The sequence below is a fragment of the Ochotona princeps genome, chromosome 4 (genome assembly GCF_030435755.1).
Source record: "Ochotona princeps isolate mOchPri1 chromosome 4, mOchPri1.hap1, whole genome shotgun sequence".
NCBI lineage: Eukaryota > Metazoa > Chordata > Mammalia > Lagomorpha > Ochotonidae > Ochotona > Ochotona princeps.
The window spans coordinates 25,420,921-25,565,099 of record NC_080835.1 but is presented as its reverse complement, the minus strand read 5'-3'; the positions used below and the strand labels follow the sequence as shown (position 1 = coordinate 25,565,099).

General features: G+C 42.3%; 1 protein-coding gene and 1 pseudogene across 2 annotated transcripts; one reads left to right on the top strand and one right to left on the bottom strand.

Moving 5' to 3' along the window:
- The first annotated feature begins 32,144 nt into the window (after positions 1-32,144).
- EHF (ETS homologous factor) lies at positions 32,145-71,397 on the top strand. Of its 2 annotated transcripts, none has more exons than XM_058663184.1 (9): positions 32,145-32,284; positions 52,946-53,045; positions 57,124-57,369; positions 59,727-59,789; positions 63,038-63,106; positions 63,218-63,286; positions 68,427-68,486; positions 70,621-70,816; positions 70,933-71,397. In XM_058663184.1, the coding sequence occupies exons 2-9, from the start codon at positions 52,949-52,951 to the stop codon at positions 71,030-71,032; spliced, it is 900 nt and encodes a 299-aa protein (XP_058519167.1). In that variant the 5' UTR covers positions 32,145-32,284; positions 52,946-52,948; the 3' UTR covers positions 71,033-71,397. The 2 variants fall into 2 exon arrangements, with proteins under 2 accessions (XP_058519167.1, XP_058519166.1); XM_058663183.1 differs by having other exon boundaries at positions 68,424-68,486.
- A 4,673-nt stretch (positions 71,398-76,070) lies between these two features.
- LOC118759657 (U2 spliceosomal RNA) lies at positions 76,071-76,239 on the bottom strand (annotated as a pseudogene).
- Positions 76,240-144,179: the final 67,940 nt, after the last annotated feature.

Here is a 144,179-nt window from a genome sequence, read left to right as displayed (position 1 = left end):
GGCAAAGGAATCTAGACACTCCAATGTGGGCTATGGGTGCTTTAACTGCTAGTTTTAAAGCTTGCTTCTGTTTAACTATTTGACTGGTGTTAAACTGGACAGAATTTGGGCAAAATTTGGCCAAAGTTTTTTTCCCAGTCTCTGTGGACAAGGAAAAATAATATCAATGGAAGGCTTAGCTAAAAACTTGAGTCAGCAACCCTTCTTTCCTCTCGAATATGCATTACCGTGTGCAGTCAGTGACCTAGAATGCCTTTGGGTCTTTTTCATTTTACTTTGTAAGTTTTCATTTGAATCAGTAAGTGTTATTAAGGTACAGGATGGAGTAAGGTAACTGCCCTCATCCCACAGACCAGTTCCATTAATTGAGATCGGGGTGGACCTGTGCCCAGGCGGGGTCAGAAGATACCCATGCTCTGGGCCTCTTTGCCCTCAAGTCTGTTCCCTCCCATTTTTCTCACTCAGTCCCTCTGTCACCTCTGGTGTTTTTGGGGCCTGATGCTGAGGGTCACAGCTGTATCTCAGGCTCTCACATCCTACCCATTTAGGACTCTTCAGCTTATAGGTGATGAGAAACCAGGGACCACACATGGCCTACCTGATTTTGTAACCCTGCTTGAAATCTAAGATCAGGAGCAGTGATGAGATCCAACATGGCTCAGAAACAACTTGCATTGGTATCATGGGGCACTAAAAGTGCCTGTTCCCTGGATCCTGCCCATACTTGACCCTCAGTTCTAAGTTTGGGGCCAGGAGTTCTGTGCCCACCTCTGCCTTTCGAAGTTGAGAGTTACACAGAGAGAAGGAGAGACAGAGATCTTCCATCTACTGGTTCCTTCTCCAGGTGGTGAGGCAGCCAGGGCTGAGCCAGGCTGAAACCAGGAGCCAGGAGCTTTATCCAGGTATTCTACATGGGTGGCGCAAGTGCTCAGGTGCAGTAGAAGGAGCCGGAGCAGAAGTGGAGCTGCCAAGACATGAACTGATGCTCATGTTGTTGCCAGCAGCTGCTTTACCTATGATAGCACTACACCAACCCCAGGAGTTCTGCTTTGTAATTGTTTTTCAGCTATACATTTTGGTTGAAGTTTATTTGTTTATTTTTATTTTATGAGAAAAAGAGAGAGAGATTGACATTTCATCTGCTGGCTCATTTCCCAGATGCCAGCAACCAAAAGAGCAGGGCCAGGCTGAAGACGGGAGCTAGAAGGTTCGTTTTGTTTCCCAGGTGACAAGGACCCAAACACTTGGGACCTCACTTACTGAATTAGCTGCACATCAGCAGAAAGCAGAATTGGAAGTGGAGGTGGGGCCTGAACTCCAGCACTATGTCATGGTACATGGGTGGTTACTGCAAGCAGCAGCTTAAGCCACACTGTCCATATCCAGCGTTCAGAGCCCCTGAGCGGAAACACTGGAAAATGAATGAAAGAATTAAATAGGGTTCTGAATGTTCCTCATTCAAAGAAATGATAAATGTTTGAATGATGGATATGCTAGTCACCCGAAATACTCATTATACATTATAGGGATGCATTGAAATCTCAAACTGTATGCTAAAGATGTGTTTAATCACGTGTCAACAAAAAAGTTTTTAAAAAGGATCAATACAACGCTGTGATAGTGGCTTAAGACACTGTCTGTTCTGCTGGCATCTAATACTGGGGCTGGTTTAGTTCTGGCTGTTCCATTTCCAATCCAGCTTCATGCTTATGGATTGGGGAAAACAGCAGAGGATAGCCCAATTGCTTAGAACCTGAGTCCATGTGGGAGACCCAGAAGAAGTTCCTGGCTTCAGACTGGCCCAGCTCCGACCCTAGAAGCTCTTTGGGGGAATGAATCTATGGAGGACAGATCTCCGTCTCTCTCCTGCTTTTCCCATAATTCTGTCTTTCAAGCAAATTAAAAAAATATATTTTATTTCTATGTATTAAATCTATATGCATATTTAAGAATGAAACCAGGAAGGAGGGCACTGTCACTCTTTACCCATTCTCCTGCTGAGGTACGTTGAGGCTGCTTTTCAGTGCTCAGTTAATAGTGATATGTTGGCTGTTTCTGAATGCTGTCACCTGGGGGCAAGAACGAAGGTTCCCCAAAGAATGCTTCTGGACATGAACTGGCTGCATTACCGGCATGGGCAGCTTCCTCCTCACTGGACACGAACAACTCCCTGTGCAAAATGTGCCTTGCAATGCACACTCCTGGACCAGCGGCAGATTAGAACTCCCTCCTCTTCATAGACTGACCCTTGTTCATGTCCATCAGCCTTTCTAGTGTGGCTGATTTGAATGACCCAGGGTAGTCCAGAGTCTTTGTCTTATGTCCAGTGTTCGGGGCCCCTACTGGAAGCTGCTGTGGCAAATGTGCAGTAGGCAGAGTGAGATGGAAAACCTGTAGCTAATGGCATCATCGCCAGTGGATCCCAGGTCAGGGTCCACACTGCCAGTTCCCTGCAGGTTACTTGCACTGAATGCAACAGCCACACTTTTGAAATGAATTTCCCCACCTCCTCCTACCTGTCTTTTTTCCTGGATTCCCAGGGCCAGTACTCACTAGTTAATCTTTCTTTCTCTTTTTATAAAGTAGACCTATTCTCCTTCTGAAGTCAGCCGCAAAGGGGAGAGTCATTATTCTCACAGCAAATACCAGACGTAGCTGTCACCTGGCTGGGTCTCTGATACAATCTTTTGGCTCTGTATTTCCCTGCTCTGTCTTGAAGTGACCACAGAGGAGCACAACTTGCAGGCATTCCTCCTTTCCCAAAGTCACTCATACTCCCTCTTCCTGCCTGTGGCCACAACCATCTATTACCGGCATTCCCTCTGATCAAGCCTGGACCACAGCTGGGCAGGCACAGGAGATAGGGGCTTTTGGGATGCAGTGGTAGGTAGCATCACAGAAGGAATGGGAAGGATGGAAGGTGGAAGGTGCTGAGAGCTTCCAGGTCTTTATAGAATAGTCTGAGAAGGGCCTGATGCGAACTATTTTCCTTGCAAAAAAATCCCCACTTCCTGCCTTGGGATCCTTTGGGAACCAGTGGTGAGCTGAGCTAAGGCCCTGTAGGTTCATTGTCCAATGCAGTCACTCAGCAAATATTTATTGAGTGTCTCCTGTGGGCCAGATCCCCATGGGTGGGGAGGAAGTAAGAGAGAAATCCTGTCCTCAGCCCTGCTGTCACTCAGCAGACACCATGGCTTGAAGGCAATGAGATGGGCATGCAGACTTGGATCTTTGCAGAGAGAGAGAGAGATGCCTGGAACAGGATGTGTTCTCAGAGACAGGGGTGGAAGAGCTCAGACCTGGATGCCTTCATGATGGGGATGAGGCTGCATGGTTGTCAGGGAGCAGGGGCCCAGAGGAAGCAGTGAGTCTGGGCTGGAAAGCTCCTCACCCCAGGGTTTGCTCACCCCAGGGTTTGCATCTACTTAAAGTTTTATCTAGAAGCCACTGAAGTGGGTAAAGTACCAAAGGCAGAGTAAAGACACAGTAAAGTTTCTCCTTCCTTTTTAAAAGATTTATTTATTCACTTATTTATTTTATTTAAAAGGCAGAGTTATGGAGAGAGAGAGAGAAAATCTTCTATCTGTTCGTACACACCACAAATGTCTGCAATGGCTGGGGCTGGGATGGTTCAAGAGCTTCTTTTGAGTACCCCATGTGGGTGCAGGGCCCCAAGGACTTCAACCATCCTGCACTGGCTTCCCAGACCTTTAGCTGAGGGCTGGATTAGAAGTGGAGCAGCTAGGATTCGAACTGGCTTCCAGATGTTGGTGCCACAGACAGTGATTTAGCCTGTCATGCCACGGTGCTGGCCCCAAAATATTCCTTTTCTTTCCTCCTTGTTTCTCTTTTCCTTACTTCTTTCTTTTGCATTCGTCTCCTTTTCCCTCCACCCTTTCCTGGGTAGAGTGGGATTCCATCCTTACATTCTTATTTGCATTTGTTAGTAGCAGTTGGCAAGAATTTTCTCTCCTATCCCGGAATGTGAATATTTTAACCTCCCTGCATCTGACAGACAGTCGCTGACCTTGATTGTTGCCATGGGACAACAGTCACAGCGGTTGCAAAAGCCCCTGTTGGCTTTGTACCCTCAGAACTATGATCATGGCAGTCACTGTGAATCTTGCTTGCTATTTCACATGTGGCTGCTATTCTTTCGATTCTTTCCCAATCACTTAAAGAGGAAATAACCATTCTCAGCTCACAGGTGGCACAACAGATGGGGGACAGGATCTATCTTGGGGCTCTAGCTTGTGGACTTAGACCAGTAGCTCTCAAGTTCTGGGGCCCTCTGAGTGAGCACAAGAAAAGCTCTACAGCCACTCTTGTCACGCCCTGGTAGCTTGGGAAAGACTCTGTCTGTGGCACTCTGGTAGCTGCTGGGGCTATAGTCAGGGGGTGGCATAAAGTCCTGGCCTCAGGGAGCTTGCCTTTTTAAAGAGGATGACCTAGCATGTGCCATGTAGGGAACCAGGACTAGGGTGACTTTGGCTCGGCAAGGGATTTCAGGGCGGCCTTTACCAAGGTGACCATAGGGCTGAGGGGCGGAATGATAGGAGGAGGAAGCCTTGGGGAGAGAGAGGGGCAGAGAGGGAACAGCAAGGGTGAAGGCCGCAGGCCTGGGCAGCCAAGGAGCCAGAGCGTCCTGAGTGCTGTGGGCCTTGCCACAGCCTTCTATGGCATGATAATGGTTTAGAGGGCCAGATTTTGCAAGGAAAAGTTTTTCTGTGTCTGCTGGAGAATTCTCTCTTTGGGGTCCAGCTGGGGTGGTGTTTCTTGGGAAGAGGTGGAGAGTGTTGACTCTGAAGCTTGGGGGCACGTGCACACACACACACACACACACACACACACACACACTTTTATACTTCCAGGCAACCGGCACCCGCAGCCTCGCCCTCTTGGTGCCCTTCCCAGCAACCTCTGCCAGTCAGTGCAGTGCCAAACTTCTGTGCCTTGGGTCCTCTCTGTGCCTTGTAGAGAGGCCTTGGCCCTGCCTCCAGTTCTCCTGCTCTAACCCAGGTGCCACCTGCGCTCAGGGGAGGCTGGGAAACCTTCAAAGAGCAGTTAATCACTAACTAGCTGGAGATAAGAGAGAGGGAGAGAGAATGAAACAATTGAGAAAATGCCCAACCCAAAGCTTAGCTCTTCTCTGCCCGCACAAGCCAGGACTTGGCCCTGCCCAGAAAAGCCAGGGATCAAACTGGGGTTGCTCTCTGTGGAGAATCAGCCTGCCAGGCTCTGGGACCTATGCACACCCAAGGCTGAGGGTCTGAGAGCAGCTCGGGCCCTTGCCCTTGGCCAAGCCAGAGCCTCAAGGACAAATGGGTGGTTACTCAAGGAGGGTTCACCTTATCACTTAGGTCAGGGTCTGGAATTTGGCTTGGCCCCTACACCATGCCAGATTTGTGTAGGCAATGGAGATCCAAGATGAACTAGGCAGGGTCGCTGCCTTTGGCAATTTCACAGTGAGAAGAAACAGGGACAAATGGGCTGCCTTCTGATTGTCTCAGGCAAAATGATGGAGAAGGGTAGACAGGCTGGGATCAGAGTGGAAAACGGTCAGCTGTGCCTGGGGAAGTGAGGAAAGGTACTTGGAGGAAATCATAGTCACTACAATTAATGGAAGAGGTGGCATGTCAGCCATGAGCCAAGAAAGTTGCCTACATATGATCTCCAATCCCATGGTGATTGAAAGTGTTAAGTGAGAAAGTGTTAAGATTGAAAGTGTTAAGGAAGAACTTGATGGTGTGGCCAGGGCTGCAGGTGGGAAAAATGTGCCATTGCAAGGTACTTGAGCAAGGTTCCCAGCTTTTCCTTAAGGCCGCACTGACTTGTTAACCCCAGGGGCCTTTTAATTTCTCACTTCTGAGAACTCTCTGATGAGATAAGCATTTGTCCCTCCTTCCTGATGACATCAGCAGGATCAGCAAAGTTGCTTCATCCATCTTTATTACCTCCTGTCTTTTCAGGATCTTGGAGATAAAAACTGCACCCCAGAGCCTTGGAGAGGCCCCTAGGGAACTCCAAAGCTCCCTGCCAGCTGGAACCTCAGCCTTGCTGAGGCAGAAGCCTGATGCCTCTGCCTGCCTCTGGTTTTCCTGGGTGCAGCGCACACTGCTGCTCTGCAGCCAGCTGCGGGGAGTGCCCTAAGCTCTCATCATGGCTGTAGCCAAGATGGATTCATCCTTTTTGCTTCCATGGGCTTTCATGGGTTGGACCAGATGCTGGAAAGAAATCCAGTACCTGTTCTGGAGTGAGTGTGCAGAGGCCAGGGAAGGCAGCTCCCTCTCTCTGTGTTTGATAGCAGCCAACCATTTCTGAGTTCCCACATGGGTGACTAAGCCAAGTATTTAACACACACTACATCTCCCAGCACCCTACACCCTGCACAGCAAACTGGAGTAACTTATGGCTATCTGGCTGATAATTGGCAGAGTCAGATATCGAACCTCAGCACTCTGGCTCCAGACAATTCTAGATACACTGTCCAGGGGACATCAGGTCTGGGGGATATTTGCACACCAATATTGCACACACAATGTCTGGACATCTGTGAGGAATGGAGGATTGCTAGCCAACCATTGAACCATTTCAGCAGCAGCAGCATCTGTTGGTAGTCCAAGTTTCCCAGTGATTTGTGCGCATCACAGTTTGAGCAGCACAATTCTCACACACTGTCTGGCACTACTACTGACTTTCGATTCCTAGTCCCCAAGCTGTTTCTTCATTCACCTGGCTGATAATTTTTGCCCTCTAGACATTGTGCCAGGCAACTGATCCTGGCTAAGAGACTCGTCCTCGTGGAACTTTCGGTCATGCCCTCATGCAGGGAGTTGGGAGAGGTGGTGCAAGCCGGGTCACTTACATGCAACTCCAGAGCCTCCATGCACTGACTGGGAGAGTGTGGTTGAGTCATTGCCTCTTCCCAGGTTCCAGATTGATCATGTGTAAAATAAGGCAGGTAAGCCAGAAGTCACCTGACCATGTGCTGGCAGCACTCCCAGAGGGCATCTGGAAAATCTACCGAAAGAAGGAGCCGGGAGGAGAGTGAGCTGCTCATCTGCCTCTGCATGCACATGAAGCATGGACGCACGCTGGCGTAGGGCAGACGTGAGTGGGCCCTCGTGTCAGGGAAGAGATTGAGCTCCAATGTCTTCCTACAGTTAGAGGGGGCCGAGTGCTCCTCTCTTTGTCTCACCTCTGCCAACTCAGTAGATTTGCCTTAGTCCTTGTCTGCTCTTGCCCACTCAGTCTGTAGGTCAGCTGGGACCTGGGTCCAGTATGGGTAGAGATCAGAGAGGGGAGACTGATGAGGTCCACTCCCCCATTCCTGGTCCCTAACCTTGCAGACCACATGCACCACAGAGGAAGGCAGTAAATAAGGTGTGGATGGCAAAGACTGGTGCATTACCTCCTCTGAATATTCTCCGCTTGTCTGCAAACCTTTCAGAGACCCTTTCGGCAATTGGAATGAAGTGTGTGCCCAGCATGTCTTCAGCATGTCTTTAGCTCTCACTCAAGCCAGAGCATGTCGCCTGATCTTTCAAACAGCCTCATGAAGACCAGCGACCACTGTTTCCCCATCTGATAGTTGAGACCACTGAGGTTTTCAGTGGTTAAGCAACTTCCTGAGTTACTGAGTTACAGTCTGTGGTAGATGAAGGATTTGAATCCAGGTTCTATCAACACCAAAGCCTGTGTACTAAACCACAATGCTTACTGCCTTGACAAGACTACTGTGGGTTGTTACTTGGATAAAAAGCAAGCACACTGGGAAAATACTTCCAACCAAGGACTTGCGCTCCCAAATGCAGTTGAACACGGGTCTCCTAAGAAGGACAAAACACAGATTCTAGACCTCACCTTATAGGTGGCAGATGGAGCGAGTCTGCTGTGACTGCCAGGGCATCTGTCATTTGAAAGAACTTTCAGGTGATGCAGCTACTGTGGGATCTGCTGACTGGACAAGACATTGAGGTCAACGGGGCTGGCAGGCTCTTATTTGGAGAGGAGGCTCTTGGCTTCTGAGAAGGAAGGTAATTCGCTTTGAGGAAGCTTCCTGCCGGTCACCTTTGCCCTCAGTGAAAGTGTGGAGTTGGAGATAAGGGAGGCAAATCAATGGCTGCCACAAGAAGGGCAAGGTGTTACCTTCAGGGCTCCCCGAACTTGACTACTGCAGACAGTCTAGCCTGAACCGCGGATCGGCTGCGGGTGGAGGTAAGGGGTGTAAGGTGTGGGATTCTTGAAAACCTGAAGCAGTGAACCTTACAGTTATTCCTACTTGATTCTTAAAATCCAAGAAGGTAACATTAGCGTGTCTGGCAGATGTAGAAATACCCTAGGCTACTCCCAGGCCCATGATTCACCTAGTTTAAGTCTTCTAAGCATTCAGTGTTTTGCTACATTTGTTTCCTATTTGCTCTAATAGCCTCTTCAGTCTTTCTTTAGGATGACTTGCTTAATAAAGACTGCATTCCTGACAAACAGCTGTATTATCACCTTTAGTTAAAAAGGAGCATCACTGGTCACATATGGAAACCAACTTTAAATAAACAGGGCAAAATCCAGCAAAGGGGTTAACTCCTCACAGGATCCTGCACTCGGCTCTCTCAGGATTTAAAAGTTTTATTTACCTATTTTCATATTAGTTGAGAGAGAGAAATGTAGCAATTTTATATTCAAGGGTTTACTCCTCAAATGCTTGCAACAGCCTGGCTAGGTCAGGCCAAAGCAAGGACACCAGAACTCTATCCTGGTCTCCCATGTGAGAGGAGGTGATCTTGGTACTAGATCCATCATATGCTGCCTCCCAGAATATGTATTAGCAGGAAGCTGGATCAGAAGTGGAGCGGCCAGGACTCTAATACAGGATGTGGGTATTCCAAAGGGGTGACTTAACTTCTGCATCAAATGTATGCCCCAAGTCCACTTTCCAAAGAAAAGTGTTGCTGAAAGGAGATATCAGAGGACTAAAACTTCTGCTGCAAGCTCTGGAGGTCTGAAAGAAAATTAGAAAGATTATTTATTCCTCATTCTGCGATTCAGTATTGCTTAATCCCAGGTTCATGGACCATCTAACTTCATATCTCTTAAAGATGTTTTCAACACTGTAGCAGCAGAATGGAAGCTACATGAGTGCAGGGTGGGTTTTTTGTTTCCTGCTGTTTTGTTTTGATCTCTTAAACTTCCTTCATTCATGGCTGTATTCTGACACCCTATAACAGAGTCCAGAACAGAGCATGTGCTTAGCTGTTTATTGAGGCAGTGCAATGCAGGGCACATGACCTGGCTGTCCCACTGTGGCTCTTCCTTCTGTGTTGAAGAGTTAGACTGGATGGTAGGCAGTTAGGGCATTCTGGGTCCCTGAGCCATTTTCTTCTCAAAGACAAAATGGCGTTTTCCCCACCATGTCTTGGATTCACCAGAGCACATTTCTTCCAAGGGACAAAGGTGACATTAGCATATCAGTCCCCCACCTGAAGTATCAGCCATTATCTCATGTCATTATGTGGGAGGGCCTCCGGCTGGTCTCCTTATTGTTGAAAAGGGGACCAAGGAAGTAGCATGTCTGACACCTGTCTGGCCTTTTGCCCCAAAGCCAAACACCAGGGATCCAGGAATTCTCCTCTGTTTATGTAAACCTTTAAAAGGTGCTTTCCCCACCATTAATACGGGTGTTTTTACTTTTCCTCCTAGGGCCTTTTTCCCCCACTTTTCCTCCTGCCACTATGACAGGAGTAAGGGTCCTTTCTATCTCAAAGCCCCCTCCCTTCACTAGGACGGGAGTCTCCTTTCTCAACTTTTCTAATAAATCTTGCTTTAAAACTAAACTGTGTCCGCATGAAAATTCTTCTTTCCTGTGAGACAAGAATTGAGGTTGCTGCTGTATTAGGGGTCAAAAACCCTACAACACTTCTAGACAGGGTAGGGTGTCCCACTGGCAGTCAAATCTCTTGCTTCCTTGATCGGAACTTGGCCACCCTCTCCGATCTGAGAAGTCTGGGACTTGGACCTCTCTGTCTCAGGTTCAGCTCCTTTCCACTCTTCAGATTCCCATGTGGATGTGCTGCTCTGAGGACCAAAGGGGATCTTGGATGGATGAGCACTTTATAGACTGCGCCCCCTCTGCCAGGGGGAAAGGCTGAGCTGATTGTGAACAGCAGAGGAGTTACCTGATGGGGACCCCATGATGCTCTTTGCTGAATGACAGCTGCGTTACAAAGAGCAGTGGCCATGGCTTGCAGTGAGAGGGGAGTGCCTGCAGCCTGACTCTAGAATGTTTACTTTACCATTTGCTAGAGACAGAGAGAGAGAGAGAGAGAGAGAGACTACTTGCTCCCCTCAAAAAAAAAAAAAAATGATCATGCTGACACAGAGGTGCATAGAGCAACCTCACACTGTTGCCATTGAGTTTATTGCCCTACTGACTCCTGGGAAAGGTGACCCAGGGGTTGACACTTCTCTGTGAGTGGTTGTTTTTAGTAGAACCATTATTATACTACTACTAATATTAATAATAATACTGCTCCTGCTAATAATACAGGAATATACCAGCTTGTCTGTGGCTGACCCAGCTTTGCCTGAAGCCAGGACTGTGGATTCAATGACCTCTTCTGCCTCATCTCAGTCCTGGGTTCTGTTCTCATGTTGTAAGTCTGAGGGTGTTCGTTTTTTACCTTCTGGAGCTGTGGTTCAAACTTGCCAGAAATTTTCTCACAATGGGGACAGTTCTTCATAGCATCTCTGGTTATTCAAGACTTAAAATTTCCCAGGCAGCGACAGAGAGGAACTAGCCATGCAGATGAAGGCAGCAGGATGTATGTGACAGCCACCAGGATAGAGAGGTTAAGCATACCAGCTGAAGCCCGATAACTACTACCTACTGGGAGGTGACACAATACCATGCCATTCTGTGCTCCTTAATTACATGCCAGCGTTCACGGATTCCTAAAACACATCTTGTGCAGTCAGGAAAGAGACAGGAAAGAAGACATTCCAATTCAGGGTGGTAAGGGCTAGAGAGGATTCAGGGGCCTGGGAGGCAGTGGCACAGGTGGAGACTGGCTGATAGTGAGCAAGCTGCCCTTGGGTTGAGATCTGAAGAAAGGAAAGCAGTTAGCCTAGTGAAAGGGGTGGAGAAGATGTATGGTGTGCATCGCAGAATCTGTGATGATTTGGGGTAGGGAGCAGGAACTGCAGAATACCCTTCGTATTTGAGGTTCTGTGATGCAGTGAATACACATTTGGTCTTAGCCTCGTCCTGACACATAACCCTGAAAATCCTTAAAGTTTAAGGCAGTAAGTGCCTTTATGTACATACTGATGCACTGAATAATAACCACTACCTCTAGATGATTTCAGAATGCAGGTTGGCCACTAGAAAGCCCTTCATATGCTCAGAGGGTTGAAACTCCACTTCCAGAGAGGGGAAAGGGATAAAAGGTTGGGCTGACCACCAAGGGCCAATGGTCTAGCCACACATACATGTGCAATGAAACCTCCGTGAAATCCCAAAAGGACTGGGAGCATGAGGCTATCAGAGGTGGAGCAGAATGTACCCACATTCTCAGAAGGTGGTGCACTCGACTCCTCAGGAAGGGAAGCTCCTCCACTGGGGACCTTTCCTAACTTGGTCCTCTGCATTCCTGCAACTGGGTGTTCTGTAATAAACCTGGAAGTGTTTTCCTGAGTTCTATGAACACTCTAGCAATTTCATTCAGCCCAAAGAGGGTTATAATTGGTTAAACAGAAGCACAGTTGTTTTTTTTAAACCCTGGAACTTGTGATTGGCAATAGAGGGAATGCTGTCTTGGGAATCGAGCCCTCAACCTGTAGGGACATGAGGTAATCTCTAGCCAACAGTGTCAGAAGTGAGTCAGTAGACACCCAGCTGGGGACAGGCATTGCACTGCTTACTGGGTTTGTGGCCATAAATTTCCATGCATTTGTATCAAAGTGAGCAGGATTGTGAAAAGATAATGGGAGAAACTGAGTTTTTTTTTTTTTTTTCCTACACAGGTACCAGAAATAATCCACGTATGGAAGATTGGTTAAGAAGTTACTGGGGAGGAGCTGGAGTTCTAGGTAGGTGCCAGGTCATGAAGGCTCCTGTGAGTTCTGTTCTTGAAGATAGACTGTATTCCAAGGAGTGTGGAGCCACGCATGGGTGTTAAACAAGCAGATTCCTATTACAGTACAACCAGAAAGTTTTCTTGCATCTCTTCTTTGCCTACTTGTGACTCTACAGGCAGTTGTCAGGGTGTGTGTGTGAGGGGAGTGGGGCTGTTTTGGGGCAGAAGTTAAGTGACACACTCAGCTTAGAGTCATCCATCACTACACTTGGTTTTAGGTTCAGCTCATTTACATCTTAGAGCAAGACGGTGATAAATGACAAGACACCTGCTAGGGCTTGCTTACCTTGTTTGCAGATGGTCTATGCACTTGGTTATAGAAGTGGATGCCTAGCCTCTGTGCATGTTGAAACAATTTTTAATGTTTTGTCCACGATGTCCTTCATATCTTCCTCTCTCTCATTCACATTTTATCACCTTTCTTAGCCATGTCCAGAGACTCTGGCTTTCAATGAGGCCAGAGAATACATAATTGAGGCTAAAGGTAAAATATTGCAGGTATCTGCTGTGGAGCACTGGAAAGGGCACCTGGAATTAGAGTTGGAAAAGCTGAGTTTTTAACCTTGGCTCTATGCACCTCTAACCATTTGACACAGGGAAGAACCACGTTCATTTTCAGAGCCCCTGTTTTTCTCATTGCCAAAATGGCAGGCAATCTCAAGATTAAATCTGGGAGAATCAAGATGGTGGAATAGGGTAAGGACACATTTAAACAGATGGAAAAACATTTAATTAGGATGAAGCAGAGAGGACATATTCCAGGAAATAGGAAATGACAGAACAACAACAGAGGGGTACCTGGAGACTGACAGACACAGGAAAGCAGCACACACAACGGTGTGGTGTTGCAGTGACTGATACTCCAGGGGCATTCAGCTAACTGCATTCTGAACTCCACCAGCAGCCAGAACTCCACCAGCAACCAGGTGGGAAGGGACTTTCACTGGGAGCTTGGGAGGTGAGCCCAGACAAAGAACTGTCAATCCTGCTGGTCCGTTTGATTTGACCAGGAGCAGAGACAGAGCAGCAGATCCCAGATGGACAGTGCGAGAAGAGAGTGGATTTCACAGCCCAGTCAGCCTCCTAGAGCTGAATTGGGAGCCATTTTGTGTAAGGAGGTAAAAGCAAGGGAAAAGATTGAGCATACGCTGAGCTGGGAGTGAACTCATTTCTGACTCAGTGAACTGCAGAGACGTGGCATTCTACAGGTTCCACCCAAGACAGGTCTGGGTAGCCCTTGACCTGATGGCCAGCAGATCAAAAACTCTACTAGTGGTATGTCAGGCACCATTTTGTACACTGTGGCAATAGCTTTAGGACTGCAGGGGACAACAGTGAACTGCGCATGTGCTGAGCTCGTGAAAACTCACTGAGTTCAGTGGCTGGCACTGGTCTCACAGGAAAATAATACCGACTGTGGCTTCACCAAAAATAGCAGCGGAAACTCTAACGCATGGGTTTTGTTGTTTTCTGTTAGTTTCATCTCTTCAAAACATTTTCTTCTGATTAAATCATTCAGTGATTTATAGATCATACAGTAGCATTATTTTCTGCAAGAAGGTTCTTGATTTTCATTTCTTAAGCTACATGTTAGTCATTTAGTAGCATGTTATTTAACTTCATGGTGTTGTTAATTTCTTTTTTCTCCCTGATGTTGATTTTGTTTTGTGGCTTTTCATTTAAGGAGATGTATAGTAGCTGTGTAATGGAGACTGTCATATCTAGTAACATGTTATTTAACTTCATGGCATTGTAAATTTCTGTTTTTCTTTCTATTGTTGATTTTGTATTATGACTTTTCATTTGAGGGGATATACAGTAGGTGTGAAATGGAGACTAACATCCAGATGTGAGGATACAATGTAGTATGCATTTCTACTTCCAGATAAAGATGGGCTTACAATGAAACTGTTCACTATATCTTAACAATAGGATGCTGGACTCCCTGCCATTGTCCATGCCCACAATGATTGACATATGACTGTGTATGAAGAACTATATTTTAGTAATGATATAGAGGAGCTAGGTTGGGGGGAGGGAATTGGGGAGGGGATAGGGGAAATGCCAGGAGCCTATGGAATTGTATCATAAAATGATAATAATAATAAAATGTAAAAAAAAAAAGATTTAATCTGCAAGATTTAAATAAGGTTTTGTTTGTTAAATTGCTTTCAGTCAGCAAAGTTCTGAAAAAAAATTTAGCTGAGTTTATGGTGCATTGCTTTGCTGGAGCATTTTACGAGAGGAAGAGGAAGAGATTCTACCAGGGAAAGGAAATGAGAAATCTGATGTAATGGCATTTTTTTTTGTCATATACTGATAAACACAATTAAGAATACACAGTTATCCAAAATTAAAGATGGAGAACCTTCTCTCATGCTCACAGACATACCAAAAGAACACACAAATTTAAACATAGGAAATATGATCACATTATAAGCCTGTTCTATAGTTTATTTGTCCATTCTCTGTAAACATCTTTTAGCATCATAACACACAGATTGCTTCATAAGTACTTCATGGTAAAAATGAACCATAATTTATTTAAGCCTCCTTCTATGAATGGGTACTAAAATTATTATCTTTCATTATATATTTTGTGACTTTTTGTGCATGTATCTGTAGAAGAGTTTCCTAGAAATGGAATTGCTGAGTCAAAGAATAAATACTAACAAATTTCTTACACCTATCACCAAGTCTGCACTATTATACCCTTTCACAAATAGATAGGCTAGTTTCCATGCTTGTACCAGCCATGGGCGTTTACAGACATAATGGGGCATTTAAGATTACATCTCTTCCCTTGCTTGATCACCTGGCCATGGGGCACGTCTTCCCTACTGCCTGTCTGCCAGACAAGCCTGGTGTTCCATGATATCAATACCAGAGACATCTGGGAAATTGCTTCCCAAGCAGATAATAGGATCCGGGATATTTGGAAAGCTGGGTTGAGTGGAATACACAGGTTTCCAAACAACATCTAGAGGCGAACGATTGGTGTTCTTGCAGCACATTGCCTTATGTGTAACCTATTGATTATCGTTGCTATTTTTGTCATTGTAGAAAGCTCTGTCTGACATACAGTTCTCGGTTGTGTCTGGATGGATGGTAGCTAGAGAGAAGAGGACAAGGTATGAGTTTCATAAAGTGCTTCTTTGTCAGGGTCAAGATGTGGCTGATCCTGGGCTTGTTCACTTGTTGGCCTTTAGTGTCACAAAATGCAAAACAGCAAGTAACCCAATAATGTTTCCATGGGAAGAGCCTGTGACCTTCTGGGCTGCATGCAGGTGAGCAAGTGAGCATGCCCAAAGGAAGGGTGGCCACAGTCAGGAGGAGGAAGGAAATGGAGCCTGTCCAAGCAAAACACAGGCCTACTGGGAAGTGCAAAGATCCAATTACTGACACTATAGGCCACACTGTGGGTGTGTCTGGGGTCTAAGAGGCAGGAATATGAGACTGGGATTGGGTCCTGATTCAAGGAGAGGCAGGGTGTCAAGCTAAAATGATGAAAGGAAGAAGGCATTTGGTGAAAATTGTATAGGATAGATGGCTAAGCACTGGGGAAGAAAAAGACCCAATTTAATTATAGGTGAAGTAGATATATAACTAGCAAAAATAGTCCTAGGCATATATTATCTAACTCAACCCCCTCAGTAACCTTATAGGTGAGTACTGTTAGGGTCTACATTTTAAAAAGAGGAAACAGAGAACAGGTGTTTACCCAAGTACTTAAGATCATTATGTCCCAAATAAGAGTGTCTGGGTTCAGTTTCCTGCTCTAACTCCTGACTCCAGCTTTCAGCTAATTCAGCCCCTGGGAGACAACAGTGAAGCTTCACAGATTTGGATTTTTACTGCCCACGAGGGAGATCAGATTTGGGTTCTTGGCTCTATATATAATTCTTTCATCTATATATAGATATATAGAATATAATTCTATATTTTCATATATATATCTATATATATATGAAAACAGTATATTACCCAAATATATGAAAAGCAGTATATTACACACACACACATACACAAATAAAAGCAAAAACTCAGAGAAGTGAAGCTACTTGGGAAAGGTGACAGTACCACCATTTGCAGACCTAGAACACAAACGGCTCAGCATGTAGTCCAGCATGCGAGGTGTTTCACCTTGGAGCACAGCTTGGCCTGTATATAGCCTGGCCTGGGTGGGTTCACCTTGGAGTAGAGCTTGAGAATGTTGGGGATGATACACATTGTTTTTCATATTCTATGTTGATAAAAAATAAGCTGGGTCTTGCAAGTCAACATAAAAAATAAATTCTTCCATTTTTCAGACACATAAATTGGCACAGAGAGAGAGAAAGAGAGAGAGAGAGAGAGAGTTCTTCATGTGCTTTTTCACTTAAGTACCCTCAACTGCCAAGGCTGGGCCAGGGCCATAGCTGGGAAATAGGAACTTGCTCCAGGTCTCCCATGTGGGTGGCAGGAACCCTCTCAGGGTCTTCATTGGTAACAAGCTCAAGTCATGATCCAGAATTGGGAATTGAACCCAGGGATGCTAATGTTACAACCTAAATCTTAGGTTCTTAGGTGCTGGGTTAAATGCCTGCTTCAGGACTTCCGTTTTTAACTAATTTTGTAGATCTATTTGTATGTATGATTATCTGACAGGTCTATTGCACTCCTAACTTACATAACCCTCCCTCGCTCACTCCCTCCCCTTTCGAGAATATTGGGCTGATATGGGGCAGTGTTTTGAGATTTGGGCATGGATGCATGCTGGGAGGAAAAGACAAGAACTATTATGCAATGTGTTAGTAGGAACTGATAATTTTTTTTTGTTGTTATTGCTGTTAAAATTCTAGTTGGGTCCCCAATGCCCTAGTGGAGCCTCTAGACCTCCTCAAAGTCTTTGAGGTTGTGATTTACCACCTTCTAAACTAAACCGCCCTTGGCCTTTGTGTCGCAGCTCCAGCCTGTAATTATCTTTGCCACAAGTAGCTGCCTAGCTTTGTTCTGCAGTTAGATGCTCCTTCCCTGGTCTCTCCAGGTTCCTGAGTCACTCTCAGGCTCGCACGTGCTTCTGTGGAGCAGTGAGTAAATCATTCGCCATCGCCTTGGAGGCCAGTGTAACTGGGGAAGGAGTGGATGTTCCCTTGTAGAACCTGCGTCCATTTTTCAGGATGTGTAAGGAGCAGTGTTTAATCAGGGGTGCTGCTATTGGGTGACCTCTAACCTTGACACATTCTCTCATGCTGTGTCCTTGGGAGCTTTACAGTTAGGGCTATAAGACATAGTATGCATGCAGGGATGAAAATCTAGATTCTCATGTCAGACCACTGCCGCTTAGTCACCATGGCTCAAAACTCAGTTTTCTCAGCTATGAAATAAGCAGAAAAAAATAATAACTTCATGAAAGAGTATTTGGGAGAATCTGAGGCAAAGATGCGAGGATCACACTTAGCAAATGGAAGAACTGGTGAGTGGTAGTGATGATGTTGATGCAGGTACACGCTTCATTCCCATTTTACGGATGAGAGGACCGAGTCCCTAGTTTTCTAAAATGGCATAACTATCAATAATCAAGTTGAAATACAAAGCCCAGTCTATTTTTCAGTCTAGGACCCTCTCCCCTGTATTGGTCAGTAGGCTGTCGTGCATTAAGGACTCATTTGTACAAACTGTGATGTTTCATTGGCTCAGATTCATTCTGGGTTATCTCCTCCTCTGTCCTGAAACTGGAGAGGAAAGATGTAAGATTATGTAAATGTTGACTCAGAGTTCTGGAAAACCCAGTAGGGTTTCAAGGATGGGTCCTCCTGCTAATTCCTCTTCCTTCCAAGACTGGTCAGATTGGCCAAGAGTCTAGGGAAATGCCCATTTCCCTCTGTTTGGAGGTAAGAAGGCTGGCAGTGCCTGCAGCTGCACAGGAAGAAGTGGTGGTTAGGTGTAGGGACTATGAAGTCACTCATTTCTTCTTCCTAGCAGTTGATGATCTTAGACAAGATGCTTAATCTCAGCTTCAATTTCTTCATCCTTAATGTTCCTGCAATGCCACCTTGTTAAATGTAAAATTGGATGGAAATAAAGTACTTAGTGTAAATCAGACAGATATTAAGTGCTTAATAACAATGGGGCAGAGCTGGGTCAATAACAGCTTGGATTTATACCACTTTGAGAGCACATCTATTATTTCCTGCCATTCAGAGACTCTGGGGAGACCCTGATTGTGTCTGCTATGGCCACATGATCCTTGGCGTGCCAGATTCTGAAAGAGGGAGGCCTGCTGAGCAGACATGCACCAGTGTGCGGCTTTCATTTTTCCCCTTCTCACTGCTCTCAAGCCATCTTCCAAAGGTGTTCATCAGTGACAGCATGCGTGGCACATCGGTCATCTGCCTCAACATATACTGTCTCTCTAACACTGGCAGAAGTTGGAAGGTTATATTATCTCCCTTTACAGATGAGAAAATTGGGGCTTCTCAGGCATGGTAACAACCCAAGGACACAGAAAAGAGCAAGAGAGTTGATTGTAGAGTGTTACGTGTGATATACAGCTAGATTGAAGTGTCTCTTGGCTTGTCTAGGTGCATGTGGCGCAGGCAATGCTAAAATGAGAAAGTTGAGCCTACTACTCTGTGTCATTCCATGTCACCTCCTTGTGGCGGCTCAATAGTCCTTCTAAAAGATGGATAGAGGTGAGGACAAAGAGAAAAGGGGAGCACAAAGGGAAGGGTTGACCAATTCTGTGCTTTTCTCCCCTCCCCTCCCCTCCCCTCCCCTCCCCTCCCCTCCCCTCCCCTCCCCTCCCCTCCCCTTACCTTCTTTTCCTTCTTTCTTCCCTCCATCACTCTCTCCCTCCTTCCCTTCCTCACTTCCTTCCTCCTAAGACAACCTAGGGTTTCTCCCAACCCTATTAGTGTTCCTAGGTATCCTCCTTTTTTCAGCAGTAGGCACTTAATACTTTATGTGGGTTTGATTTCCAACAAAAGAGTGGTCTATTCTTTTTTTTTTTCATTTTCTAAAATATTTTTGACAATCTTTACATAGTTAATTAGGGTAAAAAGGTTCAAGGGCCACAGGAAAGTGGGTAAGACCATCATTTCCATATTGTTTCCTTCATGCACTTGAGGTAAAGGGGGATACTGAGGGAGAAGCCACACCCAGTTGCCCAGCCACCCCCGGTCCCGGATGTGGGGCATGCTCTGAGATTCTTGCTCAAGTGGTTTTGATAGTTCACCAGTTATGAATCGCTGCCAATCTCGCCACTCTAAGCACGATGAAGTCGTTGAAGAATCCACTGATTGACATAGTCCATCATGGAGTCTCTGTTTGCCCAGTATTTTGCTGCTAACATATAGCTGAGGTGGTTGATTGACTTGTTCTGTCTTCTGTGTTAGGGTTCTGAGTCCGGCATTTCGACTGGGGAGATCCCCAAAGAAACTTTGTCTGAGGTGTTCCCAGACCAAATTCTTATATGTACTAGCATGTACAGGGCCCAGCACAGTCCATCATCCCAATCAGTTGGTGGTTGCAGTTGCTGGGTTGGTTCTGTTTTCAGCCCCGACTTCCACTGGAACCAATGGGTGTTGCAGTCCAGCCTGGTTCTGCCCAGCACACACTCGGCCCTCACATAAAACAGTGGGAGCTGCAACCTAGTCAGAGCGACCCACAATAACCCCACCAGGCCCACCCCCTACCCTGGTTTGCCAGTATGTGTGGCAGACTAGTCCAGTCTGTCCCACAACCCATTTGGCTCTCGTACATGTCAATGGGTATTAAAGCTTAGTTCCCTCTAACCAGTTCAACTATCCAGCCCTCACGGATGTTGTTGGGTACCTCTCTGTCTAGCCATCCCAGCCTCCATCCTAGTTTTCGTGCCCTCCTGTGGGAGTGGTAACCCAAGAGGGAGGAGCACACTATTTCCCTCCCAGGCCTCTCCCACTCCCAGATTATGCACTCTCCAGGTGGTTCTATGTTTGACTTGACAGAATTGGCCCCCAGTGCCAGCTTCTGCCAGCTGATGCTGCAGCTAAGCCCAAACAACCCTCACCCACTCTAATTTTGTTTGCACCGGTAGGAATAATCAGCCCAGCCTGGCTTTTCCCCTATCTAGTCCACATGAGGCCCACAGGTGTTGTAGCCCTGCTTAGTCTGGTCTGCCCCCATCCCAGCTCACGCTCTCCAGTGGGAGTAGCTGTCTAGTAAGGGAACCCCGCCATATTCCCCCTGCCGGCTCTGCCCCTCCATTCCTAGTTCTCATGCGTACTGGTTGGGTGCTGTGGTCACATCCAGTACAGGCAACCTCACCTTGATATTCTGTATTGTGCACTGTTTTTTGTCGTGACCGAACCTGGCTCGACTCACACTCTGTTCTGGCGTTCGGATTTGCCAGTGGATGACGTGAACTGATTCAGCCTGGTCTGCCCTCTACCCATGCCAAATGTGTGCCAGTGGGAAACTTTCCATGGCCTGTTCTGGGCTATTTCCTATCATGTTTCTTGCGCTTACTTGCAGGGTCTGTGTCCTGCCAGAGGAGTTGCCCAGGCTCCTCCATCAGAACCTCCCCCAATGCCAGATTTTGTGCATACCAGCAGGTCCATGAGCCAGCCCTACTCAGTTCACCTCCTGTCCTAGCAAGAACAGTGGCTTTTCCTGACTGGCTTTCAGCCCAGTCTGGTTCTTACTGTTGGATGTTTCAGCCCAGCCACAACTTGTCCATACCCACATATGGCTCACACATGGCTCAGTAGGGGTTGAGACCTAGCCTAGTCCGTCCCACATCTACCCTGATCCTCCAGTACACCAGACGGTGTTGGAGTCTGACCTGGCTTAGTGTGTCCAGTCCCAGTCCACAATTGTGCCAAGGGAGACTACAACTGTATTCTGACCAGAATGCAGCCCCATTCCAGCCCATGCACCCTTTGGTGTGAACCTCAACCCAGCTAGGGTGTCCCCTTAGCTGCCCAACTGGGCCTGTTCCCAGCCATAGAGCACACGCATGCCAGTGGTTGCTCTGACTCAGCTTGGCTCAACCCCTCACCTGTCCCAACCCCAGCCTTAGACACTGTGGCTTAGCGTCCCTGGCTCACGCAGACCAGTAGGTGCAAGAGCCTAGCTCAGCATGACCTGTGTTCCATCCTGGTTTCTAGTTTTGCTTGTGGGCTAAGGTTTGCTCAGTCCTTCCTGGTCCACCCTGTTCCATTACCAATTCACACATTAGCCAGCTTTTGGAGCTACTTTGCCCAGCTTGTCCGACCCTCAGGTCTGGACCACATGTTCACCAGTGGGAGCTATGACCGCCAGGGGAGTTTCCCAAGTTCCTGCACTTGATCCACTCCCAGACCCAGTTCTCATACATGCCATTGGGTTTTAGGCCAGGTTCCAGTGAAGTCTGGCCTTCCATTTGGCCTTGTATGAGCTGGTGAATGTTGCAGCCCAGCCTACCCCACATCCTATTCAGGATGCACATTCGGGTGCTGCTGCCTTGACCAGTCCAAACTGTTGTGGGTTCCTTTATCTGTGATTGAAGGCAGGCTCCATCACCACCCCAACTCTTGAGCTAACCAGTGGGGCTAGAATTTCTACAGGGTTTGGCCCACACATTCCCCACAGAATCTACCTCTGGATATGGTTCGCTAGTGCTAATTAATGTCATGGCCCTGCCTAATGTGACCTGTCTCCTGATCCATCATCATGTCAGGTAATAGGATATGATCCTGCTAGACAAGCCCCGAGCCTTAGCTTTTGTATGGACTGGTGTTCGGTGCTCAGCATTGTTAAGTGATTACAAGTACTTCAAAGGAAGAGTTACTGTCATTGGGAATCTTTGGGATTGATTCACATCTCCGAAGCACAGTGGATTCAACCTGGAGCTACCTAAGTAGTGATTCAAAGAACCAAAACCCCAGAGCTCCCAGCCAGGCAGCCAGCAGGTGGAACCTGGTGCCAAATGGTGCACTGGCCGCCTGGAGACAGCTCACCATGTGCACGTGGTGGCTGGCGTCAGGGATCCGGGCATGAGACTCTCCGTTCTGAGACCCACCGAGTTGTCTGTTCTTAAAGGTGTTTTATCTTATAGCCCAGGATAGAGGAGAGTCTCACAGTTCAGAGCGATCAGTGGGAACCATGAACTTGATCTCAGGCCCGTGCCTATCATATACTCATTGCATGCTCTCTGAAAAGTCACCACAACCAATGGGTTTATCGTTTCCACCATCCTGTTTGCGTTGCATAGTCCAGGGACAACATGCATACTTAACAAGTAGAGGAGATGAAATAATTTTTTTTCTTTTTAAAATCCCACAGCACAAAGGGTCTCTGAGTGATATCACCATTTCTACACACCAGGGTCACTACTCTGGGATTTCAACTGCTGAGGAAAGTCTGTGATTCAATTTAGTGAGCAGGTTTGAGCACTCTGCTGCCTGGAATGATCTATCTCAGATTTTGTTGGGGATATGACTCTGAAAAAGACTATGTGTCTTCCTGTTTTAGCCAGGCTAACTGGGGTAAAGTGGAACCCAAAGCAGCTCCACAGGGCGGAGGAAGTAACATGAATCTACTTTCCATAAGCTGTTTTTCCTCCTAGCACAACACCCAGGACATGGTAGAATTCCATCAACGTTTGTTGAATCGTTGAATAACAAATGGTTCCAAGCACAAACAAAAGGTTCTGCAAGATATGAATTCTTTTCTTTTTTAAAGTTTCCCAGCTAGTCTGATTTCTTTTTTTTTAATTTTACTTCTTTTTATTATTATCATTTTATGATACAGATATGATTTCTAATGAAGTCAATGCAGAAACCTGAATGGGGAAATGGCATTAGAAAATGGTTTGGATTTGATAGGTGCCATCTTTTCCAAGGCCATGCATTGGGATACACAGGACGCACAGAGGGGCGCTGAGAGTGACTTAGATCCACTGGGTATGGGATGTCTCCTTTGAGGCAGAGCTGGAGATCAAGGAATCGGGTGGAAATTAGGGTTAGATGCTGTTGAGTATGGGTTACTTATCTTGAAGCCATTTTCACCAAAATTCTCACCATTCCCATTTCCTTGTTACATTTTTGTCCATGTCTCTGCTCCCATCTTTATTATTTACTTAAAATGTTTTAAAAACTGGATTCACTTCTTTACTTAATCAAATTTAGTTTCATATAAAAATATAAATGTTAAAAGAAAACTATTTGTTTTCAACATCTTTTGCATGCCACCCAAGGTTGGTATACTTCCCTGGAAACACAGATCCAGGGAATGGGGAACTGGGGAAGACTTTTGAATTAAAAAAAATCATCTAGTTGCTTTTTGAGAAGTCTACCAATATAAAGAAATACAGAAGACAGAAGACAGAGCATGTGTGCACAGTTCTGGCATCATTGTGACGTAAAAGTTAAGAAAGATTACCAAGATGAGTTTTGGGGCATTTCAATGCTTCTCTGTGATCATGAGGATGGAGTGACTAAGAATTGCATGTGTTCTCTCTCCCTTCCTCTCTTTCTCCTTCTTGAACTCACTTTACACTCTCTCTGTGGTCAGTCTTTGCTGCTAAGAGCCCTGAGGAGCAGAGAGAGATTGCAGTTAGAGGAACAAATAGGTCCAGTCCAAGTGAGGCTGTGGACTGTGCAGTGACCCACAGGGGGCTAGGTGACTGGCAATGAAGTTTCTACTGGTGTGGTGATGTTGCTTTCCAGACTGTCTCACCTGATTGTTCAAAGAATGCTACCCCCAGCTAAGACTCAAGTTCACGGCACGTTGGACCATTCCCTTACAGGCCTGTTTTCCCCAGCTGTGCATTCAGTTTCCAGGTTAAGGTGACCTGCCAAGCTGGGAAGAAAATGGATTAGCAAGAATCAGATATTTGCCAAGGACACCCCTCCTCCAACCCAACCATACACAATTGTAAGATTTAAGGTCGAACTCTTTGAGGTTTTCTGCCCTGGTGGTTCTGAAAACTCTTGGGGAACTGCAAACTGGTGAATTGGAGCACCACAAACCTGAAGCAGACTTGGAAGTTGTTTGGTTTGGGTGGAAAAACCTTGGACCTTGAACTTTGATGTTAATGGACAAAGTCGATATCAAGATGGGCACCCACTCTTCTCACATGCATCTTGTCAGGATGCCTCTTGTCTCTTACCCTATGTCCCCCATTTTTCCCAGCACAGACGATCCTGTGGGCTTTCTGGTGCCTACTGTAAGGAAGTGAGCAGACTGTGGTCCCTTTCGCAGCAAGGCTTGCCTCCCATGAAAAGTTTTCAGATGCATTGACAATGTGAAATTTTGGTTCAGCTTACAGAAGAGTTCCCTATTTCATTTTTACTGTACAGCCACCTACACAATGTTTTTTTGGTTCTCAGAATTTTAGAGCTATTAGCTTTCGACTCTTAATCAGGATTCTGATAAAACTTCCCTGGGACATTGTCATGAAAGAAACAAAATCTCTCAAAATAACCCTGTTTGACATGGTTACCCTTTCCCAGGAAGACAGATTGACTAATTCCAAAACTTGAACCCCTTTGTGGTTCACAAGAATGTGGTTTGGGGAAGGGAAGGGAGAAAAATTGTGGACATATCATGACACACATGGGGAGATTTTATCTGGAGGTCCCTCGAATAAGAAATTATTCAGAAATAATGCCAATGGTTTCTTTCTTGACATTCCACCGATGTACAGGTGCAGGTGTTTTGAATGGACTGAATGGATAATTTATTTATGCAAATGAATTTTTGCATAGTCCCAGTGGATGTGCCTGTCACCTCTCTGGGATCATTCTCATGTTTCTAGTTGTATTCTTCCCAGGAGTATGGACACATTTGGAAGGCAGGTAGGGGCAGCAATCTGGTCATTAAGTTGATGTTACTCTAAGATCCGCACAGTTACCTATGAAGAATAGGGATGGAGATACTGATGAAGATTTCCTTTCCCACTTAGGTTCCACCACTGCTGTCAGCCTTCATATTTACTGCTTTCATCACCTCTGAAGCTCTCTCTTCCTTCTAGGATTTGAGTGCAGATGCCTGACCCCTCCTTATCTTAGTTTCCAGCCTGCCTGGTGCCAAAAAGCCTCCAGGGTGGCAGAGTGACCTTTGCATTGCAAGAGCCTCATGACTTTCCAGGCATAATCAAGTCACAACTTTTCCAGTGGGTTTCCCCTCAGTCCTTAGCTTTAAAAGTATGTGATACTGCAGAGCAGAGCTGAAGACTGTCCTATTGGATACAGACCTGTTTGCATATTGCATACTTAATTTTAGTGTTCCAATCCTGCTCTCCCAAGAAACGTTCACATTTCCAATTGCCTTTCAGAACTGAGCTTGACTTTCCATGCTTAAGTAAACTATGTAATCCCCATTTCAATAAACTCCAAAGCTTCTCTTTTCTGGATGGAGTTACGGTGAAGAGAGCTTGTTTTGGAATGACATCGACTGGGTGGGGTTTAGCTACTTGCTGTATGGATGACCTTGGGTTGGAGACTTAGTTTCCTTATCTATAAATTGAGAATGGTCATGATACATTTTTGATGGACTTTTGTGAGGATTAAATGAACAAACACAAATTAAATTCCTAGACTAGTAGCCGACACATTCTTGAAATCTAAAAGGGGGGAAGGAATAGTCATTATTTTCTTCCTTTCTGCATTTCCAGCGTCATCCCCTTCCACCTAGTCTTGGAATCAAGGAGGTCTAGTTTTCAGGGCACCCACATGGACCTTTAAATTTTGCTAAATAGAGTTCTTGGGGTTCAAGCTCTAAACTCAGTGGAGAGAGTGCCAGGCACTCTCCTAATGCTTTGTGCAATTTCTCATTTCATTTTCCAAATAGCACACAGCAGTGTTCATTTTTTAAATAAGCAGGCTGAAAAACTGAGATGCAAAGTTTAGGTAGATAAGGCAAAATTGTGCTAATCTGTCTCATTCCAAAAGCTAGGTTTTCTCCACTATATTTGGCTGCTGCTAAAGAATTTGAAGCTCCAGGCCCGGCATGATAGCCTTGCAGCTAAAGTCCTTGCCTGGAACATGCCAGGATCCCATATGGGCACTGGTTCTAATCCCGGAGGCCTCGTTCCCATCCAGCTCCCTGCCTGTGGCCTGGGAAAGGAGTTGAGAATGGCCCAAAGTCTTGGGACCCTGTACCCGCTTGGGAGACCCGGAAGAGGCTCTGGGCTCCTAGCTTAGGACTGGCTAAGCTCTGGCTGTTGCTGCCGCTTGGGGAGTGAATCAATGGCGGAAGATCTTCCTCTCTGTCTCTCCTCCTCTCTGTATATCTGATTTTGCAACACAAATAAATAAGTCTTTAAAAAAAAAAAAGAATTTGAAGCTCCTTGCTTTCCTGAGCCTGAAAAAAAGGTCTTGGGGACCACCAGCCTTCCAGTATCACAGATTTTCTCAAATCATTGAGCATCATGAGGGAGATTTTGGACTTGGATCTGAAAGTTTCCTGATTCTCATGGCCCCAGGCCAAGTATCCCAGGCCTGAGACTTCCAACCACACTCAGCTTCATGAGTATGTCTCCTTAGGCAGTTGGAACTAAGTTTTCCTGTTCATTGGCCGTTGTATAATGTGGGAGCTCACAACATTTGAATGCAAGATGTTGACTTTTGCCACTACTTCATCCTCAGAGGTGCTTGCTGATTTGATAGAGTGGGGAGAAAATCAGGAATCTGACTTTGCCATTGTGATTCTGATGCTGCATTGGCTTTCAGCAAGGACAGAACATAGAGGCCAATGTGGCAGAAAAGCCTGGATGCCCAGGGGCTCAGGGAAGAGCAAGAGAGTACATGAGGCTAAACTGCTTCATCTCCTACCCACAGGCAGCAGCATTTCTTTATGGTTTGGTTTTTGTGATTCTGTGAGTGTGGAAAGGTGTCATGCTAAAATAACATGTAGAAATGTGTGCTGTAATTTTAAGGTATTTCCCTACATGCAGTACAAGAAAATACTGGACACAACAAGCTTGCCTGGAAGTGACCGACTCTAAGCCCTGTCTTTCTTCTTTCTCTGACATTCTGAGGTGATGTCTTACTGAAGTCTCTGATGGAAACACTGTGGAGAAGCTCAGACGAGTATGATTCAAGACTCCAAGTGCTTATCCCAGCAGCGAAGTTGGCATTAAGTCAGGGCACTGTGTAAAGCTATTAGAGAGGAAAGATAAGGCCTGAAAGAAGCTAATAAGAGGAGGCAGGAGGGACAGGATGGGACAGAAACAACGGGACGAGTTGTGTTTGGCAGGAATGGAGTGAGAATAACTCAAGGGAGGAGTTCAGAAAATGCATCTTTGGTGCTTAAGTCAGGTTGGTGATACAATCACATGCCTGAAGGGGCACATATGTGCATGTGTGTCCATGTGTGTATAACGAGTCATTCTTTTCAGGGCCAGGAAGCCACCCTGCTTCCTGCTGCACTAGCTTTCCTGCCTCTTCAGCAGTCAGTGGGCTGTGCTATTAGCAGGCAATCAGGCAGCTGTGGGCACACAGACGAGGTGGCCATTGGCATGTTCAGAGTGCTCCATGTGAATTAGTGTGGATGGTGCCAAGGTGATTACTCCCAGACAGAGCTTCAGTGCCACCCGCAGAGCCCATCAGACTTCTCCTCAAGGGGTAGGAATCGATTCTCACTCCACATCGAGAGGGCTTGGAAATGGAGTCTTTAGAGGAGCCTAGGGGAAGAGGCAAGATGAGACTAACTTGATTCTTTGTTGAACCATGGCCAAGGTAATTGCTGCTAATCTACTTTCTTACTCTCCAATCCCTGGTGTGTTTTACAGCACCAGGAGCTCTTGTTCCGAATAGTCTTACGCTGCTATTCTTGTGTGACTGTCACACGCAACCCTGGAGAGGTGACTCCATGTCATCAGGAAGAGATGATAAAAATATATGCAAACACGCACTTGCTTTCAAAGATAAACACAGGGCCTTGAGTTAAAGTCAATATGTAAGCATCCTCTCTCTGACACATCAATCTCTCTCCCACTGCTCTCCCAACTTTGCAGGTATAGCCTGTGTTGGTGTTAATGCTCAGACCCCTTAGGATTTGCCACTCGGCTGAGGTAGATCCTTCCCTTGGTCATGATTTGGAAATCCCTGGGGTCCTTTGGTTTTGCAATGTGGAACTTTTAGTAAACAATTCAATTGAACTGGGGCCATTCGGGCTGCTGCCAACAGCTTGGTCTGGTCTGTCATGACCCTCTTTTCCTCTGCTGGAACCAACTTACAGGCTCCCCTGTTTTGTGCACACCTTAGACAATTCTTTGGCCTGCAGTGAATACCAAGATTTCCATGCAGAAGAGTTGGGCTTCCAGAATGGATTCCAGTATTCTGCATGTTACATTCTTGAGGTTGATCGGGGTAAGCTGTCTTGCCCCTCTCTTTTGGTCTTCTCCTCTGTTGAATGGGGGTAGTTAGCTTGGTGTAGACTCTCTACTCACTGCCACACATCTGTATCAGTCTCTCAGAGAGACTGCATGCGCAGAACAAAGGTTGGAAGTCTGTGATGATAATAAGACTCTTGCTGGTTCCTCTTTGAGAGCTCACACAAAGTTCTCTATGGAAAGGCTTTTCTGTTTATTTGATGTTTTCATGGTTCTATTTTTAAGCTTCTTATTCTTGAGGTACATACATCATACATCTGAAGTTCAGATCAGAGTAGAAGTCCTCAACATCATATCTAATATGTATAAATACACCTAATAGCAGAGGTGAGTGGAATAGGTTCTTGTCTTTGTGCAAGAAAGAATTCAGATGTGACAGAGTGGTGGTCAGCAAGGTAATGAAGTTAAATGGAGTACAGCATCTGTCAGAACAGATGGACGCCTCACCTGATGGAATCTGACAGTGTTTAGCCATTCAGACTAGGGAAAGCAAGGTTAGAAAGCTCAACAAAGAGAGTACCCTTGGGCTTAGCATAGTAGCCTTAGTGGCTAAAGTCCTCGCCTTGCACACGCTGGGATCAAATATGGGCACTGGTTCATATCCCAGCAGCCCTGCAACCCATCCAGCTCCCTGCTTGTGGCCTGGGAAAGCAGTCGAGGATGGCCCAAAGCCTTGGGACCCTGCACCTGCTTGGGACACCTGGAAGAGGCTCCTGGCTCCTGGCTTCAGATCAGCTTAGCTCTGACCATTGCGGCCACTTTGGGAGTGAATCAGTGGATGGAAGATCTTCCTCTCTGTCTCTTCTCCTCTCCATGTATCTGACTTAAGAAGAAAGAGAGAAAAAGAGAGAGAGCGTACCCTTGACAGACTAGGAAGGCAGTTCAGTGGAGAGCTGAGAACTGAGTGTGCAGTCCTCCGCATTCACACCGGTGCTTAAGGGGATGAAGCTCAGTTCTTCCTTCCCTTCTCCCCTCTTCAGGACATAGTGTTTGGTGAGTTTGAGTTAGGTGACATTTCTCTCCAGGATTGATTACTCAGTGCTATCAGTCTGGGAACCCGCCTGGTTCTGGGCAAAGGGGATTCCCCTAGGGTGTCTTCCTTGAGAGGGTCCTGAGAAGCTTTTATTGCCCAATATTATCAAGCTAACCCATTTGGTGCTGAGCAGAGAAGATTCTCCTGGAGAGTTTCCTGGAGGGAAAAGTTGGAATCACTTGTAAAATGATCAGGGTATGGGAAGGTCTTTATGGGGGGAAAATAATGGGCTGCATTCAAAGTGTGCTTCCCAGGCTGCTAGAAGCTTCCGCATTCCTTTCCTTTCAATCGTTTTCCTGAGAGTTTGCACACACATATTATTTCCGTCTCTAATTTATTAGCACTGTCTTATTGATAAATATTCCATCTTGGCTTTAGAATGAAAGATTTCATATGCAAAGGAGTTTGTGCATGTAGTATACCTAAAAACTTGGATTTGGGGTTTGTGGGTTAGGGGGAGAGTATTGTTTTTGCTTTTGTTTACTGGGAAGTAAAGGAAAGAATCTATACTTAGTAAGTACTCACTAGGTAACAGACACAGTACTAAGTACTTTATATACATAACAATTGTGTAAACAAATTAACTGGTGAGTGTGAGGAACCTAATTCCATCCTTTCTACCACTATCAGCACCCTAATATCACTCTTTTTAGAAGTGCCAACAGAGCAGTCCTCTTGTGTAAAACAGAAGATGACTAGATAGCATGGAGTCCTAACCAGGACTCTTCAGCTAGAATTAAAGGGCCTATAATTAAAGGCAATTGGGACTGGGCCAGGGAGCCATACCACTTTTCCACTTTTGAAATTATATTTGATGTTCACTAACTTCTTAACCACACAACCCCTACCCCTTACCCTCTGCCCTCTGTCACAGGTTGATCTTAGGCAAAAGTTCAAAAAAGGTCAAGTTTTGCTGCCCTGAAGTCCCACTGGCACTATTAGCAACACCTTGCCTCCCCCCCACCCCCCATCTTGCAAGCACTTCCCAGTGGGTGGAGTGGTGGCTCCTTCAGGCCGCTCCTGATTCATCTCTCCAGCAAAACTTTAGCAGGCTGTTCCCTCAGGGCCCTGCTCTCAGATCTAAAGCTGATAAACTAATTGGGGCTAATGTGATAATGGGCAATAATGACATTTACTGTTTTTATCAAGCCCAGGGCATACATTTGCATTTTAACAGGGCCCATGGCAAGCACACCAGGTTGAGTAGCAGGGGGCTGTGGGAAGGTTTGGTGAAGGTCAGAAAGGCAGGGGGATTTTGTAGTTTGCTAAAGTACACTATCCATACCTTCTAGTCCTTTTTCAAGATAGTCCTATGCCCATCCTTGCCTGCCCACCAAGCCTTGCACACTTTAAGAAACATTTACACATTCATGTTGCATAAACCAAGGAAACAAGCAAGAAAGAACTGATATTAGCGCTCACCTCAATACAACAACCACTTGCTTTGTGTTCTGGTCACAGACAACTTTTGCTCATAGGCAGATCTTCCTTTTTCACATAAGGAACTTCTTGGTTTTGATCACAAAATCTTTGTCTGTTTGCCAAAACTCAATTTTCCTTCCCTCTTCCACAAGGGAGAGGCCCAGTGTTCAGGCAGCCTTGAGAGAGAAAGTTAATGGTTAGGGGATAAGTACTTCTCCTTGCCAGCAGCAGTCACTCATCTGTACAGGTAGAGAGGTAGTTTGTGACCCAGTGAAGCAGGTATAGGTGACTCCCTGTATGTCCTTGGCCCAGGAGGATGTGGGTTACGTGGGTGTTTGAATTTCCAGTTTCAGCATCTTGGTTTTTTCGTCTCTAACTCTTTTAGGGGAGTGTCAGTAAACACCAAAAATAATCATGTGAGTGTCAAAAGGAAGCAGAAAATTTAGATAATCCAACAACTGGATCATCTACCTTTGCCTTGATGGGAGTTTACTGTTGGCCTTGAATGTTATGGAGTGGACCCTCCCTCTCAAGCCTACTCCTAAAGGCTCTTACCTGGAGTGCAGGGAGATTGGCTCTTCCAAGTCTATTGCAATTGCCAAAAATCACTCACTGACAGAGGGGTAGTTATTAAACTCAGAAAGAGAGCTGGCTAAGGACTCCTTCTAGAATCTGGTACCTGCACAGCAGGGCTAAGATCTTTTTTGCCAAAGAGTGTGGGATAAAATCAGATTAGGAATAGACAGCTATCCAGAGCTGTAACAACAGCTCCACTAGATTTGGAAGGCTGTTCATCTGGCTTTTGGCTTTTATATTCTCTTTTCCTGATGGAATCACTGGGGGAAATCTTGTGGGCTTTTTTCTTTTTTTCTTTTCCTTTCTTTCTTTTCTTACCTTTTTTTTTTTTTTTTTTTTCAAACTTGCAACAGGCTCTAATGCTGTAAAGAACAGTCACACCAAATCAGGTCCTCATCCATTAACAGGTCGTCTCTCTGGTCTTGAGACACAGGCATAACCTGGTTAGACCTGTTTTGTTTGAACACTAACGTGTGAGTTGGCCAAATGCAAATGAGCCAATGTTTGTAATCCTTTATTTTATTTTTTTAAAGGGCTGGGCAGCCAATCAGAAGAGGGGGGAAGTGACTTAGGGAATTCCCGGTTGGTGGCTTATTGCTTAACATCTACAAAATGATTTAAAATTATTGTCATATGCATTTATCTCCACTCTGATGAGGGCTCAGACGTGATAACACCCGTGTCTCCCCATCCCCGTAGGAGCTGGCGTGATTGCAGCCCACTGCCTGCCATCCATTAGCCACAGTTATTGGATTTCCCACCCAGAATCTTTAGGTAAATGAGGTAAGTCCTTATTTTTAAACCTTTTGAATCTGAAATTCAAACACCTGAGTGCAAAGAGAAACCTGCCTTGAATCAGCCAGATGAAAACAAAACACTCCTGGAGGTAGCTGGCAGGAAGTGAAGCCTGCCTTATCCGGGCTTACCTCGCTAGCTCTCAGTAGAATTTCGGTTTGAAGGGCAGTTGGGTTACTTTGGGTATTATCTGTGTGTTTCCTGTGTTGTATGAACATCCAAACAATGTGAATTAGAATCCCTCTAGGTTTCCCTCTATTTGTGGGAGCAAAGTGATGTCTCTGGGTTGTTGAATTCTTCTGAAGCAAACAGGCAGGGACAGGTCAATTTGCTACACAGTTCAGTGAAGAACTTTTTGGCCAAATAGCTGTTGGGGCTCAGAACACATGGCTTCACTTTCCAGAGATGTCTTCTGCTGGTAATTTTTCTGACTCATGAAGTGTAGGGAAAGGTCAGTTCGAGTATGGGAACATGGCTGTAAATAGGCAAGAACGTGTACATCCATGCTGGAAGAAGCCATAAGACAGCCAACGGAGACAGGGCTGCTGGTGGAGAGCTGAGCACCTAGAGGTAACTCTGCCCAGAAGGAAAAAAGAATCAGCTTTAGCTAAGGGTGTTTACCCTATCACAAGGGGACAAAGTAACCCTTTGTTACCCGATGGGCTATCAGAGCCAGACAGGCAGACATGACTCAGCAGCAGCAAATGCCTCCCTAACAGGGACTCTATTGATTTTGTTTGGACATCACAAAGAAGTGTTGGCCCCCGTGTAAATTCAAATGGGTACAAGAAGGGATTAATCTTCTTGTTGGTAAATAATGCCAAATTGAACAAGTCATTTTGACTGAGTTAGCATTTTCCCAGTCTTGTTTTTTTTTTTTCAAGAGCCTGTATAAGGGTCTGTGAGCCCAACTTCACTGATGTGTCTTTAGGTTTTCTGTACCAACTGTGGCTAATAGGGAGAAAGTGAGAAATGATTGAGTTCTGAGAACTTCTGATGGAGAGGCTGATTCAGACGCTGGCTCTGTGTGTGCGTATGAGGATGGGTTTAGAGAGAGCTCTAAACGTGTCCAAGGACAGTAGGATGTTACAAAGAGCTGTGTGATAATTCCATTGAGGTTAAGAGAAAAGTCAATTTCCAATAAGAGATGAAGATATATTGTCTGGAAGAATTTGCCTGGTAAGCAACGCAATCTGTGAAGGCTTTCCAGAGATTTTAGCCATGAGTTTAATAGCTCTGTTTGAAGTTTATAGAAGGATCTATTTGTCCTTTTTTGTGACTAAAATTCTAGAACAATAAATGTCTATATGGTATGGGGTTACACAGGATCATGTTGTTTCCACCTTGACGCCTAGTAGGATTCAAAATCCATGACAGAACATGACTTGAAAGTCACTTGGAAGTCTGCAATCATGCTTGAAAAAGTTATAAATATCATTGGGAGAAAGCTTTTTACTATGTTTCTAAAATATTTTAGAGAGGCATTTTAAAAGTCAATTTGAGGGAACAACTGTGTTGTACATTCTTTTATATTACCATTCAAGATGGCGGCCTTAGCCCAGACCTTTCAAAGATGGTAGTGGTTACTGTGATGTATTTGATCATGGTCCTACCTGTACAGAAGGTCTCGAATTTGATTGTTTATGTTCTTTTGTGCTAAAATCCCCTGTTGTTAGGTTCAAATATCTTTTGGGGGCATTTAAAGTTTTTCAATGTATTAATTTAATCTCCCAATAGTCCTTGCCTTTTTGGACCCCCCTAAACTCTACATTCTCACTCATGGTTCTGTGTTTGTGGATGATTTAAAATGTTCCGATAACTTCCCAACTTTATGCAGATCCTCTTTCAATATCTTTTTGATACCTTGAGTATTTAAGGCAAAAGAGAAACTGAGAGGTCAAAATGTTGGACTCAATTACATTTTGACCTTAGTGCACGTCTGCAGGAGTAGAATTTAGTTTTCCAGAGTCTTTCTTCCTTATCACTCCCCTGTTTCCTCATCTCCCTGAGCTTGGAAACTGGAGGACTGCTGTCTCCAAAGTTCAGTGTAGGAACCTTGAGCTATGTGATAGCAGCAAGCACAGGCATGGCAGCTACGAGAAATTAGCTAAGAGCATTTCAGCTTTGACCCCTTCTTCCACACACAGCCATCCCCTATGTCCTTTCAAACAGATGTAATATTAAGAGATCTTTGAGGGCTGGGGTTCGGTGGATACCAGGAATAGTATGATAGAACTTGCGAGCCCTCTTGCAAAAACAATCCATGGTTTTATAGAACCAGGCTGAAATCCCAAACTTGATTTTCAGTAATACCGTTTTGCTGTAATACCCTTTCCTCTGTTAAGGTTGCTTTCTGGTGGAGTCAAGGTGGTGACATTTTCTGTTGTGGGTGGGGCTCTGGTTGGGAGGCATTGGCTTGGTGTTTAGAGACCACACATTCTCAACTTGCCTCTGTTACTGGGTAACTGACCACAGCACCAGCGCTATCTGCTTGGGTAAGCTGGGTTTGTGGTGGGAATGACCACCTGAAGATAGAGACAGGTGAGCAACCACGTCTTGTCCAGGTGCTTTGAAATCTGCGAGTAACTGAAGGGAGGAGGTAGATGATTAACTTTATTGGATGTTCCCATCGCTAACTTTCAGAAATAAGATTTTAAATAGTTTGATTTATTCTAAGGAGCAGGCAGTCATGCGCGGATTAAAAATATGGGACTGTTATCATGTTTATTTAGATTGGAGAAGATCTTGAAGGACCAGATTATTCGATCAAGCAGAAAATAAAAAGTGTAGTAGGGTGAGGGCTGCTCATCTTAGAATGGAGCATATCTTCAAGTCGAAATGGCTACAAGGTCAGAAAGCTGGAGTGTTCAGAGGGGAGTAAGAATTTCTTTGATTCTGGCAGTTATTTGATTAAAAAAAAAGTCATTGGATTTCACAGAGAGAAAGTACATTTCTTAAAGAGCTTTTCCTGTAGAATATAAGACAGGCGTGGTAGTGATGTGAGCTCAGAGTAGGAAAAACAATCAGGGGGCCACTGCTCAGGGCGGTGGTCAGGAAACCTGGCTTTCCAGTCTTGGAAAAAGCTGTGTACCAACGTGATGTACTCTATCTCTCTGGGCTTTGGTTTTCTCATCTGGGCAAAAAGGTTGGAACCCAATCACCTATGAGATCCATCTGGACATTTAGATTGCATGCTTCAATGACCAAGGGGGCAGGGGTTGGTGTGGAGCAAGGAACTGCTACACCTGGAAGTCAGCAGGGTTAGGACAAGTGTGTGGAAGCCGCGAGTGGGTTGGGGTGAGGAGCGTCCTGTAAGGATGAGAGAAAAGAAGCCCAGCAGGGCCATCAAGTAGCTTTCTGAAGCTCTTTGGGTTAAGGGATATAGCTAGTGGAGGAATTGAGACCTGACCCCCGAGGCTGTATGCCATAGGAGTGTTCAATTACACTGTGATGATACCCCACCTGAGTCAATTGACTTTGTCCATGCTGGCCTGTGTGTGGAGGCATTGAACTGACTGCTTTAGGACCACAGGGAGCATTAGATACTTGGGAGCAGTACTATCATGGCATCTTCTATAAAACACAGAGGCAGCCTGCTGCAAAGTAAACATTTGGGTATCTGTGATTTCTACAAAGTTTGTATGGTGTTGGGGTGCTTGTCTGACTTAATGTCGGTGAAATAGGAAGGTTGTGCAGACATGGATTCATTTCACCTAGAGGGAGATGCTGTGGGTAGTCATAAGGGGAGTCTGGTCCAGCCATTGGCAGCCAGCCCCATCTGGAGCCCTGGCTGTTCTCAGAGGGCCTGAGCTCTATTTCTGGAGCAAATGAAGCTTGCAACAGGGTCAAGCATGGTGCCCTATTTACCGAGGCTCCTAGGGTATTATTTAAGAGAGACACCCTGTAAAATACTCCTTTGAAAACTGATTTCACTAACACCTAATCATATTCTGACTTTGGTTTGTTTTACAGGGTTAGGCCCCTTGTTTTGGTTCATTGAATTCCCATTCTCTCTCCTTTTCCTTACTTTTCCTCACATCCTACTCCCACCCTGTCCCAAGTCTATCTCTTTTTCTTAGAAGCCTCTTAATAAGTATAGGTACACTGAAAGCATGCATTATTTAAAGTTTTTATTAAAATATTTATTGGATTCATGAGAGAGAGAGAGAGAGAAAAGGGGGTTGATAGAGAAAGAGAGAGAGAGGGGGAGAAAGAAACGTGCTCCTATCCACTGATTCACCCCCTGAATGCTTGTAATGACTAGGGCTGGGTCAGACCAAACTCAGGACCTGGGAATGCAATCCAGACCTCCTGTGTGGGTGGCCGGAATCTACCCCTCTTCCTCCTCAGCATCTCTTTAAGCAGGAACCTAGAGTCAGGAGCCAGAGTCATATACTGAACCCAGAACTCTTACGTGGACACAGACATCTTAACAATCCTAACTTATCCTATCCACCATCTTAACTTATCCTAACCACTAGACTGAATGCCTGACCCAAAACATGCTTTCTCATAATGCAAGAAAAAAAAATAAAAAAGAATGCCAATTAAATTAGGTTATTAGACTAGCCAACTGCCTCATTAACTCCAGTATTTTAACATAACAACTTAGTTTTACTTTTGTATGACCTTATCGAGATGCCCACTTTTCTTTGATGTTGTAATTGTGGTAAAGTTAAACATTCATATATGCCGCCACCTCCCCCATGCCCAATGTCATAAGCACACAACAAATATCTTGGAGACTGGGCCCTTGTCAGTCCAGGCACAGATCTGAGCTGTCAGCCACTCCGCCATCCCTTTATCAGCCTGGTGCAAAATGCCTCCAAGTGTTCTGAGCTTTTCTTAGAATAGGACGAGGTCCTCCGCTTTTGGTGTATGACAAAGGGTCTTGGGAAATAGGCATGTCTTCTAGGGTCATCGTAGTGACTACCAACATGTCTTGCTTTGCTCTTGTCAGTAGACCTTCGAGAGACCCTATACCCTGTTTCTGCCTCAACTATGTCCACTTAGAAAACCAGAGTGTGCTGTTCAACTGTGTTCACTCCATGGGCTGAAGGCTGTGCTCAAGGAATGTTGATGAGGAATAAAGCACGATTGCTTTTTTTCTGATGGGGCAGCAGGTTTTGAGTTTGTGTGGCCTGCAGGCAGCTGGGATAAGCATTGGATTTAGTCAAAATTCTTGGTTCAAATTTGATGTCACTGCTGGACAGTTGAGTGACTTCAGTCTTGTTATATAATATGCTGTGAATATCTGAGTTTCCTTCTCTGAAAATGGGGTTAATAACAAACATCTGCATAGGGCTGTTCTAAGGATTAAATTAGATATAGAATGTGAAAGCACCGAAACAAAAAATGCTGCTGAGTAGGTTATTATCAATCTGTGGGATGGAAGTCAATGCACAGATTCAATTAGGGGCTTTTTTTTTTTTTTCTCCAGTGATACTCTGGTAGGTTGGTTGGAGTGAATGAGTATGAAATTTTGGAATATTTTTCCTCTTAATGATCAATGTTGCTTCTGTTTTTTTGGGGGGATAGTGGTGGTGGGGGCAGATGCTTTAGGGTTTTTACCAGGGAAGATACACAGCAGGGAGATGGGATAAACCACATTAGTCCACGACTTTACTTTGAGCCTCGTTTTGATTAGCTTGTAAGCCACATTATTGGGATGTACAGGGGAAAGATCTGGGATGGGCACCAGGGTGTCTGTACATTGGGATGTACTGGGTGTGGAAACACTCTGGTGTCTTTGTTTTTAAAATATTTATTTGTTTTTATTGGAAAATCAGATTTACAGAGAAAAGGAGAAACATAAAGAAAGATCTTTCAACCGCTGGTTCACTCCCCAAGTGGCCACAATGGCCGGAGTTGAGCTAATTTGAAGCCAGAAGTCGGGAGCTTCTTCTGGGTCTCCCATGCAGGCACAGAATCCCAAGGCTTTGAGCTGTCCTCACCTGCTTTCCCAGGCCACAAGCAGGGAGCTGGAAAGGAAGTAGAAGAGTCAGGATATAAATCGCTGGACACATGGGATCCTGGTGCATGCAAGGCGACGACTTTAGCCACTAGGCTAATATGTTGGCTTTCCCTTCCCGGCCTGGTATCTTGATACCTGATACCTTGATACCTGATACCTTGATACCTGGTGCATAGGGCCTCCAGAAGAAAGTATTGCCCTCCAGGAAGTTCACATGAGTGAAGTCACTGTGACTTCATCTACTAAGGCCCATCCCGAACATGCTAGAGAGTTAGTTCCAGACATTGCTTACCATGGCTTTCCTCACTGACAGTCTAGAGGTTCTGGGGAAAACCCTTCCTGGCTTATTTTGCTCAGATGTTAAGGGGCCTGCCTCTCGTTAAATTGCTCAAATGTTCTGATCATGTGGAAGTGTTGTTCAGACGCTGAGCGGCGTAAGTAGTCTTGGCTGTTAGTAAATCAAGAAGGCCTCCTAGCCTGGGGCCTTGGCGTCCCTAGAGAGAATTCAAGGGGTATTTGAATTTAAAGGTCAAACAGACTACAATATTCTCTCTAAGTTCTAATTAAACATTTTCTTTCAATAGGAATGTAAGCAAAGCTCCACATTAGTGTTAGCTGCAGCTGTGATTGTCATCAAGAGAAATCACGTTTTCATGTCATATTACACTTTGTTGAGATGTTTCAAGACAACAATATCTGACATGACAGAAGTTATTAGACTTGCAGTACATATTCCTGTCTGGTGTGTTGATTAAATAGAAAACACACATACTGTTGTGATATTATACATTTACTTAAAAATGTTTTGATAACTGAATTGAGAATACAAAATTGATTCGTGTTGCAAATAAAGGTGAAGAGCCCACCATTGATAGTATCCTCTCCCAAGGGGCTGAGGAAATGACTCGGAACAGAGTCAGCTGAGTGGCGATTTCCACCAAAGCAGAGAGCTAGGTCTTCTCTGTCTCTAGGTAGCCTTGGAGTTGTGGAGGGACTTGGCATGATGAGGGTGATAATACCACCAATGATGGTGATGGTCCTGAGAGCCAGATTCTGTTAGGTAGCTGCTCTCAGCAAGGTTCAATGTCATAACAATCTTGGGCCAGTGACAGAAAGGCTCTCCTACCTTCCGTGGTGACTGAACACTGGTGCAAGTGAAGGCAAAGGCTGGGACTGACTGGCTTCCTTGGGGAGTCAAGATCATGGTGTGTGACTGCACAGGGCCTTGTTCTTATAGACTCTGAGTTTGACTTAATGCTGTACTATCTCTGCCTTAAAATGCTTAAATTTTGAATAAGCCTTCTGGATTTCCCTTTGACACCAAGTCCTTCAAATGATGTTGCTGGTCCTGCATCTAAATGTGGCATGATGGTTTTGGTATTTGGCTGCATCTGAGGCCATGGAGAGCCCTCTGGTCCTTCTGATCTCTCTCAGCTAACTGATCTCTGGAAGAAAGCTGAGGCTGCTGAGGAGGAGAGATACAGTTTCTGATTTGGTAACTTTCATAGGTTTGCTTGTGCTGCAAAAATCTCCTTCCAAACTACTGGAGGGATGGCTGAATAATTGGCAAGAGGGTATTGGATTTTTTGGAAAATCTTTCTGGATGGGTTTTTCATCTTTATTTTGCTTTCCAGGAGGCTTGCTGCATGAACCGATGAGCTTAGAGATGCAGAGCAAAGTCTGTTCTGGATGGAAGCAGGTCCAGTGTGCTGAGAGTGTATTGTTCTCATAGGAAGACACTAAAAGGGAACTTGGCTTTCTTGCCTACTGTCATTGATTATCTATATAAAAGGATAACTCCACTTTTTCTAAAAAGGGACATTTTCTAACTCATGAGAAAGTCTGAATGCTATTTGTTCATAAGCTGCAAAGGTGCTAAAGTTGTATACCTTACAAGGTTTGATCTGTATTTTACAACCAAGTGTTTTTTTTTAAATATATAAGATTTATTCATTTATTTGAAAGGCAGAGCCAGATAGAGAGAGACACCTTTCATCTGCTGGTTCAAATGGTTGTTACAGCCAGAACTGGGCCAATCTGAAGCCCAGAGTTTCTTCTGTATCTCCCACTTGGGTGCAGAGGTCCAAGGACTTTAGCCACCCTCTGTTGCATTACACATTATACACTAGCAAGGAGCTCAATCAGAAGTGGAACAGTGAGAACTGAAACCAGTGTCCATGCAGTATGCCAGCATTGGAGGCGACGGCTTTATTTCTTGTGCCACAGCACTAGCCTTTACAGCTTAGTTTCAATGAACTATTGCAAGATTTAAAGCTTGATCATAGTAGCAATGGTGAAAGAAAGAGAATTTTTCTAGATTTCTTTGAGAGATGGACTTGGGCTTCCCAAAGAATGTATACATAGTCTTGCCCTCATTAGTGTGACATTCATGACACACACAGGTCTGTCATCAGGTGCTCTTCCAAAGAGCTATAATTCCCCTTTGTTTTTCAGCAGTTTTCCTCTTGTTGTGATTACTGCTCTTTTATCATGCCTGAAATGGCTTCAGAGAGACAGTCTGTCCCTGAGTCAAGCTGTGGCATTCAAGAGGAGGCTGGACTAAACTTTTGTTTTTAAAGATTTATTTGTTTACCTGAAATCTGAAAAACAGAGTGACAGAGAGAAGGGAGAGTCAGAAAGAGAGAGATCTTTTATCTGCTGGTTCACTCCCCAAATGGTCACAACAGCTGAGTCTGGGCCAGGCTGAAACTAGGAGCCCAGAACTCCATCCAGGTCTCTGACACATGTGGCTTTGGAACATCGTCTTCTGGGCGCATTAGGAGGAGTTGGCTTGGAAGTAGAGCAACTGGGACTTGAACTGGATAGAAGATTCTGGAAAAGGAAGCAGTGGCTTAACCCACTGCATTACAATCCTGACCCCTGGTCAAAATTTTAACAGTTGGGTCTGTGTGGTGACACATCTGTAGGTGTCTGGAATGATGTGTACTGAAGGAGAATTTCTCTAATAGGGCTCAAGGATGATCAATATGCTCTCATAATTAGCTAAAAAATTCTGGGAACTGAACTTAAAGAATCTCAACTTTCAAATGACAATTATAAGATCCCTGGGGATATCTTCCTTCTCTTCAGAAACACAAGGATCATTTTTTTTTTTTTAAGCTGCAGAAATCAGGTTGCTGTTCTTACCCCTGCCATAGCACACTTAGAGTAGAACCAGCCCACTTCTGAGGCCTGTGTCTTTGGGCCAGTTGCTTAACCTTTCTGTACTGTCTCATCTATGAAATGGGGATAACGTTAGTATCGATGTTTGAGGTTATTATAAGGCTTAAATAATATAATTTATGTAGAGCATGTCATCAACACGCAGTGACTATCAACTATCATTGCTGTCATAGTTTTGTTGTTCTGCAATTATAGAATCTGTGACATTCTGAATTGGTGGCTGTTAATTTTTCCTTGGCTTGAGCATCTCGGTCCTTTCCTCGGAAGAAATCTGATTCCTGAAATGATCAGATCCATTGTCCCATGCATCCCCACCCCTCCTTGGCTCAGATCCCCACCCCTCACCTCCCTCCACCCTTCCCACATTCCTGCACAGTTGATCGTATTTATTTTTCAGTCAACTAAGGGTGTTGTTAAATCTTTTATTTTTCTGCTGCCTGATTTGGTTTGGAGGCACTCCACTCCCTGCCCTGCTCATGACAAGAATGCCTGGGAGTGTTCAGCCAGCCATATCCCTCCCCTGTTGGAACACCCTGTTCTTAATGCTTCTGGCGAAGTGACTTTTCTGTGGCCTTTCTCCATGGCTGTGACTCCCCCACTAAGCCAGTGGTCTGGTGGCAGGCAAAGGCCCTGTGGTTGAGACAATGCCTCGGGCATGTGGGTATCTGAGGGGAGCCTTCCATGTTACCTATGACTGCATTTTCTTCTCTAAAGTCTAGAACGAGGTCTTAAGAAGCTTCCTGAGTGCGTGTGGAAGGCTGGCTGATGATGCCATCATTTAATTAGTGTTGTTCATGATCTCCATTTGAGTGATTTGTTTGGCCCTTTGTGGCCCTTTTTGGCCTTTGCTTGTCATGTGATATTGACCAACTCCTGAGAAATGAGAACAGGGTGATGCTTGGATTAAGCAGAAATGACACCTCAAACATCTCAGACTCTTTCCACCTGGGACCCGGGACCTCAACCTCCTTGGCCGAGCATGAGTGAAGCCATGCACTCCACCTTGGAGGTAGGTGTGCAAGCCTCGTTCCTGCAATGGGAGAGCTCTGGGCTGGGGGCTACGGGGATTCAATCTGCATTCTTTGCCCAGGGCTGGCTGCCGGAGGTGTGTGGGAGAGGCTAGTATAAGGTTCAGCTGTGCTGACTCTGCTTCAGAAGGCAGCCCACAGACCACACCCATTCTCTAAAACATATTGACTTTTGGAAGTCAACCATTCGGAAGAGTGTCATTTGGGTTTCGATGGTATCCCAGCAGCCCCTTGTCTGCCCTTGTTGATCAGATTCATGGTCTGAGGCTGGCTGGAGGCTGGCCATATCTCTCAGCAGGCTTTGGATACCCCTCAGTGCCCTCACAGAGCAGCCAATGGAAAAGTACAGTGTCTTCTGGCTTCTCGGTCCCATCAGATCCTGCTTGGCTTAGTTATACCTTCTTCTGTTCTGTGGGAGTGGGAGGAAGCATCCAGCTCGAAAGTACAGGTTTTTCTTTGGTTTTATAGGAAAAACAAATTGGCATGAACACTCAGTCAAACCAGCTCAGGCTGTTTGGGCAGATGCCTTTCTTTGCTTTTTTCTGTTTATTTTCCAACAAATCAATGCTTAACTGCGTTGTTATCGGAGCAGAGCAACAGGTGCAAAAAAATAACTCTGCTGCCAACTCAAATGAAAAGGTAGGGCTTATACCCTCTGGGAGGTATTTAGAAGATAACAGAAGCCCCTGCCAGTGCCCAAATCAGCAGCTCTGTTCATGGGGGGTTTTGTGTTAACAACCTGCTCCTAACCCTCTGATACATAAACACGCCATTGTCTTGAGGAGAGCTGTTCAGCTGTCCAGACAACCAACTGCTTTATTCTGTCCTAAGTGCAGATTGGTTTTGGCTGAGGCTGCTTGGTGAAACTCAGAAGCATTATCCTGTCTGCCAACTGCGTGTCTCAGTAAGGGTTTTCTGGGAAGGCAAGAGCATGGGGCTGGTGGGGAGAGGAGGCTTGGCGCTGTGATCTAGGTGAAATTCTTTTTGAGCTTAGTTATTCTCAAATGCCAACGTAGGATTTCTGGCTGTCTGGGCAATTGCTCCGTTCCATTACCAATGGGAGGTAGGGAATGAGTTCAGACCACTTTGGAAAGAGTTACTATTGTTTTGGAAGTAGTGTCCTTGCTAATAGTCCATCAGGGCAGGGCAACGTCCGTGTTTTGTTCACCATTATGTTCCTGGCACCTAGCTCAGTGTTGATCATTTAGTAGACATTTGATAGGTCTTTATTAATTGGAGGGATGAATAAATATTTTTAGCAGCTCAGTGATATTTACTTTCTGCTGAAGGCCGCGTCACTGATTTTCTTGGGTCACAGGAGGCCAATATCCAGGGAGGTGACACAGTCTTTTGAAGGACTGAGGTGAGGTTGGATTTCCATAGATGCTCTGCAAAAGTCATGCTGTCACTTATCTGTCCAGCTTGTGGAGACACACACTTGTCAGTAGCCACACACTGTTGACTTTACTGGGTTTGGGGGGTTCTGACCTTTAGGAACTGCAGTATCTCAAACTAGCAAATAATAGGATTCTTCACAGATGGATTGAACCTTGAATTCCCCTGAATCTTTTGCCTCTGATTTTACAGGGAGTTTTTCTGGAGTTAGCTTTCTTGTGATAGGAAATCGAGGAGAGGCTAGTAGGTGAGTCTGAAGACCAGAAATTCTCAATGGTGAGAATTTGCAAGGACTTCTGCTGAGGGAGGCTTTCAGAAATGCAATTTCTGATGCAAAGGTCTGGGGTGAGACCCTCAGACACTTCATGTTTAATGGCTCTTTATAGGATGATACAAATGGTTTCTTAGCACGTGCTTGGAGAAACACCTGCGTGGTTTCTTCAGTCAGTTGGGAAAATTAGCATTTCAGGAGTAAAGCCAGAGGCTCCAAGTTTCCATATTTGTGCCTTTACAAAAGGAGGTGTCTGTTTCTGCTGTGTTTTCTTTCCTCCAGCTTATGGTCATTTGGTTTAAAAATAGTGAAAGGGGCATAGTGGAGAGACAGATTATGAGGATTGGGGATGGTGGAGACAATAGTGAATCCTTGGGCTCAGAGTAATCCTACCCGATTACAGCATGTTTGCTCCATCAGATGCTGATGGAGAGGAACAATGGGCCCTTCCTGGTGTCAGTGTAGGAGAATGAGAGCACACCTAAGACAGGAAGAGAGCAGGCTTGGAATTTCTCAGGCCTTCTCTCATAGGTCAGAGTAAATTCATATCTCTCAACCCTCACTTTCTTAGAAAGTTCTCTTTGGATTTCAATCCAACGTGAATGTCAGAGGAATTGCCAAAGAGATTTCTGTCCGCTGATCTGTCTCATTCAAGGTTCTTTGGGATGGGGGCCCACAGAACGCATGTGCAAATGAAAGTGGATATGTGGTTTTGATAGCATGCCTTAGCCTCTAGTGAGGACTCAAAAGGCTTTGTGGCTTTTAAAAATGCAGAACTTGCCCTGTTGTTAGTTTGTCATATCTGAGTGGGATTGATAAAGTCCCCAGGAGTTACTCAAGGCAGTCTTGTCATTTGATCAACTCTGGTGCCTACTGCTGTCAGTAGGTGCTGTTTTGCTTGGGTCTGGCACCAGGCTGATAAAGATCGGCATTATATGTGTATTTCCAAATTGTTTATGATAAGGTGCACCTGTCAGGGATCCAGGCTTGTCCTGGACAGCAATGCATAATTGATGCTGAAAAAGGTTGAAATACCAAGAGTAGTACATCTGATGTTGCTCTGGGAACACAAAATATCTGTTTCAAAATACATTAAGAAGAGACGCAATTCCCTGTTATGGAGGGCATCACTGCATTCCCCAAGCTTGACTCACATCTTAATTCATTTGTAAAAACATGAAATACTATCTGGATGATTATGTTTAGTTACGTTTCACTTGTACATGAAATTTCTTTCCTTCTTGTTGGGAGTAGTCCTTTGACACAACAGTCATATTGAAACAGGAAGTCAGTAAACTGTTGCAACATCCTGAGGGAAAATGCTGTGAATGCACTTGCTGGTAGCATTGATGAAGGAATAAGAATAGTATTGGTATCTCTCTCATTGTAAAAGCAATTATTTAAAAGTCCTGATGGCTTCGTGGCCTGAGAAGCAAAAATGCCACATGGCAGCCAGCTGCCAGGTGGTTGAAAGATGATGAGTAAGGTTGCTGGGAAGGAGGAAGACCATGGCCTTGTCTCTGTATCCCTAGGGGTTGATAGTGCAGGCACAGGCTTTGCTAAAGATGTGCCCTGTGGCCCTGCTAGCTCCTGGTGTACCTTTGCCTCTGCAGTGGGAGCAAACCATGGTTTTTGACCTGAGGTCTAATTCAGGTAAGGCTTAAATAATTGTGGACCGGTTTATTTTCTGGATACAAAATCTGAAAATAACCTTGTTGAGTCCTAGCGAGAACATTGCCATTAACTCTGTCTGTAGGTGTGCATATGTACAGCAATGTGTACCTATGTGGGTGTGCCAATACATGCCTGTGTACTATATATATATAGGCTTAATAAAAGGGCAGTGGAGTAGACAACGCAGGGAGAATGAAAGCCGTGACCAGCAATGCATAGGGGAGGATGTGTCAAGGGCAGCTTTACTTCTCTGGCAGTGCACCCCATCCCCAGCAGAAAGTGGCTAAGTTCTCATGGTTTAGGCAGTCTGAGTTTGAATTTTCTTCTAATTCAGAATCTTACTAACTGCTGTGATCTTGAATCAGTCGTGTAACTATGCTGAACGCTAAATAGGCCACCTGTTAAATGACATAATGCTTCAGAGATGTGTTGTCAGTCTTGGTTGAGATGATGCGTTTAAAACTATGAGCGCAGAGCTGGCACGGTGTAAGTGTTCAATATGCCTTAGTTACTACATAGAGTTATTATTATTTTTAGAGTGGACCTCTCTCCAGCTGAGCAGGCCCATACTGGGCTGTGTGAGTCTCCCTTGGGAGGTTGTCCTGGTACATTTAAGAGGAGAGGTCAGGGGAGTAGTTGTTGGGAGTCCTAGGACCAAGCAGAGACTCCTGGGTTTAGAGAATACATGACTCCAGCTCCCTGCAAAAGGCTCATAGCGTCTCCTTCTGGCTTTTCTAATCCTGTTTCCCCAAATCCCAGAGCCTGTTCTTTGTAGTCTGTGAGTATCTCCTGTACCTCGGGACACTGTATGATGGAGAAGTCCTTAAGCTACAATGTGCTGCCAGCTTATGTTTCAGATCTGCTGCTATCTCTGCTCTTTGCTCTGCGCCTGCCCGCCAGCTGGGGTGTGTGGGAGTGTAATGCCCATGGCTGTGCAGAGCTTGGGATGCATGCCCTCACACCATGCTTGGCAGCCTTGGACACAGTGAGTCTGGCGAGAAGAGGGGAAGCAGGAGGGTAGCTTTCAGTTCCTTGGGCAAGAACTGTGCCTACAAGGAAAGAATGGCATGGCTTCTGTGAGCAGGAGAGGAGCTTTGTGGCTCATAACTTAGCAGTATTGATGCATCCCACGGCAGGACCTAGAATGAAGGCTGGGGAGGCTGAGGAAGCAGTGCCGGCCTTGCCTGTGTCGGGCAGATGGAGAATATTGTGAAGATGATGGAGACTTGAGGCTTTGCTTGAGATAGGCCTGGATCTCAATTTCCTGTTTGGAAGTTCAATCAAACAAAAACAATGGCTATAATTGTAGACATTAGTTAGCATTTATCAAGTACTTGCAGGATCACTCCTTCTCAAGCATTTTAAGATATCATTTCATTCAGTCTCTCAACAACTCTTATCATTCCCATTTTGTGAATGAATAAACTAAAGTCTGGGGTAGTTAAGTATCATGTCTAAGCCTGCCCCATTCGGTGAACTGGTGAAGTCAAGATTTAAATCATGGTTATGTTATTCTGGAGCCCGAGACTCCCAGACATTACATTATCCTGCTTCTTGGGGTAGTTTTCTCCTACCCCAAGCATATCCCCAGAGTGGAGCAATCCAGATTAAAGAGAGACTCATGGGTAGATCCTACAATAAGATGAACCTTGACTGGACATTTGCCATGTATGAGATAATTATGTTGGAGGCTATTTAATTGTCATATCAACTCTATGCTTTTGCACATTTTGTCATATAGGAAAATGAGTCTGTAGGGGCAATATGGAAATTCCCCAGGTTCCAAGTCACTAGTTAAGGGGCAACATCAAAACTTCAGCCCTTGCCACCTGAGCTCTCCTACTCCCATACGGTGAAGCTAGGCTGAGTGAGATGTTCCCTGCACTCTGACATGTTTCCTTTTAACTCAAGTGTGCTGAGATTCTGTCTCTGTGCTAGACCTGACCTTGTCCTGTGCACAATTTGCCACTGGCCAGCAGGCAATATGTGAGAGTTGTCAAGCCTAGTGTCAGGTCCATTGCTCTGTTTCATGTGTATGTGTGTGATGGTGACCAGGGACTCCTCTGGAAGGGAAACCAACCTCTGATAAAGACCTGGAGGAGAGGTAGACCCAGGGACATGTGTTTGCCTCTATGTGCCTGGCACAGAAGCACCTTGGGGTACCACAGAAACTGATGTTTATAGAAAAGTGTCGATTGAACAAGTGAAGGACAGAAGGAAGCCTGTACCTTTCACCACTGCTCAGGCTGTGGCTAACTCGATGCAACAGCATAGCACTATCTTGCTGCAAAAGCAGCTTTTCAATTGGCCATGTCCCAGCAGCCCACAAGTTTCAGAGAAACTGGTCACTTGTCATTTATAGGGCAGTTGCTGCCTGGGCTCGAACAGATGCTGGCTGGGAGTTTGGCAGCAGGTGCTTGTCAGTGCTTTGTCTGCTCCTTTTCCTTGAATAAAATCCTCGTCCGCAGACCCTCCATCTTCTCAGCCCCTGCACTATGGGATGCAGTTCTGGCCAAGGTGTAAGTCTGGAACTCAGTGGGGCATCGGGTCACACACTGCTCCTTCCAGAAAGGTTAACCCACATTGCATTTGTCTCTATGAGTTCAATATAAAACATACTGTGTACATGTGTCTGTACCTCTGTAAAAAAAATATTTATTTGAAAGTCAGAGTTACAGAGAGATTGGAAGAATCAAAGTGAGGTAACAAGATTTTACCTAGCTTATTCTCCAAGTAGCTACAATGACTGCAGCTGGACCAGGCTAAAGTCAGGAGCCTGGAACTCCACCTAGGTCTCCCACATGGGTGTCAGGGGTCTAAGTACTTGGGTTATCTTCCCATCTTTTGCTGCTTTTCCAGGTGCATTAACAGAGAGCTAGATTAGCCAGAAAGCTGAAGCAGCCTGGACTTGAACCGGGGCTCATATGGAATGCCAGCATTGCAGGTAGAAGCTTAAGCTACAATGCCATAACACCAGGCCCCTGTGTGTAGTTTTTGATACTTCATGTATTAACTTAGCTTATGTTCCACGAGCTATACTATGTGGGAACAAAGGTGAGTCCTCTGCATTGATTGAACCATTACTCTGTGTGTAGCAGGCTCTGTGCCACAGGCTCATGGACCTTTATGCCTTTTAATCCTCTAGGAATTTCACGAAGTGGGAACTAATATTGTGTGTTTCCCAGGACAGGAAAAAAAAGTTCGGAAAGCCTAAGGCATGGCCAAGGTCGCCACACACATAAGAGGAACGCAGGAGTTGTGTACCTCTGTGGGCTTTGTTTTTTAGTCGTGGCTCTCTTCTGCAGTGATCTGGAAGCCAGGAGCCTGCCAATGAATGGGCAGAGGCCAGGGATGCCTCCCAACACTGTGCAGGGCACAGGGCAGCCCCTATAACAAAGGAGCCCACCCCAAAATTCAACCACACACTGAAAACCCCTGCATGGCTAAGGAACCACTCCTTTGGTTTCCTTGGTCAGCCCAGCTTCCTGTATCCAATTCTTCTCCCAGCTTGCCTTCGGTTCACAGGTGTAATCCCTCTTCTTTAGGCTCCAAATGGAGCACCCAGTGCTGGGAGAAGCAAAGTTCCAGAGGAACACCTTGAGAATTAATGTTTAAAGAAAGGAAATGGATTTTATGAGGGGTCTGTGTGCCAGGCACTGGCTGAGACACCCTTAAACTCATTTTATTATTTATCCTTCAAAACAGCCCTTAGGCTGGAAGAAAAATCAATATTGCTCCTTCACTCCTTTTTAAAGCCGTGGAGAAATTGAGACTTGGAAAGATTAACGCAGTCAAGGTCACATGGATGAAAGACAGAGCAGGTATTCTAATCCAGGCTCCTCAGATTTCAAAGTCTCTTCTTCACATACTTGGCACTTTTTCTTTTCTTTGTTTTTTTTTTTTTTAAAGGAAATAATGAAATATATGCTGAAGGTAATGTAGGGAGCTGGAAAAAGAAACAGCATTAACAATCCCCTCCTTTTGAATTAAAAGGACTACTTCTTACACCCGTAAAGTTGTCACTATGCACCATAGAAGGTCTACATGGAGTGTGGGTGGGTTGGCTATAATAAAGCCTTTTTACAGTTCTCAAGGCACATTTATTATCCATGATCTCATTTGATCTCAACAGCCCTACCAGGCTGGGGAGCGGGGGAGGGGGGACAAACACCCTCATTTACAACTGAAAAATTGGGCCTCAGAAGGGTAGGTCTTGGCCCAAGACCTTTACCCAAACCAGCCCACACTCAGGGCACGTCCCTACTGCTGCCTGCTGAACTTGGGACACTGACCCTCTTGGCTCACAAGCCTGGGTGAGCCTAAGTGAACTCTGACTCACTAAGGGTTAAGCCACATAAAATCTTTTATGAGTGGTAACCATTTAGTGTGCCCTGTAAAAAAGGCCCCTCACCATGCTGGCTCCTTTCCCTTGGAAAAGGGATACCAGCAGAGAGCAATGTTCGTGCACAGGCCAGCCTCTGGAGGGGTTGGCTGGGAGGGACAACTGTGCTCCTGCATTCCTAAAGGTTTCTCTGTAGGTGAGGAGTAGTTCTGGATGCTTCCAGAAGGTTGTGGGAGGTAATGGTGCTTGCTTTGAGGAAAGGGGCTTATGGGCATTTGGACACAAGCAGAAAATTGACCGTGAGACATTTATTGAATTCTTTTTTGTGGTTTTCACTCTGGTAACTCTTCGGGTTTAATGTTTCTGTTTTACAGGTGGGGAAAGTGAGGGATCGAAAAGTTTTGGGCTAGCCTGATTTGGAACTTTTTCAAAGTCACCTAGGGCCAGCAGAGGAAGTTGAATCTGAACTCTCATCTCCCCAGCCACAACTGTTGAGTACTCTGTCCTTTCAACCTGCCTTCTGTTGATCGGGAAGCAGTGTATGCAAACCCTGGGATGGTAGCTCCGAGTTGGGCTCCAGCAGGTGTTACTCCCACTGAAAGGACCACCTTGAAACAGTCCTGTAAGTCACATCCTTGTGTAAGAATTTCAGGGAAATCTTTCTCAGCCTGGCTGCCCTGAGCCTGGAGGGCCAATCCCTCGGTGCAAATGGGCTGGGTGCTGAGCTTCAGCCCTCTCAGGGTTAAACAGTAACCTTTCCACTGCTTGTGGTTGAGCAAATGCTGGCAAGGAATAAGCCCAGCCTTGAGCAAACAGGAGACTGGGCCATGCCCACCCCTCCCCCAGCCACCTTGGACGTTTTCTTTTGCCTTGAAGTCCCTAGACTGATTTCTTAGCTTTAGGGCAAATTCTCTAGGAAGCTGGGTAGGAATATGTAGGAATATGTTGGATTATTATTAAGAGAGAGATAGTGAGCTAGCTTTCTTTCCTGGAGGGTGAGGATCAAGATTTCTGAAAGTGAATTTAGGAATCAGTGGTGTCACCTTCTTTAGGTTCCCTGGTGGGGAAACTGAGGCCCAGTGTTGCTTCTAACTCAGATTATCCACAAAGGTAATGATTCTCCTCGTCCTAACATTTGTCCTACTTTATTGTGCCACAAGGTCTTGACCTATATAAACTCACTTAATCTTCAAGCAACATATAGCCCAGGTATGATGAGCTGCATTTTGCATATGAGTAAACTGAAAAACCTAGGGTTCAGGGAGGTTAAGTAACTTGACTTAAGGCTAATCTTAGCTAGCAAGTAGGAGAATCTGGAATCATCTCCAGTTCTTCTGGCTTCAAAGTTTCTACTTGGGGAGTCAAGACATATTACCAATCTCCCTACCAGGGATCCCTTACTGTTATGATGTCCATCGTTCCTACCCCATCTTTTCTACTCCACCTGTTACCTAAGCTGCATTCAGATCTCACTCTGATGCTTGTAATCACCATGAATGTTCGAGTCCAGCCTAGTTCAACTCTCAATCACAGCTCTCTCCTAGTACCAATAAATATGATGGAATAAATGAATGGATATGCTCATTTTTATGCATTACCCACACCCCTTTACTCCCAGTCCCAGGCGCTAAGGCAGAACAAGAGGAGCAGTAGCTAAATCAGGGCAAAGGATGTCAAGGGCTGGAACTACTCTCAGTGGGAAATTTCACTCCTGTGGACGTTGGTGACATCCAGGGATGCAAGATTTCCCTCAAACAGAAAAATGTTCACAATTTTCTGCTGTAAAAGCTTGAAGCCTTTCCCCACCCCAACATTTTATAATGAACAAGGCACTTTTACAGCCTTTGGGAAAAGTGCAAGAACCTTTGGCAAAGAGACTGGTCTTGCTTTGCATGATTGAACACACAGCTGGACTTGGGGTGTGAGTGGAGTGTTCTCAACCTGGCATTGGGGGCAGCATGACTACCAGATGAGCAAAGAGCAGGACTCTAGTGCGGACTTCTCACATCCTTTAGACGCTGCAGTATGTCCATGGAAGGAAGTTCTTTCCCAGGTCCTTCCTGAGAAAGTGCTCCTGCAGAGTGAGGCAGGAAGATACCTGTTGAAGCCTATTGAATTCTCCAGATCTCTAACAGAAGAAAAACTAATCATGATTTTTTTTTCCATAAAGGAAAAGATTTCATTTTCTTTATTTGAAAGGGGTTAGGTCTGCCAGAGAATCCATTGAGTCATGGTGTTATCACCAAGCTAGCACTTGACCTCCTGGGATATGATTGAGACCCTCTCTGCTCAACAGCCCACCCCCAGGAGACAGTGCCCCCGGAGGAATTGTTCCCAGGTGTGGGGCTGATGGGGTGGGCTGGGGACTCACCAGAGTTCCCCTGTAGGTGCTAGGTCTGCCCATTTCTAGCTTGAGTTTTCACTGATTGAGATTGCGCTTTAGGAGAAAATCTCTTTGGCATTTTCACTTTTGTAAAACATTTGGATGCTGGCCAGACGCGCCCTGGGAGCAGGTATTGCATTTTCCTCTCACTTCATTCCTGATCAGAGATTATTCATTTATGAATGGGTGGCTGTAAAGACTTGCCCCATGCATATGAAAATTGAACCTGGACATTTTTAATCGCTGTGAGTTTTGCTTTTACTGAAAGGGCTGTGGCAATGGACGGAAAGACACGTTGTTTTTTCTTTCTTTTGTCCTAAATTAACCCTATGATTTGCACTCTCAAATGACGGTTGTCCAAGAGGCACTGCCTGAATGGGCTGTTTGGTCCCCCTACAGATCATGATTCTGGAAGGAAGTGGTGTAATGAATCTGAACCCCGGCAACAATCTCCACCACCAGCAGCCTGCCTGGACGGACAGCTATTCCACGTGCAGCGGTAAGAGGGCTGAGCGTGTGTGACTGTCTTTGCTTTCGTTCTTCTTCCAAGGGAACATTTGAAAACTGCAGCTTTTATTCAGCAGTGGCTGAGGGGATGGCTCAGGTGACTCTTAAGCTTAGAGCTCCCTCCTGACCTCTAGGTTGCCAAGTCAAAAGACCACCTTTCTATTCCATCTTCTCTGCCCCAAACTCAAGATTCTGGGTGGCAGTGTGGCAGGGATTGAAGTGGGAAGAACACTCCATGTTGAGGTTTTTTACTGTGACTTGATAGGAGAGGACAGGGATGAGTATGTGTGTGTGTGTGTGTGTGTGTGTGTGAGAGAGAGAGAGAGAGAGAGAGACAGAGAGAGAGAGAGATCAAGCCTGGAGCTCACTGGAGAAGCTGAGCTGAGTGAGTCTGCTGCAGTCAGGAGCTGCATTCCCAGTGGGGAGGCATATGGACAGCCCGCAGCTGAGCATCCAGCAGTTCTGACCTTCATCCTTCATCCTACCACACTCCTGTGGCTGACTTCCTGCCGGAGATGCTGTAGACCTTATTTGCCTGGCAATGTGGAAATGGCCTGTTGGGTAGCAGAGTTGGAGACTCGGGGAGAATATGGGGAGAGTTGGATTCTCCAATCAGTGATGGACAGAAGTGGAGCTCTGTCTCTTTGCAGTTGGACTCCCAGCCAAAAGTGATAGATAACATGTACAATTATGGCCTTCCCTTCTTTGACCCTCCATCCTACCAACCTTCTGTTCTACCTAGGCAGTTATGTTTTCTGTTGCAAACTTCAGATTCTTTGTGAGATACTAAAAGGAAGCTTCCAAATAGAGCAGGAAGCCTTGGGCACCCTGCTGCCTTGGGCACCCTGCTGTGGACATTTGTTTCAGGAAATATTTCTCCTGCTTGCTTTCCAGGAAATCGGTGGAAAAGAGTATAATTCAGGGGCACTTTCTTTTATTTCTGAGCTTTCAGAGATCCACAAAGAAAACCCAGCTCCTGATCAAGACGGATTGGGACAGGAAGGTCACTTGAGGAATATAGCAGGTTTGACCTCTGAGGACTTTCAGTGTTTCTCCTGAAACTCCAGGAAGCTGAGGGATCTGCTTTGTGACAAGGAGTTTTCCTCCAGCAGATTTCAGACAAAATTCTGTGATTGTCCTGAGACTGCACAGGAACCATCCTTCAAGTTAGATCATACAAAGTTTGCAGAATTTATTCTACCTAAATTGTTGGGTTATTGAGACTATTATCTCATGTTGGCCAACTAAAGCTACAGTCATAGCAACATGATTCTTCAGAAAAGAAAGACAAAGGACTTGAGTAAAGAAAGTAAAGAAAGACAGAAAACAAAGTCACCAAGAGTAGACATTCCACTCTCAAACATCTCTATTTGTGAGACACAAAAAATGGAGGAACATGGAAACAGTCAGTCTAAGTTCTGTGTGGTTATGGATTTGGGAATTCTTTCCTCTTTCTGTTTTGTTTAAATTTTCTCTCTCTTTCTCTCTCTCTTTCTGCCTTCCTTCCCTTCCCTTCCCTTCCCTTCCCTTCCCTTCCCTTCCCTTCCCTTCCCCCCTTTTCCCCTCCATTTCTCCTTTTCTCTCTTTCTTTCCTTTCAATTACTTGAGAGAAAGAACAAGTAAGTGCATTGATTTGCCCACTAAGTGATTACAACAGTTGGGGCTAGGTAAGGCTAATGCCAGGTCTCCTATATAGGTGTTAGGAGCGCAATTACTTGAGCCATTGTGCACTATCTTCCAGATTCTACATCAGCAGAAAGCTAGAATAGCGTGGAGCCAGAGCTGGATATAGAATCCAGGCTTTTCAAAGTGTTTTGACTATTAGGCCCAACACCTGCCCCAGTAATACTTTCATACAACTAAATTTTTGAATTAGATTTTTCCAATTCTTGTTGCTTCCCTATCCCCAAATTAATAATTTTCACTTTAGGGCCCAGGTGGAAAGTCTAGGACTGTTTCTGTGTGATTATGAAGAAGAGAAGTGAGATTCATACTGTGAGTGGCAAATATCACCAATGGTGGTCATTTTGTATCCTGAATGGTTTGGACCTCATGATATCACTGCTTCTGAAGTCTGGAAGCAGAAGGTAGATTCTGAGAAAAATTGAATTTGAATCAGAAACATTCTACTGTCCCCCTCTCCTGTGAGGGTGTTAAGAGCTAGGCCATACTATCATGAGAATCAGGCCTTTTGGAGCCATTAAGCACCTGTTACTCTACAGACCTATGGTAGCAGCATCATGTGGAAGCTTGTCAGGAATGCAGAAACTCAGGCTCACCCCAGTTCTGCTGAATCAGATTCTGCATTTGAACAGTAGTCCCTGGTGATTCATAATCACATCAAATTTTGAGAAGTTCTCATCCAACATGACCTTGAAAGAAAGGTTAGGGACAGTTTCTTCACATTATCTTTCCCCCAACTGGCCATGCTTGAGTTTCTGGGAATATCTGCATGTCAAGTTTAGTTGAACATCACATGCTTTAGTTAGAGGGTTGCGATGGCATCACCCCTTGCCCCTGCCCCTCACCTTTCCTGGAAAGGACTGCTCCCTTTCACCTTTGTCTTCCAGGGAACTCTAGCATCTCTTGACGCAGAGGCAAGAAGAGGTATTTTATCTATTGGTTCCTTCACTAAATGGCTCCAATGGCCTGGCTGGGCTGGACCAAGGCCACGAGCCTGTAACTCTATCTGGTTGTCCCAAGTGAGTAGTAGGGGCCCAGGCACTTGGGCCGTTTTCCTAGGCACATTAGCAGGAACCGGGGTTAGAAGTGAAGCAAGTGGGAGTTCAGGTAGTGCTCATATGGGATGCAGACATTGTAGGTGGAGGCTTAATCTGTGCCACAATGTCAGCCCCAGACTGGCATTTTACATAGAAAGATGGTCAGCACATTTGAGACTTAGCAATATTTATTTAATTGGATGAACTTTACTAATCCACTGCTATCTGAATTAAATACCTTGTATTGTGCTTCACAAGTCTTTTCAACAGTCTTTCTTCTTCAACAGTAAGTTCCATTAAATCAATGCATAGTGAGCATCTACTATGGCAAGGTTTCTGGATAGTTTTCTTAGGAGATATGAAGATGTGTATCAGAGTGATTTGAAAATGCGATCTACAAAGGAGAAGACTCCGCCTAGAGACTTTCAAAGACAAGCAGAACATAACAAAGGTCACTATGAGAAAGACAGTGAATATCTCCCAGAAATGCAGGGATCAGTGAGCCCAGGCAGTGAATTGAGGTATCTGAGATGGCTTTGTGAGGTGTTCAGACACTGAAAGATGGGTGGGTGTCAATAGAAGTGGGAGGTTGAATACCAACTGGGCTAAAAGAACAGAACACTGGAAAAGACGAGCCATCATTCACTTAAAGGAAAGTTAGGAGCCATAGTGGTTGGTGAGGCAGGCTTATTCCTAAATTCAGTGGATACTGAAGAGCTTTAAAGTATAGCTGAGCAGGTCCAGTGATGCCATGTTTCCTACTGTACCTAGCTGGGGCAGTAGGATGACACAGTTATCAGATAAATAAACTGGATGCTTTAAGGAGAAAGAAGGTTATCTTTGAGAAAAAAAAAAGTTAATTTCAGAACTCAGTTTTGGTTGATGATGGTCTGAATTTAAGATGTGTGTGTGTGTGTAGATGTATGTACGTTTGAGAAAGAAAATGAGAGAGACAGAGAGGTAAGAGAGGTATTCAAATGTGGCCAAAGAGCCAAGTATTTAAGACTCCGACTGAGTTTATTTGGTGTTCATGCTACTTCACTTTGGGAGAGGTAGGGAGGGAGTAGAGAGCACTTAAGGCTTCACGTCCACATCTGATCCCTAGAGAGAAACATGATGTTACAGAGGACATAAAGGCACACAGAGGCTAATTGACTGGCTCCTGCCGCGGCTGGGACAGAGCCACATTTCAGTGAGCCTCCCGTCTTACACTCCACCCTTCATCCTCGGGCACACACACTGTGGTTATGCTTCTCATAACCTCTGGCAGCCAGCTGTTTGTCTTTGTTTCTGAGACTCTGCCCCGGGAACAGCCAGGGGTCACTCATGCAGCTGCCTCCTGTTTTGCAGTTTCCAGCGGGTTTTTTGGAGGCCAGTGGCATGAGATCCATCCTCAGTACTGGACCAAGTACCAGGTGTGGGAGTGGCTCCAGCACCTCCTGGACACCAATCAACTGGATGCCAGTTGCATCCCTTTCCAGGAGTTTGACATCAATGGCGAACACCTTTGCAGCATGAGTTTGCAAGAGTTCACCCGGGCAGCAGGGACGGCGGGACAGCTCCTCTACAGCAACCTGCAGCATCTCAAATGGAATGGTGACTATCTTTCTCTCTCTTCTCTTCCCTTTCCCTTTCTTTATTTGCCAGGAGCTGGCTGAGAAGAACAAATGCTCTCCCCATAAATAGGTTCCTTATTAGGACAGTCTCGTTTCCAACTAACCATTTCCTATGAAAAGGAAGTAGGAAAGAGATGAGAAGCCAGGAGTTAAGAAAGTCCAGGGTACTAGCTGTGTCCAATCCCGCATAAATGCTGATCCAATGTAGTTCTCTCCTTAAGTCTACACTATGTTTATTTTCGAGGATACAGAAAAAAATGGCTGGATATTCATAGAATACTTGCTACTCTTAAGCAAACTACTTCATTTTCCTTTGCTAACAGTTCAATAGTTTAATTACCAACCATTGATTAAAAAAAAAAGAAAAAAAGGAATAAAAAGTCATCTAGATCTAGGTTCCTAAGATGAACTATTAAGGAGGCAAAGATGATATATGAGATTAGATCTATATTTGTATTTGGGCGGAGAGAGGCCTCACAGTATTTTGCCAGATCCTTAAATGTACGTGACTCCATGGAAGCGTTAGGATGGATGGTCTGGACACGTGTGTGATCTTTGTGCAGTCATATCTGGTATTGCTGCTGCCCGAGAGCCCCAGGTGTCTCGGCGAAGGCCCCACTTAGCCAATGGATGGGTCACCATTGCAAAGCCAGTCATTGGCAATAGCATAGTTAGACAGGTACATGCTGCATACTGACTTATAAGACCCAGTAAGGTTGACAGCTCATCTTGCAGTATGTTTTTGACATTGGCATAAGGTTCCCTTGATAGTGGTTGTAAAAAAAAAAAATAGCTCTTCTAGGAACAATGGTTATTTTCAAAAACAGCAATGTTTAATATGGGAAGGTGTTCCTTCATGTTGAGCAGAACCTTTATTTGGGTAAGCAACCAGGGCTCTGAAAGTGTGAGCTCCAGGGCCATGCTCCTGATGGAGTACCTGAGTGCTACCATCAACACTGAGGAGGACCCAGAGTCTGGGTGCAGAGCTGGTAGCTGTGACGGCCATTTCAGATGACTTCATTTGGTTCCGGGAACTCCCTTAACCTTCCAACCACACAGCTGTGGCTGCTTATTTTTCTTTCGCTAGAACCAAACTAAACAAGGCTTTATAAATAATCTTCAGGAATCCTCAGAGAAAAAATAGACTTACACTTTAAGAATTTAAAATATTTGTTTCTCCACCTTCAATTAAATCACCTCCTTTAAAGCTTTGCCATATTGATGCTTGAGGCAGAAAGGCTAGGGAGGCAGTGTGGCCATCTTTGACCTCTCATTTTGATCTCCCAACTTTGACCTTTAACCTTTGACCTTTGTCCATGACTTGTTTGGGCTCAGTGCATCTTGCTGCTCCCTCCTAGTGCCTGACTTCATCCAGATTTCTCATTCTGTTTTGTTGTTTGCTGTTTGGTAGACATTCTGTTAACACTTATTGAGGGTTTATTTGTCCCAGGCATTCTGAGATGAACTGGCTCATTGAAAGAACTTATGACAACAAATAGAGTGTACACATTTTACAGAAGGGAAAGCTGGAGGTCATAGAGGCATGACTTCTGCTCCTGAAATGTGTATAAACAGTCTGTGGGAATAAAAACACACTTGAGTCAGTCACAAGAATAAATGAGAATACTTCAAAAAATTAATGCAAAATGGAATTAAAAGATGAGGTGCGTTTTCCACAAGCTCTTTGAAGATCCCTTATATGTGCTTTGAATGACACAACTTGAGAAGTATTTCCAGCAAATGCAAGGATCCATGGCATACATTGCTTACAGCTGTGCTAAAGGTGTAAATAAGGGAAGAATAGCTGTATTTTACACAGGCATCTCTGAAGTATTGGCAACAATCAGAATGGGCTGGGTTAAATTTAAAGGAAAGAAGAATCTAGTTAGTTAAAATGATTTTCTCTGTACTTTCGCTTTTGTTTCATATTAGCTTCTAGTCCAGCAAAGCACCTTAGGGCTCACCTCATGGTTTTGTGTAGTTTAACACCGAAACTCACATGTAAGGAGACAGAGACCCACAAGGGTAATGTGCTTCCCAGTTGAAAGTGAAACTTGGATCTTCTGGTCTCTGTATTCTGTTTTCCCCAGAGTAGATGTCTTTCCTACTCAATGCCACATAATTCCATCTAACGTGAGTACTCTAGACTGCTGATTTTCTGGGGTGTAGGACTGCAGCATTGAGCTTGTTGAGGCTTGGAGTAAAGCTTTCTCCATTCAACAGTGGGTGAAGGAGATAGCAGTAGCTCTTCAGATCAGCCAACTTCTGGCCTTGTTGCAGCATCAATGCTTGGTTCCATCTGGGCTCTTTCTGATGTTTCCCATCTGTCTTTCCTAGGTCAGTGCAGCAGTGACCTGTTCCAGTCCACACACAATGTCATTGTCAAGACTGAGCAAACTGGTGCGTAGTAGGGGACCAAGGCAGCCAACTTGGCCAGATGAAGCTCTTGGGAGAACAATAGAGAGGGAGTGCAAGACAGAGAGAGTGTGGGATTGGATTTTGGCAGGAAACCCAGGGAGGCCTCTTCTTGGCTGTCTCCAATGGGCCATTCCACCTTCAATGTCAATCCTTGCCCTTGTGAACCAGTAGCTTTTTTTTTTAAACATATATTTTTATTGCATTTCCTTTTTTAAAAAATTAATTACATTGCATTATGTGATACATTTTTTCATGCACTGGGATTCCCCCCGCCCCTCTCCAAACCCTCCGCCCACGGTGGATTGCTCCACCTTGTTGCATTTCCATAGTTCAAATTCAGTTGAGATTCTTTCATTGGAGATATTTACCAAGCATAAAGTCCAGCATCTTATTGTCCTGGTAAGTTCAATGGTTTCTTGGTGAGACCATCTCAGGTCTGAAGGCAGAGCCGGCAGAGTATCATCCCAATCAATTAAGAGCCCCAACATAATATTTCCAACCATTTACAACATTATGGCATTAATTGACATGATATTGATTAACCAAAATGTTAATAGGAAAACGCAGGTTTTCTACCACAACCTGTGACTTCTTCATAGACATTTCAATTTTGGTTTACATTCAACCATGTTCTATACACCTTAAAATGACTTAGATTGCTATTGAGCTGTCTCATGCCTATTTTAATTTTAGTCTTTAGCAGTTTATAGCATTGAAGCATGATTTCGCTGAACCTGGCTGTTTTTCAGGTGGTCTAACTCTATAATTCTAACAGGATATATGTCAACAGTTTAGGTGAGCATGTAGATAGACAGAGAACAACAAGGAAAGCTTAGAAACAGACAGGAAACGGTCAGCGTGGATGCACTTATAACTCACTGGGTGGGACACAAAGATTAGTTACTCCTCACTGGGGTATGGAAGATTTCTCTGCATACCCCTCCTAAACATGAACCAGTAGCTTTTCACCTTTTCTGATCTACAGACAGATGCGGGCAGTCCTTTTTGCCCACACGTCTTTGCTTCCCACTCTCACAGGTCAGGGCCTCATTCAGACTCGAGGCAATGGCAAGAAAAGTGCAGAGTTCAAAGTGGATCTCCTCATGGCAAAATAAATCTGGAGACTGGGCTTAGCCACATTCAAAAAAAGAGTTCCAGGAAAAAAAAAAAGTCAGTGTCCCTCCTTAAGGAGGGTTCATTTCACAAGAAGAGGATGCTGCTGACTTGATGTTATAGCCAAGGGGGTCTTTGGAGGCCCCAGAAGTTTCCAAAGACTGAAACTCAGTTTCTGTTTCAAGTACAATTTTTAGAAACAAAACAAAACAAACAAAAAAAATCTATTGTGGTCTCTGAGCAATCCTCAGCCCCATGGGACCACATTACTTTGGGTTCTGCTTCTTGCATCTCCTGCCTTTCTTCCAGACCCCTTTCCCCATGGCCCACAGCTGTGATTACAGTGTGGCTGCTCCTGCTCCCGAGTCCCTCCCTCTGTTCACATCAGGGATATTGTGAACCACGTGAGCTGCGCAAGCTTGCCACAGGCCTCTCTGAGGATTGCGTGCCTGTCACCAAGGACAGGATTTGACCTGGAGTTGATTTGTGAGTCACTTGGTGCCAAAACTGGCCCATGCAGTTATTTATTCTTTTATAAGAGGCTGGTATAACATTATTCAGAAAAAAAACAATAGTTAGTAAGCATGCTTAGGATGACTTCCTAATCTTACCCTTCTCCCCAGAGACCAGGGGATGGGCTACTTGGGTGGGCTGTGCTTGATAGACTTGTCCTGGCTCTAGAGAAAGACCCGACATGGATAAGAGGATACCACCTGCCCATCCTTGCTTGACTTGATACATGGCCTCACTGCAGGAGCCAGGGTGACACTGAGGAGGTCTTAAATAACTTGATAATCCCTCCTTGACTGTCCAGACGTTCTTGTGTTGCCAGTTCAGAAAAGCTGAGCTGCAGGGTGGGGAAGGAGGTCCACCCTGGGAGGAGGGGAGAAGAGGCTCATGAAGGTGCCCACACCCCCAAACCTTCTTGGTTCAGTTTGTTTTCAGAGACAACAACAGGTGTACAAGATGACCTAACAAGAAGGGAGGGTGTAACCCCAAGAGATTGGGCTTGGGGTGCCCAAACACGTAGCTATTAGTTCAAATACCAGCTAAATCCCTATGTCGTAAACAGGAATTAACCAGTGAGTCAGGTTTTATACCATTTATGCTATAAAAACAAAATGAAGCTTGGTCAGGGGCTTGCCACTCTGGTCCTAGAATTCAGAACCTGAGCAGCTTGGGAATTGAGGGCAGGGTTTGCGGCGAGGGGCAGCAGATTCCTAGTGGGGATCTGCTGAGGGGATCTTAGTGCTCTAGGCACTAAGGTGGGAAAGAGAACGTTTCTGTTGGAGACCAGCCCAGATCTGGAGGTGGGGTGGGGAGGAGCTGGGTTTCATTTAGGGTAGGTGGAGGGAAATTTCTTTCAAATCCAAGATGTAAAAAGTCCATCAGAGTCAGACATACTCAGCACATAGGAGAAAGAGAGAGAAGGAGGGGAGAGCGTGAGCACTTTTTAGACAGATGCGCCAATGGGACTTTTATGGATCAGAAGTGATCCATAAAAGCTTTTATGTCACCTGTTAAGCCACTTGGGGAAACTCTAGAAAGAGTGGGTTGTGTCCTAGCTCTGGAGGGGGGAGCGATCTGTATTTCAACAATGAAGAAACTAGTAAGACTGACTCAATGTTTTCTGGGAAAAACAACATTAATTTTCCCAGGAAGATATTATTAGAAGATGCTCATTAATCACTTATTATAAATATTTGTTATTCCTGACAAAGCTTCCATCCCCACCCAGGGCTGAGACATTGTGGTGATTATATAGTAGGATATAAGACGAGCCAGGCTGAGAAAATTCTTAGGAAGCCAAAGGGTTGGTTTGGGCCAGATCCTAGCATCATAACTTTTTTCACTTCCCTAAAAATGCAACAGGGTTGGAACACATGGTTTGAGCTTCAACATAACCTGTTTCCTCAGGACTCAAAGAAAAATGGGATCCCGTGGTTTATCATCACATGTGACTGAAGTGAAATTTCCTCTTTTCTCTCTGAGGGTCAGCTGCAACCCCCACTCTGTGCCTGTTTGATGGGCAGTGAGTTAGAAAATGCAGGCTCCTAACCCTGAACAACAACAACAAAATATGATTGTTGATCATTCTCATTTTCTATGTGTTGTAGATCCTTCCATCATGAACTCCTGGAAAGAAGAAAACTACTTATATGACACCAACTATGGTAGCACAGTAGGTAACTAACTCTCCAACACTAAGGCCCTTTCACATACTTATCCTGCCCCAAAGCCACAGTGTTATTTTGGAGTGAGGGCTTCTAATGTCCTTTATTTTTCCACTGCTCTAGACTTGTTGGACAGCAAAACCTTTTGCCGTGCCCAGATCTCCATGACAGCTACTGGTCATCTTCCTGTTGGTAAGTTGTTCTGACAACTGAGGCCAACGTGCCTTAATGCAGGTGCTTACTGGGTATTAATGAGAATTACCAACATCCTACGCTTCCACTTTGAGTCTTTCTCATTAAAATATTAGGAAAGGAATGAAGTTACTGTTTATAAGAAGCCTGCTTTTGAGCTAGTGTTTATACATTGAAGATGACAAGCGGGGATTCCTCTGTAGGTAAAGCATTTGTGTCCTGTGAAACCAGTCCCTCTCTTATGATGAGTGTTGTTCATTCATGCCTCCCTTTAAAACAAAAACTTGTTCTCAGGATATAGCTGATAAAATTATTCATACTTGGATACTCCTATGATGGAGAAGGCTATAGAGTATATTTAATTTTCAATTACATTTAAACATTGATTTCAAAGAATATTTGGCTGTAGAGAACGAATGTCTACCAATGGAATTCAAAGGTATGTGAAAGTGTGGTGGTGGTGTTCTCTGGATAGAAGGTAACCACCGGAAATTTCCAGAGCCCTGAAATCATATTATTTTTCCTACTTTTTAAGGCTAATCCTGATGACTCACAGTATTCATTTTATGAATTTTATTTATATGAGTTTCATGTGGTTATGATTGGGGACTGACTCTTAATCAAAGATACGCCACCTGAAGGCATTGGTACGCTGTTTGAGTCTGGGAGAGGTATATTAACACACACCTGCAGAATTAGTAGTAGATTTCTTGGTATCCCTTGATGGGTGAACTTCTGGGTCTCTCCAGTTTTGTAAGAGGGAGCCAAGACACTTGTCAGAGCTTCTCTTGAAACTGGATTTGGGGCCACTTCAGAACTGGAATTTGAGTTTTCCTGAAAAAAAGTATGGACTGAAAAGAATAATGCTTCCTGTTTTGTTTTTTCTTTTACTGAATGCATGCTTCCAAAACATAAATAATGAAAGGTTTTGGTTTGAGGTTTTGTTCAAGTGCAGCCACATGAACGAGACAGGGCTGGGAGCCAGTGTCAGTGGTTCTGAAGTTGAAGTTGAAAATCTGAGGCCCATTCATTCCTCTGCTTCCCCCTCTCTCCAGCAGCCCTCAGCACTGTGTGTCACTGGAAAGAGCTGTTGAAAGTGGGAAATTGATCAAACAATGGGAAGGCTCTGCCCTTCTGGGAAACTAAGCCAACTGGGGTGATTTTTCTGTGGCAGCTGTTGCCACTCAGTCAATGCCCAGGGATTCAGGGCTGAGTAAATCTCCGTGATTTCCACTAGGCCCTCCTGGTACATCATTTTCCATGTTTTTCCACTTGGGTCTTTAACTTATAGCAGAAGATCCCAAGATGAAGGCTGAGTGAACCTCTTGCTGAGCCTTAGTTCTTGAGGCACTTGAGACTCAAACTGTCAACCTGGCTCAGCTGACTCATGGTCAGGCTGTCCTTCTCTCATACATGTGTCTTGCCTTCCACCTTCTAGAATCTAGGAATCAAAAAAAAAAAAAAAAAAAGAATCTAGAAATCAATAGAGATCTTCGTGGGCAGTTTCTTTTTGCATATTTGCAGTAAGAAGACTTCATTGTCCCCTGAGTCTACTGTTGTGTTTTTGAAACTTTGGACTTCAGGAATTTCCTTTTATCCTGGGTCCTCATTCCTATCCTGCAGTTAGAAAAGAAGTTGGAAAATGAGTGATATAGCCCGGTTCCTCCACCAAAATTTTCACTCAGCCAACGTAGGGCTTGGGCTGGTGACTTCTTTGAAGTAGCAGCCTGCCAGAAAGGATAGTCTATTATAATCTCATAGGGCTCTGAATGAGTTCAGAATCATCTTCCACTCCTCCCCTGTCAAAAAAGGCCTTTTGTCTTTTGCCTGCATCTTTACATTTCAAGTTCCCATAAACTGGAGTGTAGTTGAATATCTGTCTATGTCTTCATGCAAGTTACAAGCTGAGCTAAGGCGAGGCTCAGCGTAAACTGATGCCCTTTGTGATAAATGCAGGTGGGGAAGCAGGCTTTGTTTTGATTTCTCTGTCATCTGGCCATTTCATAAACTGGCCCCTGCCAGTGTTCTGATCTGCTCGATAGTCTTGCAGCCAGTCATGCCAACTCAGGCTTGATGTGTTTATCTACTGAGTTGTTGAGCCTAAAGCTAGGGTGGCACAGCCTATTGGAACACTGACATTTGTATATCCCGTAAAGAAATGGCTCACAGGTGAATCATATGCAAATGTGTCTAATCTTTGCTTCTTGGGAAGCAGCTTAGCTGAAGTCATGTTCTCTCACTTGCATCATAAACCAGTGGCTTGTTACTGCCCCTGCCTGGACCCGCCGGACATTGGCCTGCCATGCCTGGGAGCCAAGCAAGAGAAAGCCAGACTGGACAGCCTCCCTGGAGCAAGCCATTATTTTATATGAATGAATCACTTAAACACCTGCCTAGCTTCAAAGGTCTTGCTTTTTTATTTTGGGATGAGGAGGGCTGAGGGGGAGAGGCCATCGTATTAAAGCAAGGTTGGAGATCAAAAGATGTAGCATTAAGGTACATTGGGGAGCCATGGGTTGCCCCAACTCATTGGAATGGGGAGGGGAGACTGAAAGATGTATGAGTTTTTGTTTTGTTTTTAGGTTTGCCTTTGGCTTCATTTCCCCCATGTGATGATGATAAAATTTTTATTTGGGGATTTATTTTAAAATGTTGCTAAACTGAATGGAGGTCTACCTTGGGTAAAAGGCTGGTATCTCAATGAGAAATTCTTCAGGGTTGGTCAAGTGTGAAACTTTTGTTCTAGAGTCCACTGACTTGTGAGTGGGCCATGAATCCTTAAAATTGTTGACAAAATTTCACAAGTGTGTATATTTCACATGCGTGTGCATTTTTTCTGAAGATTTGGGGCTAAAGCTTGCATCTCACTCACAAAAGTAGCTGACCCTCTAAGTAACTGGTTCTGGATCAGCTTTGAACTCACAATGACTGAGGTCAGTTTGTCGAGAGAACCACTCTTATTTTTTCTCTGAATTTAGCCCTGGTTTTGAAATAATGGCTTGCCTCCTTTCTGGATGCCAGTTGAACCAATGCTGTCTGTGGCTTGCTGGGTAAATGCCACTCTTTGTCTATAAAACGAAGTGTCCCCGTTAGGGTGATGTATCACCTGACATAATATTGTCACATCCTGATGGGATGCTGCAAACTCACCCTGAAACCTACAAGGAAGCAAGGGAGACTCCTTGCATTTCCTGTGAATTTGTCCTTCCAGATTTCAGAGAAACTGAGTCAGGTGCAGCAATGCTGATTATGATTCCAGGAAGGAAATTCTTAACCAGAAGGAGAGAGTCCTTTTTCACCCAGATCTTACTCGATCCTTTCCTTCATCCTGATGCGGAGCTTGGAGATATTGTTTAGAGCACAGAATGATCGCAAGCTCAGTGATCTGATAGATACCTGGGCTCATGCGCATTGGGAAATACAGAGTCATCAGGTTGGAATGAGCTTTTACCATTAGTAAGAGCATTATAGAAATGAGCTGATTCAGGGCAGGAAATATCTGATGGGTAAAATCAGTCATATGGCAGAGGTGACTAAGCACAGGAAACCATCTTTGGTAACGCCATAGAATAGCGGTTATGAGAACAGCACTTTGATTCCCACTGCTTGTTTTCATATCTGTAAACCTTCAGCTGAATAAATATATTCAGCCTGTATAGCTAGACAAATCATTTGACCCTTCTGGTTCTCAAAACTCCAGAGCTTTAAGCTATGGATTACTGTACCAGTTGATAAAGTATATTTAGAGCAATTCACATGATGTGCTCAGAGCAGTGCCTGCTACAGAGTAAGTTCTCACTATATACTAGCTATCCCTCTTACCCATGTTAGTTAAGACCCATGTTATTCCAGTTTTACTGACTAACAGGTTTCTCTAGGTATTTAAGTGATGCTGTGAATCCGCTCCCTTAGTATGTAGTTTCAGTTAACCCAGAGTGCCCTTGAAGGCTACACGTGTGACCCTGAGCCCTAAATTAGGAAGCCTGGATACAAGGAATATGTGTAAGAGGGCAGTTTTACAGGACCAGTTCTTTGACAGGAGGGGCTTGTGCTGAGGGACTATTTGTAGAAATGCTGGCTTGATTTCTGTTGTGAGCATTTTTGGCAATAAATTGGAAAGAGCCTTCATTTTCAGCAGATCCCAAATGCCCTCTGAAACAGACCACCCGTGCACACGTGTACGCACACATGCATACACACACACACACACACACACACACACACACACACACACGGGTCATTGAGTTTTCTTTTTAGGAAGAACTTTCACAGGTGCCCCTGCCATTTTCTCTTTGGTGATATTCACAAATGTTACCATAATGACTCATTTGTTAAACTAATCTGTTTTTCCATAGTCCACTGTGGCCCTCTGTTTTGAGCCCAGGCCACTCAATGGCCCCTTTGTCAGAGTGATTAAAATGTAACTTTGCATGCCAAAAAAGGGCACTCCTCCAGCTTAAAAGCTATCTTTCTTTGTTGTAAATGTTTACATTTTTGTGTTATGGAAAAAGAAATCCTTCCAATGACCTAAACCTTTCCATAGCTTCCCATCTCTCCCAGAATAAAAGTCTTTGATAATTCATGTAAGACATTAATGATCAGAGACCCACTTGCTTTTCTTTTGCTTCTTGCTCACAACTACACCATCTTCTTTCTGTTTTATCTTCACAGCAAACTCATCTTGACCGCAGGGCCTTTGCACTTACTGTTGTCATTCATGGAAGGCTCTTCTAGAAGCTCTTCACTTGACAGACTTCTTATTATCCTTAATATGCCTGTATCAGAAAGGCCCTATGATGATTTTGTACTAAATTACAAGTTATTTCTACATCTTCACTTCAATTTCCAGTTCTTATCTTACATTATTTTTCTCTGTAGCATACACCATCTGTTTGGTTTGGTTCTATTACCATATACAAGGTGCAAGGCAAGAAAACTAGATGCTCAAAAATACACAACCACTTAAAAATTTGGTAGAAAATGAAAAAAATATCAACTTTTTGGAACCAAATAAATGAATCTTTCATTCCATTTTTCTCTTGAACTCTCTTCCTATTGGTTAAATGGATGGATGTGTGGATGCAAATGATAACTGCAGAAAGTGGGTCAGTGAAATGGCTTTCATTTTTTTCCTTAGCAGAGGCATCCGATATGAAAAAGGAGCAAGAGCACCCTGCCAAGTCCCACACCAAGAAGCACAGTAAGTTGGAGACTGTCCTAGCTGCCGGCCTCCCCTTCCAGTTGGGTAACGCTGGAAACCACTTCTTTGAAGGCAAAGTCGTTTGTTTGCCTCAAATTGAGTAGGAAGAGAACAAAGAGGCAACACTTGCTTGCCAAGCAAACCCTTCTGCAGATGCTTCCCAAAGCAGAGTCCCCCTGATTGTTTTTTCAACATGCTATTTGCTCTGCAACTGGGAGTTCCAGTGAGTTAGAACACGTGGCTAGCAGGCAGGTAATGATTATTTCCTCTTTCTTAGAAGAAAAAGGAGTGGGAAGGAACCACTGAGGTGAATCATTCTTGCTTTTGCCAAATGTTACCCTCCTACCTTTGTGGAATTGTTGTTCTAGGACATGATTTTATTTTTATACTTTGACATGGCTCTTTGGCAGTTGAATTTCCTTCAATAATAAAACCTCACAGATACATAAGAAATATCAGAGACTTGGAACTTGGGGTGATGAGGGGTAATGTTACATAGCAAGAAATCAAGGTGGTATAAACTAGAAAGTACAGGGAATCAGAATGTCTTTAATAGCCACAGTTCCAGATCATTCCCTAGAACTCCATCTCCATAGAACTCAAATAGAGTGGGGAGGGATCACAAATCCAGCAGGAGAAAAATTGAATTTGGTTTCTAGTCTTATTATAGTAGCTGCTTCATATTTGAATCTGGCCCCTCAATCCTGTGTGACACTTCTAACCCCCCTAAATGATGTTTGGCTGGGTCAAAACAATTAATGGAGCAGAGCAATTAACAATGTAGAAGCATTAGATAAAATGGTTGAATGCTGCTCTCCTAGAGAATTAGCAAGTTGAAATGAGTTGCAGATACTTTGTGAATAATAATTAGAAAATCCTCTGGCTTAGAAGACTGAAATCTGTTCCTTAGTTTTGGCTTTGTCACTGCTTGGCTGTGTTATCTTGATCAACTCACTTCAATTATATGCACAAGCTTCTTGATTTTTTAAAAAAGACAATTATGCTAGTTCATTCTTTTTCTTTTTTTTAAGATTTATTACTATTTTTTAATTGGAAAGGCAGATATACAGAGAGAAAGACATTTGTATCTACAAATGTCTCTTGGCCATTATTTGGTACTGTTTTATGAACTAGTCTCAAAGCAGGTCAAAGAAAAACTGTAGCATGAAATGGATGAGGAAACAAAAGGAGAATGAGAAAAATAACTGGACTTAGGGTCCAAGAAGGAGATCAGAATTAGTAACAGAAGATTTGGGAGTCAGTAGTTTTTTGAGTGTTTTTTATTTGTATTGGAAACACAGATTTATAAAGAGGAGAGATAGGGAAAGAACTCTTTCCCCAAATGGCCACCAAGGCTGGAACTGAGCCAATCTAATGCCAGGAGTCAGGAGCTTCTTCCTGGTCTGCCATGCAGATGCAGAGTTCCAAGGCTTTGGGCCATTCTCTGTTGCTTTCTCAGGCCATAAGCAGGGAGCTGGGTCAGAAGTGGAGCATCTGGGATACGAACTGGTGCCCATATGGGATTCCAGCACTTGCAAAGGAAGGATTAGCCAATTGAGCCATTTTGCCAGTCCCTGCTGATTCATTCTTACATAGATATTTTAAAATATCTATTTATTTTTAATTATTTTATTTGAAGAAAAGAGGAAGAGGGAGAGGGAGAAAGAGAGAGAGAGAGAGAGAGAGAGAGAGAGAGAGAGAGAGATTCTACCTTTGCTGTTTCTTAAATGCCTACAACAGCCAAGGCTGGGCCAGACCCAAAGCAGGAACTTGGAATTCATTCTGGGTTTTGCACATGGGTAGTAAGAACCCAAATACTTGTGCCATCATCTACTGCCTCTGTGCAGAATGCTGGATGGGAAGTGGAGTGCCTGGGACTTGAACTGGGCACTTTGGTACAGGCTACTGGTGTCCCAAGTGACGACTTAACAGCTGTGTCAAGCACTCACTCCCTATAATACCTTTTAAAAAAATAATCCAACATTTGATGATTCTGTGTTTTGTCTTCCTTGGTAAGTCAGGGAAAATTGAGTTATATCCTGCTGATGGAAGGTTCTGTAGTTCAGTGCTCCTTCTGTCCTTCCTTGGCTGTGACTTAGGCCATGAATAATGCCATTCTTCTACTTTGCACCAGATCCAAGAGGGACTCACCTATGGGAATTCATCCGCGACATCCTTCTGAATCCAGACAAGAACCCAGGGTTAATCAAGTGGGAAGACCGGTCTGAGGGCATCTTTAGGTTTTTGAAATCAGAGGCCGTGGCTCAGCTCTGGGGCAAAAAGAAAAACAACAGCAGCATGACCTATGAGAAACTCAGCCGGGCCATGAGGTGAGCTGTCTCCTGTCTCTGAAAACGCAGAGGCCAATTGCCAATTGCCAATTGTTTACCCAGTGCCTAGCGCTGTCAGTCTGATGATATTCTGTGATTTCCTTTATCGTATGTAGATATTACTACAAAAGAGAAATTCTGGAACGTGTGGATGGACGCAGACTGGTATATAAATTTGGGAAGAATGCTCGTGGATGGAGAGAAAATGAAAATTGAACCTGTCAACACTTTGAACACAAACCAAAACATACCCGAATAATCACACATGGAGAACTCCTGGACGTAAATATTACAAAGACGACTTTTCTCTGATATTTATGTACCATACGGGGAAGAACAAAAATCTGCTTCTGATGGGAAGAAGGAACACTACAGTTGATAAAAAAAATTATTTTGTTACTTTGAAGTATGTCCTATATGGGGAAAAATTGTACACAGTTTTCTGTGAAATACGATGCTGTATGTGGTTATGGTTTGGTTTTGCCTCAATTGTGAAGTTCTTTTCCACTGCAAGAATAACAGAGTTTGTAGCCTTGTGCTTCTTGCTAAGAGAAAGGAAAAAAGGAAAAAAAAAAACACCAGTGGGCATTAAATGCTTTTGTATACTAAAAGATTTAGACAAAGTTAATGTATTCTCTGTACACGAACATGCACACAGCCTCATCAAGAAAAGAGATCATGGTTGCTGGGTTGGACTTCAGGGTCACAGGTTGATGGGATACAGGATGCTAGGAAGTTTAACCTGACCCATAAGAGCCAATTGAATGGAGAATGGGGACTTCCATAGTCCAGGGTGGACTCTAATTGCTTCCTGATCATGCGGTAAGGTGCTCTGTGCTCATTATGGGACGATGTACCTAATGCCAGTGTTCTCCCCCCATTTTCTCTTTGATCATTGGTGAAAAACCATCAACAGCCAAGATTTCTTGTTCTTAGTTACTTAAAAAAAGGTTTCAGATTTGGTAATTTTTACTCTAAGTGCTCAAAAAGAAATGGGAAGATGGAGATGGTTTTGCGGAAATGAGGAGTTTTTTCTTGAGTCCTTAGGGTTCAGGGTTTCTCAATCTGCACAACTGACATTTTTGGCTGGACTGTTGTTTGTGGCAAGGGCTGTTCTGTGCCTTGTATGATGTTTGGCCATATCTGTCACCTCTACCAACTGGATGCCAGCCTCTCTTGTGAGCCAAGATGTCCCCATACACCAGAGAATGACCTGAAAATTCCTGATTAACCTAGTCAAAATGAGGATAATGATTTGTTCTTGAAACAAAAGAATATGAAAACCCTTTTAGTCATGAGAGCAAAGCAAAAGTAGGATTTCACTTTCAATCTGTCTTTTTTTTTAAGTGTTAGGGACAAGGGGTTAAAATATGTACCATGACTTCTTTTCAGAACACCAGATCAGACAGATAGCAATGAAGCAAGCGTCACAGAAGAATTTGTCACCAGAATCACATAAATTATATTGAAGAAGGAAATGTAAGAAAATGTGTGTGTGTATGTGTGTGAGTGTGTGTGTATGTGTGTAACAGAGAGAGAGAAAGTGAGAATGCAAGAGAGAGAGGAGAGATTTTTTGCAGGTGTGAATTCTCATGATATTTCCACTGTTAATTCATCTTTTTCCTGTCTCAACTGAACTCATCCCCAAGTGAATGATTTTCTGCCCACATTTGTACTCAATGCTTTATGTTTTAATGTTTTCGTTGTTTAGAGAGAGAGAAAGAGAGAGAGAGAGAGAAAGAAAAAAGAAAGGAAGAGTCATAAAGATGAATGGAAAACTCGGCTCACAAACTATTGTCCCCATGAACTTGGAAGCATCTGCAATGACGGATTTGTTCTTGGGCACCTTGGACATTCACCTGGGAGGAACATGACTCTAACTTTGAAAATGAATATCCAGTTCCCTTTTACAACTTTCATTTTTGAATCTCCTGTTTTGTCTTGCTTTTTTGTCTTGCTCCTCTATCCTGACTATTTGGAGCAATAATGCAGAATGAAGACATTCATGTAATAGAAGGGCAATCTTCACCAACTCACACAGCACCTACTACAAGATTTTCCTTAGCCACTTAGAGTGATTCACATTCAAAGACTGCTAAATGTTTATACTGCACTCCTATTCAGAGGGCTGGAAATAAGGAGAATGAATACTGTTTGCTAATTATAATAAGAATCGTTATGGGTGGTGACCTTGGAGCACCCACAAATAATCTTCTTAAGGTACAACCAAGTCCTTGTTCATTTCTGCCTAGTTTGGTCAACTCTACAAAGTCTCTGCTTGCTGTTGTCAAGTAAAGCGATGGAAGGAGTGAAGGAAATCACAGTGATCAGCAAAGACATTCCCACATAAAAGATGTATCTTGAGTTCCAAGTAACAGAAACTATGAGGTCTTCTCAGCATTTGGCTGTACATCACACAATATAAACTAAGTATTCAGGCAATTGAAGTTGTGTGAAGACACGGATTTTTTTGGTGCCCATATGTTTATGAGTTGTATGAAGTTCTCAGGGACATTTTCTTTCACTGGCTTGGCCTGGTCATCATTGGAGGTGGTTAGATTTTTCTCTGAGTTCACTCTTCTTCATTGGATTTTGGCTGTTTCTACTGCCTGTAGATTGAAGAGCCACCCTTGTTAGGAAGTCAATGAATCTGGGAAGTCCCAATTAAAACAGTTCTACAGATAATTAGCAAATTGTGTGATTTGTTGAAAGTGACAGTTTCTTGGCCTCGAGTGTCTGTTTAAATAGGCTGGAGAATTAAGTTCTCAGCAGAGCTCTCCATTGTCTTGGCTTGATGCTGCTGCATTTTGTATGTGCTGTTCGTGACTTGGAGAACTCAAAGTAAGTGAGCCATGTCAATTGAGGTGTAAACAGAGTACTTTTTACCACAGTGTTGAAAGGGAGGACACAGCCCTGTAGCGAGTCCATCTTCCTTTTTGGGAAGATACAGCTTCTCCCTAGGGAAGCTAGCCTGTGCTAGATATCCATATGGTCACTAAGCACAACTTTCTTGAACCTTCTTTAAGATAAGGCTTGCACCTTGCATCATTGAAAAGTCTTCATGGGAACCTGAGGTAGCAACTGTATTCCTGAGACTTTACCAGACTCAGACCTAGATACTTGATTGATGTCCCTTCAACATCTCAAATGCACTCCTGGAGCAGGGCAGATCCCAGTGTTGAGACTATACTGGTCCTTGCTCAAAGATCTTGTCTTGCCAGGCTGTAAGCACTTTAAGGGAAGGGATTGTATCTCACCACTGTTGCTTTCCTAATACTTAGCTGGAGACAACTACATAATAAGTCTTTGTGGAATAAATGAATCAATTGAGCTCTAAAAGACTGCTTATCATTGGGCATAACCCTTCCTCACTGGAATAAGAATGCACCACCAAATATTCAAGGACGTATGATCTCTTATAGAGGTTCTACTGTGAGATTCTTTACTTGCCTTCCTACCTTGCTGAAACGAAACCAAAAACTGGCTGTTTGCTTCCACCAGTCAGTGTATGTTAGATAAGAGTTCTGTGGCCTTATTTGGAACTGTGAGACTTACCTGGTACAAGACACCGGTAATGACTCTTTTGACTTGTTTTAACAAATGAAGATTATGAATGTGTTTATATGATGTAAATTACTATTTAAATGTAAAGTAGTCCTATGTTTTAGTATGTTGGGATGGTTTTTTTTATTTTTATGTTTGAACAATACTGAGGGATCTTTTGATAAGGTTGATAGCACATGTGTGATTTTAGTTTTACAAGCATGTTGTTTTTCAGATGTATAAAATAAAGGAAAAGGTAAAATAGTAAGAGGGAAAGTATTTTTCTTCTATGGTCAAAAAAGCATTTGCTGAGTGCCTAGTGTGTGCATAGCATGGAACTGTAAATGTGAGGAACTTACCTAATTTTATCGTGTCTCATTAATACTTGACATGTACCTACTGGATGGATACTTGTAGTACAAGTGAAAGAACATTGCAGCAACAGCAATATCACAGTTGAATTATCCTCAGTGTTAGTTCTCAGGATTCAGTTTCTGAACTAAGAAATAGAGCATTTGCAAAAACAACTTGTTGAGACTATGCCTTAGGAACCTCTGCAATGTGCAGGCCTTCACAAGTTTAGCTAAATTGGGATTAATATTTCTGTAGTTATCTGCATAATTCTTGCTTTTCTTCCCATCTGGCTTCTTGGTTGATAATTTGTGGGAAACAACCCTTGGGCTACTGCATTAAAAAAAATCACAAATCTCTCCCTTTGAGCTATGTTAAATTTAAGCTGAGCATTTCTGTTTTATGAATGAATTATATTTTTCAAAATGTATTTTTTTTGTTTGTTTGATGAGTCCCTGAAAACACTAATAAAACCCAGAGACCAGCCTATAAATGTATGCTTTGTTCTTCAGCAGACCATGCAAAAGTAGGCACCAGAACACACATAACTTCTGCATTTGTTTCCTTGATAAGCAATTATTATCAACCATGTGGCAGACTCTGTCTTAGTCCCTGAGATATGGCAGAGATTGAAAGAGACAAAAATCATCTAGTTTCGTGAAGCTTCTATTTGTGGTGGAAACAAGCAAGAGAAAACACTACCAAATAGATGAATAAAATACAACAAGTCAGAGGAGTATTAAAAAAGCAGAGCAAGTAAGAGGGTTGTAAAGTGAGGAAGCATAGAGGAAGTTGAGGCAGATGTGAAAAGGAGACGTCTTAGTTAAGTACTGAAGGATGGAAGGAAGCAGGACTATCGATACAGGAAGGACCGACAACTGCGAAAGTCCTCAGGTTGGTGGTGTTCTGTCATATCCCAGGAATGGACAGAAAGTCTGCCAGAGTACATGAAAGAGAGGCATAGATGGGTCAGATCACACAGAGCTTGGAGGTCATTATGAAGGTTCCGGCTTTTCGTTTGCAAAATGAGCTTAAGAGCCAAAACAGAGTGACCAACTCCAACTTCTGGTTTCCGAGTATCCCTCCCACTGTTATGTTGGGAATAGATTGCAAGAAGGCATTCAGTGCTGGGTGTACATTTTTAATACAGGATGAGAAAAGTCAGGTGGAAAAGATCACTCTCATATTCAAGTTTTTAATACAAGACTTCAAAATAGTTCCTGGTGGTATATGTACTCTGTTATTTCATAACACATTTCTTTCTGGACCCAGAAAATCAGTCATTCAGTCATTCAAATCACACATGATAACAGAAATAATAAAAGCTAACCATTTTGAGAAGATTCATTTGGTCCCTGTATTACGATATGCTCTTTACCTACGTTAATGCATTTAATCTTCATAAAAGCCTGTGCTTTATAGATAACGATTCCAGATTTTCAAATTAAGATCAAAGAAGTTGTGACTTTGCCAAGGCCACATGGTTAGTTATGCTACACTTGATCTTAGCCAAAAGGCCGAGAAGCGATTACACATGGTTAGTTATAAATGTTGGGTCTGGCATCATTGATTCAATTCCTTCTCTCTCTCTCTAACGCTCTCTCTTTTTCTGCCCCTTAAAGTCTATCTTTAGCATTTTTCTAGAGTCTGGAGATGTGAATGTTAACTCCCTTACACATAGGTTTCTGTCCAAGTTAGTGCCTCCCAATGTAATACATTGGGAGGCACTAACTTGGACAATTATTTCCAGAGCTGTTTACTGTAGGGCTCCTTGGAGTCTTTGGGATGAACAGTAAAAATCTGATGGTGCTTCAAAAAGTTCATGGGAAATGGAATTAAAAGAGAAATTTATTTTGATGACAAAGTATTTGAAATTCATGCACCATTTTTTTCCTCATGTACATTTTTGGGGAGCTGGCATTGCGATGTAGTTTGTTAAACCACTGCTTGCAGTGTGCCGTTGTGGCTGCTCTGCTTCTAATCTAGCTCCCTGCTAATTTATGTGGGAAAGCAGAGGAAAATGGCTCAAGTCTTGGGCCCCTGACATGCAAGTGGGAGACGTGAATAGAGGTTTGGATTCTTGCTTTCTGTTTGGACCAGCCTGGACTTGCCTTGGCTGTTGCCGTTTCAAAGTGAACCAGCAGATCAAAGATCTTTCTCTTTGTTTTGTTCTTCTTCCCTATCATTCTGCTTTTCAAATATTAATCTTTTTATTAATAATTATTTAATAATCATTTATTATTATTATTGAAATAACCTATCTCTTAAAAATAGACACTTTCATGATCACTGAATAACTCCTTGTGTGAATGGATTTCACAATTTGGGGCACCAAAGTAAATTCACTTTCATTTCCCACAACTTTGTTGCTGTCCCCTCATACAGTGGAGGGAAAAAGTGCACCCAGTTTCCCAAGCCCTGTTTGGCAAGAAGACCTCATGAAGCCAGCATTCCTGAGAACACACTTAGAGAAATAACGACCTTTATGGATTACTTTTCACATGTAGAAGAGGTGTTATTTTCAAATCTGGGACAAATAAGGATTCCATACACCCTCATATCAAAATTTACCAACTATGAGTATATTCCACTTTGTTTTTCTACTTGAGAAGACATGTTCTCATTAACTGACCAGGGCAGTATTACTCGCACTGATGAACTTCTCAATAATTATGAAGAACTTGCAAAGAGACCCTGGGACTTGTGAGCCCTCCTAAAATTTTGTCTCTGTGTTAAGCTATAGACACTAGCCAGATGTGACTATTTAGGTTTAAATAACCTAAAAGGATATAAAATTAAAATTTTAGTTCTTTACTCACACTACCTGCATGTGAAGTACTAGATGTGGTAGAGGTTACTAAGTTGGACAGCACAAGTATAGAACATTTCCATCATCAGAGAAAATGCTGCTGGACAGTATTACTCTAGGATCTGATGTGGGAGGCAGGGTAAGGGTGAGCAGAGTCGAGATAAAAACAAAGCAACTGTGTGATAGGATACAGTGAGCCTTAGAAATGAGAGGCAACTCTGAATTGTAGAGAACAATAGTAACACAAAGTAAAGATTCAAGCAAATATCTGTGTTTAATGGGATGATGACAGTGTCTGTGAGTATGAACATGTCTGGTGTTGTCTGTGGCACTTTGGAGTGGGAGGAATTGAATATTCTTATCTTCAAACCTCACGAATGCCCTACAGTTATGACTTTGCATGTCTCGGAGATGCGGTTTTCTGGTTGAAAATATCCCCACTGAGGGGAAGATTATGAAAATGGGAGGGGAAATGGAAGGTCCTCAAACAAGAATGCAGGGTAATAAGCAAGTTCACTGTTACCGATGCGTCTAAAACCGTTTTCGTTCATCTTGTCAAGAACAATTTCTTTTTTAAATAGCTGAATCTTGGGCTCTCCATTTCTCCCAAGTCACTTTTCCCCATTAATTAACAAGAGCTAGCTTCTGTTCACATCAAGTCACTGATAATGCCATACTGAAGTCCCTGTCAAACTCATTGCTTTAGCTGTCCCCTCTCCCTGCAATGCATTTATTTGCTTTTGATTTTTTTTTTGTGTATATGGCTTCTTCTAGTCAAGCAAGTTTCCTTTCCTAATTACACTGATTTCCTTGTATTGCCCATTGCTTATCTTATCCACACTTCATGTTCTCAGAACTTAGTGTTTGGAATGATATTTTATAATTTTACAGTATTTCTGTTCTCTGCTGGGATGTAAACTCCAGGAGAGCAGGAACTGGGCCTTGCATGTTGACCAATGTAGTCTTAAATCCAGGGTGTGCCTAACACACGCAACTAGCCCTGTCAATATTGGTTAAATAAGTAAATGAAGGTCCTTTTTGTTTTCTTTTGCCTTTGTGATTTTTGACACTGATGGCCTTCCTCCCTTGGCTTTGGGAGGAGATTTACTCCCTTGTTGTTGGCTGCAGAGAAGTCCCCGCTCCTCTGCTTTCCTGAGCAGTCACTGTCTAGATCCTACTCTTTGCACCTCTGTTACTGTATGTATGCTCCAAGAGGAAACCCTCAGTCCTCCTTTTCTCTTTCTCTCACACACTGTCTCAAGAATTAGGCTCTTGGTATGGCCTATGGTAACCTAGCAGCTGAAATCCTTGCTTTGCTTCTGCCAGGATCCCATTTGGTCACCATTTCTAGTCACGGCTGCTCCATTTTCTATCCAGCTCCCTGCTTGTGGCCTGGGAAAGCAGCAGAGGATGGCCCAAAGCCTTGGGTGATAGGCTGTTTTCTTCTTGGCCTTTTGGCTAAGATCAAGTGTTTTCTTTTTTTTTTTTAATTATTTATTATTTAACTTCATTAATTACATTATATTATGTGACACAGTTACATAGATACTTGGGTTCTCCCACCCCTCCCCAAACCCTCCCACCATGGTGGATTCCTCCACCTTGTTGCATAACCACAGCTCAAGTTCAGTTGAGATTCCCCCATTGCAAGCGTATACCAAACATAGAGTCCAGCATCTTATTGTCCAGTCAAGTTCAACGGCTTCTTAGGTATACCCTCTCTGGTCTGAAGACAGAGCCAGCAGAGTATCATCCCAGTCAATTGAAAGCTCCAACATACCATCAGCAAAAATTTACATCATTATGGAATTAATTGACATAGTAATGAGTAACCAATATGTTAAAAGTAAATGCGAGTTCTACTACAGTTGACTAGAGACTTTGGGCATGACACTTAATTTTCTATTGCTGAGTTCCTTTTTTATTAATTAGAGACACAGCACCATTTCTTGGTGGTGGTGTTGTGGAACTCACGAGGATGGCTTCCAATATCTGATAATTCTATAATGTATGGATAGTTTAAGCCTGTAAGTATTGTCGTAAGTATTGGCTTTAATTTTTTACTTTAAATCCTCACTCCAGATTCAAGAGACAGGTTCTACTATTGTTTCCATTTTATAGATAAAGAAGTTGAGGCTCAGAGAGGTAAACATTCTTGCCTGACGATAAGTGCCAGAGCTGTGGTCTGAACTTCTCCATTGTCTTTCTTTTGAGTATTATGGAAATAGTTAAGCATTGAAAACATTAAAGGACTTATTTTTTAATTCAGAGTTACTTAGTGTCTAGCCTGGGAATGTATTGATAACTACCCAATATGTGTGCTTTTTTCATACTCTTTGACTCCATTTCAGTCACACCTGACCATTCCTAGCTAGGGATAAAGAACTGGCATCTGATTTATCTTAAAACCATTGTCCCAGAGTTTCTTAGAGTCAAATGATCTTTTGGTAAAAACTTTGTTGTAGGAGTTCAGAGTTTAATACACAGACTTCAGGTTACTGGGATTCTTAGTTAAGTGAGGAAATCAGTTTTCCAGTTTTCCTATTCCCAGATTGTTTCCACCAAGAGTGGTTTTTCTTGTCTGTGGATCTCCCATAATCATAGAGAGCTTCCAAACCCAGAATGGGTACATACAGTCTCAGAGAAACCTTCATTCCTCCTGGCCTCCAAGGAGAGGCCATGCAATATTCTTAATCTGATTCTTCTAATCCAGGTAGTATCATCCCCCTTCTGCTTCACTCCAAGTCAGAAAGCAAAAACTGCACATTCTAGATGTTGATGGAAGAGATGTGGAACCAGTATAACACAGAGCTGCTAAGGAATGATGAATGTAAAGGTTCCAGTTCTTTTCAGGAAAGTACATAAAAAAAAATATGGAATCTTGTTGAAGATTCACTTTGTTTCTTTCCTTTGTTTTGTTGAGTGTGCATGGGTGTGTGCCTATACCTGCCCTTCCCTCTCCTGCTCTCTGTTATTTTTTCTCATATCCTTCCTTCCTCTTGCTCACCAATCCCTTGTAGACTTATTTCCCTTCCAAACTTGTCTTTTCAAGGGGCTGAAAGAGCCATTGGGAGGATAGTCTGGAACCAGGAGTGGTGCCATTTCCCTGAAAGCATCAGTGGTGACAATAACAACTGATATTTACCTAAGAGTTATTAACACATCAATTGCTCTGTCCTTTACTGTTTAGTCATGTCATTCAACGCTAATGGACTTTTCCAAGGGCAAACAGAAAAAGAAGGAAAATAAACAGTATATTCACACTAGATAGAGTCAGTGATCCCTGATGTGGAAACAAAGACAATTTCTTAAAACTGACCTGAGGACAGGTCTCACCTGAATGGGGACTCCCAGGAATCTGGGCCCACCTTAGATTTTCCAACAAGTCTTTATGGAACAAGACAAAAAAGTATTGTATGTATTCCTGACTTTCAATGCCTTATTGATGGTCAACAGCATGCCAGGGAGTACCCTGCATGCTGCCAGAGTACAGACTGACTAAAAACAGTCAAGGAACTGATAAAGGCTCATACAGTGGGAAAGCCCACCTGACTTCTGGTACTGCTCCACCGTTCTTACTCTGTTGATGGTCGAAGAACTCCCTTCAAAGCTCTTGAGTTGGGACAATCCAGTTCCAGCTCTCCTACCTATACTTCTAAGCTGCGTGATTTTGGGCAGGAGATTTAGCCTTTGTAAATCTCAGCTTCCTTATGCAGCAGTGGGAAGGTCCAAGTTGAAACATGCACTTTATGGATGGAAACAGCCAAATAATCATGATACCATACAACAATGTGATTAATATCAGGCAATTGCTAGAAGACTCCATTCCTGGATTCCAGGTATAACCCCAGCATAAGCTAGTTTGGGCCATTAGGCAACTTTGCTAAACTCTCTTGCCTTCACGTCTACATCTCGAAATCCACAGGTTAGATGAGATCATCTCTGAGGTTGCTGCAATTAGAAAGTTTCAGGATTCATGCAAATAAGCTTCAGTGTAGTCCAACTTTCTTGTAAATGCATATGATTCAGCAAAACTATTTAGAAATTCCTTCCCTTGTTGCTCTGGCATAAGTTGCGGAGCTTCCATGATCACTGGTTTAACTGTGATAGGGCAATGGTTTTGTGGCGGTCAGAGCCTGAGAGTGGAGACTGAAGCAGCAATGTCTAACTTACATAGCCAGTTGCAGGGGAAGCTTCCCCTGTAGCTCTAAGAGCTGCATCTCCTCCGAGTGAGGCTGCTTCCTGGGAACCTGGCTCACTCATTAGGTGTTTTCTCTGTGTCAGGTGCAGGATCTCACTTTGCCTGTGTGGTTCTGCTTAACTGCACACAGCAGACACTTTTAATGTTAGCATCACTTCCCTAGGATGTGGGTGCCGACCTTTAGAACAACTGTTCAATCTTCCCAAGCAACGGAGTAGAGCATGGACCAGCTCCCAGGCAGCATCATTTCTTTCAGTGGGACTCCCAAACTGTTAAAAGAAGCATCACTTGAGGTCTGAATAGCCCACTCTAGTCCTGTTTTTTCTTTGAGCCTGTTTTCTTAGAAACAGGAAGTAGAGTTCTGCCAAAAGCACACAAATATAAGCAGGTGCCTGTGGCATCACGTGTAATTTGAAATCCAAAACTCATGGTGGATGTTGCCTTTTCTTGAGTCCCATTGAGTCCCATTGGCCCCACAAATACTGAATGGTGAAACCACAGAGCAGACTTTCAGGGAACTCCCACAGCAGGGCTGCACACCAACAGACAGCACTGGGCCCAGACAGTATGTGTGATGGAGGGACCCTGAGTGAGACATCGGATGGTAGAGGAAATGAAGGCTATTGTTGGTCCTTATGGTCATGAATTTAATTACCAAAAACATGGACTTTAATTGCTTTCAAAGGAAAGGAACCATTTTCATTAAAAATATTATTTATTTAGCATATTTGAAAGACAAAGTGGCACACATATGTGACAAAGCGACACGCATACACATGAACACAGAGGGGGAGAGAGAGAAGGATAGGAATAGAGATATGCAGTAGTGAGAATGAGAGACAGAAGGAGAGCAAGAGAGAGGGAGAGAAAGAGAAGAAGGGAGGAAGAGAGGGAAAGATGTGGAAGGAAAACGGAGACATGCTCTGCGTACCAGGTTCACACCCCAACTACCTGCATCATCTTGGGCTGTGTCAAGTTGAAGCCAAAAGCTCAGAACTCAATTCTGGTCTCTCAGGTAGGTGACAGGAGCTCATGCACTTGAGCCACTGTCGCGGCTAGCTGAGCCGGCATAGTAGGCACTGCGAATGTCCGAGCGAAAAGCACCGACACACGGAGACCATGATGGTGTTACAAGTGCTGGGAGCCGTCTCTCCCAGAGCCGTCTCTCCACAAGCCTCTTTATTACCATATTATCTCCTCTTTCCCCCAAGCCCATCAACAGGACAATAGGACGCCAATGAGTCTGCAAAGGCTAGGTGCTACTGCCTTAGGCCCGATTCCTGAGTGCTCAGCTTAAGGAATGTAAATCAACTCCTCAGCCCACAACAAGCCACCATTGCTTTCTCCCAGGGCTTGTGACAGTAGGAAGCTGGAATGGAGAGTAGAGCTGGGGACCAGGAACCTTGATGTGGGATGTAGGTGTCCCACATGGGGTCTTAACAGCTGAATCAAACAACCACCCCAATTTTCATTTTTACTATTATATTTACTAAAAAGTGGTGTCTGATCACAATTTGAAGAAAAAATTAAAATCACGGTAACCACAAAGAAAACTTGAAAAAAACTCAAATCACATTTTTCGAAGTGACAATTGTGTAAGTGGACAACTCTCCAGGCTTCAGAGTAATGAAACGATGCATATGTTGAATACTGGGAACTGGGAAGCTGTAGTATCTGCCCAAAAGCAAGGCTTCATGCTAAGTGTTTATATCTGAATCATGTCTATATATTGGATACTCAATGAAAACTGTAGTTGCTTACACAGAAAAACTTTAGAAAAAGGTGATCTTATCTGTTATTACTTCAAACTAAAAATCATCCAATTTTACTTGAACTTAAAAAATAGAAAGAGGAAAAATTGTCAAATTGAAATAAGTATTTCCTTAGTGCAAACTACATTCATTTTTTTCAAAAGATACCTTTAAATTCACTAAAATTGACATTTTATAATTATGCTTTTCAAAAAGCATAATTTAGCATGATTTAGCAGGCTAATCTTTAATACGCTGAAGCCAACATCCCATATGGGCACTGGTTCACATCCCAGCTGTTCCACTTTTGATTCAACTCCATGTTTATAGTCTAGGAAGCCAGCAAAGGAAGGTTCAGATGCTTGGGACTCTGTGCCCATGTGTGAGACCCAGAAGAAGCTTCTGGCTCCTAGATTTGGATTGGTTCAGCTCCAGCTGTTGTGGCTATTTGAGTAGTGAACCAGCAGATGGAAGATCTCTCTTTTCTGTCTCTCATTGTCTCTGTGTTCACCTGCCACATATTTGTATGTATATGTGCATGTATATATACATCTATACACATGTTCACACACACACATATAATTTCAATGTTAGACAGGATTAATTGGCTCCTTGATGTGACAGATGATAAAACTGACTCTTCTATGGCTCCTTCCATTTCCCTGTCCCCACTTACTCATTTGGGTATTTTATTTTACATTTTTGGAGTTTAAATAATTTTATTTTTTTCAACATTTTATGCTTCCATTTTGTTCAAGATCAGAGTCCCTAAGGTACTAAGTTTAAATGTGTAAAAGTTTAAATGTGTAAAAGTTTAAATGTGTAAAACATTTGCCACCAATCTTTTTGTTAGCCATTTTTACTTCTTTATTTTGATTTCATAATATAATGAATCCGTACTAGTTCTTTCTACATTGTCTTCTCTTTTTTCTTTCCAATAGTTTTGCAATTTCTTCAGGAATTAATATGGTTCTAGGTAAACTAGCTCTTTCTTCAGCTCTGGATATGAAGCACACGACCTTGGCTGTGCACATCATAGCATTCTCTATCCTTGATGCAGATTGTGGCATCTCATACTGTACCATCAGAGTGAATCTCATTTTGCTGGGAATGTTAGGATGAAGTCACTTCCCTGGGGTTGTGTGATAGGAGGATGTGGATATGGGAACTACTGAAACTATGTTTTTGCTTCCATTGGGGAAATTAGCCTGAGGGGTACGGAACTATCCTGATGACAGTAAGGAACACTTATACCAGCTTGGACCCAGACCTGGAAATACTCTATATTCTGAGACTTTCAGCTATGAGATCCAAGCTGTCCTCATTTAAGGGAGTTTGAGTGTTCTGCAGACTGTGAAATGAAGAACACGATGGAGTACAGTTGTGAGGGTGGTTGGTGCAGCACACATTCCCATAGAGTAAGCTGCATGAATACAGCTTCAAAGAGCTATACTGAAGGTTATGTGGCCCAACCTTTAGGAGTTTAACTTTTTCTCATATTACTAGGGTCCTAATTCTTGTTGTGGAGGAACAGAACATTGTGATGACAAACTGCTTATCACAGTGCAAGCTATTTCTTGACCAGGAAGATTTGTCCCTGGGGCTGGGAAAATGCAAGAAAGCCAAGAAGAACCCAGAGGGAGAGTTGGGATACGAGGGAAAGGACTTGTCCTGGCAGATACATGGAGCCTACAGCATTCTCTGGTGGAGTGTTTGAAGGCATTGGGTACAGTTCAGTTCTAGGGCAAGTAGAGACAAAATCCTGAGCCAAGGAAATCTGAACGAATCCTAATGAAGCTGGCAGCTTTTTATTAGAAATTCTGATTGCTGTTGCCTGCCTGTAGATCAAAGTCCTTTCCTGAAACCTCCTGAGAGTCCAGCTTTTGAGTCAGACAACAGTCCCTGATCTGGGTGAATCTGGGTCACCTTGACCGATCTCTGTTCCCTCCTCCAAGGTTTTGATTATTCTTGGGAATATTTGACTTGGGATTTCACCAACACTCTCATTCTTAGTGGATTGTAGTATTTAAACACGTGGTTCCAGGGCCAGATCACCTGGGTTTGAATCCTGTGTGTCAATCATGATATTAAAATCACGTTTAATCCATATAACTATGTGTCATAAATATTTTACATATTAAAAAAAAACTGGATTCAGGAAAACTGTGATGCCACAAAATTCATACACTTTGTTAGTTTCAGGGATAGGATTTAGGCCAAGGTCTATCTGGCTTCAAAGTCCTCACTTTCACCTTTGAATTGCCTTTATCGCGTCTTTCACGCAGTGTTGCCCTCAAGCTCACTGTTGCAGGATGAACAACTTTTTCTTACTCTTTTTTATAGCTAGGAGTAAAAATATGACATTGAGTCATTTCTCAAGCAAGAATAAGTAAAAAAACAATTTGATCTTTCTGTTTCTGGTCTCTCTTGCATCCATTCTGTTCCATGCAATTTTGCCTGCATAGTCCACCCAATAGCTCTAGTCATGCCTGCTGTGAGCTGAAAATTCCACCAAGGTTTCCTGTTACCTAAAGATCAAACTCTAAAACTGTTACCTATTCTACACTTCAAGATTGTGGTCTAGCGAAATGTAAACACTCTTCAAATTTTAAAACAACACTGTATGCCTCTGTTTACAATTACAGCACAATGATTTTCAAAGAAACAACTGAAAAAAATTGGATGGCATTTAGAGCTGCTAAGGCAACCATAATTTATGGGAACAAAATCCTAAAGAAGAGGAAACCTTGCAGAAAGGTAAATGGATGTTTCTAAATTACTTTTTAAATCTCAGAAAGTTTGAAATGTTAGATTTGGAAGAAAGAACCCAGGCTGGAGACAGTTACTCAGAGGCACAAAAGACACTGGGGATTTTGAAAGTCTTGTGGACATAAGGATACAAAATCTGGTGTCGCCATCTCATCAGATTCTCCACTGTGAATGTTTGCCATATTCTGAATCTGCTTCTGCAAACTGAAAAACAAACTTTGAGACACATGGAGATTTTTGGTAATCTCACAATTCCAAAAGAACAGGCATTAAAAGAAAGAATCATGTACCAAAGCCTCCAACAGACTCCTCCTGTTCTTATTGGGTATTCCAGGAAGAGGAGTAATTGATCAGCTACTTCAAATCAGCCTAGTTCTTGGTTGAGGAAAGTTGATAGTTCACTGTTTATCTGATTGGCAAAAGAAAGTGAAAATCATTTCAAAAGCATTATTCAGTTTGGCAATTTTCCATCCTTAATTCATTGAATTCTTACTAAGATGAACTGACCATAATTAAGAGAAAAAAAGTAGACAAATGAAAAATCCATGAGAGATTCAGGCTTTAGAGTTACCTAAATGAAGAAAGTGCGTGGAAAGAAGAATCAATGTCAGAAAGTTGGAATCTAAGCAACAATAAAAATAAACAAAAATAGAAGTTCAATAATGAAAATTGAAAATTCAGATTTGACAGAAGACAAGTTGCAGAAGACATGACTAATGATCTGAAAGATAGAACAACAGAAAGCAGCCATATGATGAGAGGGATCTTTGAGAGGATAAACATTTAGTGTACAATAGACATTTGGATGCAGTACTTAGCTGAACCAATTGCATAATTGGAGCCCAAGAATGAAAGTTAGAGAGAGGGCCCTGGAATAATATGTGAAGAAATAATGTGGAATTATTTTCCAAAATAGTTGGCTCATACAGATACAATAATTATTGCAAACCCCAAGAAAAGCACACTTAAGATTATTTATAAACTACTGGAAAGCAAAACAAAATAGAGAAAAAGATAAACAGGAAATCTCAAATGCATGCAGAGAAAAAAGGTTAAATAGTATGATTTCTAAAAGACCATGGACCCAGAGAAAATAGAGAAGACTTTCTTGAAGTGCTGAAATAAATGTTCAGCTTAGAATTTCATTTCTAGCAAAAAAAAATATTCCTCAAACATTGAGCCTAAGTGAGAATTTTTAAGGCAAGCAAAAGCAAATCGGTGTAGTTACTAGCAGAACAACAGTAAAAGAAGTACTAAAAGGAATTCTTCTGGAAGGAGAAAATGTCTGTCTTTGGAAAGTTCTCTATAAATCATCCAGTTTATCCATTTGTTTTTGGGAACACATTCTCTTAGTTCTTTCTGGACTGTATTGGCCCAGCTATCAAACCCTGTGCTCCTAAGCTTCTACAAAGCAAAAACCTCACACCACCTGGCTACTGTGTTCAGGCGACATCAGTCTGTGCTGCTGTGTCATGTGAAAGCTGTCCTGTTACATGACAAATCATTTATTTAAAAACAATGACTTCGCAACTTTAGAGTACTTCACATTCAGAACAAACAAGGACAATTTACCCATGTCCTCACCCCTTAAATAACAATTTTCATTATTTTGTTTACTCTTCTGTTATTACTATTGGACACATTGATTGCATTATACTCTTTTAAAATTGTGAATAACCTTTGTGAATACTCATTTTATAAATCTTTATGTTTCTGATTATTTTGTTTTTATTAATTAACACAGTGTTTTCACATATTCTTGAGAATACTGTATGGTAGTTTTCATATGTATACAGTATATAAAGGTCAAATCTGGGTTGTTATAGTTTCTATGAGCTCTTTGTGTTGAGAACCAGTGGACCCTTATCTAGTTAATTTGAAGGATATCACAAATTGTAGGCCAGGGTTAACCTATTGTGTTATAGAATACTAGATTTAGTTCTTTTGACATAATTGTATTTCGGCACCATTACCTAACCTCTCTTTGTTTGCTTCCTCTCCTCTTTCTCCTCCTCCTCCTCCTTCTTATTCTTATTCTTATTCTCTTTCTCCTCTTTTCTTCCCCTTCTCCGTCTCCTTCTTTATCTTCTGTAAAATCAACTAGTTTAGCTCCCACAAATACTTACAAGCATGTGATTTTGATCTGTCTGGGTCTGACTTATTTTACTTACGATGATGCTCTTCAAACACATACTACATTTTATCATCTGTTCAGTTACAATGGACACTGAAGGTGATTTCAGGTCTTGGCTGTTTTAAACAATGCTAAAGTGAACTTGAGAGTGCAGGTATCTATGATTTCATTTCCTGTGGAAATTCATCCAACATTGAAATAACTGCGTTACATGGTAGTTACGCTTTCAGTACTATGAGAAACTTCCATACTGTTTTCCATAATGGCAGTATTAACTTTATTTCCACTAGTAGTGTCTAAGTTCCCTTTTCTCTGCATCTTTGTCACAGTGCTTTTTTCTTACTGTGTGTTAACAGCCATTATAACTGGCCATTATAATCTTCTATCCATTTGATTAATTTCCCAAATGGCTACACCAACCCATAGTAGGCCAAGCAGCAACAAGGAGCTAAAAGTCCCATCTGGGTCTCCCATTTAAGCCATCATCCACTGCTTCCAAGGTCTGAAGCAAAGTAGACAAGATTCAAACTAGCTCCATGACATGGAATGCAGATATACCAAGCAAACGCTTAACCTACAGTAACTGCCCCTGCATCAGATTTTAAATCAAAGAACTGAAGTTCCAATGCTTCAGTTAGAGGGGAGATGCTTGTCATTCACCACTATCATGGGAACTCTAGGGGAGTCACAATGTTTCTCTAAGTCAGAATTCCCATTTCAGAAAGAAAAGATGAAAAAAGAAGGGACAAGGAATGAAACTTTGAATGTTTACTACATGCCTGGAGATCCATATGAATTATCCCAATTATTTGCCCAACACCTATCAATTATCATAGGTGATAGAAGAAGATGATTTGTCAACTCAACACTTTGTTTTTTTGCAGGTAATTTGCAGTTAAATAAGCCTCTGGTTATTTCTGGATATTATTTCTTCCCCGAATCTTCAAGCTTAAACACATGTAGGTTTGGTTGCTGTAAAGAGATGCAGTGACACAGCCACGTGACTCATCTACAAGTCATTTTCAGTGGCTTTCAAAAGCATGGGCATGGACTGAAACTGACCACTAATTCAGTCTCCTTGGAAACTGGCTCTTAGTACACACCTGGGAAAATCAGTTCACATATCAGTCACTTGTGTGATGCTATCCTGATAGGATAAATTAAGGAAGTGAGTAAGTAGAGAGCAAGAGGAGTTCATGGCTTTTTTGAGGGAAAAAAATTTTTTTTGGTTGCTGGGGTAAATTGATTATTCGATGATCCACTGGCCTACCACCTACTGAGAGAACCAGGTATTTGGAGTAAAAACAGACAAATGAATGAACAAACAAACAAACAAACACTCCAGGGATCTTAGAGCCAAAAACAAAGTTGGAACATACTGGTAGAACAGTACATGTTGCAGAACATTCAACACTATAGTTAGGAAAGTCTTGAATTTTGCCATAGGAACCAGGCCTTAATTTGGTAAAGGAAAAATCAAGATTTTGCATAAAAAGGCCTCTCTTTCAAATCTCCTGCCTTGATGTTAGTCACCAAAAATTCAACCTTAAGGATGACTTATATTTATTTTGTGCTAAGCCTGAAGTTTTGATCACTAATAGCACACATACAGCCTGGGAAGGAACAATAATTTTAGACCCTACAGTGGATGCCTTGGATTATTCAAGGTGATGTTTGAGAAAAAAAAAATCCTCCATAACTGTAAAGTTAATCAAAATACTTCATTTCCATTAAAATTAATGTTATGGAGAAGTTAGGAAGCCAGAAAAGAAGGCAATGAAAAAAAGAATGAAAAATACTAGTTTCAGCTCCCAAACATTTGTTGTGTATATTAACATATGAACTAACATTTTGGTATGTAGTTAACTCTTGCGATGGTGAGGGGACTGGGTTGAAGAGCCACCAGAGATAACAACATCTTCAGAAGATCAAGTACGTGGTATAAAATGGTGTACTCCCTCTTGTAGACTGTATGTCATCTCTAGGTTATTTGTAATAACTAATACAGGGTAAGTTCAGAAATAATTGTGCTGGTTAGGAGAATAATGATAAAGGAAAACAGTCTGTACATACAAAGCATGTGTGTCCTTTCTCTGAATATTTTCAGTTCGTGGGTAATTCTATTTGTAGATGCAGAACCTGCAGACATGGACTATCAGCTGTATTTTTTTCCAATTTTTCTACTCACTACTTTTTAAAAAGCATTGGAAATTGAATTATTGTTTGATTGTATATCTCTCATGATCATTGAATTGTAAGATCTTGCATACTGCCAAATACTTATTAATGCTAAAATAACTAATGTATTATAGGTTTTGAGAACCAATATATGCTAGATACCATACTGAGCATATTGTATTCATGAGATCATTTATTCTGTACATTAGTTATGTATGTTATGTACCTATGTACAATAGTACATTAACTGGTACCTGCAGACATGGACTATCAGCTATATTTTTTTATATTGAAAAGACTGACAAAGAGATTTAGAGAAGTTAGTTCACTTATAAGACAAAGGGGGAGGGCCCGGCAGCGTGGCCTGGCGGCTAAAGTCCTCGCCTTGAACACCCCGGGATCCCATGTGGGTGCCGGTTCTGGTCCCGGCAGCTCCACTTCCCATCCAGCTCCCTGCTTGTGGCCTGGGAAAGCAGTCGAGGGCGGCCCAAGGCTTTGGGACACTGCACCCACGTGGGGGACCCGGAAGAGGTTCCTGGTCCCGGCATCAGATTGGCGCGTACCGGCCCGTTGCTGCTCACTTGGGGAGTGAGGCATCAGATGGAGGATCTTCCTCTCTGTCTCTCCTTCTCTGTGTATATCCGGCTTCCCAATAATAATAATAAAATCTTTAAAAAAAAAAAAAAAGACAAAGGGGGAGGAACTCTAGGGAAGGATGGAAAAAAACAGCACAGATGAGTAATTAATTTTCTCTTGGCACAATGTTCTTCTACAGAACGGTCATAAAGTCTAGAAACATGGGCAAATGTACACAATAAAGATTTTATTGATATTACATACAATAGGTGGCATGTTCACAGTGCAGTCATTATCAATGTATAGTTCAAAGTGCTGATGGAAATTACAATGAACACAATGTACTCAAATGTATTTTCATTTAAAAAGCAGGTGCTTGTGGCTCACTTGGGGAGTGAATCATCGAACGGAAGATCTTCCTCTCTGTCTCTCCTCCTCTGTATATCTGACTTTGTAATAAAAATAAATCTTTAAAAATAAAAAGCAGGTGCTGGTCATTGTGAATTCTGCTGTAATATACATTGTCTTATGGGTTTGTCACAGTTTGTTTGACTTACTAAGAGCATCTGTACATTGAGTAGCACCTCCTGGCCAGACAGCAGATGAATTTTTTATTGTGTACAACAGTCCCTTGATGTATTTTTCCCTGTGAGAGAATCACATTAAAGCACAACACATGTTTATTGCAGAATCAGTTACATCCTGAAGTTAATGGATGATAATGGTCACTGGTCCCTGAAGCATACTTATTTGCTGATTTATTTATTGTCTTACTTCCCATAGCCATTTTCCCCATCCCTCCCCTGGACATTCATTCTGTTCTGCTGAATGAACTTGTTGCTGTAGTTCACAATCAGGTTTCCAAAATATGTGTCTGAATGTACATTTTTGCTCATGTACTACTCTATGTTCAATTTACACAAATTGTGTTTATTTATACATCTCACTCTATTTGTTTTTCCAACTACATCAGTTTTGAAAGTCTCTCCATATTGGGGTGGGCGGGAAACCGGGTGGGGCTGCTCCCTCAATATCCTCCTTTACCTCAGATATATGATGGAAACAATATTGACATAATAGCATTACCCACTTCCCTATCCCCCTGAACCTTTTTTTTTCTTTTTTTTCTTCTTTTTCCTTTAACTGTAATTAACTATGTAAAGATTGTCAACAACAATACAATAAAATAGATTAAAAAAAAAAGTCTCTCCATATTGCCATATTAACACTAAATCCATTGCTTCTCATTGCTATAGAAAGCCCCAAAGCAACACAGATAGCATTATTGAGCACTGTCTCTGAAGAGGTTTGATAAAGAATTCATTGGGGATGTACACTTATGAGTGGAACCACCGATTCTAAACTCCCACTCACTGTGCATGAAGATTCATTCCCATGACTCCTTATGCTCATTAGCATGCCTGTGGTTCAGTGTTGGGATTACTTCTAGCCCAGCAGGTTGAGTTATTTTAATTTTCTCCAAAATTAGACAACTGGATTAAAGAAAACCTCAAAGGCTCTTGTATAACAAAATAAATAGTGAAGAGACAGCATGAAGAATGGAAAAAATTTGCAAACTGTATTTGATAAGTTTTAAAATTTTAATTTTGAACTTTATGGAATTTTATAACTCCTAATGGAGAATCATACTATTGTAACAATATGGGGAAAATCAGTCATGGGGGGTGGATTGGGAATTTGGCGGGGGAGAATCCCAGACTCCATGAAATTGTACCATACAATTGATAAGGTGTTAATGTCCACAATCTATAAGGACCTCAGCTCAATAGAAAAAAAAACAATTCTTAAAATAGGCAGTAGTTCTAAAGATCTATTTCCTAAATGAAGACATGTAAATTTCCAAGAATTACATGAAAAATAGTTAACCTCACTATCATAAAAATGCAAATTTAAAGCACAGTAAGATTACCTTGCGGCTGGCACAGTTGTATGGAAGGCTAATTCACTGCCCATGGCACTGGCATCTTACGTGAGCACCTGTTCATGGTCCCGCTGTTTCAGTTTCCACTCAGCTTCCTGCCAATGGCAGCAGAGGATGGCCTAAAGCCTTAGGCCCTGCTTCCACATGAGAGATCTAAAGCAAGCTCCTGGTTCCCAGCTTCAGACATGCCCAGCTCTGGCTGTAGTGGTCATGGAGAATGAGCTAGTGGACAGAAGATCTCTTGTCTCTCCCTGTCTTTCTCTGTAATTATGACTTTCAAGTAAAAATATAAATAAATCTTTAAAAAATGATATGATTTATTTTAGCTTGAATGGCTATTACCAAAAAGGCACAGATAACAGGTGCTGGAGCAGATGGGAAGAAAAAGGGAATCCTGGGAATCCTGTCTACTATTGATGAAATTGGGTTTGGGAAGCAATAAGGATATTCTTCAAAAAGTTGAAAACTAGAACAGCCACATGATAGAGCAACCCCATTACAGAATGTAGAGCCAAAGGAAATGAAATCATTCTGTGAAAGAAACAGCTATGCCCTCATGTTTGTTGTAGAAATAGTCACAACAGCAGACAGGAATCAACCCAACCTGTCCATCAACTGATGAAAGGATAAAGAAAGTGTGGTGAGATATACACAGGGAATACCCCTGAAAATCTCTCTCTCTCTCTCTCTCTCTCTCTCTCTCTTTCACACACACACACACACACACACACACACACACACACACGCTGTTTATAACAGCATGGATCGAACTAGGTGATATCAAATTAAGTAAGCCAGGCACAGAACGACAAATACTGTATGATCTCATCCGTGGGTGGAATGCAAAAGTGTTCATATCACGGAAGCTGAAAGATGAATGGTTATTATCACTGGTTGGGGAGAGTAGGAAAAAGAGAATGATAGGAATTAGGTAAAAGGTTGCCAAGTTATAGTTAGATAGGACTGGAAGATCTTGTATTCTATTGGACACTGGGTGATGATGTATAACAAAAAATGCAGTGTGTATTTCAAAAAATATTAGCACAATGATATTAAATGGTTTCAATTCAGGAATGACAAATGTTTGAGGCATTAGAAATGCTTACAACCTGATTTGAACATCATACAATGTATACACAAATACATTTATGTTATCCCAGAAATACATATGCACATATAGTTTGATGTATAATTTTAATTTAAAAAGGAAAAAATAAGTTTTCTTCTATAGCATGATGATTTTAGTTAATAACAATCTGTTAGATACGTCAAAATTCTCAGATTGTAGGTTTTAAATGTTTTAATCATAAAATATTGATGTGTGTGAGATAATACATGCTAATTAGATCCAATTTAATCATTTTACAATGTATATATATTTCAAGATGTCATATTATTTGCCAAAACTACATACAATTTCTGCCATTTAAAAAAGCCAACTAAATTAAAAAATAGCCTTGTTCTGATTACTAATAGATATGGTGTATATAGAGATTGTGTTTTCATGCTCCGCACCCCACTAATTTTCTACTGGGACTGTTGTCTTACTAAAGCTGCTTGAATACATGAGACACTTATTTTAGAGACTAAAAGGAATTTCTCTTGAAGCCACTCTCTCCTTAATTTTAAATGCTGTCATCCATCTATTGGTTTCTTTCCTGCTGTTCCTGAATGAGCAAAAATTCTACATTTTACTAGTGTCAAATGCTTCATTTGTGTGTGTGTGTTACTGCTGTTGTTTTGCTCTGGAATTCTGCCCTTCCCTTGGCTGACTCCCAACTGGTAGGATACAAGGACATTCTGCATTTTCTTTCACTTATTACATAGCATTACCAATCAATCTTTAGGAATTTAATCTATCTATAATCTGCTCTTGTTTGAGGAATTAGAAAGGGATCAAGTTTCAATTTTCCAATAGTCAGTTTTATCTCCCAATTATATTTATTAAACAAAGCATCCCTCTCAAAAAGTATGTGCTCTTTATTTATGTTCTATGTATCTATCTATCTATATCTGTCTATCATTTGCCTTCTATCTATATCAGCAGTCTGATCTGTTTGCCATCTGTTTGTTTTGGTCTTACATTCATTTCTTCTCCACTGGCAGATTCACACCAGTACCTCACTGTTTGTTTTTTTTTATAGGTCTCCCTAATGTATGTTAAAATTAATGTTATCTTGGTTGTTGGTGATCCAGCATAGATTTTTTGATGATCAAGTTTCTCCAAAACAACCCAACTTGGAGTTTAGTTGAGATTGCATAAATTTTACACAACTCTGGGCGTTGGTGACCTTGTGACCGTTGGCAATGAGACAGATGTGGCACTCTGTGTTAGGGGAAGGATTTGGGAGGCCTGCATATCTGGTGAAGCCGGCACTTCAAGGCACTCCTCTGGCTCCTGGAAATCATGCCTGATAGCAATGACTCATGGTTTCACGAAGAGCTGCTGATCTCATTGGTTTCAGAGATGATTGCATGGTTATGCAGACACTCTTGGGTAGATGCCCTGCTGACTGGGTACCCCCAGGAGCAGCATCTCTCACTGCTTCCAAGGTGTTGAAATAGCTAGGAACTTGTTCCTAGCCCAATCTGGGAAACCACCAGGGCTGAGGTAATGTTCACACATGCCTAGACTTTAATAAAGTTGTTATCTGCATTATCCAGAAAAAAACATTTTTCCACTAAACATTCCAAAGGATTGATGGTTAAAAACAAGTTTTCTGGAAGATTAATTATCAATGATGTTACTAAAGAAGTCTTTGCCATCCCTTCCTCCCTTCAGCCAAAAAAATAAAATATTTAGAGGAGGGAAAAGCAGAATTAGTTCCTTAATAGAAAAAAATGGCCTTTCTGAATAATAACAAATATGAAAATGGAGAAGAAATCCTAAAAGAAACATCCAAATATTCAAACACCTAGAGGTAATCATAAATTTTACATTTTACTTCTAAATTTTTTACAATAATTGGGAAATACATGGTTTTTCACTTTGAAAAACAAAGGGTTATAATGACAGATACAGTTGGGAAAACAGCATGGTAACCCCAGTTCGATTCCCTGGCTTCTCTTGTTAGAGACAATCCAGGAGAGTATTCTGAATTGCCATGCTAGGTCTTATTTTTCTATCTGTAATACATCCTAAAGGAAGTGAAAACGTGCAATTTTAAGGCTTTATATATATGATTTTATGCTGTTTGTACTCTTCTACAATATGTGTTTCATCAGCATTGGCACAGACTACCCTCAACATTATAAGTGAGAAATTCTATTATCTACAATTTATCCATTTGTTTTCTAAAAGATAACTCTTGCTTCAAAATTTTATTTATATATATCATTTGAAATGCAGAGAATCTCATACATGCAGACAGAGAGAGAGAGAGAGAGAGAGATTGAGAGAGAGAAATCTTCCATCTGCTTGTTGATTCTCTAAATACCTGAAGTAGCCAGTGCTGCACCAGGTCAAAGCTAAGAGTTCTAAGTCTCCCATTTGGGTGAACTCAATATATTAACTACATTAATCCATATCCACCACATTAACTATTACTTATAAGTTACTATATGTTATGTAATTAATATATTAATGGCAATTTATATAATTACTGAGTAATTAAGTAATAGTGATTAACTATCTTACTACTATTTATTTTCTTCTATTTTATTTTATTTATATTCTAAAATCTCAAATTAAGTGCATAGGTCTTTTTTTGGAAGGAGCAAGATGGCAGTATAGGGTGAAGACAGGTTTAAACTGGAGGAGTATCATTAGCCAGAGTGGATCAGAAAGGGCAGATTTCAGGATATAGGATGGGATAGTCTGATGGCAGAGGGAAATCTGGAGACTCATGGACACGGGGAAGCAGTGGAGACAATGGAGAAGTGTTGCGGTGACCATATACTTCAGCAGCAGGCCACAAGTAGTGATCCTGGCTCCAACAGCAGTCAAAGTTCCACTGGCAGTCAATGGCAAGGGGGAGTTCACTGAGAGCTCAGGAGGGGAACCCAGGCAAAGAATTACCTGTCTGTTGATTTGTTTGATCTGACCATGAGCAGACACAGAGCAGCAGACCCTAGGTGGCTGGTGCAGGAATTGGGTGAATTGCACAGCCAGGATCCCCAGCAGTGTTACATTGGATAACATTTTGTATAGTGGGCAAAGGCTGAGAGACTAGAGGGACAAGAGCTAGCCACACACGTGCTGAGCCAGGAGACAAATCACTTATGGCTCAGTGCACTACACTGGTCCCACAGGGAAAGTAATACTGATTTGGCATTCAATGGGTTGGCCCCAGACCTAGCAGCCAGTGGTCCCAGAACTCCACGAATAATGTATTGGGTGCCATTTCGTATATTGGGGCAAAGGCTGTAGGAATGGGGGGACAATAGCAAGCTGCATATGCACTAAGCTGGAGTGAAACCTCTTGTGACTCAGTGGATTGCACTGGTCTACAGGGAAAACAGTACTGACTTGGCATCCGAAGGGTTCCATGAAAAATAGGTCTGAGTGACCCTCAGAACTAAGAGCCAGTAGGTTCCAGCAAGATCAGCACTACCAAAACCCAGTGATTTAGGACAGCTAGTGTCTCCCAAATTCTGGGTACTGCTCAAACCAGCAGTGGGAGAAAGGCTGTACAGTCAATGGTGCATGATCACAGAAGGTGGAAAGTGTGAGCCAGGAGCAGGAGCTGGAGCTATGGTGACCAAGTTGGAAGCCTAGCATAAGAGCCTGGGACTTAAACTTGCTGGAGGGAATGGCACCAAGTGACTGCAAAGAAACACGTACCAAACATAATCAGTAAAATCAACCTGTAAACCTGTGGGTAATACTACTTAGACACCAGCCCTAAGGAGAAGAATCTGCTAACCAGAAATACAATGATCAAGAGCAAAAGCGACAGAGGTACAATGAGTATTACTGAGGCCTCCCCTGCAAAGGAGCAAAAGCCCTTGCCAAACTTAGAGTTAACTGAGGAAGACATCAAGAAAATGGGTGATAAAAAATTTTAAAAACTTGTTATAAAGGTTATAATCAACAATGAGAAGCATATACAGGAATTCAAGGAATTTAAGGAATATGTCACACAGCAAATACTAAAACAAAATCATGCAGAATTATTAGAAATGAAGGACACATGGAGTAAATTAAAATTCAGTGGAAAATCTCCATAATAGAGTGAATGAAGCAGAAGACAGAATCTCAGAATTGGAAGACATTTGTTGCTGCAATGGGAAAACAATCAAAAAGCTAGAACTGGAACTGAGTCAAGCCAAGAAAAATATTCAAGAATTAAGAGACACTGTTATGGGCCCAGTGTGATAGTGTAGCGGTTAAAGTCCTTACCTTGAATACACTGGGATCCTATATGGGCACCAGTTCTAATCCCGGCAGCTCCATTTCCCATCCAGCTTCCTGTTTGAGGCCTGGGAACGCAGTTGAGGACAGCCCAAGGCTTTGGGACCCTGCACCCATGTGGGAGACCTGAAAGAGGCTCCTGGCTTTGGATTGGCTCAGCTCCAACCACTGTGACCGTCTGGGGATTGAACCACTGGACAGAAGATCTTCCTCTCTGTCTCTCCTCCTCTCTGTGTATCTGCCTTTCCAATAAAAATAAATAAATCTTAGGAAAAAAGAGAGGCACTATTGCAAGGCCAAATACAAGAGTTATGGGAGTTCCAGTAGACCCAGAAAGAGAAGCTGGGTTTAAAGATAAAGTCAATGAAATAATAAGCAAGAACTTTCTTAATATGGAGAAAGAATTGGGAAACAATGTATAGGAAGGGCACAGAACTCCCAATAGAGTTGACCAAAAGCAATCTTTCCCATGGCACATGATAATGAAGCTCTCAAAGTTGAACATAAGAAAAAGATCCTTAAATGTGCATTAGAAAAAATTAAATTAACATACAGAGGAACCCTAATCAGAGTCACAACTGACCTCTCAGAAGAAACTCTATAGGCCAAAAGAATATGGAGTGACATAGTCCAGATGCTAAAAGGAAAAGAAGTCAACCCAGAATAACTTAACCCAGAAAAGTTTGCCTTTGTCTTTGAAAATGAGACAAAATTCTTCCACAATAAAGAAAAGCTCAAAGAATTCACCTTTTACAGATCTGTCCTACAAATGATACTTAAAGATGCTCTCTTGACAAAGAAAAGGAATAGCACCTACCAAAACTAAACACAAACGTGGATAACATTTCAGTAAAATGACAACAGAGGGCTAAATTGAACAAAGAACAAACTCATTGCTAAAATGACAGGACCAGATTACTATCTATCCGTATTAACCCTAAATGTACATGGCTTAAACTCATCAATCCAACTTCATAGATTAGCGAACTGTATCAAAAAACAAAACCCATCTATCTGTTGCCTACAGGAAACACATCTCACCAACAAAAATAATGTGAAAGCTGAAAGTGAAAGAAGGGAAAAATATATTACAGGCTAACAGAAAAGAAAAACAAGCTGGTGTAGCCATTCTTATACCAGATAATATAGACTTTAATGTGAGAAACATTAAAAGAGGTGAAGGACAGCATATAAAGATCAAAAGATACATTCAGTAGGAAAAGATCACCATAATAATTGTATATGCACCAAAAACCAAGGCACCTGGCTGTGTGAAACAAATCCTAATGGATTTAAAGAGAGAAATAGATCCATTACAATAATAGTGGAGGGACCTTCATATCCCATTAACACTAATGGACAGATCAATGGGACAGACACTCAACAAGGAAAAAACAGCGTTCACCCAGACACTAGAGCAAATGGACTTAATTAATATCTACAGAACCTTTTATCCTATAGACAGAAAATACATCTTTTTTCATCAGTCCATGGAATTTTCTCCAGAATTTAGAATGTTAGAGGCTACAAAACAAGCCTCAGCAAACTTTTAAAAAATTTGTAACTATATATATCATGCATTTTTTCAGACCATCATGGAGTGAAACTGGAGACCCGTCCATGAAAATACACCAGAAGATACGAAAATACCTGGAGACTGAATATTATGATACTAAATGAACAATAGGTTAGAGAGGAAATGAAAGGGAAAATGAAAAAATTGCTTGAAACAAATGAAGACATCAACACAACATATCAAAACTTATGGGATATAATCAAGGTAGTATTACGAGGAAAGTTCATCTCAATCAATGCTTATGTTAAGAAACTAGAAACGTACCAAATAAATGAAATAAACATACATTTAAAGGAGCTGGAGAAACAACAGCAAAACTATCCCAAGATTGGCAAGAAAACAGAACTAACACAATAAACAAGTTTTGAAATAGCCAAAAATAAAGAGGAATTAAAGCAAAGAGAAACCAGAAGAATAATACATAAGATCGATGAATCAAAGAGCTAGTTCTTTGAGAAAATCAGCAAAATAGACACTCCACCCGCCTAACTAATTACAGAAAAGGAAGAGGAAGATATGATTCAATAGAATCAGAGACAAAAAAGGAAATATAGCAATAGATACCCCAGACATTCATAGAATTATTAGGAACTATTACAAGCAATTATATGCCAACAAATCAGAAAAATTAGAAGAAATGCATAGATTTTTGGTTATATACAATCTATTAAAATCAAATCATGAGGCAATTAATAATCTTAATAGGCCTATAAGAAGGAATGAGATTGAATTGATAATTAAATTCCTCCCAACCAAGAAAAGCCCTAGACCATATGGCTTCACTGCATAATTCTACCAAAATTTTCAAGATGAACTTTCTCCAATCCTCTACAAGCTACCCCAAACAGTAGAAAGAGAGTCAATCTTTCCAAACTCTTTTTATGAAGACAATATCGTCTTAATACCAAAGCCAAATAGAGTAAACAACAGAAAAAGAGAACTACAGACCAATATCCTTAATGAACATAGACGCAAAGATCCTCAACAAAATACTAGCCAACAGGATCCAACAGTACATCCGACAGATCACTCACCCGGACCAGGTGGGATTCATACCTGTCATGCAAAAATGATTTCACATTCACAAATCAATAAATGTGAATCACCACATCAACAAATTGGAAAATAAAAATCATATATAATCATCTCAATAGATACAGAAAAGGCTTTTGATAAAATTCAACACCACTTCATGCTGAAAACCCTAGGGAAGATAGACACAAAAGGAACATTTTATAACACAATCAAAGCAGTATGCGAAAAACTCAGTGCCAACATCATACTAAATGGAGAAACACTGGAAGCTTTTCCACTACAAACTGGAACTAGACAAAGATGTCCACTTTCGTATTGCTATTTAATGTAGTATTGGAAGTCCTTGCCAGATCTATTAGAAGAAATCTAAATCGGAACTGAGGAATTAAAATTATTCTTCTTTGCAGATGAAATAATTCTATACATAGGAGAACGAAAAGATCCAATCAACAGGCTATTGGAGCTCATAAGGTAATGTGGCAGGGTAGCAGGATACAAAATTAATGAACATAAGTCAATGGCACTAGTCTACACAAACAACTCCATGGCCGAGAAAGAAATTGTAAGTACAGTCCCTTTTAAAATAGTGGGGAGGGATCTTACATACCCTGTAATTAACCTAACCAAAGGTGTGAAAGACCTTTATGATGAAAATTACAAAACATTAAAAAAACAGAAGAAGACATTAGTAGATGGAGAAATAATTTTCCTGGATTGGTAGGATCAACATCATCAAAACATCTATATTACCAAAAATAATATACGGATTCAATGTGATCCTAATCAAAATCCCACCATTGCTCTAAGAAATAGAAAAGAAGATACAAAAGTTCATTTGGTAACACAAGAGACTATGAATAACTGAAGTTATCCTGAAGAATAAAAATGAAGCAGGAGGAATCACAATTCCAGATCTCAAGACATACTCCATGGCAGTAGTCACCAAAAGAGTCTAGTACTGATACAGAAACAGAGATCAATGGAACAGAACAGAAACCACAGACGTGAGCCCACACATGAACAACTAACTAATCTTATATAAAAGAACTGAAAATAATCCAGGTAAAAAAAATCTCGTCTCTTCAGCAAGTGCTGTTGGGACAATCGGATAACAGCATACAGAAGAAGAAGCAAGATCCCCACCTGTCAGTCTATACAAAAATCAGCTCTAAATAGATCAAGGACCTAAATCTGCACCCAGAAATCATCAAACTATTAGAGGAAAACATAGGAAGCACTCTCTAAGATACAGGAATTGGGAAAGACTTCTTAGAAAAGTTACCAAAAGCACAGGCGGTCAAAGCCAACTACATCAAACTAAAAAGCATCTGCGAAGCAAAGCCGACAATCAACAAAGTGAAGAAGCAACCAACAGAATGGGGGAAATTTTTTGCACACTACACAACAAATACGGGACTGATATCCAGGGTTTACAAAGAGCTTCAGAAACAACATTATGAAGGAATGGGCAAAGGAAATGGCTAATAGGCATATGAAAAAATACTCAGACTCCCTGTCATAGAAGAACAAATACAATATCACCTAACTCCAGTGATATTGGCCTACGTTCAAAATTCTACTAATAACACCAGCTGGTATGGAGGTGGTAAGAAAGATACCCTCCTTCAGTGTTGGTGGGAGTATAAGCTAGTATGACTACTATGGAAGTCAGTATGGAGAGTATTTAGAGGATTGAAGGTTGACATGCTATATTATCCAGGTATCTCACTTCTGGGAATATATCCAAAGGAAATTTGCATATGAGAGGGATCTATTATCCTATATTTACAGCCGCACAATCTACAATAGCAAAGACATGGAAACAACCCAGATGCCCATTGAAAGAGGAATGGATAAAGACATGTGGTGCATCTATTCTATGAAATACTACTCAGCCATTAAAAAGAATAAAATTCTACCATTTGCAATCAAATGGTTCCAACTTGAAACTTTAATGCTCAGTGAATAAGTCAATCCCAAAAGGACAAATATCCTTTGTTCTGTCTGATATAAGACAATTTTCATGCAAAATATAGGATTGATAGCGTTTTCAATACTGTTTTTGCTGCAACTCATGGTTTTTGATATTTTTGTTTTTATCTTCATTTTTTTCGAGAAAGTTTTTTTCCTTATTAATTTCTTCACTAACTCATACGTAACACAATAGTATCATTTGCTTCAGGAAGGTCTTTGATTTTCTCTTTCATTTCAGGAAGGCCTTTGATTTTCTTTTTCATTTTATTTCATTTTCTTTGACTTTCTTTTTCATTTCATTTTCACTTGGCTTCAGGAAGGTCTTCGGTTTTCTTCTTCATTTCTTTAGTCATTCAGTAGCATGTTACTTCACTTCATGTTGTTACAAATTTCCTATTTTTCTTCCTGGTGTTGATTTTGTTTTATGAGTTTTCATTTAATGGGTTTATAGCAACTGTAATAGAGACTATCATATGCAGTTGTGATATGTGTTAAATATGTCTTGACAATAGGATTCTGGTCTCTGCCATTGTCGATACCTACAATTTCAGGATACATGTAAAGACCAGAATGATGATCTTAGGAACTGTTTATAAATGATTATACTATTGTAATAATATGGGGGAATCAGTGGGAGGGAAAGGGACTTGGAGAGGGGAGAAGAGAAATCCTAGAGTTTATGGAACTGTATAATACATTTTTTATGAAAAACTTATTTTTTTGCATTTTGTTATTATTATTATCATTTTATGGTACAGTTCCATAGGCTCCTGGCATTTCCCTTATCCCAGCCCCAATTTTCCGCCTCCCCCAACCTAATTCCTTTATATCAGTACTAAAGTATAGTTGTTCATACACAGTCATATGTCCATCATTGCGGGCATGGCCAATGACAGAGAGTCCAGCATCCTATTGTCAGGATATAGTGAGTGGTTTCATTGTAAGTCCATCTTTGTCTGGAAGTAGGAATGCATACTACATTGTATCCTCACATCTGGATGTTAGTCTCCATTTCACAGCTACTGTACATTCCCTCAAATGAAAAGTCATAATACAAAATCAGCAATAGAAAGAAAAACAGAAATTTACAATGCCATGAAGTTAAATAACATGTTACTAGATATGACAGTCTCCATTACACAGCTACTATACATCCCCTTAAATGAAAAGCCACAAAACAAAATCAACATCAGGAAGAAAAAAGAAATTAACAACACCATGAAGTTAAATAACATGTTACTAAATGACTAACGTGTAGCTGAAGAAATGAAAATCAAGAACCTTCTTGAAGAAAATAATGCTACTGTATGATCTACGAGTTATTGAATAATTCAATCAGAAGAAAGTGTTTTGAAGAGAAGAAACTAACAGAAAAGATCAAAACCCATGCGATTTACTTTCTGCTGATTTTTGTTGGTGAAATGTGTCTCTTCTAGACAACAAATAGATGGGTTTTGTTTTTTAATCCATTCTACTAATCTATGACGTTTGATTGAGCTTAAGCCATTTACATTCAGAGTTTAATATACATGGGTGATACTTTGGTCCTGTCATTTAAGGAATGGGTTATTCCTTGGTTTAGTCTTCTGTTGTCATTTTACTGAGATGTTCTTCCCATTTGCCTTTGGTTTTGGTGGGTGCTATTCCTCTTCTCTGTCAAGAGAACATCTTGAAGTATCATTTGTAGGGCAAGTTTGGAAAAGGCAAATTCTTTTAACTTTTCTTGACTGTGGAAGAATTTGATTTCATTTTCAAAGACAAAAGAAAGCTTTGCTGGATAGGTTATCCTAGGCCGACAATTTTTTTCTTTTAGAATCTGGAACTATGTCACTCCATTCTCTTCTTGCCTGTAGAGTTTCCTGTGAGAGATCTCCTGTGAGTTTAATTGGCATTCCTTTATAAGTCAATTGATTTTTTTCACATGCACATGTAAGGATCTTTTCCTTATGTTCGATTGAAGAGAGCTTGATGATCATGTGTCTTGGTGAAGATCACTTTTGATCAAGCCTGTTGGGAGTTCTGTGCCCCTCCTGGATCTTGTTTCCCAATTCTTTCTCCAAATTAGGGAAATTTTCCTTTATTATTTCATTAAGTATATTTGTAAAACCAATTTCTCTTTCTGCACCTTCTAGGACTCCCATAACTCTTATATTAGGCCTCTTAATAGTGTCTTTCAATTCTTGAATACTTTTTTTGTGCCTGATCCAGCTCTGCTTTCAGGTTTTTGTTTGCTTCTCCCTGATGACAGGAAATATCTTCCAATTCTGAGGTTCTTTCTTATGCTTGCTTCATTCTATGTTGGAGACTCTCCATTGTACTTTTAATTTGCTCTACTGTGTTGTTAATTTCTGGTATATCAGCCTTGATTTACTTTATTGCTTCCTTAAATTCTTTGAACTCTTGTATGTGCTTCTCGTTGTTGATCAGAAGCTTTAAAATGAGTTTTCTGAATTCTATGTGCCCCATTTTCTCAATCTTCATCAGTTAACTCTGAGGTTGGCAAAGGGTTTTGCTCCTTTGCAGGGGAGTTTTCAGTAATATTCATTGTGCTTTTGCCTCTTCTTTTGCTCTTGGTCATTGTACTTCTGGTTAGCAGAATCTCCTTGGGGCAGGTTTCTAAGCTGTGTCACCCACAGGTCTACAATGGGGTTTTACTTATTGCAGTTGGTACACAACTCTTTGCTTGCAGCCACTTGTGCCACAACCTCCAACAAGTTCCAGGTCTGGGTTCTTATGGTAGATTTCCACCAGGAACTCCGTAGCCCCAACTGCTGACTCACCACTCTCCACCTGCTGTGATACTGTGCTGAGGCTGCACTGTTGTCCCTGCAACCTTTCTCCCACTTCCGGTTGGAGCAGGTCCCAGGATTAGAGAGACACCAGGTGTCCTATATAGTTAAGTTATTGGTGGCACTGATCTTGCTGGAACCTGTTGAATGTTAGGTCTTGGTGCCACACGGACCTATTTTGAATCATACGATGCCACATTTGGTATTATTTTCCTGTGAGACCAGTGCCAGCCACTGATCTCAGTGAGTTCTAGCAAGCTCAGCACATGCACAGTTCACTGTTGTCCCCTACAGTCCTAAAACTATTGCCACAGTGGACAAAATGATGCCTGACATACCACTAGTAGAGTTCTTGATCTGCTGGCCATCAGGTTGAGGGCTACCCAGAATGTAGAATGCCACGGTGATGCAGTTCACTGAGTCAGAAATGAGTTCACTCCCAGCTCAGCATATGCTCAGTTCTTTCCCTTGCCTCCTTAAGCAAAATGGCTCCCAATTCAGCTCTAGGGGCTGACTGGGATGTGAAATCCACTCTCTTCTCACACTTTCTGTCTTGATCTGCTGCTCTGTCTCTGCTCTTGGTCAAATCAAACGGACCAGCAGGATGGAGAGTTCTTTGTCTGGGCTCACCTCCCAAGCTCCCAGTGAAAGTCCCTTCCCACCTGGTTGCCGGTGGAGTTCTGGCTGCTGGTGGAGTTCAGAATGCAGTTAGCTGAATGCTGCTGGAGTATCAGTCACTGCAACACCACACCATTGTTTTTGCTGCTTTCCTGTGTCTGTCAGTCTCCAGGTACCCCTCTGCTGTTTTTCTATCCTTTTCTATTTCCTGTAATGTGTCCTCTCTGCTTCATTCTGATTAAATGTTTCTCTGTCTGTTTAAACGTATCCCTACCCTATTCCACCATCTTGATTCTCCCATAATACATTTTTTTAAGTGCATAGGTCACGTCTTTCCAATTTCTTGTAAAATACTCATTCAAGTATGTAAATCTACCTCCAAATTTTGTATTAGTCATAATAAACAAGCTTTGAGATTGTGAGTCTTTGATGTCCTGTGGTTCATTTCATCTGATAATTTCCGCTCTTGTCTGCTAACTACTCTTTTACTTTTTTCCAAATCTTTGTCTTTCTGCATTCTGTTTTGGTTCAGTGCATTTCTCTTTGTGCTTACCCTAGAGTTGGTCCTTTCCTGTATCTCTTTCCATTATGACTGTAGTTTTTCTATCCAATATGTACAACAATTTCTCATCCCTTTGCTTGCTCTTCTCTTTTTTCATTCTATTTTCACTGATAATATGTTGCTCTTCCTTAGAAGTTATTTCTTTAATTATTTGAAAATGTTAAAAAGACTTACTTGCTGGTTTTTGTAGATTCCTACACAACTCTGATTCAAGTGCAGTGAATCTGTGTCTTGCTGATTCTGCTGGTTCTGTTTCTTAGCAATTGATTTCTGTAGGTGTGATAAAGCATTGATACAGAACCTCATTTTGTGCGTTTTCTTTTCCTTAGTGCTACCCCAGTTCCCAATGTCTGTATTCACAGTTTTGTTATTTTGTGTTTACTTTCACCTGCATCTTCTGACCCTTTTCTATTCCATATCAGCTCTGAAATGGCATCTAGGTGTTCTTGCTCCTATCACAATACAGGGTATCACAGATAGCCCCATCTAAAGTAGCTGATATTGTTAACTACTGATAAGTTTGGATAGCCTGTCCATTCAAGTTCCACATGTACAAGCTTAGTGCATTGAGGCGTTGTAACATTGAGGAGATGGGTGAGGAGTATATGTTGTAGCTCATTGAGTTAAGCTATCAATTGGACATGGGCATTCCAAAGTTGAGTCCTGATCACTCTGCTTCCGACTCAACTTTCTGCTAATATGCCGGAGAGGCAGTGGATGATGGCCCAAATTACATGCGTTCCTGCCACCCACATGAGTGATCCAGACAGAACTCCTGGCTCTTGACTTTAGTCTGGTCAGTCCTGGCTGTTGTGGCATTTGGGAGTAATCCAGATGAGAGATCTTTCTTTGTTTCATGTCAGACAGTATATTTTAGCTAACACTGCAATGAGCTTCCTGGTAGTAAAATCTTTACTTCCATCTTCAATTATTTCCTTATTATACAGTTCTAAAAATGGAAATACTGAGTCAAAATTTTGCCTTTTTTTACTTTTGATATATTAATAAAGACTCTGTGCCTCCTGGAGGGTTTTCACAAGAATACTAACGCTGGATACTAAGCCAATGAGGCATCAAATCTGACCGTGGACCTGTAAAACCATGTCAAAATAAACTTCGTTTCTGGACAAAATTAGTTTATTCAGGTATTCAATTGTCATGAAAACTTGACTATCACAAATGCTCAGGTTTCAAAAGAGTGGTATGATTACTAATTTTTTAAAAGATTTATTTATTTTTATTGCAAAGTCAGATATACAGAGAAAAGGAAAGACAGAGAGGAAGATCTTCCGTCCACTAATTCACTCCCCAAGTGACCGCAATGGCCAGCGCTGTGCCAATTCGAAGCCAGGAGCCAGGAGCTTCTTCCAGGTCTCCCACGCTGGTGCAGGGTTTGGGTTGTGCTTGACTGCTTTCCCAGGTCACAAGCAGGGAGCTGGAAAGGAAGTGGGGCCACCAGGATTAGAACCGGTACCTATATGGGATCCTGGTACATTCAAGGCGAGGACTTTAGCTATTAGGCCACAGCACCGGGCCCGCCATAATTACTATTTTAAAGCTGACACCAGTAGTTCTATTGTGAAAAGATACATGGTGTTGGAAGGGAAGAAATACAAGGTCTAAAGATAAACATGAGAAGCATCACAAGGGACTATTAGAAAAATTAAATAAGAGATGATGATGGCTTAAACTATAAAGGGGTAGTAACATTTAAGGTGGTGAGAATTAATCAGATACACAGTTAACTTCTGGAAATATTGTGAATATATCATAATTTAGTGTGGTATATGGAAAACGGTATCAGAAATACTAAGAATTTTGACTTGAGAAAATGAAAGAGCAGAGTTGCTGGTATCGCAGTGGGGAAGACACGATGGCAAGATTGCACAGAAGTACAGGTTTGGATACACATGAGGTAGATTGTCAAATGAAGATATGGAGGTATGAAGTAGGCTGTTGGATATGCAAGCCTGGGATCAGACAAGACGTACGAAATACTGACACAAATGTCGGCCTTGTCAGCGTACAGGTGATGCAAAAGTCAGAAAAATGGATGAGCTCTTTTTAGGCGTAAGTGTAAACAAAAAATGGGCCTGATATCCAACTTTTGAAAGCCTGTGGGTTGATAAGGAAAACCAGAAAGAGAGACTTAAAAGGACAGATCAAAAAGTAAGAAAAGACCAGACACATGTGATGTTCCAGAAGAAACTTTTGTGTAGGATCACAATCGTAAGAAATATAAAGGGACGTCAACAATTTAATGGTTAACAAACTTGAAAACATTCTGAAATCTATACATTTTAGGAATCATCAGAAAGTTTTTAAAAAATGTACCATTTGAACAAACTTTGTGGATTTCAAATATTTTGTAGCAAAGTTAACTTATGTTTTAATTTCATTTTCTGTGCATTTCCCTTTCCAGGACATACTGCTGGTTTGTCAAGTAAAAGGATCAGAACTAACTACTGGATTCAGCAGCATGAAAGTCACTGGCAATATTGATGTCAGACAAGTCTTTAAGAAAGAACAGGAGGAGAAAATTAGCATTGATTCTGTTGCATAGCAGAATATGTGCTGGAGACATGTGTACATGCAAGTACAGAAATATTTTTAAACTGTTTTTAATATTTATTTACTTATTTATTTCAGAAGCAAGGAGGCAATTCCCATGTACCATTCTACTTACCAAATGCTCACAATGGCTAGGGTTAGGGCAGGGTCAAAGCTAGGAGCCAGGAACTTGGTTTAGATCTTATGTGTGAATGAGAGGAGCTATCACTTGCTTCACTAAGAGGAAGCACAAATCAGGGGCTGGAACAGGAATTGAATCCAGGCCATAGTTGGTCCTACTATGCAATAGAACATCAAGAGCCCTCATTATAGCCAATTGCACTCTGTTCTCACTGATCATCCTGTTTCCAACCCTTTTCTGCTTCACGTTTCCCAGGCTCAAGCAATCAGTTTTCTTTTCTCTAAGTAGTTCCGCTTTTTAGCTTCAACACACTAGTCAGAACATGTGACATTTGTCATTCTAAAACTGATTTATTTCACTTAGTGTAATGTCCTCCAGTTCCTTCCATGTTTCTGCAAGTGACAAATAGCCACTCACTTTTATTTCTAACATTCCAGTTTACATAGGATATATATATTCATCTATCAATGGACACTTGACTCCATATTCCATATCCTGGTCATTGTGAACTGAATGCTGGAATGAACACAGGAGTGCAGATACCTTATTGGTCTACTGTTTTCAATTTATTTGAATAGATTCCCAGCTGTAGGATTGCTGGATAATACAGGAGTTGTATTTCTAGTTCTTTGAAGAGCCTCCATACAATTTTCCTTAATTGCCATATTAACTCATGTTCCCACTGGCAGTAGGAAAGTTCCTTCTTATTCCTCATATTTGCCAGCATTTGCTATTTTTTTCCCTCTTTTTGACAATAGCTATTCTAAATGGAATGAGATGATATCTCATTGTGGTTTTGATTTGTATTTCCCTGATGGTTAGTGACATTAATTGTTTTCTCAAATATCTATCAGCCATTTGCATATCCTCTTTTAGAAATGGCTAATCAAGTCACTCGGCAATTTATAAAAATCAGACACTCCTTTCCTGTTGAATATTTGAATTCCTTCTATATTCTAGAATTTGATCTTTTCTGAATGAATGATTTGCAAATACTTCCTCTCTGTTTATAGGCCATTTCTTCACTCTGTTGGTTGTTTCTTTTGCTCTGTAGTACTTTTTATAATTCTATTGTCTGTGTTTGCCTTGGTTGCCTATACTTTGGGAATCTTATTCAAATATCTGTAACCCAGACTTACATCTTAAAGGATTTCCCTTATGTTTTCTTCAAGAAGTTTAATGGATTTGGGTCGTATATGTAGGATTTAGGTAAATTTTGAGTTGATTTTTGTGTATGGTGAGTTTTTCTTCTGCATACAAAGCTTCATTTTTCCCAGCACCATTTACTGAATAGAATTTCCTTTATTTAATACATTTTTCTTTCTAATTTTGTTGAAAATCAGTTGACTGTAAATATGTAAATTTATTTCTGTTTTTTTATTCTATTGATTTGTATGTCTAGGACAGAGGCTTCTTTTTAACAGAAAATAAAATAGTATTTGTAAACATTAATGTCAAAAAGAGAGAGGCCAACTGCTGAATGAAGTACTATTGTTGAGTGTTGATATGCTAATATAAACAAAAGGAGGAAAGAGGAAGCATGGATAACAAATGGGTAGTCAGAAATGATGGAATTTCCAGAAACTCTTTTCCAAATGCCTGTGTGTGTGAGTGTGTGTGTGTGTGTGTGAGTGTGTGTAAAGAGGAAAGATCATTATCTGACAGTGAGAATGGGTGAAGGATGTCTAGAAGTCCTGTGACTGGAGGAGTTCATCATCTGGTGGGGGCAGGGAGAGGGAGGAGGGCACACAGCCCTCCATACCAAGTGGGAGTGATTTAACACATTGTTGTTTGTTTCATTCCTTTTTAAAAAAAGATTTATTTTGTGTTTATTAGAAAGGCAGATTTACAGAGAGAAGGAGAGACAGAAAGAGTTTCCATCTGCTGGTTCATGCCCCAAGTGACCACAATTACCAGAGCAGAGCCGATCTGAAACTAGGAGCCAGGAGCTTCTTCAGGGTTTCCCACAAGGCTCCCAAGGTTTAGACATTCTCAACTGCTTACTCAGACCACTAGTAGAGAGCTGAATGGGAAGTGGAGCATCTGGGACATGACCTGGCACCCGTATGGGATCCAGGTGGATGCAAGCAAGGTTTTAACCAGTAAACCATTACACTAAGTCTTTGTTGAAGTCTTCATATGGGAGTAGCATTGCCTAGGTAGTGGGTAATATTGAAGAAAAAAGATATGGCATGGGTAAAAGAGTTTTTTTAGTCAGGTCAATAAAGGCATTTTAACCATCAACACAATGAGCATCCTGGTAGCAAAATCTTTACTCACATTTTAAATTATTTCCTTATAATAAACCCCCCAAAATGGAATCATGGGTCAAAAGCTATTGTATTTTGACTTTTGATGTATTTAGAAGGATTTGCAAAGATAAAAAATTAAAAATTTCCTCACAGAATATGTAGAAGTTCTACAGATAACCTGAGTTTGGTCAATGAGTTGTTGAACTATTGGGAGTTATATCAAACATGACTACAGAGGGTCATTTGAACAGTTTTGCTAAGGGGTTTTAGAGTGCCACTAAGTTTTTAGATTTTATCTTATGGGCTACAGAACCCATTTCTAGTCTTTGGTTAAAGTGGATACAACTGGGGACATCACTTTAGGGACAATTTGGAAGATGAAGCAAATTCTAGCTGACAATGTTGTTTGAGTTTGTCCACAGTGACCACAAAACATCATATGAAATTGGGATGGTTATTAAAGGAGTAGCTACCTTTAGTTCATCTTTATGAACATGCACTCAGGACAACCCAGTTACCATGTCCACATCATCTCCAGTTGTTTTATGATGTTTTGGTCCAGGATTCACTCTCTTGATTACCTTCTTGTTATCTCTACTTTGTACATAAGGACCACGATCTCTTTCTGAAGATCCAAGTAGGAGAGCTCTTGACCACGCTCTTTGTTTGAGAAGGCTCCACTCTGACCTTTCTCTGGCCATGATTCTCCCCACAAGAGGAAGGACCCGTAGGATCAGAAGCAACTCACTAGGTGCCAATATCTGTCCTTCAAGGTGATTTTCCAGGTTCAATAGTTCTCTTATTGAGCCTATAGAGACATCTCCCTGGGGTCTCCTGAAGATAGACTGCAACTCTAGGAAAGCTAGCCAATGGGAGAGCTTGGATGCATGGGCAGGATATTTATGCATTTGTCTGAAAGACATTCAGTGCAGTATGGAGCAAGGGTATAATGAGTAGAGAGGATGCCAGGACAATGACAGGGAATGATTCGTCCTGGGCCATCATGTTGTAAGGTGCTAGAAGATTCTAAATTGCTACCTGGACTTCTGTGTGGTTTGTAAGGTATGTTTGCCCAGTAGGGGTGTAGAACATATTTTGTTTAGCAAAATATGAACTTGTAAAGTTTAAATATTTAGAAATATAGTAATGGTCCTTTGTTTTCACTCTTGCGCTTGATGTCCTCTTACCTCAGATACCCTGTCCTGTATTCTGTCATGGTTTGAAGCAGATGTTCTTTGGAGTCCATTCCCTATGCAAAGGGTTAACTTTATCACATCGATGCCCATTGGCTGATCTAGTCAGTTGATATTCTCACCATGGCCAAATCAAGTTATGCAGTGAAGGAGTTTTTAGTTTGTGCCAAATCCTTGGACTGACAATGCTAAGGAAGTTTGGAAGGCTCCTAGGTCTTGGCTACCTGTATAAGACCTTATGAACTTGTGGTTTGGCATGGGTGGTTTTTCAAAAACTCTTCTCTTGGTAAACCAGTTTGAAGTTCCTCTCTGACATCATTGCGGTTGCAGGTCTGGCACAATCTGGCTATAACTTTACCACAGAAATAAACTATGGCCAAACTGAGATTCTTCATGGCAGAATCTTACCAAGATGAACAAAAGGTATTGTCCCTGTGTAGCTCACACACATGGACAACTGAATTATGAGACAAATGATATCATGGAGATACAAAAGACACTAAAATAAATTTCATGGTGACCAAGACAGTCTCCATGAAAAGAACCTTTACGTAGGAATAGAATCTTGTTATGTTGACAGAGGAGGTGAGACAGACAGAAACAGGTGAGTAGCAGCAGACAGAGGGAACAGCTGAGCCCAGGAGTCCAGAGCTGCTGTTGCAGCATGAGAGGGAGGAGTGGGAAAATTACTTGCACTCTATCCTGTCTCAAGGCTTGCCTATAGGCTGTTCCATTTTCTGGGATGCTGTCCCTATTTGCACACCAAAACAACTTACTGAGCATCCCACAGAACTTTCATCTCTTCTTAACACATATCACAATATAATTAGTTAGTCAATAATGTAAGTTCTTGCTAACACTTGTTCCTTTTGTTAATGTGTGTGTTTATGTGTAATGTGTATGTTGCAGCAAGATTAAGGTCACATTTGTCTTGTTCCTGGTGAAACCCTCCCTCACCAGTTTGGCTAGGTGATCAGACACTGTAGGCACTAAAAACCAACTTGCATAATGATTAAATGTAAAATACGTGACAATAAATAATGTACATTAATCAGCAATCCATTAATTGACTGATACACTGGAAGAATAGGTTTCAGTTAGAATATAGAGGTACCTGAATGGCATTCTAATGAGTCTGGACTTCATTTGGCAAAGCAATATGTTTGTGTCATTTCTTCACCTAAGGTCAAATAAACATCCACTTAAATGTTTGCTTTGTGTCAGGCACTGTGTTCAATACCAAACATAAAATTATAATTAAAATCCTCTGCCAGGATCTGGTAGAATAGTAGGAGGAAACAGATAAACAAATAACTGTAATGAAATGTAGGAGATCTTTATTAGAGATATGCACCAAGCATGTGAGGATACTGATAAGGGACTATTGGACTGTGCCTTGGGAGGAAGTTTTAGGTAGAGTGAGGATTTTCCAGGCAGGAAATAGGAAACAGGAAGAACACCAACTGTAGTTTCTATTTTCAGCAACATAAGAGATTGGATAGTGGGGGGAAGAACAAGATAAAAAGAGGGAAATATTCAATTCTAGATAAAATGTGACGTGAAAATCTGTTAAGCAACATAGCTAATATTGTGAGAAAAGAAGAAACCTCTTGAGGTACTAAATTCAGAGCACAAACTCCTGCAGAGAATTTAATACTAACTCTCCGATAATCTGTAATCTAATTTTAAAAGATTTATTTATTTTTATTTGAAAGGAAGATTTTACAGAGATGATACACACACATACATACATATGCACACACAGGAGAGCGAGAGAGATCTTCCATCTACTGGTTCACTTCCCCCAAATGACCATAATATGGAGCTGAACTAATCTGAAACCAGGATCCAGGAGCTTTTTCTGTTTCACCATGTGGGTGCAGGGACCCAAGGACTTGGACCATCCTCCACTGCTTTCTCAGGCCATAAAGTGGAGAGTTGACTGGGAAGCAGAGCAGCCAGGACAAGAACCAGTGGCCATATGAGATACTGGTGCTAGCAGACAGAGGATTATCCTGTTGAGCCACTGTGTCAGTCCAAATATTTTGTTTTTGATAACTATGCTTATAACAAATACAATAGGAAAAGACTTGAGAATGCTTTAAGTGGGAGTCAGAACAGAGGATGTTAGATAAAATTGGAACCTGAGAAGGATACTTCCTCAGTGAAATAATGTCTAGGAAAAACAAATCCTATAAAAAGGAAGAAATCCTGCATAAAGAGATATACGCCATAAGATCACAAGAAAAAAGTGAGATTCAGATTTAGCTCCATGTTAAAAAATATCTGAAAGGAAGTCATATGAACTTGGATTCAAATTTGTACTACTTGTGTCAGACAAAAATCCTCAAAGCAGCCATGAGTACGAGTCCTTGAGTTAGTTCTCTTGAGTAACTGGCAGGAGCAAGTGCCAATCCTCTCTGGTGAATGCCACCAAAAGCCAACTGCAGAGAACAGCTATGGGTAGTGTTTTAATGATCACATAAGTGAAATTCACAATATGCATTGAAAACCAAGCAAGATAAGCTAGAAATAGACCCGTTAAAGACAAGATAGTTAATTCAAAGACACAGAATAAAAATTGACCATAAAAAACTGAAAATAGATGACTAGGCTGACCTGGATAATAACCAAAACTTCTAGGCATGAAAAACGTGGGGCAGATGTTTGGTGCAATAGTTGGGATGCCACTTGGGATAAAATGTGTCAGAGTTCCTGAGTGCAAGTCCTGGTTCTGTTTCTGATTTCCGTGTGTTTCTGATGTGCATCCTGGAAAGCAGTAGGTGATGGCTCAAGTGCTTAGGTTCCTATAACCCCCGGGGGAATCCTTGATTGGCACCCAGGTCTCTGGCTATGGTGGCAATTTTTTAGGTGTGAAGCAGTGGATGGGAAATATTTCTTTCTCTCTCTCTCTCAACTGCTCTTCCTTCTCTGTTCCATCTGTGTCCTTCTTTGTCTCTCTGCATTTCAAATAAATGAATAAATTTATTAAAGTAGGAATGCAGTGTCACAGTGGTAGAAATCAGAATTTTTATTGAAAATTATTAGCTGAAGTTTAATTATTTAACTCCAACAAAGGTCTGAAGAAATCTTTGTTAATGTAGCATAAAAAATAAGGAAAATTTGGGCCTGGTGGCATGGCCTAGCAGCTAAAGTCCTCGCCTTGAAAGCCCCGGGAATCCCATATGGGCGCCGGTTCTAATCCTGGCAGCTCCACTTCCCATCCAGCTCCCTGCTTGTGGCCTGGGAAAGCAGTCGAGGACAGCCCAAGGCTTTGGGACCCTGCACCCACGTGGGAGACCCGGAAGAGGTTCCAGGTTCCAGGCTTCGGATTGGCGCGCACCGGCCGTTGTGGCTCACTTGGGGAGTGAATCATCGGATGGAAGATCTTCCTCTCTGTCTCTCCTCCTCTGTGTATATTTGGCTGTAATAAAATGAATAAATCTTTAAAAAAATAAGGAAAACAAGAAATATTAATATATAGGAAAGGATCAAAAGAGAGCGACACATCGAGAAAAGCTAACTATGTATGTCTAGTTGGAGTTGCCAATGAAGAGAATGGAAAGATTAGGAGAAAATAATATGAAGATATATATACTAAGTAAGAATACTGTTTCTCACTTAGATTCAGAAAGTCTAAAAAATCCTGTGCAGAATATAAAGAAAGTCAATTGTTAAAATATAAAATATGTAATACTGAGGAAGAAGAAATGATCTTAAAAATAACTAGAGAAGCAAAAAACCCAAATAATCTTTAAAGACAAATAATCTATAAGGAATTAGATTGGGATTAAATTTCTGAAAGGTAATAATGAAAGACAGAACACAAGGAATATTTTTTGAAGTACTGACAGAATAATTATTGTACTAGGTTTTATAGAAAGCAACATTAAGTTCAAGAAAATAGTTGAGCGATTCTGTTTACAGAGTGATTGTATGAGGGAATTTGTGGTATTGTTTTCACATGAAACTATCAGAACTGGGTAGAAAAGGCTTAATTTTTAAAAAAAATTTTTATTTACTTATTGAACTCTGAAATGTATTTAAGAGGCAGGGAGATAGACTAGGGCTGAATCTTTGGCCTAAGACTAGGATGCCATATAGGACACTTGTATCTCACATCAGACTAAGTTCTATTGCAGGTTCTGCCTGCTGACTCCAGCTTCCTGCTGATGCAAACCCTGGGAGGGAGCAGTAATGGCTCATCTGATGGGGGCACCTGCCACCCACGTGGAAAACTCAGACTGAGTTTCCAGTTTCTCCCCCCAAACTTTTTACTTAGAGAACCAATGGATAACAGTGCTCGCTTTCTCTCTTTCCACCCCTCTTAAATAGGCTTTAACAACTAAAAAATTTGTCCATTAGAGGGTGTCACAGAGGGAAAGATATGGCACGAAGCAGGATAAAGTGTATGTTATACGTAAGTTATGATGAATTAGTATCCAAAGTATTGAATATATTAAGAAACTCTAGAAATCAGGAAAAGCAATCCAACAGAGAAACAGCTAGAACAATGAAAAAACGGTGAAAACACATTCTGCTAAAGACAGCACTCAAGTGATCAGTGGCCTTTGGAAAGCTACTTAACTTATCAATTATTACGAATGCAAATTAAAATCCTACTAACTGGAAAGAATTCAAAACTTTCACAATACCAAGTGTTGGCTAGGGAGCAGGACCATGCAAATTCTCCTATGTGTAAGTAGTATCGTACATTGGAGCTACTTTGCCTGCTAAAGTTGAAAAAGTCCCTCACTACTGGAAAGTGTAATTCTACTTCTATGTAAACAATGCGGAGAAGCCTTTGTACGTATGTTCCCAGAAAATATGAGTAGAGTCGATTAGGAGTAAATGTGCCTGCTAATTGTGTGACATTCATACACACGGGAATTTGATAATAGTTTTTTTAAGTGGAACGGCACCATGTGGTCGTCTTTGTATATTGATGGCAATGCCTATCACGCAAGTTTTAAAGGCAGACCTGGGTTTGAATCATGATTCACGTATTTACCAGCTGCTTGACCTTGGGCAGGAAGCCAACTCCTCTTACAATTCCTTTGAACAAATTGGACAGTGATCCACTAAGAGAAAAAGGAAGAGGACATGAGCCAGCTACTTACTGAGCATCTTCAACATCTATTGCCCTCCAAGAGAAGGGAAGATATGATCTTATGGGTTGGGTCCATTCAAATGTGAAAAAGATTATTCCCTGAAGGCAGCATGTGATGTGTAAGTGTGAGGGTATGATAAGAAAAGCACAGCATCCAGAGAGTCAGGTTCTGTGTGAGTCCCATCTCCACTACATACTGGATCTGTGATGTTTGAGGGGTCACTTACACTCTCTAGGTCTCAGTACATTCTATGTCAAAAGGCAATGATAACATAGTAGGGTGCTGTGAGGAGCAGAAGGGAAAACATATACCAAAGTGTCGGTCTGTAAAAGGTTATACCAACATTTACCAACAGTAACTCTGTTTTCTGTTTTTGTTTTATTTTGTTTTGTTGCCCTCCTCCTTAAAGAACTTTTGTGCCTCTATGTTTTTGGCACTAAATGTTTTATTGCTGGCTCTCTTTTTCTCCCTCCTACTCCTCAAGAAGTATCCATCCCAAATTCCATATTCTCAGGACAAACTAGAGAACTGGCTGAGCTGATGAACCACTATGTACATATCTAACTGTGCCTATACACAGATTCTGCCTCTCATCTCCCATATTGTCATTCTATTGGCTTTGATGTTGACATGTCAAAGATGAAGCTTCTGTAAGTAATTTTTATGAGTATGATGTAACTCTATCCTATCCTTAAAATATTTAAAAATAAACCCTTTATGTGCAAAAAAAGAGAGATGAGGCTTGTACAGAGAAAACCTTTAGTGAATATACTGCCAAGTGCTCACAAAGTTTAGGTGCTGCGGCAGACTGTTGGCTAATTATCATTGGGTCCAATAATGCTACCTCAACTGCCACTCCTGAAGCACCTGAAATAATAGAAATAGTAACCTGTTTTTTTATGCTGCTCAAAGAACTTCCTTGTGTGCTGACTTACTCCATCTCTACATCAATCCTGGGAGAACGAAAGTGAGATAGGGTTTGTAATCCTTAATTTTGCAGCTGAAGAAACTGAGGCACAGGAGGCCAGGCTTGCAGAAGGTCACACACACCTGTCCAATGGCTGAATGTAGCCACACCTTTCCTGTGCTCTTCTTAGATCATGGATGACACTAAAATCTGGTATGTGTGGAGTTGTCGCAGACCAGGTCTTTAGAGCTTGATATTTACAATCCCTGGGGAGAGACGTTGGAAGGCGGTGCCAACCAGCAGCTCAGGAAACCCTGACTGCTATTCCTCGTCCATCAGAATCGATGCTGCTTTCACACCCTCCTCCGCGCCACCAGGCAACTAGTCTACACGCACCAAAACTCAGCTTTCTTGTCCAGGCTGATAACACATGTTGAGGGGTAGACCTGTATCCCTTCCTTCCACATTCCCCTTCCTTTTTCATAGCTCCTGGGATTTCCCCCCATTTAGAGCAAGAAGTAGCTGCCCCTTTGCATCACCAACTTTAGCGATGATAATTAACCTGTCCTGTTAATGACTAAATAATCATTCCTTGCGTGTCAACCAGCCTGGTGTTTTTAGCTCCTTGGCAATCATTAATTAATTCTGCACCCAGCTGCCTGGAGCTGTAGGTCACCTTGATCACCTTCAGGGTGTGACTGAGTCACCAAGACAGGTCAGGGATCTACTTAAGGTCACCCAGCTGAGTCTGAAGCCTAGTCATCCCACCAACCACTGGTAATCAAGGTCACAAGGTCAGCCTTGCTCACTGTACCTTATGTTTGCAGGGTCTGATGCATCCATCCTGCCTTGCTTCCCATTCTACTGATCTCGCATAAAGTTATAAAGCTTCCTGTCCAAACTTACATGTCTTGTTGCCTTAAGGATCATTTAAACAACAGAGATAGTCCAATGTGATAACTTAATTAGTTGTTTATTAATATGCCTTACTTTACGCCCCTAGAGGTATTCAGGTTAGGGGAGGGAGGATTATAACAAAGGATCTTCTATGGTTCCAAAATGTTAGTTCACAGAGATGAAGTTCTAATAGTAGACTTCTAGGTATGTGTCACCATCAGTAGGCATGCTCCCTTAGCAGTAGGGCAGTTTGGGGAGAAATCTCTTGCACTGCCCTGTGGCATGTATAAGCTGGAGTGTCTTGTTGGCTCTGCCTTGAGTGCCTGGTTTTGCTCAGGCTCAGTCATTGGTTCACTCACTAGATACCACAGAAGAACACAGTGCCGATACAGGTGAAACAGGTGCTACTTGTTAATTAAGAACTGTAGGATAGTTTACCCCTAATTAATTCTACCTGGATCCATTTTCTCTGTGACAATCAAACTGTGTGCCAAGCCAGGCGGTGCCATGATGTGATCTTGGCCAGCCCAGTACATGGTGCCAGATTTTGGGATATTCAAACAAATGCAGCGATTGAATGCACAAATTTATGTGTGGACATGTGTGCCTGAGGGGGAGGCAGGACTGCAATGGTGACCTCCTGAGGGGTGAATCCTAAGTCACTCTAACTGGGAAGCTTGTGGGAATCCAATAAAGTACAGATAGCTGACAATGACAGTTGAACTTTGAAATTAGTCAATTACGTGTTCTAATGAGGGGAAAGAGAGTCCCTACGCAGTGGCTAATCCCAAGACATTTACAAAATGTTTTGGAGTGACCTGGGTAACTTTAGGTTTGTGCTTGGGTTGTTATTATTCTAAAGGAGCAAATGGAAGTTGGAAAACAAGCCAGCTAGGCAAGGCGGGGGTGGCAAAGATTTTGGAAAGCCATCTCCGATTGTTTGACTTTTCTTGTAGCTAATTATCCAAAGATGAGGTTTGAAATAATTTATCTGTGTCAAAACAGTTGGATACAAACCAGGTTAGCTGATACATGGAAGATTGTGAAACAAATTGTCCCAGCCGAGCCTTTGTGGGTGACTGAAATTCAAGCACTTGGTAAAGATTCTCAAGGTCAAACCTCCAGTGAAAAGTGTGATTTCTTTCCTTCTTGTTCAACTTTTCAAATCCTGAATTTATCACCCCCACACAAGTTATGTAGGCTGGGAAAATGACAGTTCTCTGAGCCCCAGTTTTATCAACTGTAATAATTTGGCAGAGTTTCCGTGATGATTAAGCAAGGTAATAATAATTACGATGCTTATTTATGATAATGATAATTGTTAACATGTGCTGCCAAAGAGCTTGTTTACAAATAACTTGTGAGATACACAGCAGAAAACTGAGGTTCAAGGAGGTGAAATAACAGAGGTTTAAGAAAGAAAATTTTCATTTTTGTAAGCTAACATGCACCTAGCAGTTCTCTTTTGGTTAAATGGAAAATGTGTGGAGGGGCCCGGCGGCGTGGCCTAGCGGCTAAAGTCCTCGCCTTCAACGCCCCGGGATCCCATATGGGCACCGGTTCTAATCCCGGCAGCTCCACTTCCCATCCAGCTCCCTGCTTGTGGCCTGGGAAAGCGGTCGAGGATGGCCCAATGCATTGGGACACTGCACTCACGTAGGAGACCTGGAAGAGGTTCCTGGTTCCAGGCTTCGGATCGGCGCAGCACCGGCCGTTGCGGCTCACTTGGGGAGTGAATCATCAGACGGAAGATCTTCCTCTCTGTCTCTCCTTCTCTCTGTATATCTGACTTTGTAATAAAAATAAATCTAAAAAAAAAAAAAAAGAAAATGTGTGGAGACAAAACAGAAAGGATGCTACAAAATATTGCAGTTTTATAGGTCCTTCTACAAACTTTTTTAAATTTACTGATCTGTCTTCTCTAAATGGCAGCTTATGTGATAATGATATGGGAGTGGTGAGGTTAAATGCATCTGGCCCACCTGTCTTCTCCAGGTGAGTCTGGGACATCTAGCGCTGGAAGCTGTGCTCTGTTCCCTCAACAAAGCTTAGTCTATTCTTATAGTCCTTCAGAAAAAATGTAGAACGTAATAGCTACTGGTTAAACCTGACACATCTGTTCTCCTTATTGCATTTGCTCTTTAGCCTAGAATTATAAAAAATATATGAAGATTGATATTTCTTCAAACATGTTTTCTTTATTCACATCTACGTATATTATTATTTATATATTTGCAGATTTTCACTTCTCTGGAGAGGAATGCTAGACACTAGCTCCAGTTCAATTGTGTGTAAAATAAATACCTGTATTTGGGGGCCAGAATTTGTAAACTGAGAAGCAAATGCTCAAATATGCTCATAGCAGGCTTGCTGCCTTAGGTCAGAGGAAAAGAATGTGTCTGCCAAAGCACCTTGGATTGAAGGGATGCCCAAATCTCTTTCAGGACATGGGAATGTCTGACTCCTCTTGGTCCTGGCCCTTTGCCTCCCTTGGTTTAGCTCAGTGCCAGGACAAGTTCAGGGTGGGCTGAGGGAAGACTTTGTAGACTACATCAGGCTATCCCTTCAAGGTACAATGAGGGCATTTGGCACATAGGAAATATTTCTCAGGAGGTCCAGAGATGGAAGATGAGTCTTGACAGAATACCCCCTCTGTCTACCAGAATCTCATCTCTCAGCACAGGGGATCCAGCTGTGGCAGGGAAGGGCTTGGCTGATAATGCTAAGCAAGAGTAAACGAAGGTTAGTTTCAAGTGCTTCAACTTCTGGGGACAGGTGCTACTGGTAGCAGCCTTAGTTCACATTTGAAGTTACTGAGATTTCCATAGGTTTAGTAACTTGGCCAAGGTCACACAGCTCAGGTGACGGGGCTACAATGAAAAGCCATGTCTGTCTCATTCCACAGTCCCCATTCTCTTCTCCAGCCACATGCTGCCTTCACCAAGCTTATCCAAACCTGCCTCAGTTTCCTGTCGTGCTCAGAGCGCATGGTTGCACTTGTCCACTGTAGGCATCTCAGGCAGGGGCTTGATGTTTCCTCTCTGCTCAGGTATAGAATCCCATTCTGTCTACCCTCTGCCTTCTTAGATTAACTCATCCCTCAGGTCTAGCTGATGTCTCCCCTGGTCGCCCTGTTTAGAATCCAGCTTTCCCTCCGTGGCACCAATCGTGATGAATTATAAATAAGGAAAATGTGCACATACACATGTACATTATAGGTACATATATATGAAATTTACACATACAATTTAGTTTAATATTTATGGGGTGCTTACGATGTTTTGTTGACTGTTATATAAGCAGATTTTAAGGTAGGCATATTAATGACTTTCTAAAGATGCCCTAAGCCTTCGAACTGGGACTGTATTGCTTCCTCAGCAAAGGGATTTTGCAGATGTGGTTAACATTGAGGATCTAGAAATGGGCAACGATCCTGAGCCATCCAGATGGACCCTGTCTGATCCTTGAGTCTTTAAAAGCAAGAAGTGAGCAAGGGGTCACTTACGCATTGGGTGCAGAAAATAGGGAAAGTAATGTGTTTCTCTTAAAATGATTTTGTTAGTCCTGAACTTAAATTTCACCCATTCACTGTGGTCCAGCACATTCCTAAGCACTTAGTGAGACCCAAAGGATGGACACAGGTCTTGAAACAGCAGAAGGCAATAGGCCCATTAAGGTAGTAGGTATTTGATGCTAGAATGTGTACCTCACAAAGAAGGACAGGGGGATTTGAACAGCTACCAGTGTACCAGATAAGGTATAACTCTGAGTGCTGTAGACCTGGTTCAAACACCAACTCTACTCTGTCATCACTGAGATACTGGAAAATTTGCTAGGGGTAATAATATCTAGCAGGCAGAGTAACTAGGGTTGGGAACTAGTGAATATGGAAAGCCTGGGATGGTGTCTGGAGCAAGGAGGTGATGAAGAGATGATGAAGTAAGGTTCTTATTCAGAGAAGGGGCCAGTCAGTTCAGGCCAATGGGACCTTGTTGTACAGACTATAAACTTACCAGAAAGAAGATGAAATTCAGTTCAGGATCAGAGGCAGATTCTTGAATCTACTTTTTTTTTTTTTTTTAAAAAAAAGATGCATTTATTCTTATTGGAAAGTCAGATATACAGAGAGGAGGAGAGACAGAGAGGAAGATCTTCTTCCCAATGATTCACTCCCCAAGTGACTGCAATAGGCCGGAACTGAGCCAATCTGAAGCCAGGAGCCAGGAGCTTCTTCTGGATCTCTCAGGTGGATGTAGGGCCCCAAGGCTTTGGGTCGTCCTCTACTGCTTTCCCAGGTCACAAGAATGGAGATAGACAGGAAGCAGGGTGCCGAGACACAAACTGTTCCCATAGGGGATCCTGGCACATGCAAGGCGAGGACTTTAACCACTAGGCTACCATGGCAGACCCATCTAGAACCTACTTTAAGGAAGGATTCCTTCTCCCAGATTATCATCTTTTTTAAGAGCTTCCAGTGAGAGATGACCTGTCTCTGACTTTCAGGTTTGCTGTTTGGATGCTTCTTGCTGGCAAAGAGCAAGCCCTGACTCATCAACTTAATGTAGGCGGTGGGTTCCCTTGTGGTCGTAGCCAGGATTTAATCTCTCAGCCACCTGCAGCCAGGTTTGTGCAAGCCTGTACTACAGGAAGTCAGAAACTGGAGTAGCTTCATGGTTCAGAGGATTAAGATACTGCCTGCGATGCCAGCATCCCCTGTGCGTGCTGGTTCCAACCTCCTCTGTGCATGCTGGTTCCAGCCCTGTCTGCCTCCTTCTTATCTAGCTCCCTGCTAATGTGCCTGAGACAGTAGTGGAAGATCACTCAAGTGCTTGAGCCCTGAATGAACTTTCTGATTCCTGAATTTGGTTTGGTCCAACCCTGGCAACTGTGACCCTAGGGGAAATAAACCAGCAGATAAAAGATCTCTTTGTCTCTCTCTTTCTCTGTATCATTCTTGCTTTCAAGTAAATCATATAAAAAATGAAGCGGGGAACCACAGGCTTGTGGAGTGAGAGGTGTTATGAGAGGCTCCTGGGAAAACATGAACTTCATAGATACTGCCTTCCAGAACCATCTTTGGCTTCCTGAATCACTTGTTTTCTTTTTTATTCCTGAAAGTTAAAATATCTCTTGTTGTTTTTGCACATTGCAGAAGCAGAGATTATCGTAGAAGACACAGATAAACAACAACAAGAAAACCCAAATAAAGCAACCAACGTTTACTTCACTAACCCAGAGATAAACTCACTGAAGTGCTGTCTTTCCTTTCAGTCTTCCAGAATAGATGTACACGTATACACATATATGGACACAAATGATGTAGAACATAAACATATTTCTACGTCAGTGAATACATATGTAACACCTCATTTTTAATGAGTGTTTAGTGTTCCCTTGAAAAACTACTGACAATAGTTTTCAAATTATAGCTTATTTTTTGGGAGGCAGAAAATGAGAGAGAGGAAAAGTAAAAGGGGTGGGGGCATAGATTGATTTCATCTTCTGATTCATTCCCCCTATACCTACAAAGGCTAGAAGCTAAAGCCTGGAGCCAGTGATGCAATCTGGGTCTCCTCTGTGATTGGCAGGTATACCTTCACTGGAGCCATCGCCTCTGTCTCTCAGGGCGGACACAGGAACAGAGTGAAGACTCAGAAGCAGCCATTTCAATATGGGATATAGATGTTCTAGTTGGCATCTTAACTACTAGGCCAAGTACATGTCCAATTGTCCTAAGCTTTTAACCTGCAAGAAACTTAGAATTTTTCTTTTTTCACTTTACAGCAACATTTCATCAAATATCTTTCAGACCATGTCTTTTCTCGGATCTTTCATAATTCCTATTGGTAATATCTTTTATTATCTTGGTTCATTAGGATAAATTCTAGCAGTTGTATTGCGGCTTCAGAAAGAAACTGCATTTTTACAACAGCAATCCTTACTTTTGGTTGGCTTCCTTTCTTGGAATTTCACTTACTGCTAATGAGTCTCTAGTGCAGTGTTAGCGTGCCAATTATTCCTGTTCAAGTGATAGTTTCCTTCTGGCCTCCATAGCAGCAATCCCCACAGCAACAATGATTATTATTATTGTTGTTTTTATCATCTGTACTTTTTCCCTTAGTTCCCCTCCAGTTAGGATCGCAAAGGGGGAGTGTTTTTTGTTTGTTTGTTTGCTTGCTTGTTTTTAATTTTGCTGGGAGATGTATTGATTTTCCATGCAGCAGAGTACGGAAGTTCTGGTACATTGTCTCTCTGAGTAGGTGAAATTGAGCTTTGCCTAACCCTTCAGAGCCCCTCAACTCTAGACAATAGGTCTTCTATGCTGTTTACCCGGTGACACCTGCAAGAGTCTGGTGTTCATTGTTATGTCCTTTTTTTGGCAGGCTCTTCTATTGAGTTTGGCTTCTGCTGACTAAAGTAAGGGAAGCTGATCTAGTTGAGGACAGCAGCTTTGAAAGAAAAGTCGTAGTGTTGCTGTTTGGCCTTAGGGCTCCATGTGAACCTGTCAAAATAAATATATATGAATTAATCACCCCATCCCAAACAAATCCCAGCATTGAGCACAGAACATGGTACAAGGTACAGACACTCTGCAAATGTTTAAATAAAAGTATGGATGGTGGATAAAGGAAGATATTAGTCATTTCTCATCTTGCTGTGGGATTGCATGACATATATCCAGTGTCAGGCATTTATGTCTTCAGGGGTTCTTTCAAAAGGATGATGGAAGACCATGGCTCCTATGTGTGGTGGAATTCATGCCTTTTATTTAACTCTTAGACAAACATGAACCAAATGAATGGGTCTAACAAGTACCATTAAATTTATATGAAGAAGAAAATTGATCTACCACCTACAAAGTCAGGGTGCCATATAAAATAAAAAATATTTTCAGATATGCTAGTTCCCAAAGAAGTAATTATTTCCCAAGTGGTTTGGGAGAAATATATTTGAGGATGCACTCACTAAAAGCAAAACTAAATACATTCATGTGCACACAGACACAAAATTTCACCTGCAGTTCATCCAAGAATTTAGGATTGGGGTTCCAATCCCAGGCTAAGGATCTTGGGTAATTCTTAGGAGAATGGGGGAAAAATAAATCAGAACAAAAGCAGCATCTGCAGATTTACAGAACACCTAGACCTGACTGCAGAAGAGAACCCTGGGTCTCCTACGACATGCTCTAGCCCTCCACAGAAAACTCAAACTCCTTGACTGACCTCACTGGGAGTTCTAGAGCTCTGTGTGAGAATTCGGGAAATAAATCAACATTAGGCACAAAAAGACTATCAAAGAAAAATGAGATAATGACTAAATCTAGGGGAAAAAAACACAAGACATATAACCATTGTATAACATATGGCTCGTCTGTGGGCAATAGTTTTATAGAAACTATCATGTAAACAGTGAATATTAAATCGATGAGAATTGGACATAGTGATGTGAGTGCGGACAGGGAAGGGAATTAGGAGATGGAGGAAATGCAGAAGAAGACATGATGTAAACAGTAAATCCTTATCTTTCACTACAGAAAGAATAAACATCCACAGGTTAAAAAAACTAGCAATATTACTGCATCAAGGTGGAGGAATCCACGGGGGGGGGGGGGGCGTGGGGAGGGGGGGGGATTCCCAGAGCCTATGAAACTGTCACAAAATGCAAAATAATTAATGAAAAAACCTAGCAATATCAGCATGCTACTTGCAGATAGGGAGTTCAAAAAAAAAAAAAAAAGATAGGGACTTCAATTCTAAAGAAACAGCTCAAAAGGCGTGCCTTTTGGAATAGCAGTTTGTGGGCAGGAAGGAATGGAAAAGGATTGTTCTTTTCCATGGCAAGCTTCTGACTTTTTTAAACTATGTAATTTATTATTTTAAAAATTAAATTAATAAGTGTACTATTATGTCAAGTGAAATAAGCCAGGTGCAGAAAAACACATACCAAATGTTCTCACTCATGGTGCAAGCTAAAAAGTGAATGTTGCAGAAATAAAGAGAGCTATGGCTAGGAGAGTCTGGGAAGGGTAAGTAAGGCATGAAGGGAACAGAGGCTGGCTAGTGGGTGCCAAACATGCCAAGCACGATTTCTAGTATTCTGTAGCATAGTAGGCTAACTATTGCTTCCTTTTTTTTTAGTGATTACATTGCATTTTGTGACACAGTTTTATAGGCACTGGGATTCCCCCCACCCCTCCCCAAACCCCCCATGGTGGATTCCTCCACCTTGTTGCATTGCCACAGTTCAAATTCAGTGGAGATTCTTTCATTGCAACCATCTACCAAGCATAGAGTCCAGCATCTTATTGTCCAGATAAGTTCAACGGTTTCTTGGGGAGAGCTGCAGACTTTAAAACAGCCAGAAAAGAGGGTTTCATGGGTTTCCAACACAGAGAAAAGATACATGTTGTAGGTGATGACTATAAACATCGTCCTGATTTAATCATTACAGATCATACATGCATCAAACTATCACACTGTTCCACTTAAACGTGTGCAATCACTAAGCATCCATGACCAGTGCATTTTTACGAAACACCAGAGGAGCGACTTCTAAAGAGGTTTTAAGGCTAAGTCAGTGTTTGTTGTGTTAGGTCATATTTCTTAGGTTGCTCCAATGACAGAGAAAGGAGGAGTCTGAAGTGGTGAGAATTTTGATGCTTCTATTGGTTTAATGTGTTGGAGATCCTGAGGAGATCTCATTTAAACTAAAAGATCAATTGCTTACTTATTTATTGTTTTGTTTAAAGTTTGAAAACTTAGGCCTAGCATAACTTTCCAGTACCAGACTTCTCTGGGTAGCCCAGCGGGTCAGTGTGCCAAGCCCTGGGACTTCTTAGGAGGTACACTGTTATTCCTGAGGTCAGAGAAGCAGCCTTTCTCACTACAATGGACTTGAACTTTTCTCTCTATAAGGAATAATAGATTCATGATGTGTGGTATCTGCATCTTTTTATTTGGGCTCATCTAAGACCTGTTTCTGGAAGCTTACTGGTTAGGAAGTGTGGTCTGATTCAAGGAGGAGATGATGCTCACAGGGACCTATTGTCATGAGCTCAGTCTCCCTGCTCTACCCATCAGAACCAAGCCACCGTGAACACAAGCCCAGGATATCATCCATGTGACAACAGAGCCCTTTGCCAGACAAGTGAGCGGCCAGGGAGTCTATGACCTGCCAGGCCCTGTCAGGCCCTGCCTACCAGAAAGGCAGCTGCTGTTTCTCCGCAGTTTGTACACGGAGAATCTGAGGCCCAGACATGGTACACGACATGACTGGAGTCACACAGCCGGCAAGTGGCAGATTCAGGATTGAAACCCAGACAGCCCGAATCCCAGGCTCACACTTCTGGCATCTTAACTTTCCTGTCCCTCTTCTGAACACACACCTGCAATATCCTTTTCATTGAGCCAGCCCTGAACTCCTTTCATGAGAATTTTCACTGAGGTGTTTTGTGCCCTTTTCATTTCTATCATTCTTCTGGTTGGTTTTTAATTAAACTGGAGTTTCAGCCAACATCAGACTCACTTCAAACTGAAGGTGGGAGAGAAGTCTTTCATTTAAAAAAAAAAAAGACATCTGGCACACACAAAGCAACTCATTTCAAGTCATCAGTGGCAATCGGATACCCATGTCGTAATGGTTTGGAATTAAGAGTTTAAGCCTCACACCCAAGGGCTGGCACCCAGAGAAATCACTCACTAATCTCTGTGCTCAGTGCTTGGGCTGAGAGGCAGGGGGCTGGGCACACATGGAAGAAGAGACCCCTCTTCTTCAGGAAGCACAGGCTCTGCACACCAGCCCCAGACAGACTTGTACAACAGCCACTCAGCCACTGAGGGGACTGCGGATGGGCCTGGCTGCTGGGGGACAGGAGGCTGCTGGAGACTGGCCTGCCTCCACCACGGTTGCACACCTCCCCTGCAGCCTCAGCGAAACTTCTTTATACTTCTCCAACAGACCCGACTCACTCCTAGACCTGAGGTTTTGCAGTGTCCATTCTCTCTGGAATGTTCTTCCTCACTTCCTCACACAGGTCTCACCTCAGTATCACATCAGGGAAGCTATGTTGTATGAAACCAGCGTCTCAAACAAAAAGCAAGCAAACACACAACATAAATCCTCCAGAACACTTCACTGGAGCTGAATTAGTGCTTTGATTTAATTTGTTTACTTATCTGTTGTATGGCTCCTCCCTAGTCATGAAGGTAAGGACTTTGTCTTACGTAAATCTCATCGCCCCCAGAGACATTTTAATGTATGCAGAGTCTTCAAAAAGTTTGTGGAAAATGCATATTCTGAGAAAATTTGGCAAGGACTTCATTTTTTTTTTTTGCACCAAAATAAAGTTACTTTAAAATCTCAAAACTTTTTTGAAATGCCCTCATAAAGTGAAAACTTAATAAACATCTCTTAAATCAGATGGGCAGATACGTGGTTGGGCATGTAGTATCCACAAACTTGGCGGGGTGAGAGAAAGGCTCAAGACTAAGCCTGTGTTGTAGGAGGAGAAACCTGCATTTTGCTATTGAGGAGCTATCCTTGTCAGTGACCTTCAGTAAGCTATGTCCTTCTCCAGCCTCCCCTCCCACCTGTGTGACAGCGCAGACTTGGTCTGCATGTTTAGGGAGGCTGTGCGACCCCTTCCTTTAAAGCACTCTGTGGCCTTTCTGGAGGACTCAAGGCCAGAATGATGTCCAGGCACATAGAGGTCTGAGTTCTGCCTGGTCCTATTGTTGTGGCCACTAGAGAAGGTGGCTGGGAGGGAAGGTTGGTCTTCGCAGATGCCTCCTGTGGTCTGACACCATGACAACCTTGCCTGACCCATTGTTCTTGGGCTCTGAGATCCCTGCTCTTCTGACTCATGTTCCTCCTTGGAGCCTCCTAAGGACACCCCTAAGCTGATGAGTAGGACCCGGCGCCTCTTGAGTCAGGGGATTTCCTTCCTGTTCTCTCACCAGGATCCCCGCAGTGTCTCATATCGGAGACATTCCTGCTTGGCCAGGATTGTGGAAGCCATGGTCATGGCGGGATCAAGCCCAGCTTCAGTGGGGCTTTCGACTCAAGCCTTTCTCTCCCTACCCTCCAGCTCCACCCCAGTGTGGTGCAACCTTTATGCTGATGGGTCACCAGACTGGTGAAACCTGAATAATCAGAGGCCAGAGGAAGCACTTGATGACAAGAGTGTAGGGAGGTGAGCAAATGGAGGAGGAGTGGGGGCTTTACAGATGGGGTTGGAGAGGAGGGGAGGAAGGGAGAGGCATTGGGGCTTTTGGTTTTCAAATATAGACAGACTTTATGCTTCGACTTCATTGTTTTTATCATAGTGAAATCTTATGAGGCTGATGTGAATGAGGTCCTGGATGTATTGTTATGCTATTTGGTTTTGATAAAAAGTGGCATCGTACAAGATGTTCCTTGGCCACGTTAAACCTTGCTGCATAGCTAATGGTGGCACAGGGCCATACCACAAGTTGTGCAATGCCATGCAGGGGAACAGAGCTGCTTCTCAGGGATTAAGGCTGGTATTTTAATTTGAACTTTAAGAAAAAGACTGAAGGAGAAAGAAAGAAAAGAAGGGACTGGGAAATAAAGACAGAAAAAGAAGTGGAAGGAACTAATAAAAGAAAGGCGTAAGGAAGGAATGAAAAAAAGGAGGCGAAGGAAAGAGAATGATACTATTTGATGGGAAGAAACTCTCTGCAAAGTAGGAGAGAGCTGTGAGGTTCTGGAGGAGAAGAGATTGCTTGGCTCCTTTCAGTGTTTTCTTTCCTTTGTGTTCTCTCCTTCCTTTGTTCCAAAACTTTCTGTAATCGCACTCTTATCCTTTTTCCACTTGAGACTCTGAGGCAGTTTGTCCAAGGTGCTTCTCTTCCTGTTGTAGGCTGCAAGGAGAGTTTAACATTGCTCCTTCACTAGCTTGAAGGTATAGACCTTTGTCTTCCTTCTCAGCTAAACTTGGAACTCTGGGCGTTTGCCAGTGGCCTACATGAGATGGAAGTAGAGTTGATGATCACTTTTGTCATTTGGCTTTTCTTTGTGGTGCTAAGAACTTCCTGAACTGCTCTGAGAAGGATTCTCAGAGGCAAGATCATGTAGTAAAGGAAATCAGGTAATAAAGATTTGAAGTCTTAGAGAGTTAAAAAGCACACACAACATTTTAGGCATTTAATAATTCTTAGTTCTCTTACTGATAACTCATCTGACCTTATTAGGAAAGCATGCATCATAATGTCCCATTTTAAAGTTTATTTCTTGTTCTGAAACCTGAATCATAACCTTGCAGGCAGTAAACTCTGGCCTTCCTTTGGAGAAAAACTCAGCCAAGTCATTAGATTCCAAACAGATGTCACCTGCCTTGTGCCATAGCTCAGCTATGGTTTGATATAGAAAGAAGTTTTTTAATGATTAGTTTAAAATCAACTACAGAAGAAAGGAAACAAAGACAGATGGATAGACAGATGTTGTGCCCACGCGTGCAGGCACACCCACCCACACACATACAGAGATCTAGAAAGAAATTGATAAAACTGTGGTTATATTCCTGGAAAATGCTAGAGATTTCAAGACCAGATCTATCACAAGCATCTGGGCTACTGTGAGTGACTGGCGGGTGAGTTGAGGCTTAATGAGATTTTATTCTGTTGTTATTTGCAGTTTGGTAACATCCAAGGTCCTCCCTTTCTGAGCAGATTTATCTCAGGAGAACCTAAATAGGACTTACAGCTCTTTCTGTAACTAGTTTTACCACTTTGTATTTACATTCCCACCACTCAAAATTAGGTGTACATTTGTATATTCATCTCTTTCTATATATAGTTATCTTCTTTTCCTCCTCTGTCTGGTAAACACTGACTTGCATTCTGTGACTTGACTCCGGCTCCAGATTTTTTGTGCATCCTTTCCATATTCTTCGCTGGAAGACCCCATTGCACCCTTCTGTGGTCCCTAATGTACCTGGAATGCTCTTTTCCTATAGTTTCTATGCTTCTTTTCTTTCTTGAAAGCTTTTTGAACTTCAGTTCAACATCTTTTTGATTTCTGTCTTAGTAGTGTTCCTGGCACATAGATCGACTCAATAAGTATTTATTGAATGAAAACATGAAACAACCATGATAAAACTTTTGGGGTTATTTAAAACACGAGACACTGATTTCAACATTCTGATCCATTTTACCTTTGTCATAGACACAAATATGTTTGAACTCCCTGCCAATGAATACCTCACTAGGCAACAGTACTTGACATATGATACTTTCTTAATATCAGTTTTTAGAATTATGTGGAGATCCATTACACTCAGAGAAGAAGAATGGGAAGCAGGGAAGAAGAAAGAAGTAGGAAGAAAGAGGAAATAGGATCCAATTATTAGGCCAGAAACAGCATTGGGAATGTTCACAGGCATCCTTTCATTTGTTCTTCACAAAAGAGCCTATAGAGATATGTCTTACTATCCCATCTTACAGGCAAGAAAATACTGGAACTCAAGAGTTTTTTTTTTTTTTTTTTTATAGCTGGTAGACATTGAGAGTTGACCAAAACATGTTTGGTTTCCTATTCCAGGGCTTGTGGAATTATAGAATTTGGATTGTTAAAGTTTTCTGGAACACCTTGCCTTCTCCTTGAATTCACAAATGAAGAAACAAAAGCATGAAGACTTAAATGTCTTGGTCTATAACATCCAGCAGTTGGGGGCAAAGTGTAAGATACAACTTCAAGCTCCAGTGTTAAACCTTGTGAAGAGCAGAATGGTTTCATGGATTCTATACTGGTAAACATGATCCTAACCCTTCCCACTGTGATGTGTGAGCCATATGTATGTGCTTAGAGGTGTCTGAGTGGCTAAAGTTGGAGTTTTGAGACCAAAAAAATCACTCTAGAAGTTATAAAACTTCCAGAAATCATACAACTTTATACTGATTCTGAGAAAAAGGGAAAGAGTAACTCACCTACTTGACTGATCTAAAGATTTTTTTAACTTAAACAAATATTTATCTGTGCACAGCCAGAAAACACTGTGGACTAAAATACCATTCAAATTGCATTGGTCATCTTTATTTTCCACACTGATGACATTTGCTGGAATTTAAATGGAGCGGTACAAGATTATACAGTTATTTTGATGAACATAAGACTTCCTTCACTATCTTCTATTGAGGGATAATTACCAAGTTTGGAATTCATGAAGATCTTTTCCGGTTTTCCATCCAACATTTGTAAGGCTTCTCATTGGCTTTCACGGATGTGCATAACTGAACAAGACAGTTTGGAAATAAGAGCCAATGCTCAGCTCTAGCTTACTTTCTCCTAGGTGCTTTTCCGGGACAGGGACTGTTCCATAGTGATAAAAACCCACGAACCACTTAGTTTCCTTAAGTCAGTCTTGTCAAGACATAATTTCAATAAACTTCATGCCTTTTAGGTGTGTATGGTTTTAACATATGCAGCCATGAACCACACCATGGATATTTTCATCACTCCCAAACGTGCCAAGCCCATTGTTAATCCTGTTTTCCCACTAGCAGGAAATCACGGATCTGTTTTATGTCCTTTTCTGGAATGTCATCAACAGCCAGCTTGCAGCCTTTTGATTTGGCTTCTTTGACTTAGCTTAGCACTTTGGAGGTTTAACCATGTTATGAATTACTTACTTTTATTATCTCACTTCACATGTCAGAAAACCAAATCCCAGACTGGATAAGTGACTCACACAAGCTTATAAGTAATGAGACCAGGACTCAAACACAGCCTGCTGGCTGGCTCCTCTTCAGCTCCTCACAGCTCTGCACTAAACCTGGCTTGGTATGATAGCATCAGGCAGAGTTGCTGATAGTTTCAATACTTTCTCCCACTGCTGTCACAGTGCTGCTTTTGCAGGTGCGCTCCTTAAATGTATGAAGAGAGCGTGCCGATGCTTCATTATCTCTTTTTTCCCCATTTTTCCGATTTGACCCAGCAAATATTCTAGGATAAAGCAGCAACAGAAAACCTTGGTCCCAAGAAATGTTTATGCGATTCCCAAAGAGAAGTCTCTGCCTTTCTAATGTCTGCATCCTCAGCTCTGGCTGCTGCACGATGGGAATGAGTGAGTCTGAATGGTTTGCTGAGTCCTCGCCCAGTCACTTGTGAGCTGCTGAGACCTGGCTTCATGACGTCACTTTGCTCTTGGAGGCTCAGTTTCTGTAGTTATAAAAGAAGGCTTGAAGGTTGCATTGACTACGAAATGGAACAATACCTGTAAAGCATGATGCCAAAAATCTGTTAATGATTCCATGACCATCTTCCTTTCACGCTGTCACAATTATTACCAAAAGTAAATTAAAATGCATATGCAATCATGTTCTGAAATGCACAAAAAGCTTTGAAAATGCAATTAAATGTAGTCATCAAACATTTATTGACTGACCACTATAGGCTGTCTTGGAATAGGCTGTGGATGCATTAAGGGACTGACAGATGTACCTTAATAAGAGAGAAGAGTATGCTGCATTTTGCTCACAAAACACCCCCAGCATGTTTTGTCAGTTATGTATTACAATAATGAGGCTATAGTTACCAACATTATTCATTGAATCCTGCTGAGTTCCAACTACTGTGTTGGACACTCACCATGCATCTGTTACTTTATTTAATCCTTGCGATAATCCTCTGTGGCTCCAGAATTCCTTTTCTTAAGGGAGGAAAAATGGGGCTCAGCACGTTGAGTGACTTTGCATGTACATGACTGATCTGGGATTTGGAATGAAAGCCAAGCGCTTACAGCCTAAGACAAAGACATTCATGTTAGAGAGATGGAAAAACACATCGTCACTGTGAGCGGTCAAGGTCACCAGTACTACCTGAGCTCCCTAGCCTAGCACTCCTGTCCCACAAAGAACTTATATTCCTAAGTGCATTTCAAGATGCGAGGTGGGTTGAAACAGAGAAGAGGAAGAGAGCATTCATTTGCTGGCTCACTCCTACATTTCTACAACAGCCAGGTTTGGTCAGATCAAAGCCATACGAATGTGGGTCTCCCCATGGCACTCCAGGATCCGAGTACTTTTGAACCATTGCTTGCTGCCTCCAACAGTACACAATAGTGAGGAGAGCCAGGGGCCCAGTGCAATAGCCTAAAGGTTAAATCCTCACCTTTTCTGTGCCAGGATCCCATATGGACACTGGTTTTTTTCCCGGTTGCTTTGCTTCCCATTCAGGTTCTGTTTGTGGCCTGGGAGAGCAGTAGAGGATGGTCTAAAACTTTGGGATCCTGCACCCGTGTGTGAGACCCAGAAGCAGCTCCTGGCTCCTGCTCTTGGATCAGCTCAGCTCCACCCATTGTGGCTACTTGGGGATTGAACCAGCAGAGAGAAGACCTTTTTCTTTGTCTCTCCTTCTCTCTGTGAATCTGTCTTTCTAATAAAAATCAGTATTTTTTTTTAAATGAGGAGAGCCAAAGATAGTAGTTGCCTGAGATCTTCCACGTGGAAGGATAACAGCAGGGACCAGAAACATTGTTCTGATTTTTAGGTGGAAGCAGATGGCTGTAGGCATTGGCTTAGGACCTCAATTATGCCAATACAATCGAGGCAACTCTCTCGATCTTTTCCTTTTGTTTGTGAAATGATTACTATACCCTTAAATATCAGGTACAGCAAGCAGAAAGGAAGGAGAAAAAGGTGGGATCAATTCATTTGGTTCCTTTTAACAAGAAACCGAAAGCTATTTCAGAGACCACCCTCCCACCAGCAGATGCCAAATTATACCTTATGTACCAGAGGTTGTGTTATGTGCACTTCACCAGGTGCAGCACAGGCTGAGAAAATCAGTATTTAACAGGGTACAAAGTGCTCCAAGTTAGGGTTCAGTAGCAAGGAAGGAAGATATTGAGTCAACAAATAAAGTCTACTGTAGAGTCACATTTACGTGTCCAAAGATCAATAGGACAAGAGTTGACTCCTGCTCTCCATAATCTCGTCTAGCCTGAAGACAAACATGACCTTCTTCAAAAAATGACTAGCATGAAGTAGGATAAACAGGCGTCTGTTGCTGTGGGAAGGTCTGTCATTTGCCTGGAAGGATCATAAAATGCTCTAGGAAAAAGCTGACCACACTTAAAAGACACTTGAGCAGAGGGATAATGAATACCGAGGTTTTAACATGAGAAGAAACAAATAGTTCCAGGGCTCAGTTTGAAAAGCACATGATCCATGGCAAGGATGGGTGGCAGGAAGGTGTGGGTGGCATGAAATAAGAACGTGAAATCAACTAGAGTTCCACCAGTCCACAGCTCCAGAAACAGTAGCATGCGAAGGCTTGGTAATGGCTACTGCTTTGCTTTTATTTCCATTTCTTGCTTCAGGGGAATGCTTTTTCATACTCTACAAGATCGTCCAATCATGTGGCTCACAGTCCCATTTCCTGTGTGTAGGCCCCTACCAAGCAGAATCAATCAGATTCTTTGCAGGAATTAATGTGGATCTTGCAAACAAAACTCTGTCCTGATAAAATGGAGTAAATTTGAAGTTGCCAGCAGCTACATTCTCCTCCTTCAGAGGGAGCAGAAGGGAGGGAGAGAAGGGTAAGGTGAGGAGAGGAGCGCAGAGGAAAGAGGATGGGGAATCTAACATTGAAGATACAGCTTGCTTAAAAGTACGTCTACTCCATGTGTTGCTTACACTTGGCACCATTTCCAGTTTCAGTTTGAGCTGGGCTCCTGAGGGATGAGTCTTGGCAGGGGGTTCAGAAGCTAGAAGCAAGAAGACACTCAAAGAAACAAGAAGCAAGTAGCTCTCAAAACATTCTCCTTATTGCCTGACTGCAGCCAGGGTCTTCACTAGCTAGTGCTGCCCAGGCTTCTGGAGAGAGAATAGATACTTTTCATCACCCTCAGGTGAATGAATCCCCACGTACAGTCAGAGAGGCACTTATTCTCACCCAGCTCATCCAGCTGGCTGGATGGCACCTGCTTCCTGTCCTGTGAATGCCAGCTGCCTTCCCGGGCTGTTATCTGACTCTACTATCAGCCAGTTGATTTCTAAGAAAGATGATGTTCACAGAAGCAAACGTGTAGGGCCAGAACTGATGTAATACTAGCAGCCACAGTCACAGTGAAAGCCTGGACATTGTTCACAGACTCTGGGATTCAGGAGTCTTGGCCATGAGCTCTGGCAGCCAAGACAATCAACATTTCCAAGCTAGTAAACAGATCCTCAAAGACTGCACAGCCGATTGAGAAGACATAGAATAATTGCTGCCAAAGAGTTTCTCCTCTGTAGATCTACTGCTTCTTACACCCCCCATCTAGCCACTTACAGGCTGAGTGTGCCTGGCCAAATCAATTCCACCGTCTCAATGTTAAGTCAGCCGGTCATAGTGATGGTTCACCTGTATGGACTGCTTTCTGAGAAGCAGGTGTGCTAAACTGTACCAGAGCCAGCTCCCTCTCAGGGAGGGGTCACTACAGAGACATTCTGAGCAAGGGAGGCTTTCCGAAGGGTTTCTTACTTTGCCTTTGTCATGCCCCAGGGACCATCAGCCTCAATCAGATATTTCAACAGATGACACCCCAAAGCAGTGAGTGACTTAACAAAAACCGTAAAGAGGATCTTAAAAAATGGTCATAGAAATTTGTGTTAAAAAAAGGCTATGTGTATGTCAAAATGTTTTGCACCACCACCACCAACAAAAAATCATGTATCTTTTTTTAAAAATGATTTTAATTGCAAAGTCAGACACACAGAGAGGAAGATCTTCCGTCTGATGATTCACTAACCAAGTGGCCACAATGGCTGGAGGTGAGCCAATCTGAAGCCAGGAGCCTCCTCCAGGTGTCCCACATGAGTGCAGGGAAGGCTTTGGACCGTCCTTGACTGCTTTCCCAGGCCACAAGCAGGGAGCTGGATGGGAAGCGGGGCCACCGGGATTAGAACCGGCAACCATATGGGATCCCAGCGCGTTCAAGGCAAGGACTTTAGCAGCTAGGCCATGGTGCCGCGCCCAAAACCATGAATCTTTAATCTTTAAATTTCTTTCCATGAACTTTTTGAAGTACTGTCCTATGACAAAACAAGTGACAGAACAAAATCTGGAAGCCATCATTATCCAAAGTTAGTCACATGAGCAAAAACAATGAAGGCCATGAGCTTACTACAAATCATTTAGCACACATATGACTTCCATGCAGGAAAATTTAAAATATTGATAAAATTCTAATGAAAATGATAAAAATGATCAGATATCCCATTCTCTTCAGTGGACTACCTCATATATGGAAATAATTATTCTCACGTTAATCCGTGGATTAAACATGGTCAGATTCCATCTGGCCTTCAAAGGAACTTGGAGGTGATTCTAAACCATCTGGAAAGAGGGAATGGGGAATCCATGAATAGCTAAGTGAATTTTAGGGAAAAAAAAGCAAGGAGCACTATTACAAAAGTAATAGGAATAGGAAATAGTTTGGCATTGCGACGGGAACAGGCCGATTCATACAGTAGAACAGAGATGAGTCAGCGCCACCTGAGATTATATATGGAGTTTAAGCTGTGGTAGGGGCAGGCATTGGAATTCAGTGAGAAAACGTCAGTTTGTTTAGTAGATGGAATGTAAGAAAAATAAAACAGAATTATACCTAAGGAAAACTTGAAAGAAATAAAGATCTAAATATGAGAGGTAAAATGTCAAGGCTTTGGTAAGAAAAGTTCTTTGCATCTAAGGGCAGAAATAACGTTCGTGAGCAAAAGCACAGAGTTGTGACAAAAAGAGTAAATAGGGCCCAGCATGATAGACTAGTGCCTAAAGTCCTCGCCTTGAATGCGCTGGAATCCCATATGGGCACCAGTTCTAATCCCGGCTGCCCCGCTTCCCATCCAGCTCCCTGCTTGTAGCCTCAAAAAGCAGTGGAGAATGGCTCAAAGGCTTAGGACTCTGCACCCGTGTCAGAAACCCGGAAGAGGCTCCTGGCTCCTGGCTCCTGGCTTCAGATTGGCTCACCTCCAGCCATTGTGGCCGCTTGGTTAGTGAATCATTGGACAGAAGATCGTCCTCTCTGTCTCTCCTCCTCTCTGTATATCTGACTTTGTAATAAAAATAAGTAAATCTTTTTTTTAAAAGAGTAAACAAGTGACAAGAAGATAAATATTCTTGTAATATCTAAAGCAGACTTTAATGTAACATAAATGATAACTTGCCACTCAAGTAGAAGAAAGCAGTATTTGCTATGTGCTAATAGTATCTTATAGAAAATCACAGGAGGATAAAAAAAACACTAAAAGTTAGTACAAAAGAGGAAGAATACCCTAAGTAGTTAGTGGTAATAGGCAAAAATCAACACAATCACACTTTAAGCAGAGCTGTATAAAACATATGTTTTTAAAAAGTACGAGAGCCAAAGGGGATGTGGGACAGACTGGACTAGTCTGCTATACATACTGGCAAACCAGGGTAGAGGGTGGGCCTGGTGGGGGTTATTGTGGGTCGCTCTGACTGGGCTGCAGCTCCCACTGGTTGATGTGAGGGCCGAGTATGTGCTGGGCAAAACCAGGCTGGACTGCAACACCCATTGGTTCCAGTGGAAGTCAGGACTGAAAACAGAACCAACCCAGCAATTGCAACCAGCAGCTGATCGTGGTGATGGACTGTGCTGGGCCCTGTGCTTGCTAGAACATACAAGAATCTGGTCTGGGAATACCTCAAAGTTTCTTTGGAGATCCCCCCCAATCGAAATGCTGGACTCAGAACCCTAGCCAAGAAAAGACAGAAGAAAGAACAAGTCAGTCAACCACCTCAGCTATATGTTGGCAGCGAAATACTGGGCAAATGAAGACTCTGTCACTCAGTGGATTCTTCAACGACCTCACCAAGCTAGGAGTGGCAAAAATGGCAGCGATTCATAACTGGTGAACTATTAAAACCACTTGAGCAAGGATCTCAGAGCATGCCCCACATCCGGGACTTGGAGAGGGTGGGAAACTGGTGGGGCTTCTCCCTCAATATCCCCCTTTACCTCAGATAAAAGAAGGAAACAATATGGATATAATAGTCTTACCCACTTCCCTATAGCCCCTGAACCTTTTTACCCTAATTAACTATGTAAAGATTATCAACAATACAAAAATAAATTAAAAAAGATTTGTTATTGATTAATTGGTAGTTTGAAAGGAAAATTTAGAGAAGGAGAGGAGAGAAAAATCTTCCATTCATTGGTCCACTCCTCAGATGGTCGCAGTGGCAGGGGTTGAGCCAAGCCTTTGGACCATCCTCTGCTGCTTACCAAGGCCACAAGCAGGGAGCTGGATTGAAGTGGAGCAGTCAGAACATGAATTTCGGATGCCAATACTTGCAGGCAGAGAGTAACCTGGTGAGCCACCAGATCAGCCCCTAAAACAATGCTGACATAAGGATATGAGAAAATCATCCATGCTGATGAGAGTATAGATGGATATAACTGTTTTGAGAAAATCTGTATTATGTAACATGATTAAGAATATGCATTCCCATATAACTCCTGGATTTCTATCCCAAAGAAATTCCTATGAAACTCTACAAAAGGGGTAGATTGTCATGAAAGGATTGTACTGCCCTACCTAACTCCACAGTTTTCAGCTGCACTGGCAGGCTTGGTCATATGACTTGCTTTAGGCAATTAATCGGGAATGGAAGTGATGCGTGACACTTCTGGCCAAAGCTTCTAGAATCATCTAGGCTTTCTCCTAGTCTCTTGCTCTTTCCCCCTGTGCCTCATCCCATCTATAAGGGCTGCTCTTTCAGCCTGGATCCTTGAATAAAAAAGGCATGTGGAACAGGAGGGAGCCTGTTACCAGCTGTGACAGGTGGCATGAGCAAGAAAGGAAATTATGACTATAAGCCACTTTGATTTATTTTATTATAGTAACAAAGCAGAATAATACAGAGACTGTAAATGAATTATTCATAACAGTGGTATTCAAGGTGGCAGAGAGCAGAAGACAGCCTCAGCATCCCTTTCTGACAAAGCTTGGCACACACTGTAGCATAGTACACAATCATCACGTGTGTCGTCGCACATACACATGGGATTAAGCATGAACCTTAATAAAACAATGTTTAATGAAAATACCAAGAAACAAAATCAGCAATATTGTCAATCAATATAAAAAAGCATAAACTAACAATATGTACTTTGCAAAACAGTGCATACTCCTACACTCAGTGTTAGTCAAAAGGCTGAGAAGCGATGTACTCCTAAAGGAATGAACATGTTGTGTGTGATTGCCTACTGGGTGGGATGAGGAGACAAACAGAATTTTAAAATATCCAATTTATTGAGAATAATTTTTCAAAAGGCTTAAGAAGGGATTTACACCTCCTGATAGTTGTTTAGTTCTTTCTCTTGCCCACTGCTTCATGTACCATTCCCACTTCCAGGAGAACACCCATTAAATATGAATCATATGTTTTCTTAGATTCTGAAAGAGAACCCAATCACTTTTTAAAAGGCAATTCTCATTCAGCAAGTTTGTAAACATCAGAGTGACTCAATCAAACTCAGCAGGTACTAAGCACGCAGATGCTATTCTGAGAACCTCATAGGCAATGATGCATTTCAATCACACAACAATTTCAAGATTCTCCTATTATGGTTATTATTATTTCCCTTCACAGCAGAAGAAACTGAAATACACAGCAGCAGAATGGCTTGCTATACAAGTAATTTATAATGCATATAGGATTTGACCTTGGATACTCTGACTCCAAATTCTGATCTTAGCATTTAAAGTTCAAAGTAACACACAAAAGGAGGTTACAGTAATTAGTCCTGGATATCAGCTGACACTAAGGAGGTACTAGGCAAAGTGGGACACGTGGCCTTTTTTGGCATACAGTCTTCTAGACCTCCAGCCTTTCAGATGGATGCCTAGGGTTCTGATCCCACTGCCAGTGTCCTTTTTGTCACAGGACTCTTAGAAACCAGATCTTGCCAATTCCCAGGAGAAACGGCACCAGAAATTGGCCCACTGGGTGTTTGGAAAATGGAAACACGAAATGTGACCTGGTTTCAGAGCTGGAAAGCAGTTGCCCAGCCCTCAGGGACTTAAGTTCGAATTGTCATTAGCAGGTGGAGAAAGCTCTAGTTAGCTTTTTAGCTCCATGTCAAAGGAAAAGTTGAAGAATCCTGCGATGTGAGTTCTGACTCCTGATTTGGAGCAAGATTGCCCTGTTGATGGAAACCACTTTCCTCAAACACAATCCACACTGCCCATGAAAGATGGAAAGATTTCTATCCCTTTGCAACCGAAATTGCCTCAGAGGGAATGAATAATTTCCCAGCAATTCTGCCTGATACTACTGCTTACAAAGTAACAGCACTCCCCACTGCTTTATATGTCTGATCTCACCTAGTCCTTACAATAGCCACAGGAGGAAAGCACTGTCATTAAAACTGAGGCTAAGAGATGTCCTTTTGTACACTATGTGATAAGTCTAAATCTACCTGGTATTGAGCTCATAATCTGAGATCCATATTTTGAGATCCATACTGGCTTTCTGTGTGAATACTGTTTAGCAGTTCTTTCAAGGAATTGAACAGAATAGTGTCCGGTAGACAAATTAGGGTTAATATTTCTTACCGTAACATATGTGTGGGCAAAGAGTAGAGCTGGTTGCAAAAGTCTTCTTACAATGAACTTCTTTTCATCTTTAGGGTAATCTATTCACCATGAAACTTGAAAATCAATACGTGTTAACTGGCCTGGGTATAAATCTTTTGGAGATAATGGAGATGGAGGGAATGCTCATTCACTGGATCACTCCACAAATACCAGGGCTGGGCTGGGCCAAAGCTGAGACCCAGGAACTCAATCTAAGCATCATGTGTGGCTGGCAGAGACCCGACTGCTTGGAACACCACCTGCTGCATCTAAAGGTCTTCACTAGTAGGTTTTTGGAGTCAGAAGACAGAGCTGGTATGGAAACCATATATTCTGCTGGGGAATGCAAGTGTCTTAACTGCTAAGCCAAACACACCATCCCACGCGTTTTTTAATACAGAAAGAATTCAGGATGAATCAAAGTAAAAGGAAACAAAGTATTTCCCAAGAGGGAAGAAAACAGGTGGCTTGTATGCAGAGAAACTGAGTCACAGTAGCTGGCATAACATCAGTGTCTGGTGCTGGTGAGAATTATTTTGCCACT

What these genes read in the sequence shown, in the direction of transcription:
- EHF (XM_058663183.1), top strand. Translation starts at nt 52,949, where the DNA reads ATGATTCTGGAAGGAAGTGGTGTAATGAATCTGAACCCCGGCAACAAT. An exon ending in CAGCTATTCCACGTGCAGCG is followed by an intron (nt 53,046 to 57,123) that starts GTAAGAGGGCTG and finishes CCTGTTTTGCAG; the next exon opens with TTTCCAGCGGGTTTTTTGGA. An exon ending in GTCCCACACCAAGAAGCACA is followed by an intron (nt 68,487 to 70,620) that starts GTAAGTTGGAGA and finishes ACTTTGCACCAG; the next exon opens with ATCCAAGAGGGACTCACCTA.